The sequence below is a fragment of the Rhineura floridana genome, chromosome 15, assembly GCF_030035675.1.
Source record: "Rhineura floridana isolate rRhiFlo1 chromosome 15, rRhiFlo1.hap2, whole genome shotgun sequence".
NCBI lineage: Eukaryota > Metazoa > Chordata > Lepidosauria > Squamata > Rhineuridae > Rhineura > Rhineura floridana.
The window spans coordinates 7570263-7692158 of NC_084494.1; the positions used below are offsets into that span (position 1 = coordinate 7570263).

At 44.1% G+C, this 121896-nt stretch overlaps 1 protein-coding gene and 1 long non-coding RNA gene across 3 annotated transcripts; one reads left to right on the top strand and one right to left on the bottom strand.

The window, feature by feature from the left end:
* Window positions 1-24039: 24039 nt before the first annotated feature.
* LOC133370512 (uncharacterized) lies at window positions 24040-34447 on the top strand. Its single transcript, XR_009759142.1, has 4 exons — window positions 24040-24151; window positions 27829-27956; window positions 29258-29336; window positions 33564-34447. It is a non-coding gene; the product is annotated as an uncharacterized LOC133370512 (long non-coding RNA).
* A 10090-nt stretch (window positions 34448-44537) lies between these two features.
* TINAGL1 (tubulointerstitial nephritis antigen like 1) lies at window positions 44538-97563 on the bottom strand. 2 transcript variants are annotated; one of them, XM_061597027.1, is made up of 12 exons: window positions 97342-97562; window positions 89886-90221; window positions 84722-84785; window positions 76477-76569; window positions 74462-74576; window positions 71754-71877; window positions 69306-69456; window positions 67575-67764; window positions 66450-66495; window positions 64103-64226; window positions 51927-51969; window positions 44538-45919 (listed from the first exon to the last, which is right to left on the bottom strand). In XM_061597027.1, the coding sequence occupies exons 1-12, from the start codon at window positions 97499-97501 to the stop codon at window positions 45776-45778; spliced, it is 1590 nt and encodes a 529-aa protein (XP_061453011.1). In that variant the 5' UTR covers window positions 97502-97562; the 3' UTR covers window positions 44538-45775. The 2 variants fall into 2 exon arrangements, with proteins under 2 accessions (XP_061453011.1, XP_061453012.1); XM_061597028.1 differs by lacking the exons at window positions 44538-45919; window positions 51927-51969 and adding an exon at window positions 62708-63181 and having other exon boundaries at window positions 97342-97563.
* Between the last annotated feature and the right edge of the window lie 24333 nt (window positions 97564-121896).

Sequence of the window (121896 nt, forward strand, 5' to 3'; positions counted from 1 at the left end):
TCATCTGACATCTGTAAGACATCACCTGACATCACCTTCATATATGAGGAGCATGTCTGGCGTGGTGTTGTCTCTTTAGTCCAGAGGCAGTTTGATGTTAGGTGCCTTTTTTATTTTGCTGCTTTGAAATTAAACCAAAATGTGTTCTTCATGAGTAGAGGATGGGGCAGCTGGAAGGGAAGGTGGAGGCCACTTCTAGTATTTGATTCAAAGGCAAGAACTTTAATATAAATATTTACTAAATAAATATTTAACAGAATTGAATATGAGAGAACAAAAGTGACTCTCAAGATCAGCGTTTCTGAAACAGTGGGCTGGGGACCGCCAGTGGGTCTTAGACTAGTCCACTTTTATGTGGGCCTCAGTGCCTCTCCTCTTGCCTAGCCTTGTCTAAGCTGTAGGCTTTTGGTTAGAACCATGGGAGCGCCAGAAACTGCCCACATGCTTATTAAAGGCAGCTGGGGAAAATACTTCACAGGTTTCAGCAGGGGAGGACTATCTCAGATACAGAGTCATTAGGTCAGTGCCAAAGCCTCCTCAGTTGCCTGCCCCAGCCTCTGGCTTTTGGTTGGACTGATGGCAGCAGCAACAACAACTCTCCAGAAGCTTAATAAAGGTGCTTGCGGGGAATCTTCACAGGTTTCAGCAGAAGAGGTCACTCTCAAGGATGTCACCAGCCTGATGGTTTGACAAGTGGGAATCTTCTCACAATTCAAGGAAGTACCCTATTCTCAGTCGAAGGACAACCGGACTGGACAGTCAAAGGACTGGACCAACTTCCCTAAGAGGAACGGCCTAATAAGGTTGTAGAGGCATGAGAGCATTCTATAAAGTTCTCCACACCAATAACAAGAAATATATATCTTCTCTCTTGTAACATTGGAACTGTCAGTCATTCAGTGGCAAAAGGACAGGAATTAAAAATGATCCTTCACACATCATTCTACTGTCAGAAGAGGTGACAGTGGTGGCCGGTGGCTCTTAAAAAAAGGAAGAGACAAATTCATGGAGGAGAGATTTCTCAAAAGGACCAGATGCTGCCTTACATGGGTCACTGCTTTGATGCAGTTGGGCTCTTACGTTCAGCTTCCATCCACAGCCAAATTCAGGCTCCTCCCCGTGATATGATAGGGTGTACTTGACCCTGATGCTCTGTCTTCTCATGAATGCCTTTCCCAATATTCCAATCAACATTTAGCACTCCTCTCATGACAAAGGAAGAAGAAGATGAAGTCCCAATTCCCAGGGAATACTTTATTAAATTCAGTCAAGGTAAAGTATGAAGTATCCAGGATGAAGGAGTAAGACTGTTAGGACACCACCCCAGGGAATTCCTCCCATTGCCTTCAGCCAAGATAAGGAATGAAATGCAGGGTCAAGATGTGAGACTTTGTTACCACACCACTGTGTGCCTTGCCCACCATCTTGCCCACCTCCAGCCCTCCTCAATCACAAGGAATATAACTATACGTAGAGATGTTGCATGAATTTGAGCAGAGCCCAGCCTCAGCTGCCTTCACCTTCCCCTGCCCTATGGGAGGCTTGTGGCTTTGAAGCAGGGCTGTGTGGCCATGGGGCTTTCCGTGCATTCTCTTGGAGTGCTGAAGAAGGCAGTCTCCCTCCCTTAACTAAGGGGACAAGAATAGTCAAAGAGGACCCTCCAGCGGAAGGCGTTCAAGGTGGGGGGTAGAGGGGCCTCCCTCAGAAAGGGCTTCAGGGGCAGCCTGAGCTGTCCATGCCCAGGAATGTTCTGGCTCCAGAGCCCTCTTCAGGCACAGAACAAAGCTGGTGCAGCGCAAGAATACCAGCCCCTCGGTCTACAGAGCAGAATGCAGTCCTGCGGTGGCCATGGCTGGCTGAAAGAATGCCAGCAGTTTGGCCTTCTGTGAGCGCCTGACCTGCTGAGCAGAACCTGGTCCACTGCAACCCCGTTCCACTGTGCGCTGGAGAGAGCACCCTTTGCAAGGCTCCCAGATGCCACGACTTCCTCTGTCTGCTCCCTGGAAGGCAAAGGAGCTTTGCTACCTGGCCTCCAGACCCTCCTCTGGAAATGTTAGCCAGGTGGCATCAGTGCTGTGCTATGTGGCCAGAAAATGCCTGGAAGTGACCACGTACCAGATGTTGGACCTGCCTTGGAGGTAGGAGGAGCTGCCACATTTCCTGCTTTCAACGGTCCAATGAAGTCAATCAAAGAGACTAGGCCCTCGGTCTTTCTCCCGGTGGGCCTGTGAGTAGAGGAAGGCTCTGGCTTGCTTATCTTTGGGTCTTCTTCACAGCATTTGCAGTGAACTGATTTGGACTGTGATCAGCTCACCATATTGCAGTGTGGATTCAGTCCTGGATCTGCTCCTGGCCAAGGCGAAGGGGGGCCTTGGCTACCAACAGGAGAGGAGCAGCAGCAGACTTAGCGGTGATGGTAAGGACGTAGCTCACAAGGGCACGGTCCCACTGAGTGCCAACGCTTGCTCCAAAAATTCCTTTTCCCCTGTGATTCCTTGATCTCCACATTCAACAATGGCCTTGCTGAACCCTAATAAACTTTGCTAGGCTTGGGGAGAGAAGCAATGTGCAATGGGGAGGCAGAGAGAAGTAGGCCTCAAAGAATCTGTCGTGAGACATTTGTCTGCCTCTGATGCCCACAACTCCTCCTTTGAACAGGGTGGAAGGAGGTGGGGAAGCCTCCCCTTGCTGACTGTCCCCAGGAACTCTGGTGGTGAGGCTGGCTGCCCTCCCCCTCTCCTCAGACAAGTGATGAGGATCATTGGGCACATCATCAAGGGGGCTGGAGGCTTGGTTCCCCAAACCTCTGCTAGGCCTGGTGAATAACAGCCTGTGCACAGTTGGAACCAAAGGAAGAGCTGCCTGCCTCCTAAGTAAGCAATGGGATTAGGAGAGCTGGAGGAGAGAAGCCTAATTCTGCCTCTGCCCCACGTCTCTCTGAGGACAGGGTACGTCTGGCTAGATTCCATGGGGGAGCCTCTAGCACTGGAATCCCTCGCCTCATTTACAGCAGGGACACCAGAAATCCTGTTTGCTGAAATGGGAGCAGTGACATTCAAAGATTCTAAGCAGACACACAGAATTTAAGAAGGGAGAGGGGGGAAATCATACCAATCCTTTCTTTATGAAGGTGCTGTTAGGCATGGGGACAAGGGAAGTAAAAAGGTGGTCTTCCTAGTTCAGAGCCCTTTGTTACATCATAGATGTGGATATCCTGTCTTGATGACACTGCCCTTGTCTCATCTGCAAGGAAGAAGATGAGATAATCCAGGTGCTGCTCCAGAGGGTGGCACATGTGACCCTGGAGCCATTGTACAGGGACATGTTGTGCTAACCCACCTGCTGTGTCCAGGGAGTGTCCCTCTTGGTGAGGTAAGATGGCAAACAGAATGGATCCCTTTCAGAGGTTCAGCTCCAACCTGGTCTCTTTGAGGCTTTTTCTCACAAGACTTCTTGCATGTTGCAGGACTGTCATCAACAGACCTTCCTCCGTAGCATGCATTCTGATGAAGTATCTCATGCCTATCTTTGAGAACAAGGAAGATCCACAGGAGCATTCAACCACCACGGTGGCCTTCTTTGTAGAGATAGGGAAAGTATTCGTCAATGTGGGGTTCAGTGAGAGAGCCTGGACACTGTTAGAAGCCATAAAGAGGTATTTCCTTGCCTCCTCTGAGGTCAGAGGACAGCCAACAGGAATCTGTCTCCCCATCTGGCACAATCCTTCACCAGCATCTCATACCCACAATATGGTTAATTTTGTGGCTATAAAGGGAAGGGTGAATCATGAAAAAGCTTCCCACTTCTCACAGCACTCTTTGCACTCCTTGTTTTCTTGCAAAACTTCCAAGCTTAGACCCTCTTCTGTTTCTCAGAAAAGAGGCCAAATCAGAGTGCCTTAGAGAATCAGACTGGCACTTCTGCATTGGGTTCTAGTCACATATGGGGTTTTCTGCTACTTAGCTCTTTGCTAGCTGCTCATGAACTTCAAGTGCCCTGCCTCCTGGAGAAGACCTTGAAGCTTGGCTGGTCCACCCCAGTCAAACCACCATCTGAGAAGGATGGGGCTTCTCCACCTCAGTGAAAACTACAAGGTAGTAAGTGTCACTCACACTCAAATGCAACCCATTCCTGGAGAACCTGGTAAGGTCCTTCTCATCCCTGTTCTGTGCTCCAGTCCAAACTCCTTGGGCAGCGTACCATAAAACAATGTGTTTGCTAATCTGTGTAAACAAGAGGGAAAGCCAGTGGTCTGGGTTTCACGGGAGGAGGATGGCTATGAGTTGGTAAGACTTTCATTTATATATGCAGAAGATGAGACCCCAGGTTTTAATCCATCAAGTCATTGGGTGTCTCAGCTCTGCAAACATGGAGATCACCTGGGAGTTCCTGGGCTTTACGGATCTCCTGAGGCTCCATGTGTGGGAGCTCTCTCTTCTGAATATTATAAGGAGACAGAGCTATTGACTCACGTGTAGGTACAGGTGACTAACAATGGTGTGGCACCTCAGCCAAATTCTGATTGGCCTGGAGGTGAAAGGAAGTCAATTTCCCCCTTTGGGTGCCCCCAGAGGAGCCGGGCAAGGCATGCCCTGTTAGGCTACAGCAAAACAAGAACCATTCTTCATATCATGTTTGCAGGAAGGGGCGAAGATCAGGAAGTCAGCCTTCTAGTGTTATCAGGATCTTCTCAAGCACCCAGAACATTGTGAGAATGGGAAGCAGACCATCAGAGGCCTCACCACAGTGCTTGTGCATGTAGAAGAGGAGCATGAGGATGTGGTAGAGATGAGGACCCAGATGTACTGCACAAAAAGTGTTGCAGCTTCCCTAAGTCAAACCGCCCACTTAAAGGACCACATGGTTTTGGAGACCATTCTAAGATCATTCTCTGCATCGCACACACCCCGCATCTAATGGAGTGAGAATGAACAATGGATCTGACAAATGAATACTGTCAGTTGCTCACTGTTCCCTCCAAGGGCATCTCCTGTTTACATGTGTCCCTCGATCCACATTATAAATGCTGCTTTTTGCAGCGGGATTGATTTGGACGGTTCATATACGTCCGTCCTTGCTGCGTTTTTTTTTCTTTGTGTTCACATGCGCTCACGTTAACTGCATTGTTTTTTTTTCTTGCTGCGCCCCCATATTAAAATGTTAACTGAAGGGGCGGTGTTTCCTTGTCTCCTGCAGGTAAAGTCTGTTGACACTGGGGGGTGCTATTCTCCTATTTTCTGCTGTTAGCTTCATCCAGGCAAAACCCATGTCCCTGCGTTACAGGCAAACATTCCCCGCCCCATGCTTGCTGAAAGCCACCACCCGTCCATGAAACAGTACCCTTTTGCTGCACTCCTGGGCATGGTTGGGGGCTCCCCCTGCATTAGGCTTTCACAGAACCCACACCCATCTGCTGTTGGGCACTCTTGCAGTGGGTGAGGGACCGCAAACATAATAGCCAGTAAAAACAGCATCAAGCAAAAAAAGAGAAAAAACAAGAAATGCCTCCAAAACAGTCACTACTACCAGCGGGACAAGGGTGCACCCAGGGAAACCAGGAGGCATTAGGCTTTCACAGGACCAACACCCTTCTGCTGTTGGGCACTCTCGCAGTGGGCGGGGGACCGCGAACATAATAGGCAGTAAAAATGGCGCCATGAAACTAATGTGTCTTGGCCACTGTGAAGACTCTTCTCACAGACTTCATAGACCGTTCCTCCAGTCATGACAAAGGTCTCCCAGGCATGGCCGTTCTGGTCATAGCTAACAGACCCACCCCACTATAGCCATAATGGAGCCATGAAACTAATGTGTCTTAGCCACTGTGAAGACTCTTCTCACAGACTTGCATGACCGTTCCTCCAGTCATGACAAAGGTCTCCCAGGCATGGCTGTTCTGGTCATAGCTAACAGACCCACCCCACTGTAGCCATAGACAGAATGGAGCCATGAAACTAATTTTTGGATACCGAGCTACACACATTTTAAGTGAACATCCATACAAAGTACAGAGAAGAGCTTTCCTGTTTCACAAACACCAGGAAAGTGTGAGAAGCTCAAAATAAAGGCACCAACTCACATTTGTTCAGTCAAAGCTCTACATATATTAGAGAAATGTTACATCACATTCTCTCGTGAAAGCCTCAGTTCTTTCCAGCCCCATATCTTTTAACAGAGCTTTAGATGTAGTGAATTCCCTCTGTGAGTGTATTCTCCTACATGGCTGCAATCCTATGCACGTTTACTTCGAAGTCCATTGGAACTGTTGGGCTTAATTCCCACTAAATCAGTGTAAGATTGGTCTGCACAGCACACTGATCAGTGTGGGACCGGCTTCCAAGTAAACGTGCATGGATCATGATCTCTGCCTGCAGTCCCTGGAAATCTTACTTTTCAGTAAGCAGACGGGTGGGTTTTGCGAGCATGAAGAGAGATGCTGTAATTGGCGCTAAGGGGGTTAATGAAGAGTTTCACGAAGCATAAGCAGCCAGCCGCTTCAAAATGAAACACGGGATTGATCAGATTGAAGTATTTGCCATTGTGCTGGCGCCCCTTTTCTTCAAGCACCCTTCAAGGACAAAGAAAACTATTACAATACTTATTGTATAGAAATAGAAAAGGACAACAAAATGGGACGAACAAGAGCCCTATTCCAAAAGATTAGAGAAATTAAAAGGAAATTTAAACCACGAGTAGGGATGTTGAATAATCAACAGGGGAACACACGGACTGACCGAGATGAAATAAAAGGAAGATGGAAGCAATACACTGAAGAACTCTATAAAAGAGATGACAGGATGACAGGATGACAGATTCATTCACGGAGGAACCATATGATGAAGAACCAGAAATTTTAGAATGTGAGGTGAAAGCTGCTCTTAAAATACTTGGAAGAAACAAATCACCAGAAACAAATGGCATACCAACAGAGTTGCTACAAGCTACTGAGACTGAATCAGTCCAAATTTTGACAAAAATTTGTCAACAAATACGGAAAACTAAACAATGGCCCACAGACTGGAAGCGTTCAATATATATCCCACTTCCAAAGAAAGGAGATCCCAGAGAATGCAGTAATTACCGAACTATTGCCTTAATATCCCATGCAAGTAAAGTAATGCTCAAGATTCTACAACAAAGGCTCTTACCATATATGGAGCGAGAAATGCCAGACGTCCAAGCTGGATTTAGAAAGGGAAGAGGCACCAGAGATCATATCGCAAACATACGTTGGATAATGGAATGGACCAAGGAATTTCAGAAGAAAATCACCCTGTGCTTTATAGACTACAGCAAAGCCTTTGACTGTGTAGATCATGAAAAATTATGGAATGCTTTAAAAGAAATGGGGGTGCCACACCATCTGATCTGTGCCTGATGCACAACCTATACTCTGGACAAGAGGCTACTATAAGGACAGAATATGGAGAAACCGATTGGTTCCCCATCGGAAAAGATGTGAGACAGGAGTGTATTTTATCACCCTATTTGTTTAATCTGTACGCAGAACATATCATACGGAAAGCAGGATTGGACCAAGATGAAGGAGGTGTGAAAATTGGAGGGAGAAACAGCAATAATTTAAGATATGCAGATGATACCATATTCTTAGCAGAAACCAGTAATGATTTGAAATGAATGCTGATGAAAGTTAAAGAGGAAACCACAAAAGCAGGACTACAGCTGAACGTCAAAAAGACTAAAGTAATGACAACAGAAGATTTATGTAACGTTAAAGTTGACAATGAGGACATTGAACTTGTCAAGGATCAATACCTCGGCACAGTCATTAACCAAAATGGAGACAATAACCAAGAAATCAGTAGAAGGCTAGGACTGGGTAGGGCAGCTGTGAGAGAACTAGAAAAGGTCCTCAAATGCAAAGATGTATCACTGAACACCAAAGTCAGGATCATTCAGACCATGGTATTCCTGATCTCTATGTATGGATGTGAAAGTTGGACAGTGAAAAAGGCAGATAAGAGACAAATCAACTCATTTGAAATGTGGTGCTGGAGGAGGGCATTGTGCATACCATGGACTGCGAAAAAGACAAATAATTGGGTGTTAGAACAAATTAAACCAGAACTGTCACTAGAAGCTAAAATGATGACACTGAGGTTATCATACTTTGGACACATAATGAGAAGACATGATTCACTAGAAAAGACAATCATGCTGGGAAAAACAGAAGGGAGTAGAAAAAGAGGAAGGCCAAAGAAGAGGTGGATTGATTCCATAAAGGAAGCCACAGACCTGAACTTACAAGATCTGAACAGAGTGGTTCATGACAGATGCTCTTGGAGGTCGCTGATTCATAGGGTCGCCATAAGTCGTAATCGACTTGAAGGCACATAACAACAACAACAACAACATTTGAATTAATTATTTATTAACTATTCATTTGTTTATTTAGTATATAAGTAGACTGTTTACTGCTATTATTTTGCTGCTCCAAAATTCAACTGAAATGTGGCCTTGACAAGTGGAGGACAGGGGTGGCTGGAAGGGGAGGTGGAGGCCACACAAAGCAAACAAAGGCAGTGTTTGATTTTGGCACCTTTTTTCCATCCCTGCTGCTTGCAGTGGGGATCAGATTTACTCGGTTTATGAAAGCAGTAATTTTCCTTCTTTGCCACTAGATGCAAGACCTTCAGTGCCAGGGCATACAAGAAATGTATTTATTATTTAAATTTATATATCAAATTTCTGCACTAAGCATCTAGTGCAGATAATAATGAAACATAAAACGTGATCGAAAGCAGGCTAAAAAGAGGGGGGGGCTCACCCCATCTCCTTGGCCAGAAAAGGTGCAAGCGAGATGTCTCATGGGGTGCGGGTAATCCACAGCAACGCCAGCAGCAGGGGCACCTCGACGCCCCCTTCCTCCGTACCGTCTTCTGCCTTCGGGCCGGACTCCGGGTTGCTGGATAGAGCCTACGCAGGCTCTTACTCAGCCATGGTGAAAGTGGCCCAAATGTTATTGCTGCTGATTGGATTCATCTGCATAAGATCTTCACGGTGGATAGATCACAGTACATACACCTACTGCAAAATTATCTCCATGTATGACTTAGTTATGATTCTAATTTTCTACATTGTCTACGTCTTCAGAATTTATCAAATGCTAGCCTGCATCAACTGGCCACTTGCAGATCTTTCTTGGGAACTTCTGGATTGGCAGGATTCCCTTGACTCCAGACTGCAGCAGGGCCTTTGAAATGTGATGGACTCTGCAATCTGCATTTGTAGCTGGAGCAGATGAATTGTGTTGGCTGAGCTGCTTGACTGCCATAGTGATCCAATTTAGCTATCAGTTTGTAATATGATTTATCCTACATCAACAAAAATGGTTGATTTTTGTCTTATTTGAATTTATTGGTGGCTTTTGTAAACTTGCTTCTCTCCGCACACCCAGCGCTTTGTATTTTGATATTTTGAATGTTCATTGTGAGCTACTTCGGGCACAAGCACACTGTAGAAAGGTGGCATATAAATAAATTCAATCAATCAATAAAATTGCATGTTAATAACAACACAAAAAAGCAAAGGAAAGCAATCAATAAAAAAACCCACCAATAAAACAATTGTTGAGCTTATCAAGAAGGTTGTTTGCTGGCTGAATAAAGGGGTTTAGTTGGGCCTCCTTAGGAAGGAAGTTCCAAAGCCTGGGCATCTCTCATATGATCTTAATATCTAGATAGAATACACTCCTTCCAATATCCTGGTCTTAATGGTATTGAGGGCTTTAAAAGTCACATCCAATTGTTTGAATTGAGACTGTATCTCAATGGTCTGTGGGCTCAATTAGGCCTATGTACTCCTTCCAAATGGCCCACAAGGCCATACATTAAAATCCACCCCCACCAGTCACTTCAGTGATATCATCTGACATAGTTTGCCAGTCATCCTGAATTCAATTACTTGCACATCTTTGCACCTCACCCCAGCGCTTACTGAGTGAGTACTGCTTCAATTGTCGCTTTCTGTGCAGCCACGCTTTTGCTTGAGACTTTTTTCTTCTTTCTGCATTTAAAGTTAATATCAGAGCATCTGTTGCTATGGTGGTTACCATGGACGCTCTTGGGATGCTGCAACTCATTGGGAGAACTTTTGGAGTAGCAACTGGAGGAGGCATTCCCTCTGAAATTGAATAATTCTCTATTCTTTGAAGATTGCTTGGATAAGACTCTTCTAGGTCACAAAACATTTATTGTGTGTTAATTATCCTCTGTGTACTTTGTCAGATCTTCAGTAGGCCACAGTTAAAAACTGTGTCTGTAAGTTTTCTCTCATTCCTATTTGATCACACAGCTAAAATTAATTTCTTTAGCATTGTTGGGGGGGGGCTTTTGCTGCTAATTATGAACCTGGAGGAGTGAACAGAACAGATCAGTTCTTTCCCTTCAGTTAAGAATTGTTGTCCTCTGAAAAGCATGATGTCTATTGTTGTTTCATATCTAAGCTCATTAAAAGCAGGGCTCTGTATAGCCACCAATTCAAAGATCTTTTAAAAGAAATCCAAGCAGAATATTTAGTTTGCTACTGTGAAGTGCACTGGCTAAGTAGGGGAGGTGGTTGACAGACGACAACTGAGAAAGACAGCCGAGAGTGGGAACAGCATCAGTGCAGCCAGACTTGGCAAACCTCATAGAAGCTGCAACCATCCCACTAGAAAATTATCATAACTGGAGGATAGGGGTGGCTGGAAGGGGGAGGGGGAGGCCACACAAAGAGAACACTTTGACTATTTGTATCAAGAGGTAGTTAATTTCATTTCAGCTATACCCCCTCAGGCATGCCCTCTTACCTTCTGACCATTTGACTCTCAGAAGGTTGGCCAGGTACAAATCTGGAATTTGGGCTGAAAAAGGTTCACCACCACTGCTTACATGAACGGTAAACAATTCCAACTGTTGAAATAGTGGTGTCTTATCTTGCTGCAAATAACCAGCTGCAGGACCAACTGAACTTTCAAAGGCAGTGCAACACAGAGTGCATTACAGCTGCCAAACCTAGATGTAAGTAACAGATGTGTCACTGGCCAAAAATGGCTTAGTTGCATCACAGAATAAAATGTGTTTCCACAACTTCCTCAGATAGAGGTTGAAGCTGAAGTTTCACATTCTGAATGCATCTCTTTTAATGCTGAGTTTGATCCAGTGACTCTAGCTTGAAGCAAAAAGTCAGGCAAGGCTGACTTATGAGTGAGCATATTCTGGCTTCAGAGCCCACTTCAGGCAGAGAACATGTGCTGTGCAAGATTATCAGCCCCTTATTCTAGAGAGCAGTCCTGCATTGTCCAGCCCTGGTTTAGAAAATACCAGGAGTCTAGCCCTCTGTGAGTACTTGTTTCACCAAGCGGGATCTTTTCCCCTGCAGCTCCTAGATCCAGCCCTGAACTGGAGAGAACTCTCCATCTCCGCTCTTTTCCCAGGAGCCTTTGCAATGCTCCCAGGATACCATTATTTCCTCTGTTTGCTCCCCAAAGGTGAAGGAACTCTTAAGAAAGATCTGCTCTCTGGCCTCCAGTCCCTCCTCTGAAAACATCAGCCAGGTGATACCAACAGCACCAAGGTACATGGCTTGGAAAAGCCTGGAGTTGACCACATACCAACTTTTGAAAAACCCTAGGAGGTAGGAGGGAATGAGCATTTTCTCCCCCAAGGGTCCAGTGAAATCAGTCAAAAGTGCCTGACCCTGTCTTTCTCTCAGTGGGCTTGCAATCAGATAAAAGATCTGATTTGTTTTTTGTCTCCTGGTCTTCACGCCTCCTGATGTGGGCAGTCATTTGCTTACATATTTTAGTGTAGACGTGTTTCTGGATAAGTTAAAGGAGAGCTTCAAGGAGGTTACCAACAAGAAAGGAACAGCAGATTGAATTCCCTATCACTGTGGCTATGGTAAGGACGAAGCCCCCCCAAGGACACTGTCCTACTGAGTACCAAAGCTCACTCCAACAACTCCTGAAGATTCCCTTCTGCACTATGATTCTTTAATCTTCCCATCAGAGAGGGAGTTTCTGAAGCCTAATAACCTCACCTCTTTGATTTCCTCTCAACCACAAAGGATAAATAGGTGTTGGGATTTTGGAAGAATTCAAGCAAAATCCCAGTTTAAGAAGACTTCGTCTTCCTTGCCCTAAAAAAGTATGCAATCACCCATTCCTAACTAGGATGCATCTTTACTATTTGCATTTCACAGCTCAAGCAAAAAAGGGGGAAGGAGTTAAGAAAATTATTCATGGTGCCAAGTTCCTTTTTGTTCTGGTTCTAGTTGATGAGTGACTTCTCCAGCTCCTGCATTGCAACAACAAGGAGAAACTAGCCAACACTTTCTGAGTAAGCTCCTGGGAGGGGTGTGCGTGTGTTTCTCTGTGCAAGCAATAGAGGACCAGTTCAATGCCTGGAATTGTGTTCAATGAAAAGAATAAAGAGCGGTGTGCTTAGTTGGTGCAGATGGAAAGCAAAGCGCTTCAGTCAGCAGATGTCAGCACTGAAAATATGATAGACAAGTTGCAGAAGGACTGCATGGAGGCAATCATGCTGTTTAGCAAAAACCAGCTAGGTCATCTAAAGCAAATGGGTGACCGATTGATCAAGGCCAGCAACAACAGCAGAGTAGCTGAAATAAACTCAACAAAATTAATGATCGCTGGCAGCATCTCTTTGGCATCATTGGGAGATGGGTGAAGAAGCAGAATGAGACTTTGCTTTCATACAATAGCTCGCTTGCCAATTTGAAGGATAATTTACAGCTTTACCTTCTAGTAAAGTATCTGACTTGGACTGAATAATTCACTTCTCTTACAAATGGCTTGTTCTAGATCACCCTGACTGAGATTCTAGATCTCACAGAGAATAGAGTAGCACTTTTTAAATTATTCAACCAACACAATGGAGAATGATCAATACGCTTTTTTTAAAAAAAAGGTATACCTATTACAGAAAGAAGGAAGCTAAAGGTAAGATGTTTGCATTAGTTGTACATTTTCCTTAGAGCCTCATAGATCGCATAATAGCTTCTAAGAAAAACCTTACTGGCCTCAATAAGATACCATCACTGGTAATTATAATGTAACAAAGTAGTTCCTGTCTTCTATGAACCGAGGCTAGGTTGTGATTAATATTTAATAATATTTACATTAATCATTTATTAACTATTTAAAATTTACTTAGTATTATCAAGCTAATTTTATGACAATCTTAATAAGTAGACTGTTATTGCTGTTATTTTGCTGCTTTCACATTCAACTGAAATATGACCGTGATGAGTGGAGGATAGGGGTGGCTGGAAGGGGAGGTGGAGGCCACACAAAGCAAACAATGGAACAGAACTGGTGTTTGATTTTGGCAGTTTTTCCATCCCGTCCTTTCAGCAGGGATCAGCTCAGTATATGAAAGCTGCAGTATTCTTTCCACCACTAGATGTCAGATTTTCTGACTTCAGTGCCAGACCATACAAGTGGGTTATTTATTATTGAAATTTATTTGAAGCATTTCTGCAAGTTTTTTTAATTTTTATTTTTCATTTTCAAATAATACAGAAAAGAGCTATAACATCTCCCCCCCTCCCCGACAACCCCATCTCATTCTATAAGAGAGCTATTACAATGTTTAAGTCAAATATAAAAGTTCATCAGGCCAACCACAGGGTTTGGGTACTTGGCAACTATTTTCCTCCTTAAATTCAATAAAAGGCATCCATTGGTCCGTGAAAGTGTCTTTCTTCTTAGTGCCTGTTGCTAGTTTCAGGTTTTGCATCAGTTTCTCCAACAAAGCAAATTCCCATAATTTTCTATACAGGCGGGCCCTGCTTATACGGCAGGTTCCGTTCCAGACTGCTGCCGTAAAGCAGAAATCGCCGTAAAGCGGAACCCATTGAGGATAATGGGGCGTGTCACATGAAAATGCCATGAAAATGCCGCAAAATTGCAAAACTGGCTTTAAAATGGGGAATTTCCCCCCGCCGCATTAGCGGAACGCCAGAAAGCGAAGCGCCGGTAAGCGGGGCCCTACTGTATCATTCGTCCAATGATAGTCCATCTAAGTTTTTCCAGTACCGAGCAATCAAGAGACAGGTAGCTATCAACATAAATCCTATTAGTTTTTTATACTGTAAATCTGAGTTTTTGTTAATAAAAATATTTAATAAACAAGTTCTGGTGTGAGTTGTACCGTTTGTCTAGCTATTTTACTTATTTCCCTTTGCACCCCCCCAAAAGTTTTTCTGAACATTCTGACAATCCCACCACATATGGCTGTAAGAGCCGAAAGCGCCACAGCCTCTCCAACACATCTAGATGATGATCCTGAAATTTGTTCTGATTGGGATCATGTACCATCTGTAGATAATTTTAAGTGCCATTTCCCTTATTGAAGTGGACACTGCTGAATATGGAAACTTATCCCATATGGTATCCCAGTCAGAGCGTCAGAGAGTTGGTAAGGGTCTGCCATAACAGCTGGGCTGGACGATGAGAGGGCCCAGCAGGGAGGGTGGTGGCAAAAAAGACTCGGTGGCGAAGATAGGCAGCTGGCGCTTGGTGGCTCTGGGGCTTTCAACTGTCCTTCCACCAAACTGGACAACAAAAAGCCCAGCAGGGAGGGCAGCAGCAATTTAGCAAAACAAACAATATCATCTCTGGAACCCTCTTTACGACGTGGCCCCAATGCTCTGTGAGCTCTTTCTAAGCTGGAATCCAGGTAGCAGTGATTTCAGCCAACTGACAAGGAATGATTTAATATTATCTTTTTTTGTATCTTTGTCCAGTCCACAAAATCTCATATTCGTTCTTCTATTTTGGTTTTCCAGGTCTTCCTGTTTAATTTTGGTCTCTATATAAGCCTTTTTCAGCATTTTAACTTGTTTTCCCTGTTCTGCCATCTCTTCATCCATCTTTGCTACACTGAATTCTGATTTTTCTATTCTGACTGTTAAATTTCCCAGCCTTTTATCCAAAATAGTAGCCCAACTTTCCATAAGATCATTTTTGAATGCTTGGAGTTGCGTTTGTATTTCTGCTCTGGTCGATACTGTGACCGCTTCTTGTATCCCTGCCATATCTTCAGACTGCATATCATTTCCAGGCATAGGGGAAGGTGGCACCATATTTACCAGTGACTCCATTGATTCCTCAGATATAGGCCTCAAGCTAATGCTTCTCCCTGCAGGTTGAAAGTAGTGAGTTAAATCCAAATTTTTACTTCTAACTGTTCCACCGATCATCCCCGATCGGGGGTGCACAAAATACTGGTCAGGTTTTAATGTCTTTCACTCAGACAACAGGCATAAATGAATATGGGGCAGAGGAGCTCCTGGACTGCGCCACCATTTTACAGGCGCTAGCTCTGCCCCCCATTTCTGCAAGTTTATCAACCCTTCAGTCTAGAGAGCAAAATGCAGGATTGCGTTGGCCAGTTCTGGCTTAAATAATACCAGGAGACTGGCTTTCTATGAGTGTCTAATCCATCAAGCGGGACCTTTTCCATGGCAGCCCCAGATGTAGCCCTGAGCTACAGAGAGCATCCTCCATCCCATCTCTTCTCCTAGGAGCCTTGGCAAAGCTCCCAGAATGCCACTATTTCATCTGTCTGCTCCCAAAGATGAAGGAGCTCTTAAGAAAGTTCTGCTACCTGGCCTCCAGTCCCTCCTCTGGAAACATCAGCTACGTGATATCAGCACTGTGGTATGTGGCCTGGAAACACCTGGAGTTGACCACATACCAGTTGTTGGAGAATCCTTGGAGGTAGGAGGAGATGCATATTCTCCCCCCCCCAAGAGTCCAGAGATCTAGATTACATTAGGATAATCATACTGTGGAAGTACTTGGTAAAGCAGAGCCATTCATATTCGGTACAGATGTGTGCTTGGCCACTTCTGCAATTCCACTAAAGAGCTGCAACCCCGAACTGTCAGGTCACAGGGATTTTTTTTAGAAAACTTGCTCCAAGGAAAGGTATTCGGTTTTTTATTGTTTACCCATCTCTCCATCTCTGCCATTTTCTGCCCTCACATGGTTGAAACTCAGCTTTTAATCATCCCTACAGGTGCTTCTCAGCCTCTCATTTAGTCCTGCTGCATCCCTAGTACCACTCCCCTCTCCTTATATGGCAAGTATTAGATCCCCTGTCTCCATTATGCTAACCAGTAAAGCAGCAATGGGGGACCTCTGTCCCCCTGGCCTAATTAGTACAGCAACTAATAATGTCTCAACACTTTGTGATCAATTTGTTTTATGGCCTGTGAACTGCTCATATCACTTCATGAAACTGACACATTGATGGATCTGGTATTCCTGAAATGTGGGATGTTTGGTACAGTGAGAGCACTGTGCATCACATTATCATGGGGAAACATCTTCAATGTGCTGTAGAAGCTCACACACATACATTTGTTGCTGAGTGATATTGAAGATCTGTTAACCACTATAGAGAAATGAAATCTCTCTGGAAAACAAGGGAATTTGACAAGATCCAATGACAATCAAACCCAACATTTAAACTGAAGTGAGAGTACATAGCAATGGTGGAGTGTTTGTTGCAACTAATTTGGTCTGCTAGAAATTGTGACTGGAATGAGCATATCTCATTTCTAGAAGCAATCGTTGGGTATTTCATTCTATTAGATTGGAAAGTTGGACTTACCATGAAGTGCCCTTCTGGTCAGCAGGGAGTGGAGCATACAGAAACAGGTTAACTCCTCCTGGAGGCAGAGGAAGATTTTTGAGAAAATAAAGTGTAAGATGGTGACCAGCCGGAAGGGGAAGGAACCACCCTCTAACTCCCAGTCTTGACTCTGCCTCCAGCGAGTTAACAGAGTCAACTATATGCTCCTGTATCTCCATAGGGGATACACAATCTCTGGGATGATAGTATACTACCTTGCTGAAGTATGTGCTGAAATATGGGAGGAGTTTCAAAAAGGTAACTGAGTTGTTAGGAAAACTGCTGTTCCATTGTGTGCCCTTGGAGCTGATGAAGCACTTGGAACACCAGAATAGAGCTTTGAAGGTTGCAGGAGGCTTGTTAGGTATTACAAAGCATCCTAAAGCCCTGGCCTGTTATTTTTTAACAGCACCAATACTTGACTAAATATCTGAAGAGATGTTAGGCATGACTGGGATATCATTAGGGCTAGCAACATTGTACAAGCATCATCAGAACTCAAAAGAAGCAGTCACTGAACAAGATACAGCAATCAATAAACTGCATATCAAACTGAAGCGGATTAGAAATCCATTTTCATATGTCAGGCCTGAACTCATTAATATTGCAATCAAAGCAGTTTTCAGTGAAAAAATGGTAAAGGACGTTAGGCGACTGTGTTCTCAATACCACACTGTATGAAGATTTCAAAACTCAGAGACTCATCTCAGAAACTAGTACCAGGAATCTATGGAATCCGATCAAGAAAAACAAACTACATTTGTGTTCAAGTGCCAAGAAGAAAATAAAAATGAATGTGGCCAGTGTTGTTAAAGAGTTAAGTGCATATTTGCCTGACTACTGATTGTAGCTAGATCACAGCTCCAACTTGATTTACGTGAGACATTGGGACACTATGAATTCTCTGCTTTATCACGATCACTATTTAATACCTATGGGACTATGCATCCATGTCAGCAAAAAAGCAAATTAATTGAAATTTTGAAGTCACTTGCACCATAAATGCAAAGTACTAGCACAACCAGCAAAACACCTCAAATAGTTAGCATCCCATTTCAAAGCATCTTTTCTGTTGCAATTACTGATAGTATGGCAGAGCTACAAGCTATAGAGAAATCAAAATATATTCAAACATACAAAGATCTGGCTGATGAATTCATAAAAAAAAAATCAGAGCAAGCACTGGGAGCATAATGAAATATACCTGGTGTTTCACACATATAAAGACAATTCTATTAAGAGTATGACATGACAAAAAAAGCTCCAGGTGATATCACCAACGCAATACATAAATCATGGACAGCATGAACATAGTAAATGTTACCGTGAAGAAGCTACTTTTGCACATTAGCACCAAAGGTGAGTTAACTGAGTACCTAGCTCACAATGCATAAGCAGGCAAAAATGACTAGAACGGACTTTGTAGCTGCACGGCGTACAGACTTGGCTGCCTCACATTGTTCTTTGGAGTTTTTAGTAGTACTCAGGAAGAAGCAGATACCAAGATACATGCCATCAATGCCACGGAAAGAGCTAAAACACCTTATATATTTGCACAAGACACTGATATTTTGGTTCTTGCGATATGAAGGCACCCAAGACTTCCTCCTGAGTCTTACTTTGTTCCTTCTTAAAAAAAAATTATATCACTTGTGCGTATATTTATATATTGGATGTCAGGAAAGCCGATTTTAATAAACTCAGAACAATGGTAAGTAAGGCTCCGTGGCAAGCGACCCTAATGAGAAAGAAGTCCAAGATGGGTGGGAGTTTCTAAAAGGGGAAATTCTAAAGGCACAATGGCAAACAATTCCGTCAAGGAAAAAAAGGGGGAAGACAGCAGATGAAGCCAATGTGCCTTCACAGAAAGCTTACAGATGACAAGTCAAGTCAAGTCAAGTCAAGTTTTATTACGGTCAAAGACCAGCATACGAAACAAGGATAAAACATCATAACTACAATTATTAGAATAATGTCATATTCAGTTAAAAATTAATTAAAATCAGTTTCCAAATCTATGTGAAGTATTCATTATTCATTAATATTTAAGGCAGTAATAGACCAAGTATTATAAAAATGCAAGTTGCATTATAAAAATTAATTAGGCTAATTAAAACATTAATTAAATTCAGTCTGGCATATATAAAACTTTATAACTTGAACCAATAAAATTTATTTTCAGATATCTTTTACCCATTTTCTCCTACAGAGCATAGCAGCTGTACAAAATTTAGCGACTTTCTCCGTAGTTAATTGCTGATGATCTCCAAGTAAGTAATCCAAAAGCCTTTCTTCATTTCTACCAGGTATAAGATCAAGAATAGGTTTAATTATTTGATTTCTAAGGTCTAAATAGTAAGGGCATCGTAAGAGGACATGAGCAATTGTTTCAACCTCATCCTCACCGCAAGGGCATTTTCTATCACAATATGGGATTTCATTGAATCTACCCTCTAGGAGTTTTGAAGGTAAAGTGTTCATTCTTGCGAGAGAAAAAGCCCTGCGGTAGCTAGGAATAGTAAGGTAGGACAAATAAGGCATTGGGGTTAAGAATTTTGGATTATATCTGTGCTTCCTAACCTGCATTAAATGATGTTGAAAATCTATATCCTTAATTCTTTGTAATATACTCATCTTAGCTTTTAAATAGCCCATTTCTTGGATCACAGAAATAGAAAAGCCCATGGTCTGTAATTTATCCGTTATCAATTTCACCCAGGGGGATTGAAAATTATCTCTTAAGATGTCAGAGGAGAGCCCAGTAGGGTTAAATTTCAGTTTAAGCCAGGTAGAAATTCTCAAGGCCCGAATCTTAGATTCTATAGTGGGTAGACCAGCCTCAAGTCTTAGGATAAAACTAGGAATGCATTTAGGAACCGCAAAGATAGCTCTCAAAAAAGAATTTTGAATCAATTCCAAAACAGAAAAATTCTCAAAAGTGGTAACTTGAACCCCATAAAGTAGTTGAGAAACTACCTTTGCAGAGAAAACTTTAATTGCTGGGATCATAAGCTGACCACCTTTGTTATAAAAATAAGACAAGGGCTTTCAATGTTTTTTTTGCATTCCAGACCATTGTTTTAATCTGCGTCTGCCATGATCCGGTCGATTGGAACGTTATACCTAAATATATAACTGAATTTATTTGCTCAATTAATTGGCCGTTGATTTGCCAGCGATGGTTCGATCTTTTCTTAGTAAACAATAAGACCTTAGTTTTCTCATAATTAATTAACAGGCGTTCCTCTAAGCAAAATGTAGCCAGAGCTGCTAAAAGTCGTCTAAGTCCGACCAAGGATCTTGCCAATAAGACTATATCGTCAGCATATAAAAGTATAGATCTTGAACAGCCAGCTAATATTGGAGCATGTGAGGAAATAATGGCCAGGGAATCGACTATTCCATTAATATATAGATTAAACAAGAGAGGCGCTAAGACACATCCCTGTTTAACCCCTTTAAACGTAGGGACAGGATTAGATAGGTGACCCTTGTTATTGCATCTAATCCATAAGGATATGTCAGTATATAATCCCCGTATTAATATTAACAGTCTTTTGTCGATCTCCATGGCATTTAATTTCTCCCAAAGCCTCTCGCGAGAGATGGAATCAAACGCTGATTTAAAATCAATAAAGGCTGTATACATCATAGTATCTGACTTAGTCGAATATTTAGATATAAAATGGTGAAGAACCAAGGCCTGGTCAACAGTTGAATGGCCAGACCTGAAACCTGCTTGTTCTTGTGCCAACAAATTCTTTTGTTCTACCCAGTCGTTCAATTTGTCATATAGATAGGTCGCATAAAGTTTGCTGATTATGTTCAGTAAACTTATTGGCCTATAATTGGCTGGGTCATTATAGGAGCCTTTTTTATTAATTATTGCAAGGCCCCACTCTTTAGGGATTTGCATTGAATTATTAATATAAGTGAAGAAGGCAGCTAAAAGAGGGGCCCACCAATCCGAATTTGATTTAAAGACTTCCACAGGGATATTATCACTACCTGGGGCTTTCCCTAATTTAAGCCTGGCAATTAAATCAAGGATCTCCGGTATAGTAACAGGTGGCCATTCGTGAATTTCAGTTTCCATATAGTGTATTGCAGTATCATTATTCTTTTGATATAATCTGGCAGTGTAACCCTCCCAGATGGTTGGTGGAATAAAACAATCTAAATTGGATAAAGACTTTAGCCAATTATAGGAGACAAGTCTCCAAAACAAGGTTGAGTTTTTTAACTTGGAAGCATGCAATAAATGTAGCCAAGTTTTATTCAGTTCTATTTTTTTCCTTTTAAGCAAGTTCTTATAATGCTTCCTTGCCATACAGTAAGTTAATGGACGTTCAGATGTTCTATTTAATTTATAGGTTTTATAGGACAATACTAAATGTTTTTTATTGTCACGGCACTCTTGATCAAACCATGTCTTAGAACTCTTAGGCATATTTCTCCTAGAATTATTTGGAGTTATTAAAGGGGATTTTTGAAAGGAAATTATTAACTGCTGAAAATAGGGTAATGGATCCTCTGGGTATATTGATGTAATAATTAATTATTTTATTGCTAAAATATCTGGGGAATTTAGCCATGTATTTAATTCATTTTCTACTTTAGGTATCCATCTCAACCTTCCCGGTCGAATGTCTACCTCATTTTTAGTAAAAGTCCGATATCCCAGTGATGAAGATGTTATGTTACAATTAATTATGACAGTTAGAGGTCGATGATCACTCTCCGGTCGGTCTTCCACTTTAAATTTGTCCACTAGATGGAAAAGCTCGTGGGATACAAAAGTCAGATCAATTTGAGATGCACCTCTTGGTGAAAGGTAAGTAAGTTCCACTTGATTATCTCCACAGGTACGGCCATTTAAAAGTACTAAGTTTAACTTGGTTAGTTTTTGCAACAGATAAATGCCAGTATAGTTTGATCCACTATCTCTCGATTGTCTTATGGGAATGTTACAAAAACCCTCTATTAGAGGAGGTATCATATGATATTTAGTATATAGAGCAGAATCGGAGGAACCTAGCCTAGCATTAAAATCTCCGGCAACTATAAGAGAAGCTTCAGGATATTTTGCAGTTAAGTTCTCCAAGTAGCCTTCCAAGCTTACTACTTTGTCAATAGTATCTTTTTTATCTTTGCTAGGAGGTAGATATACATTGACAAGCAGTAGGGACTGGGAGGAAGATTTTAAATTTATAGCAAGAGCTAAATTTGATAGGGGATCAAGCTTTACAATTTGTGCATTATTTTTTGTATATATAAAGATACAATTGCCACCTTTAGGACGGCCACCACTAGTACTTTGGCTGGCCCCTAGATAGAAAGGGGTATATCCATCTAATTGTGGCTCATCTATTAACCAAGTTTCTTGGAAGAAAATAATATCAAATTGTGCTATAAAATCGGTAGTATATGGATCTAAGTCTTTATTCTTCCAACCTGATATATTCCAAGAGGTGATCTTTAGTTGTTGTAAATTTGGAAGGGGGTTTTGTCAGATTTTAGTAGGCAGTGATACAGGAACAGCCTCGGTTGTTATTTCTTCCCCAGTCTTCAATTCCGGGGGATACATAGAACTAGTTTGACCCGCAGCGCCAGACATTAGTAAAGTATGGATGTTTGATTTTTGTCTGAAATTTCCCCCTTCCAAGGTCTCGCAAAGATCCTTATTCTCTTTTCCAGTGTGGTTTCTATTACGAGCATCATCAATTTGTTCTTTTCTTTTCGCTTTTAAAGTAGACACTAGGTTTTCAAGGTTGGCCAAAATTTCCAATTGTGCTTCATCTGGGAGTGCAGTATATGATTCCAATAGATGTTGTTCTTCCGAGATATTAAACATTTCCACCTCGGTTAGAGCACTCGTAGGATTAGTTCCTTCACGACTTGCTTGCACCTCAGTAATATTTATTAGTAATTCTTCAGAGGTTGCCAACAGAGGAGCCTGTTCACTTGCCTCCACATTTAATTCTGATGATCGGGATTTAGACCTATTTGAATTCAAAAATAATAGGCTTTGTATCGGAGCTACATTTTCAAAAACTCTATGGCACTTTAAATTCTGCGAGAGGAGTAGATTTCTATTTTCATACAGAAGGCCAGCTATTTTTTTGTCATAAAATGTAAGCATGGCCCTAGCTTCCACATAGTTGTAAAAAAGGTATTCTATGGAAGCAACTTCCATACACCAGTCTATTCCAGGTATATGTTCCATTATAGATTGGAAATGTTGTCTCCATTGAAATTGAGTCAGTGCTCCTTTAGGTTTAGGATAGTTTGTAATAGCCAGTTTTACCTTATTTAAAACTAGTTCCCATGGTTTAATTTTAAAGATCTTAGCCAGTTCAGGGTCATCCGGAGTCACTTTTTTTTGTTGGAAATGAAGTTTAGTATTAGTAGATGTAGAGTATGGGATCAGCATGTTGGATTCCAGTTTAGGAAGTTCTAGATCAACAGGGTTGTTATTTTGCTCCATTTGGATCAGTATAGACGTATTTACCCCCTTTTCCAGCTTTGTTTTCCTAGACTTCCTTTTTCTCCTCTTTTTCCCCTTATTAGGAGCATCAGGAGTATCCAATAATCTAAAAAGTTTGTCGAATCTCATGCGAGGTTTATGTCAAGCCTTGCAGGATTTAATGTTTTTACTCTTCTTAGGTTGCTTATGTACCTGCAATTTCTTCTTTTTAGATGTCATACCAGGAGGGGATTTCAGGCGTGTGGTCTGCGTAGCTTGCGAGTTTGTATGTAAATTTACTATTAGATCTTTATGATGGCATTCTTTCTTAGTAATAACATCAGCTAATATAGAAAGCAAAGAATTCGACTCAGCCACAAATTTAGAAATTTGGATTAAAGATTGAGTCACCATTTGGGGCCAGTTTTCATCCATCATAGTGCCTTGTTGATTATTTACAGCTAGATCTTTTACCTCTTTCTGAGAATGTCGAGATTCTAAGGAGTTAATTTTAAATTCTTCATAGATAGATGAGGATTCAAGTGGCGGCATTGAACTGGAAACACTTACAGCTGAGATATTAGTTTCCCTCCCCTGTATTGCTGAGTCAAAGAAAAAAGAGTTTTCCTCAGCAGCTGTTATTAATTCCTGGGCCAAATTAGGCCCCGTCGATTCCTCAACATTTAGAATCCATGCCAAAGAATTATTTAACATCCAATCATTAACATCACTGTTATTGTTCGTTGTAGTTTCCATCTCCTTCCTCTGCCTCACTTCCTTTGTTGTCTCTTTTGTATTGTAAAAGTGTGTTATCTTGGTCTGCATTCCTTTAGTTTGTAAAGAATCTGTGTCAGTGCACAGTTCTATTCCAAGCTCTTTACATTTTTTCCTGGTAAAAACCATCCTTTTAACTTTTAACTTTTAACTTGGTAAATGAACTTCGACTGCGGCTGCAGCAGGACTAAAAGCTTAATGTCTCTTAAGATAACACAGTCGAAACAGAGATCAAGTTCAAAGGGTAAGAATAACAAAGTATTTATATCCACAGGGATTGATGAAAGCATAGTCTAATATAAATCATGACAAGCTTTTGTTAATTATTTGTCAGTTGTCTAATCATTAGAAGCATTTGTTTGGATGCAGATCTTTACCTTTGTGGGAGTTTTAGATCGTCAGGCGTGCTCCCCACTTTGTGTAGAAGTTCGGCTTTTTTTTTTTTTAAGTCCTTTAAAGTTGGCGAGTTAGGAGGGTTTTCCAGATATCAGTCCTTAACTTCAGTGCGCCAAAAGATATGTAGTAATAAAAAAACTCCTACAAGGGCCACTCCGAGCAAGACAAACACGTCTCTACTAGGCGGTGGCCATCTTTTCTCGCTTACAGATGACCTGAAAACAAAACAGGACACATAAAGAAAGTGGAAGGAAGGCCAGACCACAAAGAAAGAGCACAGAAAGGTATCACGGAATTGCAGGGATGGTGTCAGGAAGGCTAAAGCTGAGAATGAGCTGAGATTAGCAAGAGATGCCAAAAGCAACAAAAAAGCTTTCTTCAGGTACATCCGTAATAAAAGACAGAGAAAAGAAATGGTGGTACAGCTACTTAATGAGGATGGCAAAATGACAACAGACGACAAAGAAAAGGCAGAAGTGCTCAATTCCTACTTTGGCTCAACCTCCTGAAAAAGGGTGTATGACCCTCCTGGGAAACATGAAGTTGAAGGCGCAGGATTGTAGCTTGAGATCGATAGACAAACGGTAAAGGAATACCTAATAACTTTGAATGAGTTCAAATCTCCAGGGCCCAATGAACAGCAAGTATTGAAGGATCTGGCTGAAGAACTCTCGGAACCACTGTCTATTATCTTTGTGAAATTGTGGAGGATGGGTGAAGTGCCGGATGATTGGAGGAGGGCTAATTTGTGTCAATCTTCAAAAAGGGCAAAAAGGAGGAACCTGGGAACTACAGACCAGTCAGCTTGACACTGATCCCTGGGAAAATTATGGAGCCGATTATAAATTAGTCAGTCTGTATGCTCCGTGAAAACAATGCAGTGATTACTAGAAGCCAACATGGATTTATCAAGAACAAATCCTGCTGAACTAAACATCTCATTTTTTGATTGGGTAACCTCCCTTGTGTCTACAGACCAGAAGGGAGGGTAAGGTAATAACCAAGGCTGAAGGGAAACAGTAACAAATGGTGGCAGCGGTGAAGAGGAGAAGATAACATTATAAGTATCCAGAGCAACCCCGAGTTATGAGTTATCTGCATTGATACAAGGGGGTTGGGAACAGCATAGGCACGCAGTCACGAATGTAACCAGATAGAGAGACTCAGGCAAGGTCTCTGGGAACACTGGTTGTAGAACGTGACTAGTGGTGCTGCCTAGCAGGGGGATCTATTGAGATCTGTGCTAGAGCGGAGAGAGAAACCATAAAAAAGGACAGTCCGGACTGGTGGAGTCCCTGGTGGTGCCTAGTGAAATACTGTGGACATAATATATCTCTACTTCAGCAAAGCTTTTGACAAAGTGCCCCATGATATTCTGATTAGCAAGCTAGCTAAATGTGGGCTGGATGGAACAACTGTCAGGTGGATCCACAGTTGGCTGCAGAATCGTACACACAAGAGTGCTTATCAAGGGTTCTTTCTCAAACTGGGGGGAAGGTACCAAGCAGGGTACTGCAGGGCTTGTTCCTGGGCCCAGTGCTCTTCAACATTTTTATTAATGACTTGGATGAGGAGGTGCAAGGAATGCTTATCAAATTTGCAGATGATACAAAATTGGGAAAGATAGCTAATACCTTGGAAGACAGAAACAAAATTCAAAGTGATCTTGATTGGCTGGAGCATTGGACTGAAAACAACAGAATGAAATTTAACAGGGATAAGTGCAATGTTCTACACTTAGGAAAAAGAAACCAAATGCACAGTTATAAGATGGGGGATACTTGGCTCAGCAGTACGACATGTGAGAAGGATCTTGGAATTGTTGTTGATCACAAGCTGAATATGAGCCAACAGTGTGATGTGGCTGCAAAAAAGGCAAATGCTATATTGGGCTGCATTAACAGAAGTATAGTTTCCAAATCACGTGAAGTATTGATTCTCCTCTATTGGGCACTGGTTAGGCCTCATCTTGAGTACTATGTCCAGTTCTGGACACCACACTTTAAGAAGGATGCAGACAAACTGGAACGGGTTCAGAGGACAAGTAGGATGATCAGGGGACTGGAAACAAAGCCCTAGGAGGAGATTGAAAGAACTGGACATGTTTAGCCTTGAGAAGAGAAGACTAAGGGGAGATATGATAGCGCTGTTCAAGTACTTGAAAGGTTGTCACACAGCAGAGGAACAGGATCTCGATCATGCAACAGTGCAGGTCACGGATTAATAGGCTCAAGTTGCAGGAAGCCAGATTTCAACTGAACATCAGGAAAAGCTTCCTAACTGTTAGAGCAGTACGACAATGGAACCAATGACCTAGGGAGGTTGAAGGCTCTCCAACACTTAAGGCCTTCAAGAGGCAGCTGGACAGCCACCTGTCAGGTATGCTTTAATTTGGATTCCTGCATTGAGTAGGGGGTTATACTAGATGGTCTCATAGGCCCCTTCCAATTCTATGATTCTAAATGTAGAAATGTTGCATGAATTTGAGCAAGATTCTGATCTCAGCTGCCTCTGCCTTCTCTTGCCCATTATACACCTTTGTGCTTTTAAGTAGGGGCAGAGAATGTGGCAGCAAATGCTGGCTCTGCACTACGGGCAAGAGATCTTTTATCCATCTATGATGGCAGTGCAGTAAAGAAAAAAATTGCTACATTTGCAGCCAACATTTTAAAAAATATCCTTAGACACAGAAATCCACTAGCCTCCCCTTTTTTCAGATGCTGGACTTTGAACCTGGGACCTTCTCTACTACTGAGCTATGGATAAAGAATAAAATGAGAATGTGGGAAGTTGCTTTATACTGAGTTAGACTATTGGACCCCCAACCTCAGTATTGTCTACAGAAAATGCTAAGCCATCAAACTGAAGTGATGCACTTTATAACCATTGTTCCAACCTTATACGCAAACGTTTGAAAAGATACTTGGAAACTTAATAAAATGGCTCATTGAGGAAACTCTGAGAACAGTTACTTATTATGAAATTAATTATTAGACACAAGGAAAATTATAAATGGTTGCAACTTAATAACCCCATACCTGAATAAAGAATTAGCAATTTCAGGAGAAGGAACAGTCTATATATACTTATATTGTAAAAAAGCGGTCTGTCTTCTTCTTGAACCAAGACTGGTGTTTAATATAAGGTTGCCAGGTGTCCGGTTTTTGCCCAGAGACTGTGGATTTTTTGGGTTCTCTCCGGAACTCCGGGTGGGTCACCTTAATCTCTGAACTCTGAGCTTTCATTTTAAAAAAAATTAAGTTTCTAGGTGCTCTGGTTCCCGAGAAATACACCAAAACATCACCCACCGACCCACCCTGCAACTTCAGTTAAATGAGCTTGTAGCTGGCCACTCTAAACCCACCCTTTCAGGTTTGTAGCCTATAACTGAAGTCAGGATTGTGATTGATAAGGTACTAACTAGAGCCCTTTGCAAGTCAGAAAACTTGTTTTTTCCTGCCTTTCTGGAAATCTCATCAATTGTGTAAGTATATAGCTTTCAGTCTTTTTCTCTCTTGTGTGCAGGAGTCAAAGAAGTTTAAATTTTTCTGGGCAGTTGAAGAGGTCACTGTTCTGAAAACCTTCCCAATTTGAAGCTTTAATCCAGTACTTGATTTTCTGGGAATAAAGCTGCAATGTTAATCTGAGAGATGGTGAGTAGCCCATGGTCACCCAGTAAACTTTATAGCTGATTTCCATTTTAAAAAAATAATTAAAAAGATGTACATGCAGGCAAAGTTTATGAAGTAGATCCACACAATATATTTAAAGCACATCCAACTTGCATTTAAAGCACATGAGTTCCCCTAAAGCATCCTGGGAAGCGTAGTTTCCCCCTCACAGTTATAGTTCCTGCCACCCTTAACAAACTACAGTTCCCATGATTCTGTGGTGTGATTCATGTGCTTCAAATATGTTTTGAATATGATTTAAATGAATGGTGTGGATGTGCACTAGGTATGATGTGCATTCGTTAGTGAATTGAAAATAACAATTTAAAAAAAATTAACAGGGGAAGGGTTGTAGCTCAGTGGTAGGGCATATACTTTGCATGCAAAAGTCCAAAATTCAATTTCTGGAAAAGACTGTTGCCTGGAATCCTGGAGAGCCAATGCTAGTCCATGTCATCAGTACTGAGCTAGATAGTACCGAATGGCCTGACTTGGTATAAGGCAGATTCCTTTGTGCGGAAAAGAGGAAAGAGACCCAAGAGCCACAGTTATTCCAAAAGTTATGTTTTTTATTTACATTTATATACCACTTTATTGTAAAAAAAACTCAAAGCAGTTTACAGAAAGAATTAAAATAATAAAATTATTGGCAAAAACAGAGACAAGTATTTAAAAACATTCAAAATAATAAAACCAACAATGAGTTAAAAATAGATAAAAACATAATAGCTTCTACCTGCCTGGGTAGGCTTGCCTAAACAAAAATATTTTTAGCAGGTGCTGAAAAGAATACAATGAAGGTGTCTGCCTAATATCACTAGACAGGGAGTTGCAAAGGGTAGGTGCTGCCACACTGAAGGACTGATTTCTTACGAGAGCAGAACAAGTACTATGTGGCACCCATAGCATGGAAAACACACCTTGAACTTGGCCTGGTAGCAAATCAGCAACCAGTGCAGATTTCAGAACAGAGGTATTATTTGCTGATAGGGTCTCACTCTTGTCAGCAATCGTGCCACAGCATTCTGCACTAACTGCAGCCCCTGGGTCAGGTTGTGCTGCATGGGGATTTTTGTGACCTTGGCTTACTGGCTGCAAGCATTGTTTTAGTTTTGGTTTTTGGTTAGGAATCCTGACTGGTTGTGGGATGCTGTTTTCTGCCTTACTCAGGAATTTTGTTGTGGTTGGTATGGTATTGCCTTTAGGAAATCATCACAGTCTTTTCTTTTTCTTTCTCTATTTGCATTTCATTTGCCTTTATCCTCCCTCCCTTTTTTCCATAGAAGCAACAGCAGTGGTTCCATGCGCTCTACTCAACCCTCTTAAACCCACTGATGATGCACCTTTTTCTTGTACATACAAGTAATGTATTTATTTATTATTTAATTTATTTTCCACATTTCTGCACTAAACATCTAAGGCAGAGAATAACAAAACATAAAATTGCATGTTAATAAGACAAAAGAGCAAGGAAAAGTAAACAATAACTGATCATAAAGCATAAATCATTTCTGTTCACTCCTCCAGTTCTCCAACCAAAAAATGTTTACAAAAATGCGTATTATGGAAAAATGTGCATAAAATGCATATATTGGTGAAGATGACATACAAAACTGCATTATATTAGGGAAATTGCTTGCAGAAATGCATATATCCATCAAAACCGCAGACAAAAATATGTATATTAGGATAAATTGCACTAAAATGCTGAAGATTTTTTTTAAAAAACCTTGCAAATTGCTGTAGAAATATGGAGAACTGGAAAAATTAGAAATTGAGAGAATCAAAGCTGACATATCCTTCCATCCCTACAAGTTTTGCACACTTTCTTCCACAGATATGACACTTGAGGTAAAATCACCACTTGGCACGATAATAAATATGAACACTACCTTGAAGTAAGAGGTTAACTTGGGTGATTTTGTTATCTGTATGGGCCCAGCACCAAGGCTATGTAATCTTGGACTATAAGAGTTTGTACCAAAGTTTTATTCTTTCAAATGAAAATGACAAAACCCAGATCAATTCCGACAATTCAGTATTTATAAATCTCATAGCACAATCTTATCAGCAAGGGACTCGATCCTTTGATGGCGCTGCACAATGGCACTGCAGGCAAAATGAAAGAAAGTGATGAGGAGCAAAATGTGGCAGTGACTATGAGAGATGAACCAAAGAATTTGCTTAGCCAGTCAGAAAAAGCAAAGAGTGTCGGACTTCCGGGAAGGGTGACTTAGCCTGTGCCTGCTTTTGAGACGGGCTCCTGCCTCAAAAGAAGCTTATTCAGATATATCAGTCAGATTTTTTTTTTTTTGACTGATTAAATTTCTCCCGGGTAGGGAGAAACGAAGAGATTAACCTCAAAGCCTATTTTTGTTGGGACGACCAGATCTCATTAATTTATGGGACGAGGTCCAGCCGACGAAGGTGGGACGGATTTTCAACAACAAGCTCTATCTGATAAAGCGAACGTTCATCTTATCTTCTAAGAGAGAACGCACTAACAGGCAAGCACCCTTCTTTCTATATTTTTCTTTTACTTGACTTAAATTGTTGCTGTTTAAAAGAGATTTGCCAGATTGATCGGTTTTTGACATCTCACTGGGGAGCCATAACTTCTCTCTGCTACTCACTAATTAATAGCTTATCTCTGTTTTTGTTGCAAAAAGCTGTCCTGGATTTGCATTCTAAAGATATACACAGAAGAGGGATTTCTATTCCAGATTTTTATTTTGAAGAATATTATATTGTCTGAGACTACTCTCTTTTTGGTCTATTTTATTTTGACGAATCTGTTTCCTGACGACCGCCATTAATTGTTTCGATCCTGGGAACTGCATTTTGTTTACTTAAGCATGGAGAGATAAGGCTGTCTGCTCTGTTTATACTGTGATGTCACCAAGTTTGGAGTATTAACCCAATTGTTGCTGAAATAAGAAGTGGTTTTCCTATATTTTTCTTTTAAAATGGCAATTAAGAAAGTGGCTGAGAATCTGGAAATAACTATGTTTCAGAAAATAATGGATGAGATTGAGATAACGAAACAAAACCTGCGACAGGGTTGTAAGGAGCTGAAAATTGAATTGAGTAAAATGAAGCAGGAGATTAAAGATATAGGGGTCCCTGTGAGAGAGGTGACCCTGGAAGGGGTCCCTGTGAGAGAGGAGACCCCGGAGATTGGAACAAACGTGGAACAGGAAAAAGATTTGGAGTCTATGGACTTTAGAAACAAAATCTATTGTTTGGAGACACAGGAGATTAAAGACATAGGGGTCCTTGTGAGAGAGGAGACCCTGGAGACTGGAACAGGGGTCCCTGTGAGAGAGGAGACCCTGGAGACTGGAACAGGGGTCCCTGTGAGAGAGGAGATCCCGGAGATTGGAACAAACGTGGAACAGGAACAAGATTTGGAGTCTATGGACTTTAGAAATAAAATCTATTGTTTGGAACTCAATGTTATCTCTGAAGAAATTAATGAAGATTCTAGAGATAAAGTTATCAATGGCATGGATAATCTTCTGGACTGGAATGATGTGATGGAGCCCAATATAGAGAAAATCTATGGAATTAACTGCAGCCATGTGACAATGGAAAAACTTTCAAGAGATGACCCAGTGTATTTTGAAAAAAAGAACAGAGATATGATTTTACAGCAGTATTTCAGCAACCTATTCAGAATGGATGGCAAGAAAATATTTGGGATAGAGGTAATTCCCATCAGACTCTTACTATATGACTATGGCTTTGACAGCAAGATTATTATGGAATACTGATAATGGAAGATTGGATACTGAAATTACTGGACTTAACAAGACTACTGAAGATGGAAGATGGAAAATGGAACTAATAGGGATAATAGAACAATGGCTACTGAAATTACTGAATCTAACAGATTCTGATGTGATGGATTAATTGAAATGTTTATTTTGACTATGGTTATGACAATAAGATTATCATAATTAGTAATGAGATGGATTAATCGATATGCTTATCTGGAAAAAAAAAATTGATAGATATATTTCTTAAAGAATTGAAACCTCTCTTTGACTTTTTGTGGAAAGAATAAAGTAATGTTTATGAGATTTGATGATTAAGTAAGATAACTACTGGAGGAAAGTGATTTTATAATATGACTTAAGAGACAGGATTGTTATATATTATAGACTTATAACTGATTTGATCTTTGACAAATGGGAAGTCAATATTTTACTCTTTATTTTTTATTTTTGTTTTTTTTTTCTTTTTTTTTTTTTGTTTAACTATTTTTGATTTTGTTTTTTGTCTTTGAATGTTTTATGATTTCGTCTTGTATGTTTTATGAAAATCTGAATAAAAATTATTGAAAAAAAAAAAAAAAAAAGAAAAAGCAAAGAGTGTCTATAAAGCTACAGGATTATATACCTGATATGGCAAAAAGATGTGATAATAAACCAGCATTTATGTAGGCCCCTTGTGTTTTCAAAGTGCTCACAAATTATTTTGAAGTAATACTTTATAAGAACTCATTTAAGATTGGGATAGTTAATACTAGTCTACCTCACAGATGGAGGAAGAGGCTGAGAGAGATTTTTTATTTATTTTATTTATTCCATTTATATCCCTCTCTTCTTCCCAGTAGGAGCCTAAGACTACGACTACCAAACAAAATCACAGCAGTTGTGAGATTCAAACCAGCAACCACCTCACAGATCAGAGCTCGTTTCCTTGGTCACCCCACTGCAAAAGCTCTTAGTGCACTTTCATAATGGCTCTGTTAACCCCCATTCAGTTTAGGGCACTGTTCCTCAAATTTTGTGTATGTGCAGGTCTCTCTTTTAGGGAGTGAAGATTCTTCAGGGGGTGGCATAAACATGAAGGATTGTCAGCATGATCACTATGTGGAAAATGATTTTAAATCCACAGAAAACTACTTTGTTAAAGGCCCACATCACTCTGGGAATTACCCTGAAGGTTCGTCCTTAGAGGGAGCATTGCAATACTACAGAATGATGTGTGTTAAAGTTCACTTAATAGAGTTTGATGTTTAACTTACTTGGGTAGTGTATCTAGGTAAAAGATGGCGCATGTACCCTCACCAACGCCCTAACCTAAAGAAGAAAAACAACACCATATAAGGGGAAATGGAAACTAGAAGGGTCCACCACCAGGAGTAAACGAAACCGCACGTATACGATTTCCTGTAAATGGGCTGATTTCGGGGAAATGGGCATGTGCTTATGCTATACTTTCTATACGTAACCTTCCTGTAAATAAAAAGGCTGGCTGCGTCCAGCTAAGGTAGAATCAGTTTGGCTGCTTCTCCACTTGCAAGTGTACTAATAAACTTTGGCATATTTTTACTATACTTGTTTCGTCGTCTCCAGGTTTATTGGAACCTTGTGATCTGGGAGCGAGCCTTAGCCTATCAATATTCAAAATATTGAGGCGTTATTGTTAACAACTAGGAGCTGAATAGTTTCACTTTCCTCAGCTGTACATATAGCAGGGTAGACGTGCATTAAATTGTGAGCTCAGTTCAATAAGAAACATTGGCACAGTAAGAGAGCATGTAAACTGTCAACTAACTAGTGCCTATGGTTTCTCCACTAGGTGGAGGAGATGGAATTGCCATATATGGAAGAAAAGGCGGAAACTCCCTTCTCCCCTTGAAGAACTCCTGAATCCAGTCAGCTGTGAGGTATCACCTCCTTTGAAATGGCACAAAATGGCTACCTGAGGGGGGATATCAGACTTATATATAAATCTTTTCAAGTCAAAGATTTTTTAAACAATTGGTTGAGAATGAGACCCCCACCCAGAAGGATTAAAGCAAATAAACTATTTGGCAAAATTAATTGGGGGGGGGAGACAATGCTCTATCAAATATATTAAGTTATAATACATATGAGAGAGTTTATTAGGCAGGTAGATAATACTATAAAATGTGAAGTGATGATTGGGGTGTCCATTTCAAATGATTAATGGTAATAAAATTTTCTCCTTATTTTGGGGAACCACATCTTTCAGATAAGTTAATACAAATATATGTTTTTGTATCTAGCTAAACCAGGTATTTCAAAATCTTTCTTATATTACATACAACTTCCTGCCAGTAGTTTTTGCCTCAGAAGAATTCCTCCAGTTAGTGATGCTGTATACTTAAATTGCCACTGATATATTTTATATAATATTAGTAGCAAGAATACTATGCACAGGATATGGGATCTTGCAGTCTTAAGCAAAACCACATGGCTCTTAGGGTTTGACAAGGGAGGCAAAAGAAGAATAGATCTGAACAAAAATGGGCATTGTTCAAATAGCTAATTAGTTATAACCACTTTTATGCCTTATAAGAACATATGATGATAGTCTTCCCCAAATTAAATGAATACATTTTAAATGACCGTGAATTATTTTCAAACGGAAATAAGCTTTTGTCCTTGACCTTAATAGCTTTTATATTTATTTTCTGCCTACTAATTATAATAATTTTATGTACGCTTGTTCAATCTTATCTTTCATTCAGTTGTTTAATTGTCTGATTGCTTAAATACCTAATTATGTAACTTGCGTTAACTGTTGTGCTGTTCTTTTGGATATCTTTCGCTTTGAATATAAATATATATATTTTTAAGGTGAAATAAATTTGAAAGATTTGTTGGGGTAAATCACAGCAGATCAACAGGGAATAATGCATTCAGACTTATGAGAGATGAAAGCATAATGCACAAGGAGGAATATATGATATCAAAAGAAAAAGAAAAACACTATGCCCAAGCAAAATTTAGGGGGGAATGAAAGGAACAGAGCATGTACAGGAAAAGCAGGGCACAGTGATTAAAATACAAATTAAACTGTATTAAAGCATCAGATGAAATTACTATTGCATGCAAGGATTACAGTGCGCAAAGTTATGAGCAATTTAACTATTATTTATCCCTTGCAGTGTTGTTGGTTCTGCTGTTGATTCAGTTTAATTTATGGTCTAATAATGAGTATGTATTATATGTTTTACTTCTTGTATTGAGCTGTATGTAATGTGCCCTTGGACCGCATAGTGAAGGGCAAGCTATAAATGCATATACAGTCAACTTTCGCATAGCCTATATTCCACCAGCCTACCTACTCGTTAGAGTCCAGACTTCCCTCAAAATTCCTGCTGATATATAGAGAGCAGTTTATATCCTTCAGTACATCCACACCAGACACATGGGGTGAGCTATATTTACCTTGGAATCCACCCAGACCAGAACATAGACAAGTAAAACATAAATGTCTTATTAAGGAATATAACATCCAGAACAAGTAATCATTTTGAACAGAATACTCATAGCTCTATCCTAACATCCTAACTCTTCTCCTTAAGAGCTATGCTCCTTTAGATATGCTCTCACTCTCTCTCATTTCATTCCTTGGTCTTTTCCAGTCCCTCTCTCCTTTCACCTGACATTTCCCACATACACTTTCTACCTGTTGCCCACCATTCCATTCCCTACCGTCAGTCATTCTTCTACTTACTCTTCTGTCACATGCCCCTCTTTCCAACAATTGTCTGAATTTGGTGACCTCCAAGAGGACGATTTTTCTGTAAAAATGAGATTTGCAGGTGTGACATGTGCAAACAAATTAACAGAGCATCCTGGGGGGGAGGGGGAAGTATTCAGTTATGGCCGGCACAATAGCAATGAGTTCCACTGGCCCATATTCCATTTGAGGGCTCATTTTGAGCAATTTCCCCCTAGATCAAATGGATCTTTCTGGAACTTATAGTGGGTGGGGAAGTACTAATTGAGGAGAGGTAGCAAAAACACACCGTGTAAATACATCTCTTCAAGCACTGGCCTCTAGTGTGTATGGGAAACATCACAATAGATCTTGGAGGCATAAAACTGGGAGCGCTCGTGTGCAAGTGCATAAACTAAGGCTGTGAGCACACTAGTCGCCTACATCAAAGTGTTTCTCTTGGCCGCACCTGCAGGGGGAACGGGTTGATCTGCTGATTAGCTGCAAAATCTCTTTGAAACTGAATTTTAAAGAAATGCACTGTAGCTGCTCCCCCCAGGTTTTTTGACTAGCGTTGTGTGACCCCATTTTCAGAAGAGAGGAAGAGATGCACTAGAACTGGCAGAACAGTGAGTGTGTCTCTACCCATAAACACAGAAACAGTGACCCACATAAACATAATGGTATGGCCAGAGTCTAAGGCAAACTTCTCCCTGCCAACTCATTTGCAGGAACACCACTGGCAATTTCTTCACAAGGCATTCTGAGTCCCACATCTAAGGTCCACATTTAATCTAGACACACCTGGTGCAATTTTCAAACAAAAAACATCCCTTTTAGGATTTGTATGACCATTGCTCAATGTTCAAGCAAGCTTGACAGTTCCTTGCTTTACTGAAATGCCACTTACATAATCATCTGGATCCCAAGTATCACGTATAAGCACAAGTCTGTTTGCATGTACCTTCAGCTGAAAGGATGCTCTGCGTCTTGGCAGACTGCAGATTTTAAGGTATAACAGAGCTCTTTGTCACAACTAGAAACAAAAATGTTGGAGTTTGAAGTGTAAAGGACTAATTACTTTTATGCTGACTGCTGTGAGGCTGATGTTAGCTAGATACTGAAAAAGACTTATATAGTGCCACAGTTGATTACTAGTACTCCCAAATTTGGTTCTTGATGACTTAAATAACACAAAAGATAAAACCTCGCTAAAGAAATCAGTAAAAGAGGCAACCTTTGTTTAACATGGGGAAGTTTTATTTGTTTTGAGTTTTTTTCAAAATGGAGGAAAGAGCAGGAGATGCACCAACATTGAATTTGCAAATTTGGTTTTTTTTTATTTCCTTAAGTACAGGCTACTTAGAAAGTGGAGAGTCAATATATTACCAGTCAGGCAGTGGCCAACCCTAAATGAGAGAAAATAAATGGGAAACCATGTATGCTTTTTCATGTATGTATCCAGCTTTTATATATACATACACACATAGACAGATTCCCTTTAAAAATACTTGATGTTAATATTGCTATTACATTATTGTGGTTTCTGTCAGCTACTGGACTTTTACTCATTTCCTGGTACCTCCTGGTCACAATGACTCCTTAATTCATTGTTGTGGTGGAAAATAATACATAATTGATGCAAATCAGAGGCACTGTGCAAATTTCCTTGTTTGGAGGATTTCTACCAATTGAAGAATCTCAGCTGTTCTCAGTTCATTCAGATGTACTTCATTAGGGTTGCCATGGGCCAGAATTTTCTTTTCAAGATTCAAAGTAAGTACTGCCCTGGTTAAGACACCTCATATAAGGCTTTCCAGAAAAGAAGCTATGCTAGTCTCTTACAGCAACAACAAAGAGTTTTGTGGCACCTTAAAAAGTCTAAACATTTTATTATAGCATAAGGTTTCATGGACAACAGTCCACCATCAGATACAAGAAGTATTATTCCTGAGTTGCAGATATAATATATACATACTTGGCTGGGGGTGAGGTGTAATTAATGAGGCCAGATTGAAATAAAATTCAGAAAACTACAGACTGGTGCCCAATCTTGAGCTCCTGCAGTTTCACAGTGATGACACAAGGTGGCAATCTTTCCTTACTCCCTCTAAAGTGCAGGATGGGAGCAAAGGTTGCAAATAGGTGAAATCAGGGATGTATACATTCTTACACATTGTAACGATTGATTGCAGGGTGGTTTACAATCCTTAAAAACACCAATGAAATAATAATATAAAAAAAGAACAAGCTGAGAGTATATTTCAGCTTGATCACTGAGATCATTCGGAGGAATGCTCTTCGTAGTCTCGTATTTCAGAAGCCTAACTGGCTTCATTTAGAGGCCAGACACTTAGTGCTGCTGGTCCCACGTGCAGGAATAGTCTTCCACAAGATATTTGGCAGACATCCTGGCTTCTGCTCTTCAGACAGCTTTTGAAGGCTGCATGCATACTGTACATTAAAGCACATTGCTTCCCACAAAGAATCCTGAGAACTGTAGTTTAAGAGTGCTGGGAATTGTAACTCTATGAGGGGTAAACTACCATTCCCAAGATTCTTTGGAGGAAACAATGTGCTTTAAATGTGCATTAAGTGTGCTTTAGATGTATGGTGTGTATGAAGCCAAAGACGTTTGGTTTAAACTTTTAAGATGAGTTTTTTATGATCATTCTGTATTGTTGTTAATGGCATTTTATCTCTTTTGTACATTTTGTTGTACCCTGATATTTTCTTTGAAGGACAGTCTGCAAATATTTTTATGAATCAATAATAGGTTCTAAAAACAGAAGGAAAAGGTTTGCCCACGCTGCTTTGGAGGGAGCCTATTCAAAGGACCCTGTCATATTTAGAGATGGGTGAACTCACACTCCCCTGAGATTTGCAAAAAATAATCCCCCTCCAAATTAGGGAAATCATGGAGTATTTTACCAAATTAATCCAAGAGTCTGAGGAAATGCCCGTGCTGACAGCATTCATGGTCCCCAAAACCTCACCAGCCACCTCACGAAACGTATCTCCCCTTCTCTTTCCTTGCAAGCAGTGGGACAACAGCAGCAGCAGGGAAATGAGAGGTAAGGAGAGTGAAGTATTCCCTTCTCGTCCTCCTTTTCCATGCCCCTGATAACAGTGTGTCAGAGAATGCAGAAGTCTCCATGTGTTGCCTGCCAGAATGAAAGGATCTGTCATTTTCAGTTCTCTCAGTTTCTCATTTTTCCAGTCATAAATTCAGTTCTCCACATTTCTGCAGAAATTTGAGGTTCATTTTTTAATCCTCATGAAAATTCATCAGCATTTTAGTGCAAATCCCTCCTACGAAACTCATTTTCATATGCAGTTCTGACTAAAGCACATTTTTGCAAGACATTTTCTGCAATATAATGCATTTTGTGTATTATTTTCACTAATGTATTTGTTTTTATGCACACTTTCCCCTAATACATGCATGTTATTAACATTGGCTGGAGAACTGCATTGCAAAACTCAGAGAAGTGCAAATTTAGAATGATGGCTGTTGTTTAGGTTCTCATACTGTTTCAGAAAGTGTGAATTAGGTAGGCTCACCTTTAAATGTGAATTGAACCAAATTTCTCACCTATCCCTAACTGCTTACAAGGGAAGGAGTGTATTTTCCAGGTAGGGGCTGGTGGGACGTGTTTCAGCAGGCCACAAGAGCATGCAAACATGCCAGAGGTAATAATCTGAGCCAGAAAAAGGCTTTGGAGTTGTTAATCTTGACTCCCCTTTGAGCTTGGTTTTTATGAACCCTTAGGCCAAACTTCTCACCGGTGGTTCACTGATGTCTAGTTCACATAAAACCAAAAAGAAACCAGTCATGCACAGGATAAATGCATGCACGCCATACCACCCCCATAAAACACGAGTGGACACTAGGGCTTTGTTCTCATGGGAGTGGTAAACTTATGTCTCTGGGTTGCTACTAATATCAGGTCCTAGTGGGGCCTCACATGACTGAACAATCCTCCATCCCCCCAAATTCCTCACACACAGAAAATTAGACATCAAGGAAAAGACTTCTAATCCAGAACATTTGGAGGTGGATGGAGAAGCGGTCAATCATGCGAGGCCGCACCTATTTCTCTTGGTTTTGTATGTTCCAAGTTAATTAGAAGGCACTCAAGGAACATATGACTTCCCTAATGATTGCTGTGAGAGGTGAGTGGGGGATACTGCAGCCAGATTGAGCCAGTATCCCTGGCTATATTTTCCTGGCAGGGGAGTCTGTGAAGAAGGCTTTCCAAAGGTTAATGCATCCCAGCATAACAGGAAGCAAGACAATGGCAGAGGCCCTTATCTTGACTGTGCAGCTTTTCCAGGTGCTGACCTTCCCCCCACATGCACACACATACTAGGAAGCCTCGGAGATGGGGGGGGGATATCTGCAGACATCTCAGACCAAAATCCCCAAGGCCAGTGCTGAGGCTGTAAGTGAGAACAGCGAGAGTCTGCTTCTATCTTTTCCCCTTCCTATGGTGCTTTGCAACTATGCCAAGCTTTTGCCAGGTAGGCCACCTTCGGGTGCATCCAAAGATACCTGTGGTCGCAAAGGAGGTCTGGCTACAAATCAGATGCAAGAAGAAAGCCTGCTTGCATTTCTGTCTTTTTCAACTTGAAAACCAACACATGACTGTGGTGCTTGATGTGTGTGTGTATATATATATATAGCTCTTTATCCTACTGAACTTACTCTCTGGAGGAAAAATCCCATCTGAAGGAGAAACTTTGCAGCTTCTCCAAGGAGTTACAAAGGCACCAAGGAGCAAACAAAAATTTAGGGAAAACATCACTTTTCCTTTGCACACTAATGAAACTCACAAGCTTAAATGCCTTTAGGAAAACCTCAGCGCTGCTTTCCAAAGACCAGCAGGTAACCTCTCCCAGGCTAGGTCACATTTAAACGGGGAGGGGGGTGCTAGAATGAGGTCTCAGAGGGCAGTAAAGAAACCAGCCAGTCATACACAATTCTTGCCATCGTCTTTGATGTACTTTATTTACAAATAAGCAAAATAAATATAAAAAGGCTCATAGAAATACAAAACCTTCTGCATAGACAAGATAGTCGGATTGGTTCTGTCTTTGGACATACTTGGTCTATGTCTGATCAGAGGCAACTTCTTTGGAATGTAGTAACTTGAGAATTTTGTAGGAGGGCTTCCCCCGCCCCCACTTCAAGTTTTGCTCATTTCTTGCAAGTGTCAGCTATTAGTGGCAAGGGTGAGGATTCCCTCTGCGCAGATACCACAGTGTGTAGATGATACACTGGCACCCAGTCTAGCTAAAGTCTTCCATGCACACAAATAGACTGCAACTCATGTATTGCTTCCTGGATCAGGAACCTCACAGATCTTCACCAAATTAGTTACCAGGATTCTGTGCGGAAAGCCGTGATAGACAAACAGGTCTGTTTATTGATACTGAGTTTTACAACATATATATCTCTGGGCGCTTCCAGACTATCACTATTTTTGAATGGGATTTAACCGCATTCTAGCAAATTCAAGTTGTACAATTACAACAAATCCGCTTCCCGCAAAGACCAGATTTTAGCAATAAGGAAAGTGGCACAGAAGGTGTGGGATAACACTTACTTTGATGCAACATTGGCTAACCACCCCACAAATCATAATGAATGCTCACTAAACAGCAAACATCGTCTAGCCTCCCTGCAAACAGATCAGAATGAATGCTCAGTAAACAGGCTGTCTGGAAGTGCAATCTGTCTTACCACAATTCATTTTACTTTTCATCCTTGCTGGCCCAGAATTTGCACAAATGTACCTATATAATCTCCAGTAAATGTTTTGCTGTATGGTTAAATATGGGGGGGGGGGAGAGAGACAGGAAGCAGACGATAATAAAATAACTGGCTTCCTAATAAAGTAACTGGGTTCTGTGAACCTGATTAACCACATTTTGGGTCAATTACAGTGTGGTGTAGTGGTTAAGGTGTTAGACTACGACCTGGGAGACCAGGGTTCGAATCCCCACACAGCCATGAGGCTCACTGGGTGACCTTGGGCCAGTCACTGCCTCTCAGCCTCAGAGGAAGGCAATGGTAAACCACCTCTGAATACCGCTTACCATGAAAATCCTATTCATAGGGTCGCCATAAGTCGAAATTGACTTGAAGGCAGTCCATTTCCATTTTTACCCTACTCCCAGAGAACACGTCACTCGTGTTGAACTCAGCCGGCCAAGTCAGTTGTGACCAAACTAAGTCTTGAGTTTCAAAATACTTTTGAGCATGGACTAATGCAACATATGTAGCTGAAAGTGGTGGTAAGAGTCCTGAGGTGGAAGAATGGGCTGCATCAGTTCAGAGGTCAGGTGGGAGATTTCAGTGTTGAAAAATGCCTTGCAAGTAGAAACTTAGTGCAAAAGAGAATGGCTGGAGATGAGAAGCTTTTAAAAACCAGACAGGCATAATGTTTATACCTCCCTTTTGACAATCAACTTTTGGTGATTTTTTTTTTTAAATATAGGGGCATTTCGAAATGGCGTAACCAACCCACAGTCTAAAGTGAGTGTAGTCAATTCTTATCACCGCTGGGTACTCACACACTCTTCCGCATGTGTACACATGGCCCCAGGTGTGACATGTTTTCATCACTTGATAGCTGCAGCAAATGATGACTTGTGTGTTTAAATGGACCACTGCAGATAAATGTCACAGACCCTAGGGACGTTCTGTCCCATCCTTCACATCTTAAATGAATGTGTGAGGAGGATGTCATAGGGCTGTGCTATATACAGCCACAGCCCCATCACTGTGCACTCACCTCCCACTACCACCCCACCAACCCTGCATAGGGTACCCAACCAGGGGCAGAAGATACACAGCTGGCAGGGGAAGGGTGCTATATAGCGCACATACACCCAATGTGAACACACTGCATGCGTCAAGGACGTAAGAGAAATCCCTCTCTCCACAAAACTTCAGTGAGGTACTTTTCCATGAAGCCAATTAACTTCACACGTTCAGCTACTGATCAAGTGTACAGCAACTTGGTGTAGCAAAATGAACTGAAGCATGTCTGAACCAAGCCAAACGTTCTCTGGAAGAAGAGGGCTACAGGGTTTAAGACAACAGGTGCACAGATGTATTGATGCTAATTCACATTTCATTTCATTTTTAAACCAAAAGCTTTGCTACAGAAAGAGGAAGGAGCGGAGCTTTGCCCAGGAAGTAAACAGTAGAAGAATCCTGCCCGCAATGATTGCACACATCAGTACAGAATATGGGTTGCATAATAATCCAGGCAGCTCCTTACAGTCACTGCTGCCAACCATGTAGAGGTCAGCATGTCAACCTAGGATAGAATTGTGGACGGCAGAGATTGACAGCTCTGTTCTGCATTCCCACAAAGGCCCAGTTCTCACTAAGATCTCCAACCTGTGTCTGGGTTATACCACTTCAGACTGAGAGTGGAGGAATACTTCTTCACACCAAAAATAAAAAATGCCATCCAGTGTGGTGTAGTGGTTAAGGTGCTGGACTACGACCTGGGAGCCCAGGGTTCGAATCCCCACACAGCCATGAAGCTCACTGGGTGACCTTGGGCCAGTCACTGCCTCTCAGCCTCAGAGGAGGGCAATGGCCAACCACCTCTGAATACCGCTTACCATGAAAACCCTATTCATAGGGTCGCCCATAAGTCGGGATCGACTTGAAGGCAGTCCATTTCATTTTCACCTTGGAAACTAAAGCGTAGCTTTCTCCCTGGTATTCTTATTTTCCATGTTTTTTCTTTTAAATGTGCATAGATCAGTCCATGCATCAGACTCCTAAGCCCCCACCCACAGTCTGAAGTGGTACAGCCTCGGTGAGATCTAAGCCAGGCTCAGAAAATCCCCTCCCTCACCCTGACCTCCCATTTCCTCCTTTGATCTGAGTGTTTGTACTTGCTGGCTTCTTCCTCTTGTTAAAAACGGCTTTTTTTATTCCATGAGAAGATAACTGCTGGAACAGGCACTTATTCTAAAGCCTTGTTGTCTCAGTCATGCGTGAATGTTTTAATGTGTGCTTTTTCTCTATGCTTCCTTCACATGAATGGGGGGAGACCCTGTGTTTACACTGACACTTGTGAAGCTTGCAAAACCGGACAGAACCAGCCGTGACGTCTGGCTAAAGCCCCCTTTCATCCGCACCAAATTCCCAACAATGGGACAGCTAAGCCAGGGTGGGATTAAGCACAAAAAGACCTCCACATCCTGTACAGAAGGCTCAGAGACAGAAGTTAAAACCTGAAAGAAAGGGACAGGGATAACTGATCGGGGTAGAGTGAGACCAGGATGGGGAAGAATGAAGGCTTTCAATGCAGATAAAGTATGGGCTGATGCACAGAGTTCTTTATGTCAGCAAAACTGTGTATTATTCAGCCACGAGAGTGGCTGTATTTGTAACGGATCTCAGAGGGGAAATGAGAAAACAGCATGGGTTTTTAAGTGGGCTGGAGAAAGAGGAGAAAAAGGATTTCCTATTTTCTAATTTGGAAGAGAGGATAAACGGCTTTGTGTAAGGGGAAGGATAGGAGGCTCCAGCCGGACAAGGGGGCTAATTCTGGTTTGCTCTGCCTACAGGCAGGTAAATGCTTTTTCAAGCTAGCAGAAAGTGGTATGATGGAATCATCTGCAAGGTGCAAGGTCACTCCACTATGGTCTTCAGGTGGAACGGCCCATTATAAAGAAACCCTGGAGCCCCATGCCTCTCCCTCTACACAGCACAACTTCTCCTGCATCCTCCTGACATCATGACACAGCCTGTTTCCCCACTCCAGATCACTGGCCACTCTTGGCAGGAGCTGGGAAGTGTTCAGCTTAACAATGTCAGAAGAACACTTCTGACACTTTTCTTGAAGGCGCTGAGTTATGGAGAACTTGGCTCAAGGGTGGTCATTTTCAGCATTGGCCCCAGGTTTCTTATAACATACACACTCACCCTCCCCCATTTGATTGTTTTTGTCAGGTTTCAAAAACCTGCCAAACTCATCTGATCAGAGATGACCGTAGAACAAACACAATGAGTGTGGATATCATGGACAATGTCCCTGCCATACCAGCTCTCTTGAAAACTATTGTCAGTTTTAGTGATCACTAGGAATCATAAGATACACCACCATTAAAAAAAAGCAGTTTGTTCCATCATTCAGATTAACTCTTCACATGCCTCAACAAAGTCATCTTAAAAAGCCCACAGTATTATTCTGCTCCATAACTGGGCATCATTTCCATTTCAGGATTGATCCACCAAGGATTATGGGCCTTGCTGAGCAGTTCTAGAATTGTCTTCTCAAAAACCACAGCAACCATTGATCTCCTGCATTTCCTGAGATTTGGGCAGACTCTTCTGTTCATCAGGGCATCCCCTGGCATGCTGGAGGTTTGAGATTCCTCCTTTTCTAGTGTATGTTGGAAAGGCCAAGGTAAAGCAACAGGAATTACAGAGCAGCCAGGAAACAAGCTATGGAAGTGTTTATGAGAGACAATGTGTGTGAGGCTGTAAGACCTGGTTGTTTTCTGTAGTCATCTCCATAGGACTGGCATATGTATATGCTTGAGGAAGAGCAGCTAATGGGAGATCCCACGCCGCCTAAGGCCCAAAATGGTTTGGCATGAGAAGTCGCCAACTCTTTGTGTTACAATGGCTGCCAGTGAACAATTCCTCTAAAGAGGCTTGTTCCTTACCCAAACCTCTGTGGAACATCAGGTGAGAAGAACCAACACTTCCAAAATAGCCCCATTTTGAGGAATTGGCCTGGTGTGCAAGAGACTTCTGGATACCCACAGAAAAGGAGAGGCTGATTGCCCTCCCATACAGCATGAAGCTTGGCTCACTTCCTCGAGTCCCTCATCGGGCAATCTTGGCATGGTCTTCCTTTTTTGTTTCGGGTGTCTCTGTGGTATGCTTGGGTTTTCAGCATGTGGGCTAACAAAGGCTTGGAGGATTCTGCTGTAAGGGGGAGTGAGACTGAATTACTTCCCTTGGTCCCTTCTGACAAAATTTTCCCCTTCGCAGCTGTTCACTGAGTTCCAAAAGAGCTTCCAAAGTTTCAAGGAAGGGGCATCCAAAGTTCCTTACATGCCCAATGTCTCAAGGACAGTTCTAGGCCTCACCCAGTCCTGCGTAGAGCTCAGAATGTGGTGAAGCGCCTTTCCCATTAGAGACAGTGGTCAGAGTGAGCTGCATGTTGTCCTGTGACTGATCCTGATCTCAGTTTGTTGTTTAGAAAAGAAAGGTGCAGGCAAGAGAAGGAAGGAAGTTCTCTTTGGTGACGTGGTGCAAGGTGAGCTTTTCGACCTCACTTCTTGTGGTGCATGTCTTCCATTCCAACCCGGCCCCAGACACCCACCACAAAGGTTTCGATTTCACACTCGTTGGCTCCACGGGCAATGCGGAAGTAGCCATGCTCCCCCCAGTCCTTGCCCCAGGAGTTGGCAGCGATCTGAAGCCAGGAACACAAAGTTGCAAAGAAGGTATCACTAACTGCAAAGGGCTCCCAACAAAATACCATTATGCGTTTGCATAGCACTGTAGAGCTCATATGCACATTAACCTTGTTGCAGTCCTTACAACAACCATGTAAGGTAGGCCAGTATTTTCCCCACCTTGTAGAGAGAAAGAAAGAAGCTCACCTAAGGCTGCCAAGTGAGTTCATGGCAGAGGCAAGATTCAAACTGGGAATTCCTGCTTTGTAACTCAGCCTCATGACTGCTTTGCTATGCCAGCTCTCACATTAAAACAGGAATGGGGGACATTTTCAGCCTGGCAGGCCGGATCATGACCTCTCCTATCTCTAGTGGGCCACTTTGGAAGGCAGAGGGGTACCCACCTGTCAAATCACCTTGCATCATCATGACGTCAGGTAACCCATTTTTCCTTTGCAGCACTGCTTGGTCAGTGCCAATCAGGTAATCATTGGTGACTTCAAGCTCTGCTGGGATCAGCTACATTCTGGAGTATCCAGTCAGCTGATCAGCACTGTCTTTAAGCCAGAATTGACCACACTTTAGAGTTCCTGAGCAACATTACACTCCGGAGTGTAACTAATTCCAACAGGGCTTGCATTTGGTGTCAAATTTAAAAGGCACCAAATACAAACCTCACTTGCCAAGGAACAATCAGGAGCACATTTTAAGGTTCCAGATTATAACTTTACAACTGCATCTTTACCTGTCCATCTATGACATCAGGTGTGGGATGGGTGGACATAGCTTGGGAAAACAGCCTCAGGGGCCAAATCAGGACCCCTGCTGGGCTTAATTAGGCCCACAGGCCAGAGACTCCCCACTGCTGTATTAAACAGCTGGTGTTCCCTTTCATTTCTCTACATCTACAGAAACAGGCTACTGTACGTCACAAAAACAAACACATCTTTGGTTTCCTGTACTGAGTTTTGGTCACTTGTCTTTCCAGGACTAGAAGCCAGAAGTCAGCATCCCCAACCTTTTTGGGCCCAGGGGTACATGGAAATCTAAGAAGCTGTTGTGGGCACCACACAATACCCAATACCCATTTCACAATGCCCATTTCACAGAAGAAATCTGGCAGTGTTCAGAAACCCACCCCCTATCACAGTAGGTGCCACCCTGGGCTCCTATTGGAAGGAAGGGGAGGATATAAATTTAATAAATAAATAAATTTACAACACCCTCCAAAAAAAAACACAGACAAAAAGGCAATGTACACCCTCCCAAATAGGCACCCCTCCAACTAAACAGACCCGCAAAGCAAAAAACAAACACCCCACCGCCACTACCACCACACTTCAATTTAAAACTAAAAAATTGGGGGAGCAGGAGGGTATCTGAGGGTACCATAGTGCCCAGGAGTGCCATATTGGGGACCCCAGGATTAATGTAACCTCTCAAAGTTTCTTCTCATATCTCCAGATGATGGATAAGAAAAGGTCAATTTGTCTGCTACTGACGGTTATCCTAAAGAAATAACCAACAGGAGAACTCAAAGCTCACAGCGCCTCTCAGATGTGGGACTTGAAAGCTTCCAGGCAAAGATTCAGACTAGCCTGTGTGCCACAGACCACTCAATCCTGACCGATGGAAACCTGCCAGACCTGCAAAGAATAGCCATCAGCTGGAGCAGGATGCATGGGAAGGCCTAGCAGCTCCTGGAGAACCTTCCTAGGTAAGGCTGGGCTCACTGGTTTGAGTGGCGAAGAGGACATGATTGGAGGCCACCTCCACCTGACCTTTTCTGCCCAAACTTCTGAGTCTGAGAAGAGGGTTGTGCTAAACGTTCTGGGTTGTTTGTTCAGACAGTGTGGGAAATCCAGGCCTGGTTTCAGCCAGTTGGGAGGGCCCCTGAGGGGGGTAGGCCCGGAAGTAGGCATTGTGAGAGCAGGGGCACAGGATATAAATTCAGAAGAGCAAAATTACCACAGGCCTAACCACAAGTGCCAAAGACACTTGAAGAGAGACACTGCTTACAAGTGCCTGTAGGCTAATGCTAGGAGCCTCCGAACCAAGATGGGAGAACTGGAGTGCTTTGTCTTAGAGAAGAGCATTGATATAGTGAGCATAACCGAGACCTGGTGGAATGGAGAAAACCAGTGGGATACGGTTATCCCTGGATATAAACTATATTGGAAGGACAGGGAAGGACGTATTGGTGGCGGAGTCGCTCTATACGTGAAAGAAGGCATTGAATCCAGCAAGCTCGAAACCCCAAAAGAGGCAGACTCCTCCACAGAATCGTTGTGGGTGGTGATACTGTGCCCCAGGAGGGACTTAATACTGGGAACGATCTATCGTCCCCCTGATCAAAATGCTCAGGGAGACCTTGAGATGAGATATGAAATTGAGGAAGCATCCAAACTAGGAAATGTGGTAGTAATGGGTGACTTCAACTACCCGGACATAGACTGGCTGCATATGTGTTCCAGTCATGACAAAGAAGCAAAGTTTCTAGATATTCTAAATGACTATTCCCTAGATCAGATGGTCATGGAACCGACCAGAGGGACGGCAACCCTGGACTTAATCCTCAGTGGGGACCGGGACCTGGTGCAAGATGTAAGTGTTGTTGAACCGATTGGGAGCAGTGACCACAGTGCTATTAAATTAAACATACATGTAACTGGCCAATTGCCACGAAAATCCAACACGGTCACATTTGACTTCAAAAGAGGAAACTTCACAAAAATGAGGGGACTGGTAAAAAGAAAGCTGAAAAACAAAGTCCAGAGGGTCACATCACTCGAAAATGCTTGGAAGTTGTTTAAAAACACTATATTAGAAGCTCAACTGGAGTGCATACCGCAGATCAGAAAAGGTACCGCCAGGGCCAAGAAGATGCCAGCATGGTTAACGAGCAAAGTCAAGGAAGCTCTTAGAGGCAAAAAGTCTTCCTTCAGAAAATGGAAGTCTTGTCCGAATGAAGAAAATAAAAAAGAACACAAACTCTGGCAAAAGAAATGCAAGAAGACAATAAGGGATGCTAAAAAAGAATTTGAGGAGCACATTGCTAAGAACATAAAAACCAACAACAAAAAATTCTATAAATACATTCAAAGCAGGAGACCATCTAGGGAGACAATTGGACCCTTGGATGATAAGGGAGTCAAAGGTGTACTAAAGGACGATAAGGAGATTGCAGAGAAGCTAAATGAATTCTTTGCATCTGTCTTCACAGTGGAAGATATAGGGCAGATCCCTGAACCTGAATTAACATTTGCAGGAAGGGATTCTGAGGAACTAAGACAAATAGTGGTAACGAGAGAGGAAGTTCTAAGCTTAATGGACAATATAAAAACTGACAAATCACCGGGCCCGGATGGCATCCACCCAAGAGTTCTCAAAGAACTCAAAGGTGAAATTGCTGATCTGCTAACTAAAATATGTAACTTGTCCCTCGGGTCCTCCTCCGTGCCTGAGGACTGGAAAGTGGCAAATGTAACGCCAATCTTCAAAAAGGGATCCAGAGGGGATCCCGGAAATTACAGGCCAGTTAGCTTAACTTCTGTCCCTGGAAAACTGGTAGAAAGTATTATTAAAGCTAGATTAACTAAGCACATAGAAGAACAAGCCTTGCTGAAGCAGAGCCAGCATGGCTTCTGCAAGGGAAAGTCCTGTCTCAGTAACCTATTAGAATTCTTTGAGAGTGTCAACAAGCATATAGATAGAGGTGATCCAGTGGACATAGTGTACTTAGACTTTCAAAAAGCGTTTGACAAGGTACCTCACCAAAGGCTTCTGAGGAAGCTTAGCAGTCATGGAATAAGAGGAGAGGTCCTCTTGTGGATAAGGAATTGGTTAAGAAGCAGAAAGCAGAGAGTAGGAATAGACGGACAGTTCTCCCAATGGAGGGCTGTAGAAAGTGGAGTCCCTCAAGGATCGGTATTGGGACCTGTACTTTTCAACTTCTTCATTAATGACCTAGAATTAGGAGTGAGCAGTGAAGTGGCCAAGTTTGCTGAGGACACTAAATTGTTCAGGGTTGTTAAAACAAAAAGGGATTGCGAAGAGCTCCACAAAGATCTCTCCAAGCTGAGTGAATGGGCAGAAAAATGGCAAATGCAATTCAATGTAAACAAGTGTAAAATTATGCATATTGGAGCAAAAAATCTTAATTTCACATATATGCTCATGGGGTCTGAACTGGCGGTGACCGACCAGGAGAGAGACCTCGGGGTTGTGGTGGACAGCACGATGAAAATGTCGACCCAGTGTGCGGCAGCTGTGAAAAAGGCAAATTCCATGCTAGCAATAATTAGGAAAGGTATTGAAAATAAAACAGCCGATATCATAATGCCGTTGTATAAATCTATGGTGCGGCCGCATTTGGAATACTGTGTACAGTTCTGGTCTCCTCATCTCAGAAAGGATATTATAGAGTTGGAAAAGGTTCAGAAGAGGGCAACCAGAATGATCAAGGGGATGGAGCGACTCACTTACGAGGAAAGGTTGCAGCATTTGGGGCTTTTTAGTTTAAAGAAAAGGCGGGTCAGAGGAGACACGATAGAAGTGTATAAAATTATGCATGGCATTGAGAAAGTGGATAGAGAAAAGTTCTTCTCCCTCTCTCATAATACTAGAACTCGTGGACATTCAAAGAAGCTGAATGTTGGAAGATTCAGGACAGACAAAAGGAAGTACTTCTTTACTCAGCGCATAGTTAAACTATGGAATTTGCTCCCACAAGATGCAGTAATGGCCACCAGCTTGGACGGCTTTAAAAGAAGATTAGACAAATTCATGGAGGACAGGGCTATCAATGGCTACTAGCCATGATGGCTGTGCTCTGCCACCCTAGTCAGAGGCAGCATGCTTCTGAAAACCAGTTGCCGGAAGCCTCAGGAGGGGAGAGTGTTCTTGCACTCGGGTCCTGCTTGCGGGCTTCCCCCAGGCACCTGGTAGGCCACTGTGAGAACAGGATGCTGGACTAGATGGGCCACTGGCCTGATCCAGCAGGCTCTTCTTATGTTCTTATGTTCTTATCTATGGAAACCAATCTCAGGAATTAGAAGCAGCTCTAAAAAAAAAAGTTAAGATATCCTTTGGTGGCTCCCAAGCATCTCCACCCATGTGGAAGAAGGCAGGTGGTGGTGGTATCTGGGGTGGGGTGGTGAAAATAGGAGAAACAGATGTCTAGGATAAGAAAGAATTCTTCAAAAAGCTCCACAGATGCACTGAAGGCACATGATGCAGCCACTTAATGAAGCTAAAAAAAATTAGGTCTGGTTGGTGTATGGATGGCTGAGGTCACTTCAGCGGCGTCACTAGCAGGAGTACGGGGGGGTGCGGACCACCAGTGCGCGCCCTCCCAGGGGCATGGACGAGGTGGCTGGGCTTGCGTGCGCGTGCACTTGAGGCCAGCCACCCCATCTATGCCCCTGGGAGGGCACGCACGGGAGGGGCACCCAGCCAGAGAAGGCCTGGGAACACTGGCGCGCCTCCCTTGCCCCGCCCGCCCGCCTCCGAGGAGGAGTTGGCGCAGCCTTGCCGGGCAACGGCGCGGGGCGGGGTGGCTCTGGGTGTCACCCTCCTCATGGTAACATCTGGGTGCGGACTGCACCCTCTGCACCCCGGTAGTGACGCCCCTGGGTCACTTCCAGACAACTTGTTTAATGAACATTCAGCTTGATTTGTTTGTGGGGCATCAAACGTTATCCCACATTTTCCAGTGCATTTCCCTATCATTTTCTTATTGCAAAAAGTCTGATGTTTGGGGGAAGTGTATTTGGGCAGATCCACACCATTTTTGTTACTGTTTCACAAGAGCTCCAAATCAGCTAGAAATGTGGAGCTTGAATTTGCTGGGTTGTGATTGAATCCCACCTCAAAATAGTGACAATCTGGAAGTGCCCTGACTGGGAACCCCATCTATGCCACCTTGAGTTCTATGACAGAAGAAAGGCAGAGGATATAAATGACTTTAAATAAACAAATATATAAATTTGTGGCAATTCCTAATTAAGAAACAGCAGTACTCACCCAGTATTTCTGACTTGACCCAGGCATATGTTCTTCTCCCCACCTGTGACAGAAAATGAAAGGGATAGCTTTGTTGAGTGGTCCTCCTAATATGTGAATAGTTGTAGTCACCTTTTTGTACACCGCCCTGGCATCTTCCAATGAAGGATGGTTAAGAAATATTTTAAAGAAAGAAATAATAAGACTGAAATGCAAAAATCCTTTGCAACCTTTCAACCTTGTCCACTATCCGTTGCTTTTATCATCTGATTTGTTTTTCTTCCAAAAATATCAATATTAATATCAATAGTTCAAAAAGTATCAACATTTTGAAAGGAAAGTGGCTTTGCGTCCTCCCCCACTATAATAGGCTCTTTTAGGCTTGACTTGCTTCCTCCCCACTTGGACCTTGAATTGAGTGGAAGGGGGTGACACACACAGAGAGAGAAAGCTGTACCCCTGTGCTGTGAGTAAAATCATTAAAATATATTTGAGGGAATGTTTGAGGAGAAAAAATCCAGTGTCGGGAAAGCTGCTGAAGTTCGGAGCAAACAGGATCATTTTGCAAAGATGGAGAATAGGTGGACCACTGAAAAATCTGGTGCTAAATCTGAATTCAACTGAATTCTCAGCATCCCTAGCTGAATATGTTACGTTTTTGGGAGGATTCAGGAAATTTTAAAAAATTAAAACCACCAGTATTAACCACAATGACTTGCATTCATCACATAAACAGAATGCCAAGTCGACTTAAGATCTATAATGAAGTTGAGCTTGTCTAACAGCATGGACATCGGGGGTGCACAGCTCACGCACTCATGCAGTATGAAGTCATTGACTAGCTTCTCAGAGAAATGAACATGCTTCCTGAAAGATCTTCTCCAGAGACAGATAGACTGCGGTCCTCCTTTGCCTGTCTAGAATGCACTTGAAATAACATTGCAATAAAATTATATGAGAACATGAATATTTGAATATAATTGCTTCCTTGTTTTACAACCAGGGATGGGGGAGAAATTCAGTACAGTTCTCATTTTTATGTGAACCTACCGAATTCACAGTTCCCAAAACAATACCCAACCTCAAACATAGCTACCTTTTGAAATTTGCACTTCTCCACATTTTGCAATGCTGTTCTCCAACCAAAAAACTATGTATAAAACTTTGTATATTAGGGGAAAGTGTGCATTAAAATGCTGGTGAATTTTCATGAATTCTTATTACTATTAAAAACAAAACAAACTAACTGTTTTTACAAGCAGACTGAAGTGTGGAAATGTGGCAAAGTGAACTTAAGATTGGAAAAATGAGAAATGAGAGGACCTAAACTTGATAGATCTTCTATCCCTACTTACAAATGAAGCTGTGAGTGATAATATTTTACTGCACTTTACCTAAATTTGATAAGGCCCGTAAAATCTGGAAAAATGTGCTGCTGGGGCCATTACAGCATCCCTTCTTTAACATGCCAGGAAACTGTTTTATGACGGCCTTCCTCAGTAAAATAAGTTTCACTTAAAATGAAGCATTGCTATCTCTTTGATTAGTAGATTGTACCAGCTCTTATTAAGTTAATCCTTCTGGTTTTAGAAGGACGTAACTCCTGGAATCCCACATCCAGTTTTCCACAATGGACTAACCAGATGCCTCTGGGAAGCCTACAAGCACAGCATGGAGGAAACAGCCCTCAGGAATATAGGAAGGTACCATATACCAAGAAAGACCATTGGCCCACCTAGTTCAATGCTGCCTGCACTGACTGGCAGCAGCGCTCCAAAGTTTCAGGCAGGGGACATTCCCAGCCCTACCTGGAGATGCCAGAGATTAAACCTGTGGCCTTCTGCTGCGTGGAAAGCAGATGCTCTGCCACTAAACTACGGTCCTCTTCGTATTGTTACTTCCCAGGAACTGGTATTTAGTGACATAATATCTCTAAACCTGGAGGTTACATATAAACATTATGTCTAGTAGCCACTGGTAGATTTATCCTCTATGGCAGGGGTTCCCAAACTGTGGTCCACGGACCAACCAGCGGTCCATGAGCTTCGTTCAGATGGTCTGTGGTGTGCCTGTGGATTGGTGGCTGAAGAAGGGAGATGGCACGTCCATCACATAAAATATTTACATTGATTTTTAATTGTTATTTTTATGTTGTATTTTATTGCATTACAATTTGAATTCTACGGGACTCAAATCATAATACAATAAAATACAATATGTAATAAATAAGAGAAGCAATAAAAATGCCATTAAAAATCATACAGCATCTAGCGCAGCGCATTACAATTGCTACAACAGTCAGGAAAATCATTAAGTGGTTTGCCCAAACTCTCAGCAATTTTCAAGTGATCTGTGGTGGAAAAGGTTTGAGCACCACTGCTCTGTGGATTGTATCTCACATTAGTCCTTCTCAGAGAAGACCCAGTGAAATGAATAAACATGACTAATTTAGATCCATTTATTTCAGTGGGTATACTCTTGAGTGAAACAGGGATACAGCCCTATGAATTTGTCCAATCCCCTTATAAAGCCATCAAAGTTAGTGGCCTCACAGACCACAACACGTGGCAACAATTTGTAGCAGTACTTTCTTTTGTCGCTCCTGAAACTGAGAAGGGATGCCCTATGCTCTTGGTCAGGTGTTTGCAAAGCAGGCTTGGCGTCTGTCTTGAAGGGGTTTCCCATTTCATTCTTTACTGATTAGCTCAGAATCTGGTCTGTCATTTCCTTCTGCAAACAGTTTGAGGAGATAACGCCAAAGTGGAAAATACTGCATGGACTGGCTGGCTGGGAGCCCTCTGAATTTTTCTCTTCGGCTTGGCCCCATGGTTCAGCTTTTTCCTTCATTCCGTGCAGAGGCCGTTGCCCATCTCCGAGCGTTTTGGTCTCCGTGTTGGAATGGGTAACTGTGGCAACACGCTGTGGACTTGCAGCTTGTGAGTCAAATTAAAAAGACTCAAAGGGCCGCCTGGTGCCAAGGTTTAGCGTACATTTTTGCTGTTTTCCTGACTTGTTCGCCCATGAGGTCACATGCCCCACCCAAATGATTATTATTAGCATTGTTAATCTTGCACCCAGAAAAAGGCTCCCAGAGCAGCTTACAGTTAATAAGTGAGAAGACAACAATCCTTGCCCTCAGGCGGGGAGGGGGGGGGCAAGCTCAGGCACTTAGTTACAGAGCTCTTGTAGTGAACAGCAGCAATGGAAAATGTGGAGGGGAGCCAAATGCTGCTGGTGTTTCAGCAGAGGGGCTGGAGAGGCCCTGCAGTCCCATCTCTTTCCCTCTCTTGCAATCTGACAGAATGGCAGATGGCTTCAGGGAGAGGCCTGCTGAAGCTGGGCTTTCAGCAAAGCCAGTGGAGAGGCCCTGGCGTTCTATCTTGCTCCTATAGCCTGATGGGATGGCTCAGAGGCTGGTATTAAGCTTGTGTCGATGAGGCAGGCATAGCAGTCTCTGGGGTGGGTCAGCTCAGGGAAAAGGGAGTCGACTGCCTACCTATTCCAGCTGCCAAATCACTCTCTCTGCCGGATGGTCTTCGTTGCTTGTGACTCTACATGTGCAGAATTCCATCCCTTTGCCCATTTCACAGATGTAAATAAGGAGATGCTTGGAACACCTCATACGAAGAATCACTGCAGTGCCCAGCTCCACCACCACCGATCACGTTCCTTCAGCCAGGCTTGGGGTCCACCCACCCCTGCTGATTCCTGCTTTGGGCCCATTTTAAATTGTTCACAGTGCCTGAACCAACGTGACACCTGGGCATTGTGGAAACTACAGTAGCAGGAAGCTCACAGACTGCTGCTGGGCATCACCCCTCGTCATCCTGCCAAAGAGGTACCAGTGCTGTTAAAGCCCCCTCCCCTCCATATGGTATTTTGTGTGGTGGTGGTGGGGAATCACATAGCAGGCAGCCATGGCTGTGCATTGCTTAAGGCTCTATTCCTCTGCTACAGGCTGTATTCATTTATCCTTCCACAGTCCTGTCCACCACTGATTTGAGAACCAAGATGGAAGGCAGGAAGTAAGCATATATTAGGAAAGTATTACAATAGGGCCCCGCTTTACGGCATTCTGTTTTCCAGCGTTCTGCTGATGCGGTGGCTTTCAATTAAGGGAAATTCCCTGTTTTAAAGCCGATTTTGTGCTTTTGCGGCATTTTCGCGTCATTTTCACGCGACACGACCCATTATAGTCAATGGGTTCCGCTTTACGGTGATTTCCGCTTTACAGCGGAGGCCTGGTCCCTAACCTGCCGTATAAGCAAGGCCCTACTGTATTTACTTATTTATTGCATTTTTTATCCCACCTTTCCTTCAAGGAGCTCAAGATGGCACACATGGCTTTCCCTCTCCTCATTTTACCCATAGATCAATGTTGTGAGGTAGGCTAGGCTAAAAGATATTGACAGGCCCACGCACTGAGCTTTATGTCAAAGCAGGGATTTGAATCCTGGTCTTCCAAGGCCTACTTCAACACTCTAACCCAGCCTTTCCCAACCAGTGTGCCTCCAGATGTTGTTGGACCACGACTCCCATCAGCCTCAGCCAGCATTGCCAATGGTCAGGAAAGATGGGAGTTGTGGTCCAACAACATCTGGAGGCACACTGGTTGGGAAAAGCTGCTCTAACCATTATACTTCACTGGCTCTCTCATAGTCTTGACAATATTCTGTTACCGGTCTAAACTATATCTCAGCAGATCCAGTTTGAGAAATGGCAGGAATGATGCCTCATATGCCCAGGCATGAGTTTATGTGCTAGGCCTGGGCAAGAATTTCAATTTAGTTGACATTTCAAGCCAAATCTATCAAATTCACACTTTCCAAAACAACATGAGAATCGAAACACAGCCATCCTTTGAATTTCACACTTACTTGAATTTTGCGATGCATGTTTATAAAAACGCATATATTAAAGGAAAGTGTGCATAAAAAAAATTATTATTTATTAAATTTATATCCTGTCCTTCCAGAAAGAGCCCAAAATGAATATATGAGTGAAAATAACATGCAAAAATGCATTATATGACGAGAACTTGCTTGCAAAATGTGTCAAAACTGTCTACAAAAATTTATTTATTAGGATGAATTTGCGCTAAAATGCTGGAGAATTTTCATGAGTTTTTTTTAATTACAAATTGCTATAGAAATGTGGAGAATTAAATTTAAGATTGGAAAAATATGAAACTGAGAGAACTGCAATTGGCAGACATTTCCATCCCTAGCAGATGCACTAGACACAAAATGCATCCGGTACTCCTTTTAGGTTGAACCTGTGTGTTACGCAGAGTGCTTATTGGTGTGTGCTTATTGGTGGGGTTAAATCCTGGAGCAGGCCACATCCGACAGAAGAAGCTGGATGGTTATATAACCCTTTCTACTCCAACCTATTTCAAAGCTCAAAATTACCTGCCCACGCTGCTTTTTAAACTGTGGGAAGAAAGCTACAGAATCCCCATAACCCCCTATATCTTCTCTGCCAGTGAAAAACCAGGAGGGGGGAAGAGGTGATTTTGAGCTGGAAATTGACAGGAGATGAAAGGGTTAAATAACCTCTCTACACACACCCTCTTCTTCCATTCAGATGCAAGATGGTTTGAGTTATAAAAATATATACAGAGAGAGGAAAGAATCAGGGCCCCTCCTTAAGAGTGTTGTAGTTTGAGAGCCCGAATGATTTAATTTCTAGAGACTGAGGGGAGAGAATTGAATCCTGAAGTGTGACAACTCTAGCAAATTCTCACACCAACAACATTTTAACAAATGCAAAAACAGGGACGAAATAGGGATTGTGCTTGACCAGAGGCAGGTCACTAAAAAACAGGGAATGTTTGCGGTAAATAGGAACAATTGTGCCATTTGGAATTCTATGTATCAGGTGCTGAATTTGCGGTTAAGACAACCAAACCATATATTAATGAAGATCTCTCTATGATTCCCCCCCCCGAAAGGGCCTGATTTAGATATGGCCACATAGCACATTAGAGGGAAGAGAGGTTCAATTCCCCTACTTCCTCAGTACAAATGAACTCCCCCTCCCACAAGTCAGCTAACATGCACATCTCTTCTTATCCCCAATTCAAATTGTGCCCTCCTGTTCCTATTTGTAGGAACAGAAAAATTACGGCAGGACAACCATTCAAGGATCTCCAGCGTGACGTGTACTTTAGCATTTAATCTCTGCTTTCATGCATCCAATGAATAGGTCCTTATCTACAAAAGCTCATGTGCCACACTGTTATTATTATGAGCACTAAAAACATCTTTAAAAGAAAAATCTTACAATAAATTTGTAAGTGTTGAAGGTGCCACAGGTTTCTTTCCTGTTTTTGCCTTTATTTATTTTCTTTTTTTAAAAAAAACAACTCAATTTTCTAGTCCTCATAGTTACAAATATACATTTAAAAATATTACAGGCTGCATAAGGGTCCCAGAGTTCAGGGGTGTGTGTGTGAAAGACAATAACCTGCACGGCACAAAAGCAGATCCTGTTTCCACTTGACTTACAAGCAGTTACTTTGCTCTTGAGCAGCTTCCGTTTGTTTTAATGAACATAACATTGCACAGGAGAACTTTCCAGGAGATTATGGTCATACAATTTAGCTCTCTCCCTCATTCTTTGTGATACCCCAAATTCACCACCAAACACCTCTCCCTCCTGATGTAGGGCTTCCTTTGCCAATAAACTTGCACCAAAGTCAGCCCAAGATATTTTGCTGCCTGGTTAAAAGGCAAAATGTACCCCCCTCTCCAATGCATATACAAAAGTTGACTGGACTGACAGTTGAATCTTAGTTCAAAGCTAGCAATGGGACAGAGTCTCCACTGCATCTGAAGGCAGCAGGCTAGCTGAAGGAGCAGAGGGCAGCCCATGTGGCACACATAGCTGTTCTTCCAACACCCCAAGTATCTGCTGCTTGAGTCAGCTGCCTCACTCTGCCTAATGGTTTGACCAGCCCTGACTTGTATGCAAGAGAAGATGAAAGCAGGTGTAAGTGGCAGAAGATGAAGTGTGAATTGGTTTTTGAGTATGCATGCCAACAATGGGCAGCAATAGATGAGAGTTGCCTCAAGACACTTACAGGAGAAGGACCATACAAACAACTGAGCTTCTCTAGTAGGGAAGTGCTTTGCTCAGAGAGAGTCCCAGGTTCAATCCCTGGCACCTCCAAGGGATTGGGAAAGTGGGAATGTGAAGGATTCCTCACAGAAACCTTTAAGAACAACTACCAGGCTGAGCTAGATAGACCAGCAGCCTGACTCGATAAAAGGCAACTTCCTCCAAGAACACAGGAAACTGTCTTATACTGAATCAGACCATTGTTCCATCTAGCTCAGTATTGTCTACTCTGATTGGCAGTGGCTCTCTGGGGTTTCAGGCAGGAGCTTTCCCCAGACATTCCACACGTAAGACAGATGCTCCACCACTGAGCTGCAGACCTTCCCTAAAGTTGCAGCTAACGTAAACCCATCAACGAAAAAAGGACACAGATTTGCATTAAATTTGCATATCCTATTTGACATGTATAGATGCAAATTTAGAAATGATTCCTAGAATTTAATAAGAAATACAACACATCCCACCGTCATGGAGAAGACTAGGACCAAGTGAGCTGTGTGCCGTCTACCAATCAGGTCCTTGCTGTTGATGAGCAACTACAGTACTGTACAAGGTCCTGATCACCTCCTTTCTTCTGGTTCCTTATCTTTAAATGGGTCTTGGACTGGGCCACCCTTCAAATGAACGACCGTCCTCTGTGAAGTAGGAGACATACGACTACCCTACTTGCAGCAAGAACACAGTCTTGCAACATAAGCCTGATTCGGGAATGACAATTCTACACAAGGAAGGATATGCGTTCCATCCTCTGTGCCACCATCCCTGTCACCCTCCAATTCTTGGAAGGTGACTGTGTGAAGGGTTGCGCCTCCTCTATTCAGGGAGGATCCCCACACAATATAGAACCCTAGGAGCCTCCACAAGTCAGAGAGGCTCCAAGGCTTCACACAGTCTGTGAGTGAGTTGAGGATGACAAGGATAATGATGCAGGGGGCAAGCGCAGAGTGCTTGTCCCTGCTCATGTGTAGGAATGACATGCAAGCAGACTACCTGAGCAGGGCTTTAATCTTCAAGGTGCGAGAAGGGTCTCTGTTATTCATTCCTTTGGAGACACTCTTAGCCTCCTCCCCAGACTAGTGTGACCTTTTTTTTTTTTGCAGATATATTCTGCAACATGTAATTAATGCATTAATAATGCATTTGTGGTGGATTTTTATACTGGACAGTCCACACATCATTCCACTTTGTCTATTGTTCTGCAATGCTTCCCCAATGTTATCACATTTTTGCTGTCTGGAGGGGCACTCTTGCACTACAGTAGAACAAAAGCAGGACACACACACACATATATACACCCTGGAACATTTGTAGTATAAAAAGTTAAGAGGGTTTCAGCAGGAAGTTATGGAATATGCGGGAATTGGAAACAAAGCAGTATGTACACCCTAAAACGTTTGCAGGCCCAAACAGCATTGAAAGCAAGATTGTGTATAACATCCACAATGCCATCATGAGCACAAATAATCATAAATGCAGAAGGACGGCTGGAGGAGGCTTAAGGTTTTAAAAAACATTGGTGGGCCAGTTTATTCACACCCCATTCAGACCCCTTCTTCAGAAAGAAACCAGAGTGGGTTACAATATACAACAGGCAGAGAAGAACCTTCAGCAATGGTGTGATGGAGAGAGGCACAGGCAAGAGGTGTTACAAGTCTTGTGGCACCTTAAAGACTAACACATTTATTATGGCACAAGCTTTCATGGACTAAAGTCCACTTCATCAGCCACCTAAAGTGGATTGCAGAGTACAAAGGTTTCTGCCCCAATAGATCCGTTTTTAAAGTGTCACAAGACTCTTGCTTGTTTTAGCTCTAGCAGCATAAAAAGCACACCAGAGTGCCCTCATTTCATCTGCTAAACTTTGGAGGGACTTCTACATCTTGCAGGATGCATCTCTGAAGCCATTCCAGCCTTGGCGAAACGGTGTTCAGAGGAGAATCCACCCCGGCTGTGCTCAGCTCACTCAAAGAATGACTCTTTCACCCGGCTGGTGGGTGTTTGACGTCAGAGAGAGAAGTTCTCACCTTCCCCAAAGAGACTGGCTTTATCTGGCAGCGGCTTGTTCTCAAAGCCTCCGCTTTCCCCCTGCAGGGCCTCTCTTGTTAGTTTTCGTTCTTCATTCCTCAAGCAGCAGTTGCCAGCCAGTGCCCACGTAATGGCAGGGAAAGGAGAGAAAGCCCCCTCCCCACAACACTGCAGAGATGAAATATGGTGAACTTTCCACTGCCTCTCTCTCTCTCTCACACACACACACACAGAACGAGCTCCACAGGGCCATGAGGCCAGGCATTCATCAGGGATCCCTGTTTGGTCTGTGACCGTATTAAACTTTTTTTAAAAAATCAGGGATCCAAAAAGAGCCACAAGGAAGAAAGAGGGTGCCTGGGAAAATTCTGGGTTTGCATGCCTCCTTTTCCAAGTTTAAGGGGCCTACTGGGGATGCCCTCTGCAACTGGCCACCCAAAACCTGGAAAAAGGAAGGAGACCTTCAAGATCACTTTAAAAACAACAACAATTGAAACCCAACATTTCTCCTTGTGCATCCTCTATTCCTTTTTCCTGCAATTAGTGCCTTCCCGCTTTTCTTTCTTTGCCCACATCCTGGAGCCAGGCCCAACACACACACCCCTCCACCAAAGCATATACACTGCTGGTGCCACATAGTTCTGGTCTGCACCTGTAGCAAAACCAGGTGGTAGAATCAGAGTCAGAAGGGGCCTAAAAGGCTCAAAGCAGGAATTCAAATTAAAGCATCCCCGAGAGGTGGCTGTCCAGCTGCCTCTTGAAGGCCTCCAGTGTCAGAGAGCCCACTGCCTCTCTAGGGAATTGGTTCCATTGTCGTATGGCTCTAACAGTTAGGAAGTTTTTCCTGACGTCCAGTTGAAATCTGGCTTCCTGCAACTTGAGCCCATTATTCCATGTCCTGCACTCTGGGACGACCGAGAAGAGATCCTGGCCCTCCTCTGTGTGACAACCTTTCAAGTACTTGGAGAGTGCTATCATATCTCCCCTCAATCTGAACTGGACCATTTCTGGGAGCAGGTGTAGAATCATGATTTTGAATGCTCTTTTATGCACTAAATCTGGGGTATCCAATGTGGTGTCTTCCACATGTTTTGGACTACAGGCCACATAATCCCTGACTATTGTCCATACTAGCTGGGGTTGATTGTGAGTTACAGTCCATATCACTTGGAGAACACCATGTCGACAATCGCTGCTCTAAAGAAATCCCTACAAATGGAAAAATGGCACAGCAGGCAAACAGCTGGACTAGAGTCTTTTTCTATTTACAGGCATATTTAAAATGTGTGGAAAGCATTCATAAATGGTGAACCCTACCTGTATCTGAGTGGTACAGGCCATTCTATTGCCTCACTCCCAGATACTACTGTCAGAGACAGTATGCCTCTAAATACCCATTTCTAGGAATCCCAAGAGGGAAGAGAGTGCTTTCTGTATTCAGGTCCTGCTTGTGGGCTTCCCATGGGCATCTGGTTGGCCACTGTGAGAACAGGATGCTGGACTGGATGGGGCAATGGCCTGACCCACCAGCCAGGCTTTTCTTATGTCCTTAATGGAGCTGAACTGAGGATGGACAAATCAGGCTATTTCCAACTTAGGTCACTATTACATATGCTCACCCATAAATCCATCCCATCCCATTTCTGTGACTTTTATTTTTTAAAAATGCACAAGAATACAAATATAGGTACATGTTTTCCCCTCAAAATACAAATTTCTGAAATTATTTTGATACAGAGAATTATGTCAGAATATTTGGGAGTTGAAAAAGCCAATGGATAATTAAGTTCTGATCCACACAGTTAGTCCAGAAGGTTTGCAAAGGTCAAATTCCTCAAACATCCCAAGTTTGTATCACATCAGGATGCAGGTGTACAATTACATTTTGAATACTCTCTTATGTTAAAAAAACAACACCCTCCCTGCATATGGCAAAGTAGCATGTCAGGGAGAATGTTTTTGCATATCCTTCTAGTCGATGTGCTAAATAATTCATTTATCTTCTTTTTCTTGCTCTGTTACATCAAGTGAAGATTCTAAACTGGTATTACACCACTTGTAGACTGAAGTGACATGCCAGAATTCTATCCTCAGTCTACAAAAATAATTACGGCCCTGGAAACCAAGTCCTATGAGGAAGGGTTGAAAGAGTTGGGTATGTTTAGCCTGAAGGTGAGATGATTAAGATGTTATATGACAGCCATCTTCAAATATCGAAGGGCTATCACCTAGATCAGGGACGGGGAAACTGTTGCCCTCCAGATGTTGTTGAACTAACACCCCCAGCTACCCCCAGCCAACATAGCCAACTGCCAATGGTGATGGGAGTTGTAGTCCAGCAACGTCTGGATGGCCACAAGTTCCCCATCCGTTACCTAAATTAAAGAACAAATTGGTTTTCTGTTGCTACAGAGGATGGAAGATGAACCAACATTTTACATACATACACACACACACACACACACACACACACACACACACACACACAAACAGAACTTAGATGAAACATTCAGTTATGGATAGAAACTAAGAGAATCTAGAGCAGAGGTGAAGAATCTATGGCCCAAAAGAAGTTTTGGACCCTAATATCCCATCAGCCTTAGCTGTCACAGCCAATGTTCAGGGATGATGGGAACTGAAGTCCAAAATATCTGGACTACCACAGGTTCCCCAACCCTGCTAAAGTTTAACAGCATTTCAGACCTCAGTACCATTTACTTGAGGAATGACAGGTTTACTGGAAGGGCCAATAAATGGCTGGTAGGCTGGCAAAGTTGACCACCACACCAGAAGCTTGATGTAGGGTACTACAAATACCAGAAGAGGTTTATCATGTTCACACCCCACTTTTGAGCCTCTCAGAAGCTGCTGTCCATTGTTGGAAACAGAATGCTAGAGTGAATTGGATCTCAGTGTGATCCACTAGGACATAACCTGTGAGAATTCACGCACTAAGGAATACCGTGTGATATGATACTCCTGTGGTCGGTCAAAAGGTAACTGCTGAATACCCCCCAGCCAACATCATCCCCTCAAACAATCTCTCTCACCCTGTGATTTTGACGGAGTGGGTACCGTGCCGCCGGTACTTTTCTGGCTTCCCAGCTGCTACAGGAATGTGCCGATAAATGCCACTTCGGTACATGAAGAAATCTTCGTGCACCTCCATGATGGCTGTGCAGGAAGAGAAAGAAGGTGGAATAAACAACAGACAACAGCTGGCACAAGCAGTCCACGACTGAAGTTAACTTCACCACCCACCCTTTTGAGGCCCATCTGTCCTTCAAGGGAATAGCAGATAAAGTCGGGCACATTTCCACATTAGTCAGCTATTATTTTTAAAATCCACACAAAAATGTATCCACATTTTAGTGCCTGTTTCTCCTAATGTACACATCTTGTATGCAATTTTCCTCAATCTACTCATGCTTTGCAAGCAATCTTCCCTAATACAATGCATTTTTTTGGTGTTGTTTCCACTAATACATATGCATTTTTATGCACACTTTCCCTTAATATACACATTTTTGTACACACTTTTTGCTTGGAGAACCATATCACAAAATTTAGAGAAGTGCTAATTTTAAATAATAGTGACTTTTCGGTTCACGTATTGTTCCAGGAAGCACATAATAGGTAATGCAAATCAAGCCAAATTCCTCTCCAATTCCTATTTTGTACTACAAGAAAGAGGGAGGGAGACACAGCTCTGCTATTATGGGTGGCAGGGAACAGGGTGGGAAACAGAAGTCCAGCACTTGTAGGCTTCAAATTCATTAATGGCCAATTAAGTTTTGGAATTTTGACCGCTGGTATGAATATGTTTGTTTTGTCCACCTGTTGAACTTCTAGACCTTTCGTACAGCTTTGTGGTGCTGAACCTCAGATGTGTTGGTGCTGAACCTCAGATGGCAAACACATATGGCTCTCATAGCATCTAGTTCCAGACTTAAATTAAGCTCTTCCCCAGGGCCGGATTATCCATCAGGCTTAGTAGGCTGAAGCCCAGGGGCCCGGAGCTCTGGGGGTCCCGCGGTCCGTGGAAGCAGGACAGGAGCCGTGGATCACGTGACAAGAGCTTCCGAACTGCCCACCATCCCCCCGCTTCACTTACCTTTTTCTCCTCTGTTTTTTGCCGTTTGCCATCAATCAAGATGGTGGCCGAGGTTTCCCTAAGGGGCTGAAGCCTCTCCCGCCATCTTAGTTGATGGCACGCATGCGTGCTACACGTGCGCATTGCTGCCATCAACCAAGATGGTGGCAGAGGCTTCAGCCCCTTAGGGAAACCTCGGCCGCCATTTTGATTGATGGCAAACCTGCGCGCGCAGCCGCAAAAGAAGCGGAAAGGTAGGTGAAGCGGGGGGGATGGGATGGGATGGTGGGGGGCTCAGAATCAGCCTAGGGGCCCTCCTCAGCTTAATCTGGCCCTGCTCTTTCCACTCCAAAGTGGCAAAATTGTTTGCATGTAACATGATGTTTATCAGCCCAATTCTTCCATGATAGTTGGTGCCACTAAAAGGGTAAAGCCAAGCCCCTCCGACTTCCCAAATTCAATGTGTGTGAAAGGGTCACGGAGTCACACAGGCTAGTCCCTCCCCTTGCTGATGCACCCGGAAGCCCAGCCCACCCCCATTCATGTGCGTGCCTTTTCTCACATGTGATGAATGTGCAGGTGGCAGAGGGTCATGCCACCCCACTCCCCCCATTAATGCATGAGGGTTGTTCTCCTGTTTTATTCAGTCACATAAGTCAGTGAGCCACTGAAAGCCAGAGTCTAACTCCCTCAAGCTTAATAATTGACAAATGCCCGGTGGACGGTCAGTCCTGATTGCGCCTATGCCAAAACCCACAAACTGACTTCTACCAGCCAGTCCTTACTGATTCAACCTGCGTAAACTTTAAACACGAACTTCCCTCTGCGGGTTACTGGAACAGTGTGGTGTTGCTGAGGCAGAGGCATGGAGTGGGGGAGGTTTGTACAAAGTATGAAAGCAGCATTTTAGAAAGCTGATTTCCCCTTCTTATCCTTGAGTCTCCCCTGGTGGGAACTATGAACGGCAGTTCTGTGAACAATCATTTCTATTCCAGGGTGATGGTGAGTAAGAGACTGACAAGTCTATGCCCTCCCCTGGTCAGGCAATAGCACTTGGGCAAGTTAAGAAAGGCTGTGGACCTCTACAGTCCTAATTACTCAGATAGACTGCTCCTGCTCCAAGTTCTTGCTGTTTATTTATTTATTTATTTATTTAATTAAGCTTATATACCGCCCGACTAGCAACAGCTCTCTGGGCGGTGAACATTAAAAATACAATAAAAATAACACAAAACTGTACACAAAACTGTACAGTCTAAAATCACAAATCACTGTCACAAATCTCTGTTGTTCCCTGTGCTCACCTTGCACTGGTCCATTCTCCATTAACTCCTTCATAATCTCTTTTTCCTGCAAGCAGAAGGCAGAGTTCTGTCAAAGAAAGGCCTTTGGCATCCTGTATAGCCCAGAAATGCCCAGTTGCTAGATTCTCGAGGGTCCTACTGTTCTCCAAACACTAGAACAGTCTGATCTCTTTAGTTTGTTAGGATCTATCTAGGAGCAATGGCTGGAACACCTGTACCTGGGATGACGTGAGGTCATAGTCTGGCCAGATTGGTAAGGACTCTTCCACATAGAGGAACAATGACCTACCTTACAGGGTTGCTGTGCTTGTTGTTATTTAATTAATTTATGAATCACCTTCTACATGAGTGTCAAGGTAATTTACAGATATAGGAATAGCTAAAAATAGTATTGTCACAGTACAAAAAAAATGAAAATAGTTTTTTAAAAATTCAAACGAACATCTAAGGAAGAGACCTTTTCATCCAGCTGTTGTAAGGATTGCACCGTGTATTGTATACAGTCTGAAGTCGCATTGAGCTGAAATGTCTCAGAAGATATTTCATTGGCAATCACTCGTGGCCAAGTAAGATTGTCTTCCAAGATAATTTGGTTGGAAGATGCCTGTGCATGAATTTGTTTTATGTGGGGAGATCGGCGCCCAACGGCCAACACACAATCTTGACAGAAAAAGGCTTTGATCCAATGGCATGGCTACCATGACGATTGGAAGTCTTTTATAGGCTGCACCTTTCATCTGCCTTTCCAGCCGTTGTAACATACACATTGTAATCCTCCACCTGATCTGCCGTTGAGGACATTCTTGGATCATTCTTTGTCTGGTTCCTTTCCTTTGACCTTACCACCATGGGTGACCCTCCTAGGAGTACATGACTCCCGACGGCATCGCTCATAGGGCTCACTGGAACATGCAAGCCCACTCACTACTACAAGGTGACGATATTGGGTGCTGGTAGTCCAACACATCTGGAGGGCGCTAGGTTGGAGGAGGCATTGACACCAACGAATGCGCTGGTATGAAACCTGCCTGGCCTGGGGAGGGGCAGCGCTGCTATTGCCCATTACTCCCAACACCTCCAGCCCAGAGAACAAACTGCCTCCAGCACAAGCTATGTGGGACTCACATTAGAAGAAAGGCGATAAGCAGGGGAGGACTGGAAGATCTCGTTGGAGTCGGCCCCTGGGTTGGGGCAGCGCGCCATGGCTTGTCTCTTCCCCCTGCCTGTGGACCGGCTATGCATCATGCAGGGGGGTGCAGGAGGGGTGCTGTCTTTTCCCTGGTTGGTGAAGGGGTAGCATTCATCCGTCACCACTCTGGAAGACCAAATGGGGAAGAGAATGGAGGAAGAATACAATTTTCAAAAATTTAATTGAAATTTTCAGAAACGGTATGATTTTGTAAGTAATTGAACGACTTATGGGACTTGCTCACTTAAGAACTTAAGGGGAGCCCTACTGGATCAAGCCAAAGGGCCATCTAGTCCAGCCCTCTCTTCTTACTGTGGTCAACTAGATGCCTCAATGGGAAGCCCACAGGCAGGACCTGAGCGCAGCAGCGGTGATCCCCTTCCGCCTGTGATTCCCAGCAACTGGTGTTCATACTGCCTCCAACAGTGGATGCAAAGCACCCTTCCACTTCGGGGTGAAGGATACACTCTGCCACTGAGTTTACCACTTCCAAGGGCGAAACTACATGTGATGTTAAGCAAAACTACATGTCATGGTTTGGTGATGTGTGTACCTTTAAAAAATAGCAGTCATTTGGGGAGGGGAATGACCAGGATCAGGACCACGCTATGTGGAGAGGTGTGCGTTTGTGAATTTCCCTGGAGGCAATAGAAGTTTCCCTCTCAAGGCTAATAGGAGCTTCAAGGGAGATTTTTTTTTTTTTTTGCAAGGAACACAGTGTGCGTGTGGGGGACACCCTCCACATGTGCCGTGGTCCTGATCATCCTCCCCCTAAGAGTTGCAGCTATTTATAGTTTTAAAAGACAGACACAAGCAATGCCATGCGTAGTTTGGCTTTAAGTATTTACTCACAACTTCTTCCAGACCCTTCAGTTTCCAGCTCTCACGTCTCCCCCTCCTGCCTTAAAGCCTCTCTAGTTGTCAAGTGCTGATTTCCCTCCAACAAGAAGACCAAAATGGGCATTGCCTGGCAGCGTTCAAGTTAAAGACAAGCAAACTAACGGAGGACAGTCTTCCACAAAACACAATCCACCCACCACATAGAAACACAGCAAGGCAACTTATTCAGAGTCCGACCAATGCTCCATCTCACTCAGTATTGCCTACTCGGACTAGCAGCGTCTCTCCAGGGTTTCAGACAGAAGCTTTTCCCAACTCTACCTGGAGATGCCGGGGATTGAACCAGGCACCTTCGGCATGTAAGGCAGAAGCCCTACCACTGAGCTATGGTCCTTCCCAATGATTGCTGTTGGGTGCATTCTGGGGGAGAATTCTTATTCCATGCAAAGTGGTGGTGAAACAGGCTCAGTGTGCAACAAGAATCTCCTGCAATGTACAGGGGTTCTATGGCAGATATGCGAAGTTTGAACATTATGATTCTCTAATGCAACAGCCTACTATAAAATGAGGATGCTGTAACATTCTGGATTAAGTCAGATCCAGCATCTGACTCCTTGGTTCTGCCTTAGTGAGCTCCTGCCTGAGCCAGAATTGGTGGCCTTGAAGAATCTGGGAGAGATCCAAAAGGGTTCTGGAATGCCTCCAATATTTGCACAAGACCTTTTCCTGTCTCACACATATTGATGACTTCATCGACTTGCTCAGGCTATCCCAGGCTCCATTTCAGAATCTGATGAAGCAGACTGGACTTTTCAGCACCGACTCACCCTCTCCTGCGGAGGAACCACCAGGCCCCATCAATTCGGCCCCCGTTGCAGCCCTGCTGGTGGCGGGTGTTGCAGGACAGGAGGTTCTGGGGTGATAAGGCAGGTGTCATGTGCCCCATGGAGTGGATGGAGATCCTGTCCGAGGCTACCGCTAGGGAGAAGACAACACATGTGGTCAGAAGTCTGGAAAGCCACAGAAGTCTGATGATAAAGCCAGGTTCTTGCATCAGCTCCTCCAAGCACAGGAGCACAAGCACTGTGGTACTTCGAAGCACCCAGGGCCCAAGCATGGCGGGGGGCAGGGGAGGGACGTATTTTATTTATTTATTATTGCATTCATATCCCACTTTTTCTCCAAGGAGCTCAAAGTGGTAGACACGGTTCTCCCCTTCCAAATTTAACCCCCACAACAACCTTGTGAGGTAGGTTAGGCTGAGAGGCAGTGACTGGCCCAAGGTCACCCAGTGTGCTTCATGGCTGAATGGGGCTTTGAACCCTGGTCTCCCAGGTCCTAGTACAACACTCTAACCACTACACCGCCACTGGCTCTTTCACCAAAGTAAGTACTTTCACCAATACAAGGTGCTTAATTTGACATTTAAAGCCCCCAACAGCTATACAAGATATGACAGCCACCCACTATCTGCACTTTCCGGAAACTACTGAAGACATTTTTGTTCTGAAAAGCTTTCCATCTGGATGAACAGGTCTCTGCCATAGGCGTCCGCTTTGTACTGTTTTTAAATTTATTTGTTACTGGTGGTTCCTGCATGAAATAAGGTACATAGTATGGGAGCCTGGGAAAAGGCCTTTTCAGTGGCAGCCCCTCATATACGGAACTCCCTCCATCCTGAGGTGGATCTGGCTCCATCCCTCTATAGTTTTAAGTAACATTGTTTTTGGCAGGCGCTTGGAGGAGGAGAGTCCTGGTTGTTGCTGTTATTAGGAATTCTTCTTTATGTGCTTTTAAATTCTGTGTTTTTAAGATTCTGTTATTTTATGGATTTTTATCTAGTTGCCAGTTGTAAGCCACCCTGTGGCTTTTGCAAAGGGTAGCATGTAAATTATCTGAATAAATAAATAACTAAATAAATAACCTGGCCTAGGGGCCTGGGGAGCTTGCTTGCAAACCCTTTACCACAAAGGGGGAAATTAAGCTACATTGTAGAGCATGCTTAAGGGGGCTTATGCAAATGTATTCCCATGTATCTAGGTACCTAGATGGGGTGTCTGGATCTTGTAAGACAGGTGTGGGCAACCTGTGGCTCTCCAGATATTGTTGGACTACAATTCCCATCAGCCCCCAGGCCAGCATGGCCAACGGTCAGGGATGGTAGTAGTTGAAGTCCAGTGACATCTGGAGGGCCACAGCTTCCCCACCCCTGCTGAAAGACCTGAAATCTGTTGGAGCCAATCAAAGCTGTGTTTGAAGGCAACAGCAGGCAGCATGCTGAATGAAGAGTTGCCACCGTAAGACCTCCTCTAGGAGGAGAGAGAGCGAGAGCATGGGAGATGCCATGTTGTTGGCCATGCTTGCTGGGAATGATGAGAGTTGTAGTTTAGCAACAACTGAAGAGCAAAGGTTTCCCACACCTGTTGTGCAAGAAAGTCTGGGACACTGCTTGAAAGAAATGGGCCTCCCTCTGTGAGGTGCTCTCAAAAGAACGACTGTTCCTAGAGTTCCTTAGCACCTGTGCACTAGGAGAGAGAGGCAACAGGGCATGGGAGCAGGAAGGTGGGACAAGCACAATAATATTAATCAGGGACATTGAGATCCCAGGGATGTTGGAAAGGAGCCAGTACTACTGATAAGATCTCCAGGTCTCTGAAGACTTGTGAGTCAGAGAATGAGGCCCCTAGTCCCCAGAGCGCACAGAGCTGGCAATAGAATCCAAGGTACAGGAAACAGTCTTTGAAATATACAGAGTAGTAGTTTCCAAAAGTTTCCCCCCACAGACCACTTGAAAATTGCTGAGAGTCTTGGCAAACCACTTAACGACTTTTCTGTCTGTTGTGGTAACTGTAATGGGCTGTGCTTAATGCTGTATACTTTTAATTGTATTTTTACAGACATGCCAGGGACCACCTGAATGAAACTCGCAGACCACTGGTGGTCTGCAGATAACAGTTTGGAAACTGCTGCAGCATAGTGACCAACAAGCTGAACATAATAAGCAAATAAGACACCATTGTTTGAATCTTTCTTCTGCCATGAACTCATTGGGTAGCTTTAGGCCAGGGTGGGGAACCCTAACCCTTCCAGATGTCGTTGGATCACAGCTCCCATCATCCCTGGCCGTTGGTCATGCTGGCTGGGGCTGATGGGCGTTGGGAGTCCAGTCTAGCAATATCGGGGGGACCACAAGTTAGCCACCCCTGCATCAGGGAAAACCTATTCCTGCTCCATCATTCACATGGTGCATTCCTTCCACCTGTGAGATCAGCCACCTGCAGTAGAAAAGGCCCAGGATCCAGCACAGTTCCCCTGGTCCAGCGGCTCGTGGATCATTCCAGACCATTTGTCAGCAGCATTGAAATAGGGAGGCAGCACCTCATTGGCATCCATGTTTACCTATGGACAGGGGGGAAGCGGGAAAGGAAGGGCGGCAATTAGAGAGCAGAAAAACATCCCTGGGATTCAAGGGGAAACCGCAACCAGAATCAGCCCAGGGATATCACATCCTGCAACAGACTCACCTCCCCCTTCAAGATCCACATCCTGGCATACCTCAAGATGAATGGTTTATTCCCTATGCTTGGTCACTTCACAAATGGTGGGATCCTCTTGGCAACAAATGTGCCAGGGGGTTCCTTCAACACACAGCCTACCTAGACAATACTGGGCTGTGCTCCCAGCTTCTCAGAGCAGTGCAAAGTTCCATGGTAGCTCTCCACGATGGGTTTCTTTGTGAGGAGAGGCGTTTTTGCAATCTGGCTATTTAATTGCAAACGTACACACTGCAGGGGAGAAGGAAGAAAGGCCGTTCTGGTTCTAAAGCAGCATCAGTCCCCCATAGGGATGGGGGAGAAATTTGATTCAGTTCATACTGAAAGTCGAATCGATCAGATTTGCACTTTCCAAAACAATATGAGAACCGAAACACGGCCACCCTTTGAAATTCACACGTCTGGATTTTGCACTGCAGTTCTCAAACCAACGTTTACAAAAATGCATGTATTAGGGAAGGGTATGCATAAAAATCAACATATTGGTGAAAATAAGATACTAAGGTGCATTAGACTAGGAGAAATAGTTTGAAAGAATGGACATTAGTCAAAGCTACATATAAAAATGTGTTTATTGGAGGGGATCACAAATTGCTGCTGAAATGTAGAGAACTAATTAAAGATTGGAAAACTGAGAAATGGAAAGATCCGCAAGGGACAGGCCCTTCTATCCCTAACCCCCATAAGCAGCTCCTCCACCAAGACTGTTTCATGCAAACCATCTCAAGATTCAGAGCATGTTTCTCTTCCTCAGGCTAGACTCAAAACCTGCCAATCCTGTGAGGTAGGCTTGGCTAGCAGATAGTGACTGGCCCAAGTCTATCAAGGGGGCTTCATGACTGAGTGAAGATTTGGATCTCCTCAGTCCTAATATGACACTCTAACTCAACCTTCCCCAGCCTGGTGACCTCAAGATGTTTTGGACCATCAGCCCCAGCCAGCACAGCCAAGAAACAGGGTTAATGGGAGTTGTGGTCCAACAACATCTGGAGGGCATCAGGTTGGCGAAGGCTGTTCTAATCACTACAGCACATCAGTGTAAAAAAGATCACATCTGCATGATAAAGTGAGTGTCATTGCGGGGTGTCAAGAGTTGGGCTTGGCGTGTGTGCGCTTAAGACTGCCTTGGCCTTTAATCCAGTCAGAGTCAAGAAACCTCCACAATACGAGCCTGGTAAAATGTCCCACCCTTTCCTGCATCTTCCTCTCCCAGCTTACATAACCTCGAGAACTCCAAACTGCCCAGACACAAAAATGAGATCACGGTTGAAACAATGTCCTCTAACGCTGGCTGACAGCTTGCGCTCCTAAGCTGACAGGCAAGGCCTTGTTGCTTCCCTTGCTGGGAAAGGAGGGCCTTCAGGCTACAGAGTGTAAAAAGAGCCAGAAGAGCATCTTCTTCCCTTTCCTTGTTCTAAAAAGGGAACATGGATGGGGGAGGGGCGTTCCTGGCTCAATTCTTTTGGCACTTCAGCTGGTGGCATGGCCTGGTGATTACACCCGGGATAATGTACCGTGTTAGCGGCAGGGTCCTGGCTCTATCGGCCTAACGGCCTCTGCTGAGGTCCTGTGAGGCTGCCGTGACCTTCCCAGGAGTGGGAAAGAAAAACAGAGCCAAAAAGAGGAAGGACGTTTCCCCTGCCCTCTGTCCCCCATTCCTGTGGACGGAAATTGCTGAAGCTGCTGAGGTAGGGTTTGTTTGCAAAAGTCTCCAGGGACCCCCAGATTCTCCTCTCTTAACAAAGTCACACATCTTCCCCCTGCTCCCTGCCTCCCCCCCAAAAAAGTGTAAGGGACATCCCCCCCTCCCCTTATAATGTAGACTGTAAGATCTCCAAACTGGGGACAGGCCATACCTAGGAGTGTATGTGTAGATTATTCCACAGTTCATGCCACGTGGCCAGAAAGAGCTCGGGCAGAAACACATCACAGCAGCAGCAACAAAGGAGAGGAGCAAAGGAATTGCAGGTTGCTGATGTTCCTCTGTCCCTTTTTATCATACTGAGTATTAGTTGCTGAGAATCGCAAATGGGGACAGAGCTGTTGTTGCACTCAGGTCCTGCTTTTGGGCTTCTGATTCGGGCATCTGGTTGGCCACTGTGAGAACAGGGTGCTAGAGTAAATGGGCCATTATATTATTATTATTATTAATATTATTAATATTATTATTATTATTATTAGCCTTCATGTGATAAATATAGGCTTAAAACTGGCTTCTCAGAATCCAGATGGGTAACTGGATAGGAGTTTCAGGTCTCACAGAGCCTGGCATACAGGGAAATTATGCACATGTGCTTAATTTTATACAATCCTCCACTCAAGAAAAACAAAGGCTTTGGAATGAAGAGTCTCAGAATGATTATTAAGGGCTTGGCCTGGCCTTTGCCATTCTGTAAGAATTCTGGGTCATACCACCAAGAGAGACTTACATAGAGCTCATTCATGTTCATGACAGCGGTGGGGGGTTTGATGGTGCCCAGTCGGTACTGGATCCCCTCCTCTAGCGTCATGCCCCACAGTTGGCTGTAGTTGGAAGCTCGCCAGCTAAAGAAAGATGGAAGGAAACCCATTCAGAAGACAAACCTTTGCTCAGGGAGACCTGTCTCCATTCGAGATTGTGCCAACATTTGGAACTAACAGGCTACTGTGGTAAACAAACATTGTCAGTTCATAATTTGGGATATATAAAAAGGTATGTTCCCTTTCCTCTCGACATTCTTCCTTGGCTCAGAATTGGCATGGAAGGAAAAGTGAGACTCTGTGCTTGCACACTCTGCTCACAAAGGGTGAGAACCCCCATTTCCCAATTAAATACTTCGATTGCTGTAAAGCTTTTATAAATTGGGACATAACGCAAGAATAATAATCAATTTTTCTAGTTCTCACAACAGTGTTTCCATACCAAAAGAACTAGAGCCAAAGAGGACCACTGAAAAACAAGAGGGAGGTGTCAGTATAGCTCAGTTGAATCCTGAAATATGCAGAAGTACCACGACAAAGAAAACAAACCCCAAAGGAGACAAATCCATGCCCACAACCCCAAAGAAACATGGACTGAGCATACTCAGCAGCCTTCAGGAGACATGGGAAGTTGAGAGATGGAAAAGAAACATGAAAAACTAGGTGGTTGAAATGGCATACCTGAGCCCCTAACACCTTCCTGGACAAAATGGACACATGTGCAGCACCTTATGTACTGACCACGACATGTATCTACATGCTTCCATTCAGACCACATCACAAAATCCATTATCTACAGCCATGCTCTTTGATACAACCACATCTGTTTGGACCCATTGAACAGAGAGTCACAACTCAAGGATTTACACCTGGAATTTCTTAGACTACAATATCCACCCAATGAAGTGAAAAGGCAGATCGGCAAAGCCAGACTGATACCCAGGAATGACCTACTGTAGGACAGGCCTAGAAGAGAAAGTGAACGAACACTGCTTGCAGTCACCTATAGCTTCCAGCTAAATCTACTCCAAGGATCTATAACTCATGCTGGATGATAAGTTCTCTCTCACTGGTCTTGGGTGGTAGGCTCGCTCTTGCTTACAACCTCCTAACCTAACACAGCTACTCACCACAGAACACACATAAACAGGGACTAGATTCTGCAACAGATCCAGGAGCCATCCTTGTCCCCAAACCTACTCAGGCAGCACTACTGCAGGTCCTAATAATATCAGGAACAACATCAAGGGGACAATGCCCAGCTCGTTTTCCAAGGTGATCTATGCTCTCATTTGCTAGCAATGCCTTTCTGCATTCTATATAGGGCCAACAGGACAGTATCTCTGCAAAAAGCATAAATTGACACAAATCTGAAATTGGAAATGGCTATATTTAAAGAAAAAAATGTGTGTGCGCAGGGGGGACATTTTAATGTCCCAGGTCACTCTGCCACTGACCTTAACATGGCTGTTTTGAACAAAAGAACTTCAAAGGGAGATGGAAGCATAAAACCAATGAATCAGAACTCTACTAGATGTCTTGAATCAGGATAACGGGTTGACTTTCATGTGAACTGAGCTTGGGGGATGGTATCCATGAGGTCTGGACTTGGAGCCCACAGACTCCTGGCCACCAACCTCGGGTTCACTATCAGGACCTTGGTCTAGTCCTTCAGCTAGTAGCATGTAATCTCCATACTTGGCCAGCCCATCCTTTTCTGACTTTGAGCTCAAGGCCAGGGCAATGGCAACTCCATGCTTAGGCTTCTTCATTGTCCTAGTCATTGTGGGCAAACTTGCCCCATGAATACAGCTACAAAATGGTGGATGCCTGACTCCACTCCTTACCCCTACTACGCTCCACTTGGAAGGAAGACAACAGAAACCACCTCTTGTTCCCATTGGCCCCATCCTCCCCGGCAGCTTTTCCCTGGCTTGTCACATTGGCGCACCCCCAACCACCAAGACCAAGTTCTTATTCTTACCCATAATTCCCTCTGTTGATGGCATCTATCATATCTCCATTGATGAGGCAAGCGTGGTCATCACAGGTCCATCGCCCATTTCCATCGCAAGTGCTGAGAAGGGAAGACATGGCAAAAATCAGGCGTGAAGCCACAGAAGGAAGGCGAGCTAGGGGCCAAGGAGTAAGGCTTCCAGAAATCTGGATCCAATAGCTGCCTGTGTGGCAGGGCGGAGCCACCCTCCTGACATTAGCATCGCTTCTGGTTACCTGCATGGGGCAGGGCAGGGCAGGGCAGGGCAATGGTGAGGCTGGGGATGTGCAGGCATACTGAGGGACCCAATCCAGCAGTCCCTCTGGTGGACCCATGCACAGACTCAACCTCGTTGCCACTGCCCTGCCTCATTCCAGACCCGCCCAGGTAAGCTGCAGTAATGCCACTGTAGGGAGGCTCCATGGCTCTGCCTTACCATGTGGGCTACTACTGTCTGTATCTGCAGATAACTGATCTCAGAAGAGATCATTCCAACCAACTTTATGAATAGCAACATATACAGTATTTTACAGAATTCAAGTTGTTTTGCATACGTTGTTTAAGACTGCATGCATACCATACATGTAAAGCACATTTCCCTCCCAAAGAATCCTGGGAACTGTAGTTGTTAAAGCGGCTGGGAATTGTAGCTCTGTGAGAGGTAAACTATAAATCCCAGGAATATTTGGGGTGAGGGTGCTGAATGGGCTTTAAATTTGCTTTAAATATGTGGTGTGTATGCAGCCTCAGTACCCTTTACAACAACTCTGTAAGCTAGGCCATATTATCACCACATTGCAGAAGGGGAGGGGGAGACAAGGCCAAGAGACAGTGGCTTATGGCCACTTCATCCCTCTTCAGCCATTTCAGTCTGAACACACAAAAGGGGCAAGCAGAAACGTGCATGGTGAGATGCAATCCCCGATCACTGCATGGCCAGCATGACTCTCAAGGGCGCTGTCTTACTTGTGCACAGAGCTTCCAACATGGTGGCAGGCACCCTTATTGAGCAGGGTTTCCACCCCCATACTGTGAACCCTATGTATACAAGGAAGGTAGCTGCATTTTGACTAATGCCAATCATGCATTGGCCAGGGAGAGTGTCCAGTTCAAGCAGCACCATCAAGCTTAAGCCAACCATTAATATGTAACGCTTTATTCTGTAATAGTTAACTGGGAATCTGTTTTAACAATTTTATGTGGTTTTTATTGTGTATATATCATTGTTGTAAACTACTTTAATCTTTTTTAAATGAAATTGAGGTATACAAGTATTTTTATGAACAAACACAGAATTCTATATTTGTTATGAAGACCTAGTGAGCTCTGAGCCCCATGGAACCAAGCCTAGATCACCTAAGCAGCAAACACAACGGTACAAATATGTCAAGTCCTCAGACAATGAGCATGGTATGTGTGTAGAAGACAGGTAGTGAGTTGAGCCAGGGCTCAGCACAGCACACATATAAGACACAGGTGACATGCACGCCAGTTCCTTAAAAAGCAGCAAGACCATTTTGTCCAAGTGTGGTTTGAAACCAATCTGCACCCAGCTGTACACATCTTTTTAGTTTGATTCGAATATACTGGACTCCACTTCTGATCTCAGGCCTTTCAGGACTGCTCACAGCAAAGCATTTCCATTGCATACATCGCAGAGTTGCAACGGGTTGATCGACCAAACAGCTTTGAAGTGGGTGCAAAGTAGGCTTGATGGAAAAAGTCTTTCGATTCCAAGAATCCCAGAGTTTTAGTAAAAAGGGGTATGAGGTTTTTTATTAAAAAGGGGTGTGAGTAGTGGGTCCCAGGATTCACAACACATGGGTGGAGACACAGTGAAACTCGTATAACTGCAAGTGTGTCCGTAGCCATAGTTATGCCTTCTGTAGCCAAAAGAGAAGTGACGCAGAGTTCCATGCAACTCTCTCCTGACTTTTTCACTGAATCATGGAGTCGGGGGGGATGTCTTGTAGGCCATCCAGTCCCCCTGCCCATTTATTTATTTATTTTTATAGATATTAATACATTTGTATACCGCTATTTCATTTTTAGAATAAAAGCGGTTTACAAGTTCAAAACAAAACAAAATAAAAACATTAAAAATGCAGGAACTGCCAGAACAGAGCATCTTGTCCAGCCTCTGCTCAAAGACCCACAGCATGAGAGAGAGCCCCACTCCAGTTAATTGGTTCAATTGTTGACATACTCTTACCATTAAGGCACCATCTTCACTATACAGTACATTTAAAGCAGTATTATACCATTTTTAAATAGCCATGGCTTCACCCAAAGAATCCTGGGAACTGTAGTTTGTAAAGGGTACTGAGAGTTGCTAGGAGACCCCTATTCCCCCCGCCAAGCTACACCTCCCAGAATTCCCTGGGAAGAGGGATTGATTGGTAAACCTCTCTGGGAATTGTAGCTTTGTGTGGGGAATAGGGGTCTTATAATAACTCTCAGCACCCTGTAACAAACTACAATTTCCCAGGATTCTTTTGTGGGAAGCCATGACTGTAAAAGTAGCATAACATTGCTTTAGATGCAAGGTGTAAATCTGTAAATGTAAGTCTCTCCTCACATTCAACCAAAATTTCCCCTCCTGTAGCTTAAGCCCACTAGATCTAAGCCAGCCCCCTGAGGCAACAATGGAGAACCAAGTCTTTGTCGTCTTCCTGTGTAGTTCCACTTCTATGAGACAACCCTTTGATAACTCTCCCCTTAATCTTCACTGCTCCAGGCTAAAAGTGCTCAGTCCCTTCAACCTTTCCTGGCAGGACTTCTTTTCCATGCTTCCCCCCCCACCCCCCCACCGACCACTTGAAAATTGTGCAGGGTCTTTGGCAGACCCAACGTGATTTTTCTGCCTTTCACAGCAATTGTAATTCCATAGAACTCAAATTGTAAAACAATATACGAAAAGAAGCAATTAAAGTACAATTAAATATATATATGACTGTTGAATGCAATGGCTGTGCCATCCTCAGCCACAAATCCACTGACCCACTGCAGACCACCTGAATCAAGCTTGAGGACCACAGCTGAGGAACTGAGCTACAGGGACCAATCGCAGCTGCTTCCTATGTGCTGGTACCCAAAACCATATTGTACACGTGTGTGTTTTGGACTAAGGTGCCCTCGCACTGAAATGGTGGGCTATGTCCAGGCTAGGGATGGGATCCGTTGACCCACAGTGCCACTTCAAAAGCATTCCACTGACCTAACAGGCTGGTATCTATTAGAGTTTGCTCTTTGGCCACTATCTGCTGCTTTTACCAATCCTGTTTTTCCCCCTCAGAAAAAAAATTAATATCAGTATTTTGAAAGGAAATATAGTAATACCTCAATTAACAAAGTAGATGAGTTCCTAGATATTACTTCTTTAACAAAAACTTTGGTACCAGAGGTAGGAATAACATGAAAGGAATAGGGATAGATTCCTACACCCACTCATAGATGGTGGGGGCAGCTTCAAAGGGGGCTTTAATGGGTGCCTACTCAGCACCCACCCACTCCCACTCCCACTCCTTCCCACTCCCCTCCTTCTCCTCCCTTGAATCATATTGGATCATTCCCTCCCCAGCCCTGGGAGAAAGCAAGAGATCTATTTAATACAAAGCATACACACAGGATTATTAGTTTCACCCTAGCAGAGCAAAAGCACAGGCTTGTCAGTTTGTTGCTAACAAAGACACAGACTGGTCAGTTTCACCTTAAGCAAAGACACAGGCTTGAAAGTTTATCCTTAGCAAAGCAATGCTAGTCAGTTTCACCTTTTAAAAAAAGCCCTTGGTAAAACCAGTTCTTTCCTGGAGGATTCCTTAACTGAGGTATTACTGTGTCGATATTTTGAAAGGAAATATTGATAAGATTATCATTCTTAATATGGATATTTTAAAGGTGGGTGTTTTTTTTTTTTTTAAATCCATTTTCAAAAATAGCTGCGGAAAATCGCTACGTAAAAATCCAACCCACGGTGACAGAGAATAAGCACATTAGTGGAAAATTCAGAACCAAATCTGAATTGGGCAGAATTCTAGCACATCCTTAGTCCAGGCCTTCTGTCGAATCCATTGGTAGCAAAGGGTACCCTAATCCCTTTCATGACTCCATCAGGAAACCCGTTGGCCTGGCTGAAGGGGAGCCAACTCCAACATTAGCTACACTTCATAGAATGCTTGGCATTTTCTCAAAATACATTTTAAAAAGCAACAACAATCCTTTCCCTCCCCCTCCTCCCCCTTCCCCATCCTGAAGGCAAAAAAGGTTTCTCCTTTTACGGACCTGCCCGCCTCTGCTTAGAGTCTTCCTTGTGCCAGGGCCTGCTGAGCAGTTCACTAAAGAACAGCAGACACTCACTTTTTAACCCTTCTCTTCCCTCTGCCTTTAAGAACATAAGAAGAGCCTGGCGGCTGGGTCTAATCCAACATCCTGTTCTTTACAGAGGTCAGCTAGATGCCCCAAATGGGAAGCCCACAAGCAGGCCCTGCAACTACCACCCCCGCTGCTTGTGATTCCCAGCAACTGGAATTCAGTTTGGCAAAAAGGGGTAGAGGAACAACAGCAACCTCAACTCCTCTCAGCTGTGGATCTGTGGGGTTTTTTTAAGTTTATGATACGCACCACCTCAACAACAAAACCAGAAACAAGGAAAAAGATGGTACTTTTTTTGGTTTTGTTAGGTAATGTTTGTAATTTGTTGTACTTGCATCTGACACATGCAAAATGTTGCGTTGTCTGACTGAAGATATTCGTAAAATGAAAATCAGTAAAAAAATGTTTATACAAAAAAGAAACAAGGAACAAAATAAACAATGGAGAAACAAAAAAGTCAAGAGGGAGCCCATGCATACAGACACTAAAATAGAACACACTCATCATGGCAACAGCACATCGTATACAGGAGGCTGACCAGACTTCCAGGGTGCAAAGTAACGTTTGTTATACAGCATCAAGAAAAGTCTCTTATCTCACAAAACTCCAAACTGAAGAGCAAGCACTGAAGGAGAATATACAAGGCTGAGTTTGTAATAAAGTTTTGCCACTCCTCTGTTGTTTTTCATAAAAATAACCTGGTCCCCTTCATCAAGGCTTGTGAACCTCCTGATGTTGCTGTAGGACTCCAGCTCTCATCAGCCTCAGCCAGCATGGGCAATGGTCAGGGATGATGGGAGCTGTAGTCAGACAACATCTGGAGGGCCCCATCTTGCCGTACATTCTCATAACCTCAAGAGAGCCAGTCAAAGATGGCTGCTTTTAACTGCATATTAAAATGAACCAACTCAACGCCTCCTCAACTCTCCCTATATTCCAGAGGCAAAGTCGTTCTTGTGTGGTCCCAAAGTACTGTTGCTGGCTTTTGGGGGTGCTTTGTTGGTTTTAGTGGTGAGGGGGTCAGACTAAATGTGCAATGCTAAGATAAATTTGCAACTGGTGAAAATCAGGGGTGGGGAACCTGTGGCCCTCCAAATATTTATTGGACTCCAGTTCCCATCATCCTTGGCCATCAGTTGGGCTGGGAATTATTTGTTTGTTACATTTATATCACACCTCTCCTGCAAGGAGCTCAAGGTGGCATACATGGTTCTTCTCTTCTCCTTTTTATCCTGACAACAGCCTTGTGAGTTAAATTAGGCTGAAAGGGTGTGTCTGGCGCAAAGTTGCCCAATGAGCTCCACGGCTGAGTATGTATTTGGATTCTGATCTTCTGGATGCTCGTCTGACACTCTCACCATTACAACACACTGGCTCCACCAACATCTGCATTCATCTAGTACCATCTGGAGAGCTGCAAATTCCCCACCCCTGGTGTAAAGAGTAGGTAAGACACACACACCCAACTTGATCAGGACACACAACTCCTTGGTCCCACTCTGAAGAGGAGGCCCTCACACTTAACGTCTGCACTGGAAGAAAATCTCACTATCAATGGAGGTTTTCTTTCCAGTACAAATGAAAGCATGTTGGGGGAGGCAAGGGGAAAGGATCTGGATTGGGAGCATAGTGGGGACAAGGGGTTGAAGCCCCCACCCTACAGATTCTGATCCAGAACAGCCCCCACACTTGCTGCTTACACTTAACTGAATAAGTGCACAAACTGGACACATTTACTTTGCTCCAAGCTCCCAAACTTCGAGGCTCACCTCAACTCCCTTCTCAAGAGCTACGTACAATTTGTTAAGGGTGTTGGGAATTGTAGCTCTTTGAAAGACAAATTACAATTCCCAGGATTCTTTGGGGGATGTCATGTGCTTTAAATGTATGGTGTGTATGCAGCCGGGGTCTCTAGAAATTAAATCTCGGAGTAAACACACTGTGCCTCCAGGGTGCATGCATATAAATGCTTAATTTATAAAAGCATGCATATACATGAACATCAAGACCGAAATCCTACATGCGCTCACCTAGGAATAAGCCCCATTGAATGTGTATTTCTCTGCAAACACCACCAGGCCACACACAGCTTGCCATATCACCCTGCAGCCGCTGAGGTATATGGTGAACTCAACTGACACAGACTACTCTAAGGCATTCATGTTTTTCTAATGCATCTTTAAGCAAAAGAATGAGAAAAACCTTGGCTCCAAAAGTCAGTAGACAACAGGCCATGCCGGCTCACAAAGATACCACTCCTAATTTCTGCCTGTTCTGAGATCTCCTTCTCCCTCTACCTCTATTGAGAGCCTGTTTTTATAGGGCGGTTTAAAAGTGTAATAAAATAAAATAAATAAATATTCCTCACAGCTGTGTGGTCCCTCCTCCCACACTTCAAGGCAGGCAGGAGCTATGAAGAAATGCAGAGGTCAAATTCCTTTAAAACCAAGATTCCCCTCCCCGCGACTGCCTCTTTACCCCTAGCCATAAACATGCATGCACCCACCCACCATTGCAGGGGCCAGGAGAACACTCCATTCATATACCCCTTCAGGGCAGAAATCTGCTCCTCTGTGTCAATTCCTTTTACAGGATTTCAAAGCACAAGTTGTTGTGCAGACAGGGGAAGGGGAGATACAGAGCACTGAACATAAGGGGAGAAGGCAGCTTTAAAATGTTTCATTTGCAGTTCTTCAGTCCCCCCAAACCGCAAGGCCATACCTTCACCATACATTTGAAGCACCCTCGTACCACTTGAACAGTCGTGCATGGCAAAGAATCCTGGGCATCACATAGTAACGGTGAAGGGTGCCGAGAGTTCTTAGGAGACAGTGTTTCCCTCACAGAGCCACAATTTTCAGAGTGGTTTAACAATAAATCTCTCTTCCTAGGGATCAAATGGCACCTTGCCGAAGGCCCCTTCAATCCCGACGCTGGCCCTGATCCAGAGGTTTTCACACTTTCAACCTTGACATTGCAGAGGACTCAGAAGCTTCACTTAGTGCACACTTGAGGTTCACATGGAAACACTGGCCAGTTCCTGCGGTACTCGTTACCATTCAGTGTGAACTGACTGTGCACGATCAAGATCACACCCAACAATGACTGTGGCTGCACATTACAAAGGAAGATCAAATCATGGGCAGACATGCTGTTCAGGATCAGAGGACTTTTTTCCTTTTCTGCCACGACTGACCTTCTCATTGAGAAACCCTTGACAAGTCTTTAAGGAATAGAGGTCTCTGGAACAGTTTGAAAGCCACTGGTTTAAACCTAAGGGACATTCCAAGTTAGATGAAAGCTACAAAAGTCTATCTGAGGGCTCCTACAGAGAAACTATCTATTGAGCATTCATCCTGATTTGCTGGTACAGCTTACATGGTGGCTGGACTATTGTCATTATTGAGCAATCATTCTGATTTGTTTGCAAGTAGGTTATATGACAATGAGTATTCATTCTGCTTTTATCCTGATTTCCTTGCCTATGTAATATATATTTTCCCCTTAATCATTCATTCATCCCACACTTTTCAATGCATTTCCCTGTCAGGAAAACTGTAAAATGTCCATGTTGGTTGCAGAGGTGGCTCCATGTCAGTAGATCAGTGGAATCCACTCTGGGTTTTAGCCCCTGAAACTTTGGACTAAAGCCCAGAGCAGATTCCACTGATCCACTGACATGGAGCCACCAGCACTGGTTGGGGTTTTTTTTTAAGTAGATTTGTTGTTGTGCCAGAGCAGCTGTGCTAATCTCAGGTTTTAGTATGTGCTTGAAACTCTCCTGCAAAATGCTGACTGGAGGAGACTTTAGGCAGCAAGGCTTGGACAGAAAATTGCTTTGTGACTGAAGAACCTGACTTACCATAAGTTGCAGTTGTCTCTATAGGTTGCCCCAGCTGGAAACTTGTGCCCACTGCGGATGCAGGCTAGAAAAAGAGGGGAGCAAGGAAGAAACTGGAATGAGAAAGTGGGTGCATATAGAGCCACACTAGAAGGCTTGTATTCTTGTGGAGATGATCAGCCACCCAGCATCAGGACTGGATTTTCTAAAAGTTCTGTTTATCCTTGTGGATGCTAGGTGACCATCCTTGGTTAGCGTGATGGCTTATACCAGGGGTCACATTGCCCTCCAGAGGCTGTTGGACTAAAACTCTAATCAGTCCCAGCCAGCTTAGGCCAGCAGTCAGAGGCAATGGAAGTTATAAAAATTCAGCAACATATGTGGAGGGCACCATGTTGGCTACCCCTGGCTTATACAAATAGCCCAGATGACAGATTTATACTGTTTTTTATTTACTGTATTTTATTTATTGTGTGTCTATTTGTGTTTATTGCATTTTTATTTTCCATTAATATTCTGTTCACTGCTTTGGGAGCCTTTGGACCACAAGGGAGGGAGGGAGGGAGAAAGAGAGTCCGTCTGTCCGTCCAGCTACAGGAGATTGTCTCCTGATAGCTGGGAATCTCTCTCCAGCTTTTGGAATGCAACACCCACCAGAGTTTGGGAAGATGAGACACTGCTCCCACTAGTGGGAGGGGGCAGCAGAGAAATAATTTGGGAGCCGGTTGTGCTGCTCAAATTTTGAGAAAATCAGACAAGAGTAGAATATGGAAGCCTTGTTGAGACATAGCTGCGGATCTTTACAGGAGTCTATTTGTCCCCACCACACTCTGATTGTATAATGTAGATAATTTAAATCAAATATTACAAAAGATCTCATAAGTCTTCTCATCCATTCTAAACCCCGCAGACCCTTGCTTGGTATGCCTTGCTGTAATATTACAATGCATGTATGCAAGGGGTGGGAAGAGCCTACATACTTATTAACCCTTGATTAATTACCTACCACTCCCTGGTTCTGGACTGACAATTACTTACACTGTTTGGAAGCCCCACTCCCTCCATAAAATGTACATGGAAAGCATGGGATAAATTCTACCCTTTTAACCTTTCCAGAGTACAAAAGGGTTGTTGAAGCTTGTAAAGGCTGAACTGTATAAAATCTCATTTTGTCTAGCAGAGTTCACACTCCTGCTCTGATGGTTTGCATCAAGAGGAGAGGGTCAACGTCTGATTTATCCAAGGCTCAGTGAAGACCAGGCCACGTCTTAAAATGCAATTTCCCAACTCAGGCCTGGAAAATGTGAAGGAAAGGGCGAGCTGTAATTCAGTGGCACAGCACCTGTTTGAAGGTGCCAAGTCCAATCCTGTAAAAAAAAATCCTAGGCACCACGGTAGGAAAGACCTTTGCATAAGGCCCAGAAGAGCTGCTGTTGGTCTGGGTAGACAATATTGGGCTAGATGGGCCGACAGCCTTATGGTAGAGGATTTGTTTTGCACCCACTTTAGGCAGGGCTGGGAGTGTCCCCTTCTTGAAACCCTGGAGAGCCACTGCCAGTCAGTGTGGACAATACTGAGCTCGATGGACCAATGGTCTGATTCGGCATAAGGCAGCTTTCTATGTTCCAGTATAAGGCAGCTTCCCATGTGAAAAATAATAATAAATATGACCATGCGCCTGAGCATGTCCAAAGTGTCTTTTTCTCACCACTGGGGAAAACAGCCTATCCACACCCAAACGTCTGGGACTGTGGAAAATATTTCCTGGCTAGGTTCAGCACTGCTCTTTTTCCCTGTAGGGAAAGAGCATGCCGGCAGAAACTTTAAACCCAGCACGAACAATTCTATTTCCTCTTTGGATCCAGCTTTAATGGGGTTAATATTCCAAGTTCAGAGGAAAGCCAGAGTCCTGGGAGAAGCTGAAGGCATTCCCCCCCCCTTCCTATGACAAGCTCAAGAGAAAGACAGCTATTGTGTTAAAGCAAGGATTGCGGAGGAATCATATTTTCCTTAAAGCGGGTCAAGGGGATTTTGCAGCTGCCATAGAAGTATCCATTTTGGGGCTTGGGGCTGTTCCAAAGGCATATTTGTATGACAAGACTAGTACAGGCAGATTTAGGGACCCAGAGAGTGACCTCCTCAACATGCGGGGCGAGGGGGATCCTGCTCATTCAACCAGTATTAATAAATCCACATATACATTTACTCTGCTCATACATCGCCACATGTGTAGCACTTAATAGTCCAAGGACCCAGTGGGACATTGCAACAGCAGCCAGCTAGATTCCTCTGGGCAAGGCGGCAATAAACAGCCCTGACCTCCTAGTTTGGTCCTGGACACTCTAAGATACACTGCCTCTGAACATGGAGACTTCATACAGCTGTCTTCTCCAACTTGGTACTTCTGGCTGGGGCTGAAGGGAAGTGTAGTCCAAGCCATCTCAAGGGTACCAGGTTGGTGAAGGCTGCCACTGACAGACCTGTCCTCCTTCAGAAGTGTGTCTCAAATTCTGTATTAAAGTCTTCCAAAGGAACAAGTCATTACCACATCTTGAGGCAGGGAGTTCCACAAATTAACTATGGGCTTCATGACAAAGTGCCCCTATCTCAGCTTCCACACTGGGTGTTTACCATAGATTTATTGATTTGTTTGTTCATTTATTAAATGTATATCCCACCCTTCCTCCCAGAAGGAGCCCAGGGTGGCAAACAAAACACTAAAAACCACTCTAAAACATCTTAAACAAAATACTTTAAAACATATTAAAACAAAACATTGTTAAAACAAAGTATCTTTAAAAACAACTTTTTTTAAAAAAAGCTTTAAAAAATCTAAAGAAGTAATTCCAACACAGATGCAAACTGGGATAAGGTCTCTACTTAAAAGGCTTGTTGAAAGAGGAAGGTCTTCAGTACAGCGTAAATGTACTGCCTTCAATTAATTAATTTATTTATTTTATTACATTTATATACCGCCCCATAGCCAAAGCTCTCTGGGCGGTTCACAGCAATTAAAAACAATAAAAACAAATATACAAATTTTAAAACACACAAAAAAATTTAAAAACACAATTTAAAAGTTTTTCAAAACAATTTAAAAAAACAATTTAAAAGTTTTTCAAAACAATTTAAAAACACATGCTAAAATGCCTGGTAGAAGAAGAAAGTCTTGACCTGGTGCCAGAAAGATAACAGTGTTGGCACCAGATCATCCCATAATTTGGGGGCCACCAAGTCGATTCCGACTTATGGCGACCCTATGAAGAGGGTTTTCATGGTAAGCAGTATTCAGAGGGGGTTTACCATTGCCTTCCTCTGAGGCTGAGAGGCAGTGACTGGCCCAAGGTCACCCAGTGAGCTTCATGGCTATGTGGGGATTCGAACCCTGGTCTCCCAGGTTGTAGTCCAACACTCTAACCACTACACCACACTCTCAGGTCTTCAGTAGGTACCAAAAAAGAATAGACATAGTGCCTGTCTAATATTTAAGGGGAGGGAATTCCACAGGGTAGGTGCCACTACAGTAAAGGTCCGCTTCCTACATTGCAGAGAACAGACCTCCTAATGAGACTGTATCTGCAGGAGGCCCTCCCCTGGAGAGCGCAGTGATTGACTGGGTATACAAGGAGTAAGACGGTCTTTTAGGTATCCTGGTCCCAAGCTGTACACCAAAACCAGCACCTTGAACTTGGCCCGGTAGAATGATTGCTCTGTCTTCACTTATTTTTTACAGGGAATCTACATTATCAAAGCATTGCCAGCATGTGTTTTTTCTCCTGCGCTTCTGTTTCTGCATTCTTTTTTTCAGAGTGCAGGAAACCCAGTTTCCGAAGGAAAAAGCAGAAGAGTAGCACAATCTCCCCAGGTGTAAATGGCCTTAGCACTACTCTTCAGTCTCATCTAAGAGGTATGCAATTGATGCGGGCAGAGATACTCACTACTCCTCTACGCTTTGGCACACCTTGAGTATTAACTTTCCAATCTGCACCATTTTATCACTGCGTTTATACTTTTTAATCAGTCTATGAATTTGGGCTAAAACACATTTTGTCATTTAAAAAAAAGAAAAAGATCATGCAATAATGGTTAAATGAAAAAGCATTTTAGAGCAGATTTTAAAAACACACGCGATGCCCCTCCATTTGACATCATTTTAGCATCATTTCACCCAATCAGTTAATTAGTGGTAAAATACTAATTACCCTACCTTTTTTTAAAAAAAATGAGCTTCGTGCAAACGTAAAAAATGATTTAAAAAATTGACCCAGAGGATTTAAAAAACAAAAGGGGAATTTTCCTTTCCCCAGGCACACAGCTAAGGATAGAGACACTCCCTGCTCTGCCGGTTCCAGTGCGTCTCTACCTCTCTCTTCTGAAAATGGGGGCACACAAAGCCAGTCAAACCTCACCCTTTTTTTTTCTAAAACCTGCCAGCAGCAGCTTGGGTGTGTTTTTTAAAACAAAAAATCAGCTGCAAAGAGATTTCACAATTGATTGGCAGATCAACCTGTTCCCCCTCCAAGTGTGGCCAATGGAAACGCTTTGCTCTGGTGATGAGTGCATTCACAGACTAAGTCACATCCACTAGTGTGGCTGAAACAAGGTAGAATGTGCACAACAGTAAAAGCCCTTCAGTCCCTCGAATGCCCGTTGCAATTTCACATGCAGGTTACAGTGGAAGAGCAATGCTTGGACAGTGCGAGGAGCTGTCAGCCTGGAAGCTTTCTGCTTGCTCTGAGTTTCCTGCTGACCAGTTTCAACAATCCTGAATGCTAATATTAACAGAGACAAGGAAAAAACAAAGAGACACAAAAGCACAACACTCACAATCCTCCATCACACACAGCAACACACAAAAACACCAGCCACATATACCTGCAGACCTCATCCACTTACCGAATGATCCATCCACACCTCAGTCACACCAACACCCACCTCAAGACATCTAACCTCCAAAACAGTATTCCCCAACCTGGAATGTTCTGAGCTACTACTCGCATCATGGCCATGCTGGCTGGGGCTGATGAGAGTTGTAATCCAAAAAGTCTGGAGGGCACAAGGTTGGGGAACGCTACTCCAAAACAACCTACATTCACCTGTAGATATCCCAACCCCTCAAACATGCCCCCAATGCTGTACATATGTACCCACATTAACCATGATGTTCCACCCGTAAGCAACCCACCTTTCAGCACAGGAAACGGGGGTTCGATGCCCAAACAGTACTCCCAGAAATCAGGGCAGCAGTCAGAGACAGTGCGGTTGCAGAAGAGGTCACAGTAACAAATGGTATCGGTGTAGGGCACCGTGCAGGCATCGTCCCTCCCAGGGCAGCAGGCGTCATGCCGCTCGCAGTAAGAGCCCCCTGCATCCCGGATCCCCCGTTCATGCAATCCCGGAGCCAGCTCCCTCCGAGTACGAGATGCCCGGATAGCAAGTGTCTCATCAGCCAAGAGCAAGACGGCCAAGAGAGTCCAGAAGGCCTTCATGCTTCTGTTGGATCTTCTAAAATCTGCAGGTCCTGGAGAAGAATGAAAAGAAGTGAAATCACATGGCGGAATTAATCTCCCTTTTACGTGCAGCCTCATTCACTAACCATGGCAAGGTAAAAGTGTTCTGCTGGAAGGGGGGAAGATTAGATTCAGTAGTGGCTGGTGGTTCCATTATCAGTGGGGCAGTGGAATCTGCTCTAGGTTTTAGTCCAAACTTTCAAGAAGCTGTCCAAGGTGCTGAACGCTCAGACTAAAACTCAGAGCGGATTCACTGCCCCACTGACATCGGAGCCACCCGTCTCCAATGTCTAGGAATGTGCAGAAACTTCAGCAGAAATTTTGCCGGTTCCCGCCCCCCCCCCCCCCCAGCACTCAAATGTTTTGCCCAAACTGGATCTTCCAGAATTTCTGGGCTTATCCACATGGGAGCATACCTTCGTACTAAAGATGCTGGTTTTACTGTTGTGATAGATTTGCAAGGTCCACACTTGGTAACTTCAAATCCACTGTTTTCTATTTACACTAGTAGCCATTCGCCGGGAAGGATTAGTGTCGCTGTTTCCTTGTGGCCCCGCCCTCTAATTTTACATGTTTACTCCCTTTGGTTCAAGGCTGAAGCCGCAGACAGCACTTCGGTGACTAGACTCCCCCCTCCCCTTCTCCATTGTCCAAGCCTGAGTGAAAGGCGGACGGGGTGGGGGAAGAGTGAGTGAAAGGCAAAGTCGGCAGCAGCTGTGGCAGCTTTGCAGGTGGCAGAGAGTGGGAGTGGGCGATGGGGCACAAGAGAGCCTGTCCACTATTAAAACATTGAGGCAAAGCGCCTACAAGGAGGAGCGCAGCACAGCTGAGACGGTTTTTCCTTTTCACATTATCAGCAGATTGGATTAATATGGGTTTAAAGGGGGAAACTGTGTGATAGTTTCTACTTGCCTGCAACATCATGTGAACCATGTGAAGTACAAGGGGGTGCAAGCAGCACCAGACACACACTAAGTCACTGTGTAGATGAGCCCTCTGTGAATTTCACTTCAGCTAGGTGACCTTCCAAAGGAACTCCGCTGGCCTTAACAACACATTTCAGGTTTCCCTACTTCGAGGTCTGCGTTCAGTTTGATCTCCAGTAGCTCTAGGCTGACCGGGCCAAATCACACTAATCATGTCCGTTACATCCTCTGATATATCTGCCCCCGCCGTAGTACTTCCCTGAGCACAGACTTTCCTAGCCAGGAATGTAATTCAGGACATTTTCCTGTTTACGCTGCCTTCAGGATGGACAGCCTTGAGCTCATGCACTGAGCAGCTGAAACCAGCCCTATCAAATGGGGAGCGGAGACAACCGGGGGGGGGTGGTATTGTGGGATGGACGCTCCTCATTTTTGCACTATGCGCACAACATTGTTGACATCAATATCCCAGCCTGTATTTCTCCCCACAACCCCTTAAATTTGGATTTATCCTTTCTGGGGGAAGTCTGAAAAGTTAAACCAAAAAACAAAAGAAAAGGGGAAGAAAGACTGTTGCTAATGACCCATTTGCAAATTTAACTCCCACCTGAAAGCAGTCTGTTCTCGTGAGGCCCAGATTTTGATGAAATATCTCAGACTAATTACATTATTTTACTTCTACTCCTACTCATCATCATCTATGTGCACAGTGCTTTGTAAAGAAGGCCCCTGCCCCAAGAGACTTACAATCTAAAACAGACACAGGGAAACAAAAGAGGAATGGGGGGAAAGGCAAGCATTAGCTAGGCAGGGGAAGAATATGCGATATACAATAAGGTCTAGGGACTGGTGGGGTGGGGTGGGGTGGGGTGATCCCAAGGCTTCCTGGAAAAGTTCTGAGGAGGCACTTAAAGGAAGCAAGGGAGGTCATTGCACAGAGGTGTCTTGGGAGGCTGTTCCAAGTGTCAGGAGCAGCAAGAGGAAATGGGCGGAATCGTTTCAGGGATGGCTGCGGATAGTGGACTTGGATGCATGAAGATCACAGGAAGGGACATGATGGGGAATGAGCACAGAGAGATAAGGAGCGGCAAGGCCATGGAGGGTCTTGAAGGTGAGGACTAGAAGCTTGTGCAGGGTCCATGAGTGGACGGGAACCCAGTGAAGGGATTTAAGGAGAGATGTTGTGCAGTCAGAGTGACAAGAGAGGTGAACAGTCTGGGCAGCAGAGTACTGAATGGAGGTGAGGGGGTGAAGGTGATACAACAGAAGACCAAATAGGACAAGACTGCAGTTAGTCAAGGAACGTGGAGCAGGCTTTTTAACCTCACCATACCCAGTGAGGTAGGGTTGAGCTAACAGGGTTGCCTGCTCAGAAAACTTTGCAGATGAATAGGGATTTGACCCTGAGTTCATCATGCCCATGCCCAACTCTTGTGACTATTGACCTGCCCTGACTCTTCTGAAACTGCACTGCAGTGACTACGGTTTTGCATGGGTTACCATTTAATACTTGCAGATATCCGCAGAGAGGCTTAGAACTATTTCACACACCCAGTAACAGGACCCCTGGGTTTGCCACAGGCTCAACAGGGAACTGCAGCCAATCCCAGCTTCCCAACAAGTGTCTTTACACACTATACATCTTTTGGCTCCAGCGGTTTTTTTAAGGGCCCAGGCTAATCAGAAGCCTGGGACAGACGGACCTAGAATTCCAAAGTCACCGTTCCTGAACTGCGATTAAAGTTCGGCGTTGCTAAAAAAGAAATGGGAGCATGAGAGTCTTGTCCTGGGGCAGCTGCTCCACTAACCTTAATTTCCCCCCAGCCATCCCTCACCGGCCTGCCTTCTTACTTAAAACCAGCCTGTCCGCTTCCTGCTCACTGTCAGTGCCACAGTTTTCCTTGCAGAACCCAGCAGGGAGGAGGATGGGGACAAATTACCAGCCTGACTCTGCCTCTCATTGGCTCTGGCTTGGTCTCCCTGTCTTCACCCCACCAGTCCCAGTGGGCACCAGCCACCATTGCTTGTGTGGGCAAGGTTGAGCCCCTGCACCTCTCATTTTAGAAGTTAAGGGCCAGAGGCCAGTGTTTGCTGTGCCATCCAGCCCAGACAGAGAGAATCTCCCCCGTCCCTAGACCTTTGCTGGCATCTCCTCGGTGCCCTCTCAGCTCCTGGCCACCTGGGATTAAAAAGGCACCCTCTATGATCTCAGACTTCAGCAATGCAATCAGTTTTCTATTCTCAGCAGCAGCAGTCTCAAGAGCAGGGCGGCTCATGGTCAAAAGGCAAGGAAGGAATTTGGGCCTTTCCTCCCCCCTCCCCCATCTCTCCTCCCCGTGCACCTCTTCCAGATGCTCGGAGGTAGCGGAGCCTCGTTTTGATTAACTGTCCACCCTCTGACCTTGGTTGGCGAAGTCCACGGAAACACATGCAGCAGGGCTCATCAATCCAGGGAGGAGGTGCGTTCAAGCACAGCTCTTGTGAAAGGCTGGGGAATCTGGTATTGCGCCTGCTTGCGTGAGGCTTATCTCTCTTTGAACTACGGTGTTTGCTATCGTGCAATTATGGGGGTGTTCCAACCCAGAGGTGGCTGCATTTCAAACGTGAAAGGATGTGTGTCTGTGCGAGGGTGTGTGTGTGTGTTGATGGGGGAAAGATCTCCATAAGACATAATTGCAAGAGCGGAGAATTTTGTGCCCTCTTTACACAAGCACCATTTACACTGTGCACACAAGGCACAATGTGCGACGGTCTAGCTGTTTGTGGATCATTACACATTCTTCTCAGCCACGCAGGATGAGTGGCAACCACACCCCGGCCGCCACCCAAAACACAAACATTAGCGGCATGTTCTAAATTTAACAGACAGTTATTAAATATAAGCTTTCCTGGTGCACCTTTATTTAAACACACTGCTGATAAGGGATTCCACACAAACTACCCTGGTTTGGGGGGCCTTCCCTGGCAGTCCAAACATTCCCTGCTCAGACAGAAGCCTTCGCTGACCGAACACAGAACTTCCAGGAAGGAATGAAAACACTTAACAGTGCAAGGCCCGGAAACACCCATTCATTTGGGCTTCTTAAAGTAGAATAAGATTCCACCTCTTATTTTGGTCTCTCTTTTGCATCCTCAAATCCCCGTGGGGGGGGGAGGAGAGAGAGAGATGAGTAGTAAACATTTTCTTACCATTTGGCAAGATATCATGACAAGGCCAAGCTGCACTGAGGGGAGTTCTCTCCCTCTCCCCCTCCCCCCCCTCTCTCTCTCCCTCCCTCCCTCCCTCCCTCTCCCTCCCTCCCTCCCTCCCTCTCCCTCCCTCTCCCTCTCCCTCTCCCTCCCTCTCCCTCTCCCTCTCCCTCTCTCCCACAGCCCACTCTGAGAGTGTCTTGATAAGTACATAAGAAAAGCCTCCAGGGTCAGGCCAGTGGCCCATCTAGTCCAGCATCCTGTTCTCACAGTGGCCAACCAGATGCGCATGGGAAGCCCACAAGCAGGACCTGAGTGCAAGAGCACTCTCCCCTCCTGCGGTTTCCAGAAACTGGTATCCAGAAGCATACAGCCTCTGACTATGGTGGCAGAGCACAGCCAACATGGCTAGCAGCCACCGACAGCCTTCTCCTCCATGCATTTGCCGCCGCCTCTTTTAAAGCCATTCAAGTTGGTGGCCATCATTGCCGCCTGTGGGAGTGGATTCCATAGTTTAACTATGCACTGCGTGAAGACGTACTTTCTTTGCCCTACTGCTAGGAGAGAGGGAGAAAAACTTTTCTTCATCTACTTTCTCCACGCTATGCCTAATTTTATACACTTCTGTCATGCCACCTCTTGCTCGCCTTTTCTCCAAACTAAAAAGGCCCAAATGCTGCAACCTTTCCTCATAGGGGAATTGTTCCATCCCCTCTATCATCCTGCAGAAGTGATCAGGAGAGCCTTACCATACACCTGGGGAGGTGGTGGGCTCTCCAACACGAGAAGCATTCAAGAGGCAGATGGACAACCATCTATTGGGGATGCTTTAACTTGGATTCCTCAATGGCCTTATAGGCCCCTTCTAAATTCTATGGCAAAATGTGTAGCAAAACGACTGCCTGCCATCAAAAGAGCGGCAAAATCTCATGCAGCAATACCTCTGTGTACTGTGGAACCCCTTTATGTGCCTGCCAAAAGTGGGCTCTCATCCATCAAAGATTAGACCAGCACCATCAATGTAAGATGGTGTCTTTAAGATATTCCTAGATCATTTGTTTCACTTATTTATTCATTACATTTTATCCCACCCTTCTTCCAAAATCTCAAGTGGGGGAAGGGGAGTGTACATAGTTCTCTCTCCTCTTTAATCCTCACAGCATCCCTGTGAGGTAGGCTAGGTGGGCCCAAAGTCAATCAGGAAGCTTTGTGCATGGACAGGGATCTGAACCCAGGTCTCCCCAGCTCAACACTAATGACAGCAGCACCCTGGTTCTCTTAGTTCACAGATGCCTGTACCACCAGGGGTGTAGTCATCCAGGGCCTCGGGAGGCAGGGTCTTAGACCTTTTACTTTTTTGGAAGCAGGGTCCCAACAAGGTCCCTATGTCTTCAGCATCCTATGAGACAATTGGCATGAAAGGAGAGTGTGTTAGCCACTGAGAAGAGTCTTCCTACATGCTTCCTTGTCCTTTTCTGTTGATTGAAGCCAATCAGAGTGAAAGGAGATGAGTCAGCCATTGAGAAGACTCTTCTCAGCAGCTAAGACTCTCCCCTTTCATGCTTATTGGCTCCTAGGGATATCTGCTGTTGTGGGAGAAGGCATTAACAAGGATCTAATTCTCAACCCAGCAACAAAAAAGGGGGGGGCATAGCTGTGACTAACAGGGAGGGATCCTGCACTTCTGAATTTGCCACTATACTACTGACCATGACCATCCTTTAGAAAGCTTTTTAAAAATAAAAGTTTTAAAAATGATATTTATATCCTATCTTTCTTCCTTCCACCACTGAACTCAAGGCGACACTAGACGAGGTTCCCAGGTAGCCACCCATTCAAGCACTGACCAGACCCAGACCTGCTTACCTTGAGCAAGGTGGCAGCCTCAAGAGCCTTCACCCCCTACCCTGGAGCTCCGTCCCGGCGATGAGCTACCTGTTGTCCTCCAGATGTTGCTGGACTCTAGTTCCCATCCGCCCAGACAGCCTGGACGATGGTCAGGTGGTATGATGGGCATCTGGAGTCCAGCAACATCCGGAGGGCCCTACAGGAATGCCTTTATACTGCGTCAGAGCATTGCTCCACGTAGCTCAGTGTTGTCTACACGGATTGGCAGCAGCTCTCCAGAGTCTCAGGCGGGAGTCTCTCCCAACCCTACCTGGAGAGCCAGGGACTGACGCTGGGGCCTTCTGCATGCAAAGCAGGTGCTCCACCAGCCACTGAATACACAGGAAGACTCTCCCAGCGGAGTCAACCCCTGCTCTCTACAGCGCAAAGCCGTCTGCCACAGGGGGTCCCAAACGGCGGTCCGTCAGCTTCATGCAGGTGGTCTGCAGCACGTCGCAGCCTCCAGCAAGCACGTTTCAAGGGCTGCAGCAGGCAGAAAAATCACTAGGGGGTCTGCCCAAACCCTCAGCAATTTCCACGTGGTCCATGGGGGAACCCTTGATCTACAGCACTTGGCAGCATCTCTCTGGGGGTCCAGACAGGGGGCATTCCCAGCCCTCCCTGCAACATCTGGAGGACCACACAGGAAGGTCCCACATAGCGCAGTGCTGCCGGCACTGATCGGCAGCAGCTCTGCAGGGTTTTTCGGAAGGGAGCCTCTCCCAGCCGTGCCTGGAGCCTGTGCTTGGGACCTTCTGCGCAAAGCAGAGATGCTGCTCCACCCCTGACCTACAGCCCTCCCCACACTTTCCCCAACCCCGCTCCCCCCCTTTTCACCCCCTCCCCACCCTTACCCCACCAGCTCTGGCCAGAGGGCTAACCCTTGAACGGCGGTTCAGAGAGGGACATTCAGGCTTCAGCAAAGAGGAGAACCGTCCGGGGGGGGGGTACAGGTTCGTCAGTGATGCTCCAGCTGTGTCCCGCTCCGATTCCTCCCCACACACCCCGCGCGCCCCGAGCCTTCGGCGTGGAGAGGCGCTGCCCAAGGGAAGGGCCCCAACCCGAAGAGGCTGATCCCCTGCAGAATCGGGCGGAGGTGAGGCCGGAAAGAACCGCCCGGGGGGGGTACCTGGAGAAGAGGCAGGAGGCGTGCGCCGGGGAAATCCCAGCTGGCTCCTTTCGGCAAGTCCTCCCCGGCGGCTGGCTGACTGGCTGACTGGCTGGCTGGCCGCGCGACTCTCGCCCGGCTTCCCCGCCGGGCCTCCGGCGCGCTTTATGTACTGCGCCATCCCGCGGCCGGCCGTGCCTTTCCCAGCCCACCGACCCCCGCGCCGCCTGCCCGTTCGCCCGCCCTCTGGCGCATTTACGCAGGGCGCTGGGGAGGGGACAGGGGCAGGCTTGCCTAGCGGTGAGGGCAGCAGGTGCCGCAGGGGCTTCCGCGCGCGCGCAGCTTAGCTTCTTTGGAAGGCGTGTTGGGTTTATTTCGGTTTTGCTGTATTGAAAACCTGTTTGGGCGTGTGTGTGTGTTTTTAATGAATATTTTGTCCTACTGTGTAAACTGAGTAGAGATACTGTCGATGAAGCACTATATAAAGTCTTATTAGTTTTATTAAGAAAATGTATAAACCGCTTGCTCAGAGAAATTCTCCAGGCGGTGTACCAGTCTGTGGTGTAGATCGGTGCTTCCCAAACAATTTTTTTTCTCACGAACTACTTGAAAATGAATTTTCTGCCTGTTATTGTGGCAAGTGTAATTTGCTGCAGAGGGTGCTGGATAATTTTAATTGTTTTTTATTGCTTCTTTCATTTCTTATATTGTACTTTATTCAGGGGGCTAGTCGTCCAGGGTCTCAGGGAGTCTTAGACCCTTTACTTTTGGGGGAGCAGGGCCCCTATGTCTCCAGCGTCTTAGAGGCAATTAGAAAAGTCTTCTAACTTGCTTCTATGTGAGTCAGCCACTGAGAAGACTCTTTTCAGTAGCTAACACTCTCCCCTTTCATGCTCATTGGCTCCTAGAGACATCTGTTGTTGTGAGGGAAGGCATTAACAAGGATCACATTCTCAATCCAGCAGTAAGAGAAAAAAAGGGGGAAGGAGTGTGGCTGTAACTATCATGAAGGGACCCTGCACTTCTGAATTTGCCACTACACTACTGTCTTTATTATATTGCAATTTGCACTTCATAGAATAAAACACAATATAAGAAGTAAAAGGAGCAATAGAAATACAGCTAAAAATCAATATGATCAGCTGAAAATCAATAGTGCAGACATGTTGGCAGACCACCTGGATGCAGCTTACAGGCCACTGGCGGCCCACGAACCACAGTTTGGGAATCTCTGGTGTTAGAGTGTCAGACTGGGACCTAGAAGACCAGGGTTCAAACCCCACTCAGCCATGAAGCTCACTGGGTGACCTTGGGCCAGTAGCTGTCTCTCACAGCCTAACCTACCTCACAGGATTGTTGTGAGGATAACATCAGGAGAAGAGGAGGAGAGCTATGTATGCCACCTTGAGCTATGTATGCCACCTTGGAGAATACATGGGATATAAATTTAATAATAAATAAACATAAAATATAAAATACACAAACCAGTGTATATGTATGTATGTATATATGTGTGTGTGTGTGTGTGTGTATAAAGTCATAACTATTAAACGCACTTATATTAAAAACAAATATAAAAATAAAACTTTAAAACAAATAAAAGTAACTAAATTATGCATCTGTGTAGGCTTGCAGAAACAAAAAAGGGGATGGGATATACATTTAATGAATAAATAAAAATAAGTAAAAGTTTGCAGTAGGAATCTAAAACAGTTGAGCGAAAGCATCTGGCTAATGTCAACAGGCAAGGTTTCAGAGCACAGGTATGGCCACACAAAAGGAAGGATCCCTCCTCACAAATGCAGAACAAAGTGATCTTGCAATATAAACTCATTCATTTACATAATTGTGGTTAAACTTTTATTTCACCTGTCCCCTGTGCAGGGACTCTTTGTACAGAACACACACCACTGAAAGAATCACAGCTCAGTAGAATCTCAGACTCAGTTCCAACCTCTCTAGCTGGCCTCAAGCACCCCACTAGCTCTCGGCCTCAGCTGTTCCTTCCACGCTCCGCTCTACAATGTGGGTATCACAACAGCCTGCCATACAGGAAATTTTAAAACCAATTATAAAAACAGCAATAAGACAAGACCTAAAGTGCTTATTCAAATAGAGAGAAAGATCCTACCCACCCACTTTAAAAGGTGAGCAGAAAAGGAGCCTTCATCATAACCAGTTACCCTCTAAATTAAGAGCCAAAGGCCTGAGTACATAAAAATCTTTTTTCCTGGCGCCTAAACACAGACAGTGATGGTGCCAGGCATACTTCTCTGGTGAGAGCATTCCACAGGTGGAGAGCCACCACTGACAAGGCCTGATCTTGTGTTGCCAACCTCTGCACCTTCCATGGAGGGGGCACACAGAGAAGGTCCACAGATGTTGAACCCAGTGCCCAGGTTGGTTGGTTCATGTGGGGAGAAGCAGTTCTTGAGGCATTGGGATCCTAAGCCACATACGGCTTTATAGGTCAAAACCAGCACTTTGAGCTGAGCCTGGAAACAAATTGGCAGTTAGTGCAGTCATGGCAAAATTGTTGTTATATGCGCCAACCATCTTGCCCTGGCCAGCAATCTGGCCACTGAATTCTATACCAGCTGCACCATCTTCAAAGGCAGCCCCATGTATAACACACTGCAATAATCTAACCTAAAGTTGTCCAAATAGAAGGGATTTTTCTTAATTAAAAATTTTGAACCGTATTTTACCAAGGAAGTCTATTCCATTGTCAGGTAGCTCTTACCATTTGGAAGCTCCCCATGTTTAGCCTGTCACTGTTCTGTGGGTGGGATTCAGTCACAAACCAGCAAATGGAGGTTGCGCAATTTAAACAGATTTAGAGCACTTGCACAGAGAACTTGCTTCCAAAGAAAACCGGAGTTTTAGTGGGAAGAAAAGTGAGAGTACAATGCACTGCAAAGCTTGGAATAACAATTACCTGATGCAGTGCTGTCAAACCCTCTGCAAACAAATCAGAATAAATAATAATAATAATAATAATAATAATAATTTATTTCTAAGCCGCCTATCTGTCCGCATGAGCGGCCACTCTAGGCAGCGTACAAATTAAAATAACATACAATATATAAAATACACATATAAATGAAGGATTGTCAAACAGCCAATGTCACCTAACCTCTCCTCAAACTTTGTGCAAGCAAATCAGGATGAATGATCAATAAGCAGGTCATCTGGAAGTGACCAGAGAATGTCTGCTGCATCTTCTGTGTAACAATCCTTCAAATATTTGAAGACTGCTCTCATGTCCCCCCTTAAACGTCCCTTCTCCAGGCTGAACATACCCAGCTCTTTCAGCCCTTCCTGGTCCCACTCCAGTTTATCAATCCCCTTCTTAACATGTGTGTCCAGAACTGGTGCACAAGTGTACAAGCTGGCCTGATGAGGCCAACGGTCCATCTACCCCGATACTAGCTAAGTAGCAGCAGTTTTGCAATGCCTTTGGCAGAGGTCTCCCTATCCAGCTCTGATGCTTGAGATCAAAGATGGTAAGGATCAGCAGTGCACATGCTTGACCAATAAACTATGGCTCTTTCCTTGGCAGCAGAAGAGAAAAGTAAGCTAGAAGAGCCCAAGGAAGGGGGAAGTCCCCCAAGCAGGTAGAACTATAGGGGCTGGAATAGTGTAACTCAAACCTAGAAGACTGAGGGTGGAGGAGATATTGGTGTGCGGATATTGTCATTATATATTTTAACCACTAGACAGCACTAGACTTAGTCAAGAATTGCACCTTACTGTTCTGTTCTTGTTTAAGAGAGAGACAATGAAGTTCTTGCCTAGCTTCCTAATTGGTGGGTCCTCTGAGCCAGGATGATCCTCCATGGCGCAGAGCGGTAAGCGGCGGTAATGCAGCCGAAGCTCTGCTCACAGCCGGAGTTCGATTCCAATGGAAGGAGGAAGTCAAATCTCCGGTGACAGGGGTCGAGGTCCACTCAGCCTTCCATCCATCCGTGGTCGGTAAAATGAGTACCCAGCATACGCTGGGGGGTAAAGAAAGGCCGGGGAAGGAACTGGCAATCCCACCCCATATATACGGTCTGCTTTGTAAACGTCGCAAGACGTCACCCTAAGAGTCGGAAACAACTCGCACTATAAGTGCGGGGACACCTTTACCTTTACCTGAGCCAGGGGTAGCTAAGCTGTGGCCTTCCAGATGTTGCTGCTGAACTACAAGTCCCATCAGCCCCAGCCCGCATGGCCAATGGTCAGGAATAATGGGAATTGTAGTTCATCATCATCTAGAGAATCAACTGGAGATTTAGCCACCCGTTCAGCCATCCATACAGCAGTAAGGATATGTAGAGCTTTTCTGAATGTATGCATAGTGTTGGAAAAGTGGATATAACCCCCTTTCTCATAATTCAATAATTCAGAGTCGCCCACTAAAATGTTATCAGTTGTAGACTGAGGACAGATAAAAAGGAAAGTCACAGAACTCTTTGGTGCAACATGTGATGAGAAGCGGCTTAGTAAGCTTTACAAGTGGATTCACCAAACTGATAAAAGGATATTAGTAAAGATCATTAAGTGGAACCTCCAGATTCAGAAGCAGTATACCTTTGAATACCAGTGGCTGAAGCATAAAGAATTGGGAAGGGGGCTGTTGCTTTTAGGCCCTGCTTATCCACTGTTGGAGCAACATGCTCAGCTAGATGGATCCTGATTTGGCAGGATTCTTCCTATGATCTTATGGGATAGGTACAGAGCTGTGCAATTCCATGGGGCTCAGGGACAGTGGAGAATGCAAAATTAAATGTGAAATTCAGCTTCCTGGGAATATGAGTTTTCGTTACATCAGGAGAGAGATACTTTTGGATGTTTATAAAGCAAACAGTCATTCCCTCCCCCCACACCGCCAGTGCCCATCTCCACTCATCCAGATGTGATGGGGGGGGCCTTTCCCACCTCCTCTATTAATTTATTCTGCAACATAATCTGTCCAGTGCTGTTGGTAATTTCTGATACAGGCAGTGTTAACAAAGTGGCCATAACAATTGCCCTCTAAAAACCCACAACGTAATGTTTAACCTCCAGTCGAATCTTATTGTACTCAATACGGATAGCTCATATTCAGCGAGATTTACTTGCTTTAGGATAGGCGGCTATGGGCTTGCGGCAAAAAGGAACGATGTCAGCAACTGTGTGCCAGTGGGGGCTTTCCTCCTAATGCAAACAGCAGGTGCAGCAGATCTGACCTGGATGAGGCCTGCGATCATAGAAAGCTGCCTTATACTGTGTCAGGCCATTGGTCCATCTAGCTCAATATTGCTTACACTGACTGGCAGTGGCTCTCCAGGGCTTCAGGCAAGGAGACTCTCCCAGCCCGACTGGAGACTGGAGACACTGGGAATTAAACCTGGGACCTTTTGTACGCAAATCAGATACTCTGCCACTGAGCTATGGCCTTTCACCCTCATGACTGAAGGCTTGAAGCTCCTCACCCACGCAGTCCTTTCAGGGGGCCCAATCCAAATCAGCCACACACACCCGCCCACCATTCCCGGTCTGCTGTTTCCACTCAAAAGCAAAAACAAAATAACCCACACAATTGCTAGTAGTGTGAATGCTGTCATTTCACCCTTAGTGATAAAAGATCCTTTTAAAAAATACGTTTTATTAATTTTTTACAAGACAAAAAAAATGCAAAACATTAGAACACATATGGAGTGTTGCAGTTGCACCAGCAAGGAGAACAGAAGCAGCAGATCACATTACAGGTGGAAACTGTTTAACCTAGAAATGGTTACTCCAACATTGTGGAGTCCCGCCGAAAGGCAAATTCGGCTGTTGGCGGGCACGGCCTTGCAGTACTTTTATTCACAAACCTAATAAACTGGAACCATGTGGCTGAAAATGTGTGCCTTCCCCCGGGCTTCCCTACGTTGTTGGTTTAGCTTCTAATCTAGAGCAAGCTGCCCGGTCTTGGCATACTAACCATTAACAGAGAGGTTAAGAAGGTCCTTCTCATGGGAAGCAATTTCAAGCCTGGCAGCTGCTAGCAGTTTCAAAATTAAGTCTTTATGTGCTAAAGATTTGGACTCTCCCTGAAAGGTAGAGAGGAGCACCAGTGCTGGATCAGGAGATGTCATTTGCAATGTGATTTTACCAACAGAGTCACAGACTTTGTCCCAGAAACTTTGCACCTTTTGACAGAACCACCAGAGATGGGAAAATGTACCTTTAACTGAACGCCTCCTCCAGCAAACCAGAGAAATGGATGAGGTCATACAACTTAGTCTCATGGGCATCAGTGCCGTCTATGTATCCATTTTAATCCTGCTCCTCTGATCTTACCTGAGGTGGATTTCAGATGTGGTTGGACCATTCAGAGTCTGAAAGCTAGAGCTCAAGGTCTGCCTGCCAGAGAGCTTGTAGCCCTCCCACATTTGGATATTGAATGCACAAGGGCTAAGTAGCATTTTACAAAGTGTCCTTTCGTTTCCTGCTGTCCAGCAATGCAAAGGCCCTCAAAAGAAGTTAATGAATGCAGGGGACCTTCTCGTCAATAAGTGCCCTGTACAAAGGCAATAATCTGAAGCACTTGAAACCAACTGAGAGGCAAGCCCTGAAGAAGCGGCCTAAGTGCGTTGGGTGCAACAGGCCTCTCATAGTGTGTAACCTCTTGTCTGCCCAAACCTTCAACTGAGCACCCTTTGAAAAGAGCATTTTTAAAAACGTTTTTCATTTCCCCCAAATTTATATGCAAAGACAAAATAAGGAGGATGATCTAACAGGGACAGACACCAGAAAACAGGCCCTGACCCTGCTTAATAAGGACAGTTGATTTGGAAGATCAATAACTCATCATTCATTCATTCATGAACAGCAGCTCTCTTCTGGCATGGAAGGTCTGTAGAGAGACGTGAATGTGGGAATGGCAACTAGACAGCTGATGTGTTTGGGGCTTTCTTGACTTTAATAATCATCTTTATGTGCTAAGAGGAAGGAAAATGAAATTGTAGAAGTTGCTTATATATGTATATGTTTGTGTACCTATATCGTAGAGGACTGGTGAAGTGCCAGATGACTGGAGGAGAGCTAATGTCCCTATCTTCAAAAAGGGCAAAAAGGAGGAACCGGGGAACTACATACCAGTCAGCCTAACATCAATCCCTGGAAAAACTCTGGAGCAGATTATAAAGCAGTCAATCTGTAAGCACCTTGAAAACAATGCAGTGATTTCTAGAAGCCAACATGGATTTATGAAGAACAAATCCTGCCAAACTAATCTTATCTCGTTTTTTGATCGGGCAACCTCCCTTGTAGACTGTGGGAGTGCTGTGGACATAATATATCTCAACTTCAGCAAAGCTTTTGACAAAGTGCCCCATGATATTCTGATTAGCAAGCTAGCTAAATGTGGGCTGGATGGAACAACTATCAGGTGGATCCACAGTTGGCTCCAGATTCATACTCACAAAGTGCTTATCAATGGTTCCTTCTCAACCTGGGCGGAAGTAACGAGTGGGGTACCATAGGGCTCAGTCCTGGGCCCAATGCTCTTCAACATTTTTATTAACAACTTGGATGAGGAGATATAGAGCATGCTTATCAAATCTGCAGATGATACAAAATTAGGGGGCACAGCTAATACCATGGAAGACAGACACAAAATTCAAAGGGACCTTGATAGGCTGGAGCATTGAGCTGAAAACAACAGAATGAAATTGAACAGGAATAAATGCAAAGTTCTACACCTCGGGGAAAAAACAAATGAACAGTTATAAGATGGGGGATACTTGGCTCAGCAATACGACATGTGAGAAGGATCTTGGAATTGTCATTGATCACAAGCTGAATATGAGCCAACAGTGTGATGTGGCTGCAAAAAAGGCAAATGCTATTTTAGGCTGCATTAACAGAAGTATAGTTTCCAAATCGCATGAAGTATTAGTTCCCCTCTATTCAGCACTAGTTAGGCCTCATCTTGAGTACTGCGTCCAGTTCTGGTCTCCGCACTTCAAGAAGGATGAAGACAAACTAGAATGGGTTCAGAGGAGGGCAACAAGGATGATCAGGGGACTGGAAACAACGCCCTATGAGGAGAGACTGAAAGAAGTGGGGATGTTTAGCCTGGAGAAGAGAAGACTGAGGGGAGATATGATAGCACTCTTCAAGTACTTGAAAGGTTGCCACACAGAGGAGGGCCAGGATCTCTTCTTGATCATCCCCAAATGCAGGACACGGAATAATGGGCTCAAGTTGCAGGAAGCCAGATTTCTACTGATCATCAGGAAAAACTTCCTAACTGTTAGAGCCATACGACAATGGAACCAATTCCCTAGAGAGGTAGTGGGCTCTCTGACACTGGAGACCTTCAAGACGCAGTTGGACAGCCATCTGTCAGGAATGCTTTGATCTGGATTCCTACACTGGCCCCTTCCAACTCTACTATTCTATGATTTTATGATTCTATATGCTATTTGTTGAACACCTGGTTCTGTATAACTTTCCACATGATTATTATTATAAATACTGTAAGCATGCTAAGGGGGGGGGGGCAATTGGAAGTTTTGGAAGTGCAGTTATTCCAGGAGAAGTGATCTCTGAAGAAGCAAAAGTTGATTGGAAGCCTTTGCTAAGTCTTCCAGTTCTAGTTTCCTTTTCCTCTTCACCATCCCAAGAAGCATCAAGAGGGAGTTGTGTCTATTCCCAAAGACACGCAACGCAACATAACATCGCATCATGCTCCAGCAGGAGCCAGCAATGCGAGGATCCACTAGCCAGCCAGCTGTACCCTCGCCAAGCACAGGCATGCCACAAATAGTGGCATCCCGCTTCAGGTTCCTCTTAGCAGCATTCTGTGCCAAACCAAATGGCAAGTTGCCTATTGGCACTCACCAGAGGCTGGTCTGTGGTTGTGCCAAGCCAGACTCTGCTGCAATTAAGAAAAAAATTAGCCACAGTGGTCAGGCGCGCTGCCAAATGTGCCCTCTCAGGAAGTCAGTAAGAAGAGAGATGGGAATCAGTAGTTGGCTGGGGTGGAAAGCGTAGTGGAGAGAGAGAAGGAATCAGCCCACCAGGACTCAGCCTACTTTAAAAAAATAAAAACTCAAACTTCTGATAGCCAAGGCACAACTTTTTGAATTAAAATAGGGGGCTCATTTCATCTTACAAGGGGTTACTTTGGAGACATTTAAAAACCAAGCACAAAACATCACTTGAAGAGTCCAGTTTCTGTGTTTCTGCACGAGTCTCTGTTCTAGGCCTCTTCATTGGAAGGAGGCCAACCTAGAGCAGTGACTCATGTAGGGGGACAATGACAACTGAGCTGAAATGTCTTAGAAAAGAACTTGAGAATGTTCTTTTTTGGGATCCCCCATAACTGTTGGGAAAATGAAGGAGGGGGGTCTGTGAATAGGATGGAGACCTTTGAGGCAGTGGCGGCTGGTGGCTCCATGTCAGTGGAGCAATGGAATCCGCTCTGGGTTTTCAGCACCTGGGTGCTTCAGCACCTTGGACAACTCCTTGAAAGTCCCAGCTAAAAGCCAGAGTGGATTCCACTGCCCTACTGGCATGGAGTCACCAGCTACTGCTTTGAGGACCACTGTGTGAATTTTGGATTGTGAAAGGGAGCAAGAATGGACTTGGCCCCCATTCCCTTCAGTCCTTCTCTCATAGCCCAACAATTCCTATTTCCACCAGCATGAGCTAATAATACAGTATCACTCACCATGAATGGAGCCAAAATTTCTCCAAGAATAATTGTTTGAAGCGTTTCTTTTCTGATCCCCCCCCCCCAAGAAAACCTGTTGGTGCATTACACCCCTGTAGAACATTTAGAGAAATATCTTCCAATTTTGCCACCCGCAAGTTTTGCTCAGCTCTAGATACAATGGGCAGCTTCTTCTGAAGGTGAGCAATTGTAAGGAGCTCAGATCCTCACCCCCAAACATCCCACACACAAACACTGAAAGAACATGCGAGGTGGTTGCAGGGCTATCCAGAGTGTCTCTGATACATGCACAGAGTCCCTTTCTATGGTGCCTGAACATGCAGATGATGGAGGTGTGTGGCTGCAGCATACCATGGGGAGGCAGCTATCTCATGTAGCCCTGTAACCTTTTAGAGAAAGGCGTCTTTAATTTATTTATTAAATAAATAAAAAAGAACAAATAACGTCCCTCATGCAGCCTTTCAGTGCTTGGGGGAGTTGTCTGCACCCAGGAGTGGGCAACTGCTCCAATCTCACCTGTCAAAATCTGCAGCACAATAATTTCTGAGCTACCGCAACCAATCACTGTGTTCTACAAGAGAGAGCCTCCTAGAGGTACCATCTTATGAGAAGACCCATTTCACACGATGTTGGAATCAGCCCTTTAGTGCGGTGGCACCTGCCCTTTGGAACTCCCTCCCGTTACACATCAGAGAGGCACCATCTCTGCTGTCTTTTCAGCATCTGTTGAAAACCTCCATTTTGGGGCAAGCCTTTTTTAGTAGAGACTTGTATCCCAGTCTGTATTAGACTGAAATGGTGGTTTATTGCTGATTTCTTGTTAATTGCCTCAAGTTGTTTCCATGGGAAGCATTTCAGAAATTAAACAAATATAAATAAATAATCCCAGGAGAGCTTGAAAAGCTTACCAAGCTCTCCTTGCGTTTATTAGCCATTAGCCACCAGCCATCAGCGCTCATTTAAGCAAGCATTTTTAGCCATCAATGCCCAGCACGAAGAAGCATCTTTTTATTTTTTTTGCCCTGGAGAGGGAGTTTTCTCTTCACTTGACACACTTGACAGCATGACCAGTCAGACAATACAGAAAGCTGGAAGGAGAGGGGTATTCAAGCTTGATTGCCACTTGCTTTGAACAAACCCCCTTGCTCACAGACAGTCCTCCTTTCCAAAAGTGTCCCCCACCTCACCCAAGCCTTTCTGAAAGAGCCTTTCCCTCTGCCCCAAGGCATGCTCTGAGATTGACCTGCCAGTGTCCCATGACACAACAGCAAGCGGCAGGAACCTGCACAATGGGGTTCCTGTTGCACAATAATGCGTCATTATCCCTTGCACTGGTGGGAGGTGCAGAATAAGGAGAACTGAAAGCAAGCATCTGCAAAAAGGCAAGGGGGTAAGTCGGGGGTGCTCCTCTAAAGGAACAGCAGAGGAATCAAACATCTGGGTCTGAATCATCGCAGTGACAACGTCCCTCAACATGCTGAAGGGTGTTGCCACCAGCCATCAGCACTCATTTAAGAAATTTGGAGGGAGCATCGCTGAGTCAGTCCAGGGTGGCAAAGGGGGGGAAGTCAGGTGGGGACAAATATGCTGAAGCAAACCTAGTCCACCACCTACCACCCCAAAGTGCATCACTTCATTTCTCCTTCACCAGACCCCCCCTCAAAAAAAAGGCCAGCAGTCATCTCTGTTGGTCAGGTTCCCTGATGCAACTGACCCAGAACCATTCACTCAGTTTGGGGAGGTCCTTTTGGACCTCTTCACAATTCCTTTTTGTTTTAACAGCCCTGAACAATTTAGTATTATCAGCAAACTTGGCCAACTTACTGCTCACCCCTAACTCTAGATTGTTTGTGAACAAGTTTAAAAGCATAGGTCCAAGATCCTTGGGGACTCCACTTTCTACTTCCCTCCATTGGGGGAACTGTCTATTTATTCCTACTCTCTGCTTTCTGTTACTTAACCAGTTCCTGATCCACAAGAGGACCTCTCCTCTTATTCCATAATTGCTAAGCTTACTCAGGAGTCTTTGGTAAGGCACCTTGTCAAAAGCATTTTGAAAGTCCAAGTTCACTATGTCAACTGGATTGCCTCTATCTATATGCTTGTTGATTAGAATTCTCAAAGAATTCTAATAGGTTAGTGAGATAGGACTTAGTCTTGCAGAAGCCATGCTGGCTCTGCTTCAGCAAGGCTTGTTCTTCTACATGCTTGTTTATTTTACCTTTAACAATAGTTTCCACCAGTTTTCCTGGGACAGATGTTAAACTAATCGGCCTGTAATTTCCAGGATCCCCCACGGATCCCTTTTTAAAGATTGATGCTGGCCACTTTTCAGGTCTCAGGTATGGGGTCAGATCTTAGAGACAAGTTACATGTTCTTATTTGATCAGTTATCTCACATTTGAGTTCTTTGAGAACTCTTGGGTGGATGCCATCCGGACCCAGTGATTTGTCAGTTTTAATTTTGTCTATTACGCCTAGAACTTCATCTCTCATCACCACTATTTGCCCCAGTTCCTCAGACTCCCTTCCTCGCAAAATTTAGTTCATGCACAGGCATCTGCCCTATATTCTCCACTGTGAAGATATATGGAAAGAATTCATTTAGCTTCTCTGCAATCTGCTTATCCTGCTTTAGCACACCTTTGACTCCATTGTCATCCAAGGACCAATTGCCTACTGCGCTTTTAATGTATTTAAAGATTTTTTTGTTAATCTTTATGTTTTTAGCAATGCGCTCCTGAAGTTCTTTTTTTAGCACCCCTTATTGGCTTGCATTTTTTTGGCCAAAGTTTGTGTTCCTTTTTATTCTCCTCATTCAGACAAGACTTCAGTATTTTGAAGGAGGTCTTTTTGCCTCTAATAGCATCTTTGACTCTGCTCTTTAATCACGCTGGCATCCTCTTGGCCTTTCCTGATCTGCGGTATACATTCCAGTTGAACTTTAAATATTGTGTTTTTAAACAACTCCCAAGCATTTTGGACCTCGGCCTTCAATTGCATATCACTCCCAATCACATGGAGAATCCTAGGGACAATCAGCCAAACATGTGGAAACCCCCCTTCAGACCGTAACACTTTGCAGAGAGATAGATCTGTCTTTCATATATTGACAGTTTGGAATAGGAGGATCCTCCCACTCCTGAGAAAATCCTCAAGATTCCAATCTATACACATTTTTAAAATTCTAAGGCTTGCTTCGGAAGCTGGAGCTGCTGCAGAACATGGATGGCAAGGGTGCTCACTAGGGTGGCTCACTACAAACATCTAACACCAGTTCTAAAGGGTGCCAATTAGCCACCGAGCCAAGTTCAAGGTGCTTGTGTAGACATATCAAACCCCACATGGCTTAGGACCTGAACATTGCTGTAACCATGCTGGGACCTTATGCTGTGGTGTGTGTGTGTGTTAAGAAATCTAATCAATAATAATAACAACATTTGGTGAACTTCCTAGTTCCTTATACAGCCAGCCAGTCTTTGAGATCAAGTGGAGTGATATCTTAATAATATCACCTTTGCTAGCAGTGCAACAGGTGGTGACACATGACAGGGTGCATCCCATTTATTTATTTATTTATTAAATTTATTAGTTGCCCATCTGACCGGTTATCCAGCCACTCTGGCGACGTACAACATAAAAACATACAATTTACATTAGAGCATTAAAAAATTAAATCTCAAACAATGATAATAAAACCTAACCCACCCCAAAAGCCTGCCTGAAGAGCCAGGTCCTCAAGGCCCAGCGGAAGCTCATCATAGAGGGGGCATGGCAGAGATCATTTGGGAGGGAATTCCACAGAGTGGGGGCCACCCAAAATTATGGGATTTTGTTGTTGTTATATGCCTTCAAGTCGATTTTGACTAATGGCGACCCTATGGATCAGCGACCTCCAATAGCATCTGTTATAACCCACCCTGTTCAGATCTTGTAAGTTCAGGTCTGTGGATGGCATTTTTATTTACTTGGGCATTTGGTTAGTGAATTGGAGATGTTTTGTCAGGCTGTGTACACACTATGCATTTAAAGCACATTCCCCTCCTCAAAGAATCCTGGAAATTGTAGTTTGTTAAGGGTGCTGGGAATTGTAATTCTGTGGGGGTAGAGAGTTCCCAGGTTGATTTTTTGGGCTGTGTGTGGGAGAATGCGCTTTAAGTGTATGATGTGTATGCAGCCTCGCTCACTCGCAGTGCTGTGATGTAAATTTGTTGGTTTGTTTTTAGATTGCTTTGTTTTATTATATATTGCATATTTTTTATACTGAACTCTGCTCTAGAACTGATTTTAATGAAGAGTGAGTTATAAATCACCTAAATAAATAAATACATGCTGATGGTCTCCTAATATTCTCAGGATGTGGAAATAATTCAGCAGAAATTTGACAACAATCATTTATATATTTAAAGCATTTGTCTTTAAATACTTGTTCAGTTAACTGGAAATAAGGATGTTGCTCATCTACTGAGCTAGACCATTGAGCCATCTCGCTCTGTGATGCCTGCACCCCGAACTGGCTGTGGCTGTCCAGTCATTCAGGCAGAGGTCTTTCTCAGCTCTGATGCCAGGAATTGAACCTGGGACCGTTTGCAAGGGCAAACTTGTGCTCTACCACCAAGTGTCTATCCCTCCCCAAAGAAGCTGCCTTATGCCCTTATCCTGTTGGCCCATCTAGGTGACTGGATTTCAGATGGGGGCCCGTCCCAGCTGCACTCAGAAATGTCAGGGCTTGAGGGCTTGAACTGAGTAAGCATTCATCCCAATTTGCTTGTGGGTTCCTACTGGGAGGAAGGGTGGGATGTAAATCTAATAAAATCAATCAATCCATCAATCTTCCTGTTAGCCATTTGTTCATCCCACACTTTTCAATAAATTTCCACGTCCCTTTCCAAGCCACAAAAAAGTCATTTTTTCAATGAAAAAAGTGGATTTGTTGCACTAGGGCAACACTTTAATTCACTTTAATGGAAAAATCTAAAGTTCTGGTATGCAACTGATTAGCTCCAGCAACATCCTGGCAGTCTGGAGAGGCCCTATACCTCAAATACTGCCCTTTCAAAATTCATGCTCCACCCCCAACCTACACCCCTGATTGCATGGCACAGTAACTGTAGTTGACATGCAACAGTGTTTAGTCACTTTGAACCAATGTCATTCAATTATTTAGCCAAATGGAAAGTATCCTTAGGTGAATAGGGGGCGAGGGGATCAAATATCTGACATTGTGGGATTTTGAAATTGTGAGATTTCCAAATTAGTCAGATTTTGACAGTTCCAAATTTTATTTAACCCAGAGCTTGGAAGTAACTCGTTATTTTTAACGAGTTACTTTTAATTCGTTACAATTTTAATTAACGAGTGGGTAATTCCATTACATTTGGCAAGTAACGGAACGAATAGTAATTTCCCTACTTTTCAGCTTCAACTTTAACGTTTCCACGTTAGGTTGGACGTTACTTGGGAGCGGGAACAAGGGGAAGTCAGCTCCTGGCTGTGATTGGTTAACACAAGACATGTGCCTCACACTGATTGGACCTCTGCGCAGACTGTCTCTTCCCTCATGATCTGTGTTAGGAGGCACGAGGGAAGAGGTTGAATAGGCAGGGGGAGCCTGCTAGCGTCTGACTCTGAGAGGAAAAAATGGACGCCGGAGGAAAAAGCCAGGGCACGGACAACAACGGAGGAGAAGGCTGCAGCAGAATGGCGAAGAGCTGTGGAGGTGAGTGACGATGATTTGTGTGTGTGTGTGTGTGTGTGTGTGCCCCGGTGTGTGTGTTTTCGGCTGGAGTCTCTGGTTTTTGGGGGGGCTCCGGCTCTCTGGCTACCACCCCTTACTCTCTGGACTCTCCGCTTCAATTTAAAAAAAAATTAAGTTTCTAGGTGGTCTAATTCCCGAGATATACACCAAAACGTAACCCCCCCCTGCACAACTTTTTTTTAAACAGATTCATGCTCTAGCTACAACTCCCATCAGCCCAATCCAGTGGCCATGCTGGCTGGGGCTGATGGGAGTTGTAGTTTAAAGTAACTTTTCAAAGCTCTGGCTGCAACCCCGCCCTTTCATGATTGTGAGTAAAGTGCAGACTTGTGTTTGTGTTGTAAATCTCTCTCCCTCCAACCCTATTTTTAAAGAAATTAGGCAGGGTTTATCACAGTTTTTATTATGTAGGAAACTAATACTCATTTTTTTAAAAAATGAATGAAGTTTATTTATTTATTTTTATTATTTTATTTATATCCCACCCTTCCTCCCAGTAGGAGCCCAGGGCAGCAAACAAAAGCACTAAAACACTTTAAAAATCATAAAAACAGACTTTAAAATATATTAAAACAAAACATCTTTAAAAACATTTTTAAAAGCTTTAAAAACATTTTTTTTAAGAAAAAGTTTAAAAACATATTAAAAAGCAATTTCAACACAGACGCAGACTGGGATAAGGTCTCAACTTAAAGGACTTGTTAAAAGAACAAGTTCCTTATCACTTGAGGCTGCAGTTTTCCCTGGTTGAGTAAGCCCCATTGAATACATTGGGACTTGCTTCTAAGTAAACAAACATAGGATTGCACTATAAATATCTTTACAGGTTATATAAATAAACATTTTTGATAGTCATGCTTATATAAATATTTTCATAGAATCATAGAATAGTAGAGTTGGAAGGGGCCTATAAGGCCATCAAGTCCAACCCCCTGCTCAATGCAGGAATCCAAATCAAAGCATTCCCGACAGATGGCTGTCCAGCTGCCTCTTGAATGCCTCCAGTGTCAGAGATCCCACTACCTCTCTAGTAATTAGTTCCATTGTTGTATGGCTCTAACAGTTAGGAAGCTTCTCCTGATGTCCAGTCGAAATCTGGCTTCTTGCAACTTGAGCCCATTATTCTGTGTCCTGCACTCTGGGATCATTGAGAAGAGATCCCGGCCCTCCTCTGTGTGGCAACCTTTCAAGTTCTTGAAGAGTGCTATCATATCTCCCCTCAGTCTTCTCTTCTCCAGGTTAAATATGCCCAGTTCCTTCAGTCTCTCCTCATAGGGCGTTGTTTCCAGTCCCCTGATCATCCTTGTTGCCCTCTTTTGAACCTGTTCCAGTTTGTCTGCATCCTTCTTGAAGTGCAGAGACCAGAACTGGACACAGCACTCAAGATGAGGCCTAACCAGTGCTGAATAGAGGGGAACTAATACTTCACATGATTTGGAAACTATACTTCTGTTAATGCAGCCTGATATAGCATTTGCCTTTTTTGCAGCCACATCACACTGTTGGCTCATATTCAGCTTGTGATCAACAACAATTCCAAGATCCTTCTTGCATGTCGTACTGCTGAGCCAAGTATCCCCCATCTTATAACTGTGCATTTGGTTTCTTTTTCCTAAGTGTAAAACTTTTACTTCCACCCAGTTTTGTCATGCTGTGTCCCTATAAGTATCCAATTGCATACTATGGTTGTACAATACTTCCTTTACATTTTAAGTATGCCTTGGGGTAGTCATGGTTCTCCATTGTTTTCATCCTGAGGGGCAGATAGGCTGAGAAATGGTGAGTAGCCCATGGTCACCCACTACACTTTATAGCTTATTTTCATTTTGAAAAATTAATTAAAACAATTTACATGCAGGCAAAATTTATTAAGCGGATTCACACAATATGTGTAAAGCACATCCAACTCGCATTTAAAGCGCATGACTTCCCCTAAAGAATTCTGGGAAGTGTCATTTCCCCCTCACAGTTATAGTTCTCACCACTCTTAACAAACTGCAGTTCCCATGATTCTGTGGTGGGATTCATGTGCTTCAAATGGGTGTTGAATGTGCTTTAAAGGAATGGTGTGGATCTGCCCTAGGTATGATGTTCATTCAAGAGTGAATTGAAAAGAACAATTTTAAAAGATACTTCTTACTCTTACTCATTTTTCAGACCTCTTTCTGAAGTAAAGGGTCAAATCTGTAAAAACATTTGGAGCAGCCACATTAAAAGATAAGGGCAGGGTATTCCAGGCAGGGGGTTGCCAACCCTGCTTGGATATGGATGTCTTTGCAGAAGATCCCTAGTCAAGGTTTACCAACAGCACAGTCCAAACTATATCTACTTAGAAGTCAGTCCTGTTGAGTTCTATGGGGCTTAATCCCTTAGTAAGTGTGTTTAGAATTGCAGCCTTCAGGAGCCTCCATCTTTACTCCCCAAAGCTCCCATCTAACATCTCCACAACACTAGGCTCCTTTGTCTCTGCTGTGGCCTTCTGGTGACTGCCCTAGCCTGAAGGCACTTAACCCTTCTTGCTGAAAGCAAGTAGGCTAGATTAAATGTTCCCTACCCAGGCTCATATATATAAAATATAAACGGCATTTTGTCAAAAGTATTTTTGTCTACATTTTATACCTCATCCTTGGTTTTCCAAGCTTGGCATGGAATGCTTCTCATACAGAATTAATTTGAAATGCTGCATATTTATTATCATAATCATCATATTCAAAATAAAAAATATATGTACTGCCTTCAAGTTGATTCCAACTTATGGTGACCCTATGAATAGGGTTTTCATGAGGCTGAGAGGCAGTGACTGGCCCAAGGTCACTCAGTGAGCTTCATGGCTATGTGGGGATTTGAACCCTAGTCTCATTTTGTTCTCACAACAACCCTGTGAGATAGTAGGTTAGACTGGCCCAGGCAGGGTTATTTAGTGAGCAAAAATGATGCAAATAGGATCTCTTTTAATTGTGCTATCGACCTGCTTACTTCCACTCTGACTGGGGCATCTTGCAGCATGGGGAAGAGATGGGGGCACATCATAGCTGAAGTTCACCCACATAGGAGCATTATCTCTTGTTTATTAAAGAGACGCCTGTTGCAGGTTTTGCTGCTGAGAGCAGCAGTCAGTTAGTGCGGCCACTTGAGTCACAGCTTGTTGATCCTGAGGAGGCAAAACTAGAAAGTGAGGTTCAGAAAGGAGGCCCTGTGCATGAGGAGGAGGAGGGCATGAAGCAGTGCCAGTTGCCCACAGCCACATCTGCAGAACAGCAAGTACCATGGTTTGGCTTTGAGAAAGCTTGTACATTTGTGAGCCAGAGTGGGAAAAATGTTGTTGTACGATGCAATTACTGCCTTCCAAGGATCAAAAATCTGAGATCAGCTGTTTCCTCCTCATCCAATGTGAAGAAACATTTTGAAGTAAGCCTTTGTCATGCTGGTCCTCAAAGAGTGTCCATTGTCTATTTATGTTTAAATTGTGAAGTTCCTCTTCCATTTTTTCTTGGATTCATGCTTTGTTCTTCTTCCTCAGAGGGCACACCCTGGGAAGCTGAGAGCAATTGAAGAAGCAATAAAGGCAAGGAGACGTGGCCTTCCTGAACCAATGCATGACACCCCTCCTCCCAAAATGCTGAAGCAGCAGCAGACAACCCTTGAGAGGTGGGGATCTGGCAGGGAGCCTGTCACCCAGAGCAATCTCGACAGGAGAATCATTGATTTCATTGTAGAGGAGACATTACCACTTCAGACTGTGGACAAACCATCATTCATTAATCTGGTTCGCATTGGAGTCCCCAAAGATCTCACCATCATATGTGCCAAGACTCTGAGAGACAGAATTGAGAAGAGAGCATGCCACATGAGAGAAACTCTTGCAAACCGAATGGGTGCTGTGGCATATATAGCAACCACTGCAGATTGTTGGACCAATGGCAAGAAGAGTTACTTTGGGGTAACAGCCCACTGGATCAACCCAACTACCCTGAAACGTGAGGTCGGGGCCTTGGCTTGTAAGCGTCTGAAGGGGCGCCATACATACGATGTCCTTTCAAAAGCACTGCATGATGTACATGTGCAGTACAGGATCCACAACAAAGTTATGTGCACTACTACAGACAATGGCTCCAACTTTGTGAAAGCATTCAGAGTTTTCATGGCCAAAGAACCAGTGGAAGCTGCAGGCACCAGTGACGATGATGGTGATAACCAGGAGGAGGAGGAGGCGGAGGTGGAGTTTGTGCCTATCTGTGAGATCCTGGACACAGGACCTGAGGCAGAGGAAGAAGTTGTAGACTCAGGAGAGGATTTTGTTTTACCACCACACCAGAGATGTGCTAGCCACACCCTCAACCTTGTGGCAACACAAGACATAGAGGCCATGCTTTCTGACTCCTCCAAAAGTAGAATTCTTGGTCCTTTCAAGAAACAGTTTCGTTCCTTGATGGGAAAGTGCAGCAAGTTGTGGTCCAAGCAGAACCAGTCAGCCCAGATTGCTGAGTATATCCATGCGCAATGTGGTGTGTATCTGAAGGTACTGAATAAGACCAGGTGGAATTCCACCTTTGATGCGTTGAAGCAACTACATGAGCTCCTGTCAACTGTGCCACTAAAAATGCATGCCATAATGGACCGCTGCTCCTTGTCCAGGATCACAGCTGCTGAGATTGAAGTGGTACAGGAATACACAGAGATTATGGAGCCACTAGCCCAGTCCCTAGATATCCTGCAACGGGAGAACGGCATGTTCATGGGGTATTTGCTACCAACGCTCTGCAATCTGGACCGCAAGTTAGAAGGACTGGAAAACAAACCTGAGAGGTACACATACTGTTTTCAGCTGCTGAGAGGTGTGCACGAAGCCCTAAGAAAGCGGTTTGCAGCTATCTGGAAGGACAAGAGGCTTCTTCTGGCAGCCTGCCTACACCCTCGCTTCAAACTAGATTGGCTGGAATCGTGTCAGGCCACCACCCATACCAACAAGTAAGAACATTAGGGAAGCCCTTTGGGTGGATTACTCCAAGGGAAATGTTGTCTCAAGGGAGGCATCAGAGGGCTTAAGGTGGTAGGCAGGGGCTGGGCCTTTTCTTCCTGGGGCTCCTCATCACAACCTTGGGTTGCTGCAGGTAATCCTTAAGGGTCTGCTGTGCTGCCCCATGAGTGTGGTGACTTGGTCACCTTCCTACCTTCCATGTCATCATCCACAGGCTCAGGCTGGACCCTGAACCAGGGGACATGACAAGCATCAGGAAATGAAGAGCAGATGATGGTTTCCTAACATATATATGTTAACATATCCTCTCTCTTTCTTAGATACACAATGGAAGCCTTGCTGAAAGCCGAAATAAAGATGGGTGTACTTAATGAGGACAGTGATCAGTCTTCAGATAAAGACCAGGAAGGAGATGACTTAGCAGATGACTTCTTTAACTTTCTGCCCCAGGGCAAGAAGTCAGCAGTGGACACTGCTGAGGAGGAACTGGTGAGGTACCTGAGGTCTCCCAGCAGTGAAGTGTCATCACTCCATGGCTTTCCACGTGTGCTGCTGTGTTTTTTGCAGCACAACACAGGCATGCCTTCAAGCGCCGCAGTAGAACGCCTGTTCAGTACTGGTGGCAACGTAATGACTGTAAAAAGACATTCCTTGTCTGACATGCTCTTTGAGCATCTTGTTCTTTTGAGACATAACAGAAACATATTATAAAAGCATTTCAAGTGTAAAATTTGATTTCAAGAGTTGGGGTATCTTCATTGCTTGGGGGGATGTGAGATTCTGTTATGCCATTATGTTAATCTTATGGATAATTTTTTTTATTCTACTACCCCCTGTGTGTGTGTGTTTATTTTTAATATTGTTTTAGGCTTCTTAGATGTGCAGCAGCCAAGGCCAGCACCTTGTAGGAGTTTTTTTAAAAAGTAACTGAAATGTAATTGTAGTGATTACTTTTGAGAAAAAGTAATCAGTTACTTTCAGAGCAATTGTAATTGTAACGGTAATTACTACTTTTTGGGCCAAGTAATTGTAACTGTAATTTATTACTTTTTAAAAGTAATCTTCCAAGCTCTGATTTAACCTAGTCTTGCTAAAAGGTAAGGGGATCCTCAAAATGCAACGGATGCTTTTCCCAAGTAAGGAAATGTCCTGCAGATTCATCTAGAAAAATCACTTGAGGCAACCTTCAGTGGCAAGTTTAATTCCCAGGTAAACAATTTTGCCCAGTGAGATTTTTGTTCAACAGAGCCCCAGTAGGACATCTAGTGCTGATGAGAGATAGAAAACACCCACAGCACAGCTTGACTAACCGTTTGTGTTGTTGATAGCCCTACCATGCAGTCCTAACCATGTCTACTCAGAACGCAGACACTCCATTGAATTCAGTGAGGCTTACTCCCAGGTAAGTGGGGTTAGGATTGCAGCCTTAGTGAGTCATTTGGGGATGGTGGTTAATCAACACATGGGGGGCAGCAGCATTTCATCCTGTCCCTGTTCATACATAAATGAAGCCACTTCATACTGATGCAAACCATGGGTCCATCCTGCCCAGTGTAGTCTACCCTGACGGGCAGCAGCTCTCAAGATGTTCAAGGAGAGAAAAGGCTTTCCCATCATTTTGCTATCTCAGATCTTTTGATTGGAGATGTCAAGTACTGAATATGCAACTTTCTGCAAAGGATGTCATTTATTTGCAGTATATATCTGAAATATTATGTCTGACCTACTACTCAAAGTCCTCAAGATGCCTTACAATAGATTTTAAATAGGACAACAATAATTTGTACAGTGCTTTGAAGTATTCAGAGCATGTCCACATGCATTAGCTAATCCGTACAACAACCCTGTAAGGTATGCCAGTGTCATTACCCCCATAATACACATAAGGGGACTGGAGCTGGTAGAGACTGGCTTGCCTCAGGCTGCCTAGAGTCTTAAACACAGAACCACAGACTCATAGAGTAGGAGGGGCCTATAAGATCATCGAGTCCAGCCCCCTGCTCAATGCAGGAATCCAAATGAAAGCATCCTCAACAGGTGGCTGTCCAGCTACATCTTGAATGCCTCCAGTGTCAGAGAGCCCACCACCTCCCTAGGCCATTGGGTCCATTGCCGTACCGCTCTAACAGTTGGGAAGATTTTCCCCTGAAGTTCAGCCGAAGTTACCTTGTACCAAGTTAGTCCTTCTGGCTCTGCTGACGATTCTAATGACTATGTTCTACCTTCATTGTTGGAAGCAGTATGTCTCTGAACACCAGTTGCTGGGAATTACATGTGAGGAAAGCACCTCCGTACTCAGGTCCTCCTTGTGAGATTCCAGTGCGCATCTGTTTGGCCACTGTGAGACCAGGATGCTGGGCTAGATAGGCTTTTGGCCTCATCCAGCAGCGATCTGATGTTCTTACTGGCAATGGTTGTTCATGGTCTCTGGCAAGGATCTTCTCAAGTACCTGCTGCCTGATCTTCTTAATGGGAGTACTGGACCTGGGAATTTCTGTATGCAGAGCCTGTGCCTGGCCACTGATCTATGGACCCTCTGTAGGTTCTATGCCAGCCTTCACCAACCTGGCACCCTCCATATGTTTTGGACCACTGTGGAGTTATAGTCCAAAACATCTAGAGAGCACCAGGTTGACAAAGGCTGCTCTATGCAGACCTTCAGCTCAACACACGGCAAGCGGGGGCTGGGGGGGGAGGATAGCAGCCCTGACCCTGCTCTCTTCAATTGATTAACCATTGTTCTCAACCATTGCCCAAATAGGGACAGTGTGTTCTGTGCATTTAACACTTTTTTTGCTTTCCTCCAAATTCCTTGGAAATTTCCATCCCCAGAAGGAACCTCCAGAATTCACTTCAAAATGCCGAAAGCCAGAGCCGTCTCGCACAGCAGCTACCCCCTGCCCCAAGAGGTAGAGTTTATAAAGGTACAAGTACAAAGCATGCGTATCATTAGGCGTGCCCAGGCCAGCTTCTTAAGAGCCAAAGGCCCCGCGGCTGATCTTCCAGCAACAGACCTTCAACTCTTCAAAGAAAAGCCTTTGCCAAACAGTATGCAATTATATTCCAAATGCATTGCTTGGGGGGATTGCGTCCCCCAGAAGAGGCCACTGTAATTAACTAGCAAAATCAACAGTGACTCCAGCAAAGAGGAAGTTGCCCAACCCTTTGCAATCTGCTTCAGGGCACCATTGAGTCAGCGCAGTGGCCAGGTCAGGAGGAAGTGCCCTACTATTGGGGTGTAGTTGCTTAAATTGGTGCTCCTGACATCTCCTGAAACAGCATTTGGTGCACAGAGATGTAGGCAGGTGCCTTCCACCTGGTGCAGTGGCGTCACTAGGGTTGGTGTCACCCGGTGCGGTAACTCATGGTGTCACCCCCATGGACCTCCTCCCGTACCAGACCATACAGAATCCTTAGTAATGTTTTTTGTACTAATGTTACTCGTAAATTGTAATTCCCGTATATCACTGAATGTAATAGCACACACACACAGAGCCAGCTGTGGGATCGTCACACAAACAACCTAGAACATTTTTTCCCTTTCACAAGGACATGCAAAAGATTGAACCCAGGACCTTCTGCATGCAAAGCACATGCTCAGTCTACCACTGAGATATAGGGTAGAAAAGCACTCACTGTTCTGCTGGCCTGGGGATAATTCTGAGGACCAGTGGGAACTACAGATGTGATGGGAGGCAGGGAGAAGTGAGTGGGCAAAGAGTGCAGGTGGAATGCCGAGGTGCCGTCTCAGCAAAACTGACGCCAGTCCTAGTGGGTAAGCCCCATTCAACAGGGTGGGATTTACTTCTGAGTAAACATGCACAGGATTGCAAGGTGGGGGGGAGCAGCAAATCCCCCCTCCCTCAACCCCAGCTTAGCCCTTCCCTACTTTAAAGTTGACAATGAGGACACTGAACTTGTCAAGGATTATCAATACCTTGGCACAGTCATTAACCAAAATGGAGACAATAGTCAAGAAATTAGGCTAGGACTGGGGAGGGCAGCTATTGGAGAACTCACATGCAAATATGTATCACTGAACACTAAAGTCAGGATCATTCAGACCATGGTATTCCCCATCTCTATGTATGGATGTGAAAGTTGGACAGTGAAAAAAGCGGATAAGAGAAAATTCAACTCATTTGA

Coding starts and splice junctions, on each gene's coding strand:
- TINAGL1 (XM_061597027.1), bottom strand. CDS start 97,501: ATGGCGCAGTACATAAAGCGCGCCGGAGGCCCGGCGGGGAAGCCGGGC. Junction 69,457..71,753: donor CTGGGCCTTTTCTACTGCAG/GTGGCTGATCTC, acceptor TCTTCTCCCTAG/CGGTAGCCTCGGACAGGATC. Junction 45,920..51,926: donor GGTCAAGTCAGAAATACTGG/GTGAGTACTGCT, acceptor TCCTGGCTTCAG/ATCGCTGCCAACTCCTGGGG.